Below are 144,179 nucleotides of genomic sequence, written 5' to 3' on the forward strand. Positions count from 1 at the left end.
AATGTCAAATGATTTTTCACCACACAACCGACATTTTGCTCGTCCCGGGCCTTTGTCTGTTTAATGTATCTTTCCATTTGTAGCCAAGCATCGTTAAAGCTACACTTTCCTGGCATTTTGAATTATCCCTCGCGCTTCTCTGAGTTACTGTTGCTATGGCCATCTAACTTTTCAGTTAGTATGAGAGCGTATGCCTGCTTTTTTTGGAACGTATTTCTTTTAAACGCATGTGAATTATTTAAAACTCAGCATAAATGAACAACATGAAGATATGATTATAACAACTTTCCATGACTTTTCCAAAACTTTGGGGATTTAATTTTTTTCAAGCACTTTTCCAGGCTTGGAAATAACCATTTTAAAATTCCATGACTTTTCCAGGTTTTCCATGACCGTACGAACCCTGTGTGATGCAAGGGGGGCACCAGCTAAAATCTTGCCTACGGCACCATATTGGTCAGGGCCGGCCCTGGTTTTCCCACAACAGTCCTCACCAATGTTCGATCCAAACTTACACCCTTGATTTGAACTTGGGTAAGCAGCCAGCAGGGGAAATGTAGGGGATGTGATTGTGGAACTTTTGTAATGTATTTATTAATTCCGTATTTAAAGTAGTGGTGGGCCGTTATTGGCGTTAACATGCTGTGTTAACGTGAGACTCTTATCACCTTTAATCTATTTTCAAAGTTGGGTTGGGAGCTGAGATTTATACTACGCAAGCTATGATGACTTTCACCTTGATATTTTAACGGGGATGTATACCTAGCCGAATTGCACTGTAGGGGGCGAGAACGAGTCTTCGAACCTGTGTGTATGCCTTGTGTATGAAATTACGTGACATGCTAACGTGGATGCAGCTATGAAGCCGCCGGGTTTGCTTCAGGGAAAAATAATTACCAAAATACCACCTAAACGCAAGCATCCCTTAGCTAATGTGGAAGATGCCGGGCCAAGTACTGATGTAGCGCAGGGGAAGAGTCGTCGTCAAACTTCTATGTTTGAGTGCAACCGAAACAAGCCCGTCAGGACAGCTCTATCAGCCAAGCTAACTAATCTAATAAACAGTTAATAAACACAAGTACATCTTATTGAACATAATTTATTTTCATCACAAATTATCATAGTAGAACAGCTTTCTCAAGCAGTTTGTGATGCATTTTGGAAACAGACGATGAGCCCCTGGTCTAATGCACCATCTGGCTTGAGAAACCCGTTCTCAAAGACTTACTTTTAGCCATTATTTGGGTAGCACATATATTCTGAATGCCCTCGGCGGAATTCAAATGAGCCATTTAAATCTAGATTAACGCCAAGATTACAGTGAGATTAATCTACATTAAAACATTTTATCTATGCCCACCACTAATTTAAATCAACCTATAACCTATAACGTGAATGCTGTCACTGATCTGACATTCACCTAGGTACGGTTGGAAGTTAGGAGATGGCTAAACACAGAACTGGTGGTGAAGTATGGGTTGACATGACTAGGGCTGTCCCCACTTAGTCGACTAGTCGATTTTCTGGTCGATATGGTCTTGGTCGACTAAGATTTTTTTAGTCGAGCTGCCATATGGCAGTGTGAGATCTGATTCCCGCTTATGTCATCATTGCTGAATTAAGGAAATGTTAAACAGAAATTGTAGATTATACTATTTAAGACAAATAAACCAATTCTAAAAATATATAATTTAAAAGAAAAGGTTTAACCGTTTTCCCTTTCGTTAATCTGCGCTTTGGTTTGGTTTGGTATTTTGCACACGGCACGAGCACAATTGGCTGCAGAGCTACAAACTCTGCCATAGCCTACTTTGTCGGTGTTATTAGTCAAAATGGCAAAGAAATCTGTGTTATGGCAGCATTTCATTAAGTACCATTACATTTACAAAGTACCGAGTGACTCGAAAAACGTTGAATGCAAACTCTGCCAACAACTGTTTATTTTTCATAGTTCGACGTCGAATATGATGTAGCCTACCACCTGAAAAGCGTAAGTTGGTCTAGCCCTACTTCGCTCATGCTAACGCGCTGGGTTGAAAAATGAATATGCCTAATTTAAGAATCACATCCAAATCGAATGACATTATCTTCTCCGGCCAAGACAACAAAATCTTTCCCTGTTGCAACGTTCCCCACTCAGCTTCTAGCTACGTAAGTTTGCATGCTGCAAGTTTTCAGGCAGTGATAAGTGCGCTCTGATGATTTGCATGTTAAACAAACAATATTTTTAATTTGTAGTACATTGTAAGAGGCACTAAATACCATCGGCATTCGGTTACAACAGGACTGGTGATACGAATCTTATTATTAGTAGGCTATTAGCGGCTGAATCTGCAATGTCCAGCAGCCATTGAGTCAGATCGCGAAAATGCTTGTAGTTTTTTTTTTTTTTAAGCGTTTCAAAGTTCGATTAGTCGGTTTTCTGACATTTTAGACGAGTCTTGGTTGACCAAAGAAAATCTTAGTCGGGGACAGCCCTATTCATGACAGCCTTAGAAGTGGGCTAAGTAAAGCATCTGTACAATTCTAAATAAAACTAAAGAGCATACAATTTCTAGGGAAATTGTGAGGGTGTGCTTGCGGCTGCCCCAGCTGCCCATAGTCTCAGGGGGCCTCATGTTGTACGCACAAAAAGCTTGCGTACGCTGGTTTTCACGCACACTTGGTGATGTATAAAGATTTACGTGACGTGAGAATGTGCGGGCCGTCACACAAACTTTTGAGCAGACGTGAGAATGTGCGGACCGTCTGCAAAGTCTTGTCTGGCTCTGTAACATGGCGAATTCTAACCGAAAAGTGCCGAGACTCACCAAATATTACAAAATCAACTAGTACGTTTATGACGTTGACTATTCAAAAAACATAAAAAATAAAAGTTTGATCATTAATGTGGATGATCACATCAAAATGCCAAAACACAAAACGGGAAATGCTATATAGCCTTCTGTTTATACCGCCACCACATAATAACTTCTGTTAAACTTGAGGCTGTCAAACAAACGACAAAATCACTCAGGAAATGCATGTCACGCTAACCCTATAGCTGCCATGCTGTTACGATGCGCCACCTTTCGTTTCTTCATTTAAAGTTTTATATCGGACCATTTCTTCTTAATTTCTGCCCTGGTCCGGTTCTCTAAACCCACAGCATTGATGGCCCTATAATAATAATGATACTTTTATTTGTAATGCACTTTACATTTAGCTAAATCTCAAAGTGCTGCAGGTTAAAAACAAGAAAGGGCGCAAATAGTGACAGTTTTCCACTCTGCCGACTTTCTTTTGTCACTAATACCTGATGACAGGCCGCCAAACAGGACACATTTTCTCGCCTCCACCTCTGTTGTCAGAACCTCGATCTCACAGTCACCGTATTTCTTCGAATAAACACTGCAGCGTTTAACATTCATTTTTGGTGCGGCGTTTCTCGAGGAAATATGGTAATTCAGACAACGAAATGACCTCAGGAGTGCATTTATAGGCCATCTGCATATTAATTTATGGGAGGAGGCATCTCCCATAAATTGCTTCTTCAACTCCTTAGCACCTGTTGCACCTGGTTATGAGGTTGTAGGCTATGGGATGTCCAATATTGCATTTGTCTAATTATGTGTAGGACCGTGTTTCTCAGGTGGTAGGACATATTGATTCATAAAAGCATCTAAATGTATCAACGTCAATATATTAATGTTTTCTGTTATTTTAAAGCAAGCTCAGAGGCGTACTAATGTAGAGTTACGGACACCGTGAGCTGAGCTCGCAATGTAGCCTACGTGACGCAGCTTTTTATGACACACTTCAAAGATGTAAAGATGGTACCATCTGGTAACCCTGTAAGACCCCATGGTTGTTAAATTACGGAGACCGTCTTGGATGTTTCCCAAGAACACATTGTTTCTAACGTGATCGAGGTGGACACCGTCGGGTCGGCACATCCACACAAAACCGTGTCGTATTTGGAGGTGTTGAATGCTGCCCATCCCACGGTTGGCCAGGAAGCTAGACACCGCTGCGTTGACTCGATGTCTTGCCCTGTCGATACCAGAAGCGCTGGCGCTTACCTCCAGACGCAGCGATCCAGGATATCAGAAAACACCAGCAGAGTGTTTGGGAACATCTCCATAATGGCCCCCAGGTCTCGGTTCATCCGCCTCGTCAGGTCTAGCCCGGTCACTTGGCTGAGGTCGTTTCTCCTGACGTGGAGCACCATTATGTCCGGGCTGGGAAGCATGCCACGCTTCTCACGGAGCTTAGGCACATGGTCTGCCCACCTCATGCCCCTCACCCCTACCCATTCAATATGGCACTCCAGTGCAAGGTCGGGGTACAGTCCGACCTCCTCCACCTGCCGCGCAAGCCAGTAGACCAACGAGCTGCCAACAATCCAGATGTGCGGACGACTTTGGTTTTCCATGGTGTGATATGATCCAACATCCAACATCTGCCTCTTATATAGCCTACTAGATGGCTTCCCGCTTCTTCTTTTTCAAACAATGCAAGGCTAACATCTGCCTGTTTAACTGCCGCCTGTGTCTGTGTTGTTTTTGTTCACAATATTCTCATTGGTTGGCCTTGAAGACAAATAGCTCTATATTATTTCCGAGACACTCGCGTCCTATTTTGTAATTTTACCGCCCTGATCGGCATCATTTGAGTAATGAGGACAAGCGCAGGCTTATTGATTTGTAGCGCCCCCCTAGTGTACAACTGACTACGCCACCCCTTAGACTAAAGTCTGTGCTAATGCCAGAGCAAGGGGAACTCTGAACTAATGATCTGTACAGACACAGGTTCTTAAAAAAGTATAAAAATACAATCTTTATTAACACAGTATATAGAGGTGTTGGTTTGGTCAACAGGTAAAATAAATAAAGCACGTCAATACAAGGGGGTAGGATCGCCGAGCCATAATGGCAGATGAGCCAGAAAAGCCAACAAACACCTATGGAAGGGTTATTGTCCCAATATCACACGTGACCACTGTCTATAGACACACTGCAACTCAACGTCACTCTGATAAACTTGATTTAAGGGCGTTAGAATTTACACTTCACAGCAACTTCAGGTCACACAGATAAACTTGATTTACTGTAGAATTCACACTTAATGTCTACTTTTTGAGTGCAAGAGGAAGGGAACTAGGAAAGTTGTCTTCCAAAAGGGGTCCTGTAGGCTACCCTGGCTACCCCACCATTGAGGTTGGCTACATGAGAAAGGGGGGGAGGGGGACAAGACAATGGAATAAAGAAAACCACTCCAGCCTGTGATGTACAATACATGCACTCTCACTTACAATAACACCTACGATCAACAGGCTGGAGTAAAAGAAAAAGAACAACACCACAATCACACAAGTACTGTTGATTGTTCTTCCACAGGTACAGTCCTGCACTTTTTGTGGTTCATGTTGTTTCAATTTGTAAACTTGTATAACTGCATTCTCTTATGGGTCTTCCCTTTTGGCACTTGTTTAGTTTTCCACAATGTATGCTTCATGTTTTGGCTGCTTGCAATGTTTGGGACTACCTCGCTGTTATGATCAGTGACCTATGCTATTTTGTAAAGCTCTCTCTTGGAAGTCACTTTGGATAAAAGCGTCTGCTAAATGCATAAATGTAAATGTAAAGTAGAGAATAGCAACCGACAACGCCGGCTGCAGTTGAAGTCTGCCGCTCACGTCAGTTTGCACGAAACGCTACATTTGTAGCGTTTGGCAGCCACAATACCCAGCGGGTGCTCGTACACGGACAGTCATGCAAACACTGGTACACCACGGTTCGGTCAGCGTCTGCTCCTCCACACACTATGGACATTAAGACAGCACCCAGATCATGGCTTCTTCACACCAGTGCCAGCAGCAGAGTGACACCATACCGGTGTAAAGACCTGGGTGTCTATTTATATATGCCTACCTCTACGGCAATTAAGTAACCCACTAGACGCCCCCTCCACCCCCAATTAGTGACGTCAATGGCACTGGAAAAGAGCGCACAGAGGAGAGAGAGAGTAAAGGAACCCAGTCCTAGCCTGGTGCACGGGCTACAGATTACTTAAAAAACGTAATTTTTCATCATGCAAGATCGAGGAGCCTAGTTGGAGAAGGATTTAGCAGTTTTATTATTACATTAGCCTATTTTATTAATAATTTTCAGAGTAACCTCAAACCTTTCTTTTGTTTCTTTGACCATACATTTTCGTTGAGGGCTTAGTGGTCTCGGTTTAACATCATTATTTATAACGACATCAAATATTGATAGCGAAGAAGCCTACCGGACATTGTTAGCTTGCAATGTACAAAGAATGTTCCTGCAACAAAGTTGTTACTTAGTAACAATTAGCCAGCTAGACCATATGCTAGACGCCCAGCAGAAGTTTGTAGCTAACAAAGAATGCTCGTGCAACAAAGTTGTTACGGTGCGTTCACACTGCAGTGGGGTGGGCAGAGCGGGGCGTCGGCTTCCAATTCATTTTCAATGTAACCAGGCGTTGACGCCCGCGTAGGGTATTGTGGGAAGGCGAGCGGGGCGTCGACGCTCGCGTAGGGTATTGTGGGAAGGCGAGCGGGGCGGCGAAAGTTGGATTTTTCTGAACTTGTCATGTAAATGACGAGTGTGAAAACGCCAGCGATGGCCAATCGGGTTGGTTTCTTGTTTCTTGTAACGTAGCAACTGTTGGTCATGGTAAACATTTCTAGGTTTGACAATTTCAAGATGGAAGAGCAACTCATCGTATGTGTGGTTTCATACCCAGTATTGTATGATACGTCTATCTTCGATTACAGAGACATAAACTAAAAAAATGATGCCTGGCGCAGGGTTGCTGAGGTTGTCGGCGTCCCTGGTGTGTTGTATTTTGTACTTTAATTCAGTTTCTTCACATTACGTAACTTTCTTCTGTGCTAGCTGCATAGTCTAGCCAGCTCACCCGGCACACGATTGACATTCAACGCTGAAATGCTGGCTGGCAGCCACTCGCTATCCATACAGTGAATGTGTAGTGGCAAGTCATAATCTAGCGATTGATTTGCAGAGATTTCGAGTAATATAATAAAAGGTTACACATGTCAACGTTTATGTCTGATGCATCTTTTTTTCCAGCCGGAACAATACCCGATCTATAGAGTGCGGGTGGCATTTCATCTTTCACTCGGCCTAAAAAAAGTGTGGAAAAAGATAACCTATTGTGTGCTGTAGATAAGATCATGTCAGATCTAGAATGCGTGTCGGATTTTTGCTTAATGTGTGTAAAAGTTGTGTTTCGTCTGCACAATTGCCATGACATTATACGAACTACAACAGTGATTTAAGAGAACTACAGCTCTGAATGAATTTGTCTGACACGCCCCCAAGCGTGGTGCACTGTGGGAAGGCCGGCGGTGAGCAATAACAGAAACAGCAGTGAGAATGCTGAAAACCTGAATGGGGATAGCTGAAAAAAAATAAGCTGAAAATTGTGAACATTTTTTGAAAGTTCTAAGCTGAAGCTTCAAAGCATCCGAAAGGTATTTTAAATAGGGGCTGGAGCTGGACAAAGGTATAAAACTACAGAAAAGAGAAGAAAAATGCAAAACAAAAAGTGAAAAAAATCAGAAAGAAGAGAAACAATGCATACAAATGTGAAAATGTAGCTAAATATTATTTGCTGGAGTTTTAAAAGGCCTGAAATGTATGTTAGAAAGGACCTGCAGCAAGATGAAGGCAGAAAAGTACAGAAAAGAGAAAAAAATTGCTAAAGTACTGGCAGTTGGAAGACACTGCTTTGAAAGGTATTTTTTGAAAGGACCTGGAGCAAGATGAAGGCAGAAAACAGAAGAAAAGAAGAGAAAAATGCAAAACAAAAAGGGAAAAATTTCAGAAAGATGAGCTGCAGGAAAATGTGAAAATTTAGCAGAAAACCAGTAGCTGAAGTCTGGGTTGAACGAATTTGAAGGTAAAAGGACAACACTGGAATGACTTGAACTTGCTGGAAAAACGTAGCAACCGCTGGTCATTGGCACCAGACTGGCAACATTTCTAACCTAGAATCTCAAGACGGAGGAGAAACTAATCATGCGTGCCTGCACACCCAGTCCTGTTCAGACACTTAATTTAAGATGACATCAAACTAATAATTCATAGTGCAGGGTTGCCGATGTTGTCGTTGTCCCTGGTGAGTTTTGTATACGTAAATAACAAGATCATGCTACATCTAACCAGCGGATCATTTTTTGCAAGTGTGTCAAAGTGGTATGTATTAACACCATAGGCTTGAATAATAACCGAAGGCGTGAAGCTAGAGAGGATGCAAAGGAAGATTTCCTGCATAAGCTAGATTTATGACTTCAAATTGAAAACGGAGAAGATATTTAGAGTAAAGACAAGTTACTTTACATATGTGTTCCATATCGTCAATTAAAAATAAAAGCTTTTCAGTTACGAAGCGTATGTTCGTAGGCTTAACACCAGCTGCAGCAAACACTTAACTACCCCAGCCCTGGTTTGGCTGTTCGTGACGGTCAGCTATGACAGTCGCACCTCGCTTTTGGCAGATTTCTCTAAAACTTGCTCAAATAAAAACGATCTAGCTAGATGATGTACACTTTAAGCTCAATGTACATACCTTGTTTGTCCAATTTGGTCGATTGTGGAAAAAAAGTCAAACCGTTTTTAGTTATGGAGAGAGCCATCGCGCTAGCTCAATTATGAGAAATGTAGCTAGAATCCACACCTCAAACAAGTTAACCTAGACTCAAAACTATACGTCCAATCCCAAAAAAAATTCCGAGACCCAAGACTCTCCCGAAACCAGACATGTCCTTTATATGTCTGTGCGGTCAGAAATACGACTCTACCGGCAGTTTAAAAACACGTCTACTTTCGAAATTCTCTGACGAATTTTACCCACCTTTCCATTGAAGTTAGTGAGAGAATTTGAAAGGCTGCTCTCGCTACAAGGCTCAAAGCTGAAAATCGGTAAATGTGAGCTCTTTAGTAGTTACATTGGCTGAAAGAGGACAAGTTTTCCTACATTTTAAGGTATAATTTGTTTCTGTAAGTTAAACTATATGAACGTCAAAGGAATTTGTTTGTCAATTTAGTTGAATATCAGAAAAAGAGCAGCTAGCAGAGTGTGCCACTCTGCTGGCTGCTCAATTATAAAAATCAAGAAGGAGCTACATTTTTCATATTTTTTTTTCGTATTTCAAACTGTCACGATTCAAAATTGGCTGAATATTTGAAAAAAGCTGAATCATTTGGGAATAGCTGAATGTCTTGTGAACATTTTAAAGTTTGAATGGTGTCTCTAGCTGAAAGTATGCTGAACTAGTTAAGTTTGAAAGAGGAGGAAGCTTTTTAATGATTTGAAAGGATTTACCATTACTTTTAATTTACCATTACTTTTAACTACTTCCTTATATCAGCTTATATTGTTTTTCATATCACAAAGTAAAATGAGTAAATAATTATCACCCTGGCCTATTTGCTTGTGGCGTTTCTGCAGCTCCCTTGCAGTAAAGCAGTTAGCCTAGCTATCTTCCAGAAGTTAACGAGCTGCTAAACTAGTGTTCTGCTAGAGGTAGTCACGCGATATTTCTTGACGTTAGTGACGTCAGTAGCGTTAGTGACTGTGGCTAGCAAGTTAGCCACCGTTAGCTTCACTTTTGCCACAAAAACTTAATTAAAACCTAAACCGTGCAACGGAACACACATCCCAATAGAACCAACGCAATCGCGACCAAAACGAACCTTTTGACATCGACGTTGTCTATGTAGTCCAAATTTTGACTGAGCCTTAGGGGCGCGAACATAAACAATAATAATAAATAATAAATATATATGTGAGATAACAATGGTTGTGCCCTAGCCGAAGGCAAAGCACAACCAATAAAAATATGGATACAAAAGATTCATCACACACTGCAGCTATGGTATAAAGCTGTATGTTTTTATTGACACAAATCAATCCTATTACTATTTTTTGTGTTTGTAATAAAAGAGAGGTGGGTGTCAATAAACTTTGCATTTGACAAATAGTAGTAATTTCACACAAAACAGAAACATCTCCTTAACAATGTGGACATGTTACCCTGACTGCATTAAATACATGCAGAGATTTCTTGAACTTACTTACTTTTTTCTCCCAAGATTATAAAGGTGGTAGTGTTTAATAGTCTCAGGTCTTATTATGTAGGGGAAACTCACTGATTGAGGAGGAACGGCAGGTTGATCTCTATCCTTTCTTCATTAACTTTCACATCAGCTTGGGCCTCTGCATAAGCCTCTTTTAGAAAGAGGGACATAGTGTTGTTAAACTCGCTTAACACAGACATAACCATATTCAGGACGTAATGGATACCACTGTTCAGATGCTCCATGTTTAGTGTAGATATCTTGTTCAAACCATTCTTGATAATGATGTGAAGTCGACGGTGGAGAATGTTGACATAGACCAAAACTGAATCCGGGTAGTCAGACTTAAGAGTGTCAACAAATTGTATGGCCTTTTCAATGATTTCCTTAATTGTTTCATCCATCGTCAGCAGGATCATATCAAGGCTTTCTAGACGGTTTACCATGTATCCAGTCTCGACATAAATAATCCTCAGGTTGGTCTTTATCACATCCAGGATTTCAACTCCAGTAATCAAATTGCCTGTTGGTGTTGATATTTTTATACTGCTCATCATTTCAATCAAAGCATTGATGTATACTCCCAGATTGACATCCATAATCAGGAACCCCTGATTGATTGTATCAGACAAACTGCTGATAAGATTGTTGCATGCCTCAGGCAGTGTGGTCATCTCCTCTGAGCCAGGCACCTTGAATTGGGTCTCTCTCAGGAATTTAACAGCAGCGTCCAAGATTACCTGTATGGTTTTCTGATACTGAACAACAACATCTTTATAGAACATAGATATCTGGCTCAGCTGAATCTTATCATCGTTTATTGCACTGTTGTAGGCTTCAGTGATTTGTACAATAGAGCTCTTCAGTCCTTCGATAGGTCCAGTGAGCTCATACTTCTCAGCAAAGCTTGCCAGGGTGGATGTGATGGCAGGAATGTTCTCTTTCAGCCCCTGGAGCATGTCATTTGGGGCCTTTGTGTTGTAGATAACCTGCAGGTTCATCCTATCAGCATCTTTAGCAAAGGATCTTATGATCAAGATGTCAACGTCATCCTCAGGGGCAGACTGTTGATTGGAAGAGAAAACAGTAAGAGCAGAGCAAAAACATTTCTGTGATAATGTACAACTGAAATGATACTCACAGCATAACGACTGTAGAGTCTTGAACTCAACTGAAATGGAGTCCTGCCCTGGAGCTGAATACCCAAGAACCCAGTGGATGGAGTAGAGACAGAAGCACTGATTCCATCTCTGCTTGCAGCATAGCGGAAGTTAACATCGGTAAAGGCAGGGCTGATAATGTCGACATTCAAGGAGTGGCGGGAAACACTGAAAGGTAAATGTCAGATCAATTGATAACATAGCAATATATTGTTAAGAAGAGTGTCATTTCAAATGTTGTGTTTTTGGTCAAATATTTTTCTTCATTTACCTTTCTTCATCTTGATGCTTTTTCCTAAAATGTGTAAATCACACAATATTATTGTCATATTATTGCACAAAATGCACACATTTTTACTATCATGATGGAAAAATATTGAATCATGTTTTAAATAGGTTTAAATAGCTTTACATACAGTACTGTGAAATGTTAATTGTACAAGAAGTGCTACCTCGTAGCCTGTGTAAGTATATGCTGAATGTCCATGGCCAGGTCACTATGTGTTAGTATAATCTTGCCAGTCAGGCTCAGGGGCTCGTTCTCAATATTAGCAGTTATGGAACCTTTTTAAGGAAAATATGTTATTAATTTGAAGACACTGAAAGAAAATATTTGCAAAGGATATCAGTTTTGTTAACATTGAACTCACCATCCATGTCATATTCCAGGAATACCATGGGAGAGGTAGCCGAGGACTTGAGGGTGGCTTTCAATACAGCGGCTTCATACTCAGCTTCTAATGCCAGATTTGTGGTATACACAGGTGTGGCAATCTTAGTAGTGTAAGTGATCTTTTGGTTTGTGTCTGTCAGTGCAACAGCAGTCTTCTCATACATAACAATGTCACCTAAGGAACTTGGCTGTCTTATGTCAATCTCATAATTGGCGGACAGCGAAGTTGGGGCAAGGTCAATGGTTGCCTGAGCTATGTGCTTTCCATTAGTGGTGAAGGTCAGCATGTTAGCCATATTGTTGCTAGTGAACTTCAGAATTGCATATACATGGCCTTGTGAAGCCTCCACAGCCAGGTTCTCATCTACATCAAAATCAATGATTGAGTTCTCTCCATTTTTAAATTTAGTATTTAGAATGACCTTGGTAGTGGAACGCAGACTATCAGCATTTGTGTAGATGTTAGCTTCATTGTCCAGAGCAGCCACAATTGGGTAGGTCTCTAGGATTGTGCCTTCCAGTTTTCCTTTTGTAGAAGTCTCTATGGAGATATAGTCTCCATGGGTTTCCTCCAGCTTCATACTATAGTCTGCGTCAACTATGCCAACTGCTTCAATTAGGGGAACATTGAAATCACCTTTGAGCTTCAGCGTGGATGCAGCATTTGCATTTTTCTTGAGGTCTGCATCAAACTGCTGGTTGGCCTCAAGGTTGAGGATGGGCAGGGTAATCTTAGCAACAGTAGACACAGAGACATCAGCCTCCATGTTGTCAGTGTTCAGGGTGATTGAGCTATCATGTGTTCCCTCAATGTTGGGGTTCTCTAGAGACAGAGCAGTGGCCAGTTTCAGCCCTCTCTTGGTGGTCAGGCTGGTGGTACCGTCAAGCTTTGCTTTCAGAGCATCAAACACAGAGGCAGATGTTGCACCCAGGCGGAAGACCAAGTCATCCTCAGCATAAAGTCCAGCATTGGCATTCAGATTAATTATAGAAGACTTGAATGACAACTCTGTGATCAAGTTACCCAAAGAAGGGATTCTGACTAGTCCCATGTGAACAAGGGGGGCAAACTGGCTCTTCTGGTACATCATCTTGGCATCCACACCAACAGTCTGTTCCCTAGTGTTCAAGATGTGTTTTATACCAGTGTCCTCATACAGGTTTAGGTTGCTTTTGGCTGGGAGCTTGAAGATAAATAGATCCATTTCAGGGATGCTGATGGGAATGGTCAAGAAATCAATATCAGACTCGCCATTCAAAGCAGCATAAATTCCAGCCTCCTTCTTGTTGTTATCAATGGTAAAATTGTAGTAGTATTTGTACTGATTGAAGCGGGCAAGAGCCATAGTATTGATCTGTTGAACATTGGGATTGATGGTGGCTGAATAATCATTCTGGAGATCAATCTTAGCATTCAGGGCCTCATTTAGACTGAGTTTGGTGTTTCCTTTATTCTGGAAGTAAAAGACAACCTCAATTGGACGTATCACAAGATTTAAAGAGTTAGAGAGGATTCCACTGAGTCCACCAACAAGCTCAGAGTCATGGGTTGCCTTCAGCTCAACCTTCAAATCTCCCATGTTAGCATGTCCAGATGCCACCACCACGCTGCTCTTGACAGCAGAGCCCTCTGTTTCAGAACGGACATCAAATTTGAAGTAACTGAGTGTGGCGCCATCAGCAGACAAAAATTGCCTGATTTTTCCAAACGAGGAGTCCGTGTCTCCAGAGAATTTCAGATTGATGGTTCTGGGATTAATGGTACATTGCAGGCTGCTCTTGTGTGAGCCCTCATGAGCGTTGAACTTGATAGAGCCCTCACTTTCAACATTCAGCTTAACTGTGGTTGATTCCTGGTTAGCAACAGCCTTTTGGGTCAGAGAAGCGTCACTGAAAAAGCTAATCATTGGTATGTTAAATTGGTGGTTATAGCTTGTTTCAAGAGAGGCAGACATTCCACTCTCAATGGCAAAAAAGGCCAGATTAACAAATTCAGCAGTGTAAGGAGCAGTGGTGGCCTTGACTTTAGTCCTAGCAGATGTCTGAGCTGACAGGCCATAAAGGTTTGCTGATGCGTGATGATCAAATGTAAGACCTGAGTGGGTTAACTTCAGAGTCTCAGCCACAATAATGCGGCTCATCTTGGGGATAGCAACACGAGCAGAGGAGTCAAATATAAAGTTGAGGACCTCAAATCTGGCAGATGTCCCCTGGGATTTCAGGGATGCAGTAAACTGAGGATTTATTGCTTGGTTTGTTGAATTCTCAAGTTGAGCGAAAGTCTCCAGGCTGTAGACAGGAGACCTGACATTGATAGCACCATACAGCTTGCCAAAGCATGGGACTGAGACCTCACTGCTTATGCGTGGCAGTTTTATCTTTGGAATCTGGAGAGTAGGAATCTCCAGCAACTTCTCTACAGGGACACGAGGCAGGGCTGGTAGAGATATTTTTGGAAGGGTGATGTCCGGGAGAGTCATGTCGGGCAGTGCAGGCAAGTAGTTCATTGTTAAGTCTCCAAAGAAAGCCTCCACGTTATTCAACTGGAACTCAAAGTTGATAATAATATTTAGGATCTTGATTAATCTCAGCTTAATATCATCAAATGTAACTGTGCAGGGTGGCACAGTGTGGAAGTCTAAGATGGTGAACTCAGGGATCTCCAGAGTTGTTGGAATTTCTATTGTTTGGAGCTTTTCAAGGCTAATCTTCATTGCGGGAACAACTAAGTTGGTGAGAGGAATGGTGAGTGCAGGAAAGTCAAGCTCACTTGTCTTCAGTGCATTGACAATGCCATCAATAATCTGCTTGATATCACTGATAATTGGTTGATCAACAGCCATGTTCTTAACAACGTTTGCGACGTTGGTGAATGTGTTAGAGATGATGATGTTGGTCTTGATGTAGAAACTGTTCACCAACTGCAGGTAGGAAATTAGCTCAGCTCTAATGTCCATTTCAGAGATTTTCTGCTTCACACTTTTAGACATAGCTTTCAGGTGATTAAGCATGGCATGGTCTACAAAGTCCTTTACTATTCTGGGGAAGTGTGCAACTTTAATTTCCCTTAATTGTTCATAGGAGGTAATTAGAGATGACACAACAAAGTTAACCAACTCCCTTGCAGCTTTGCATTTCTGTGGAATTTCAAGTGCCTTTATAAGCTTGTTTAAGTAGTTGGTGTAGCTACTGATCATCTGGTTAACATTATCCACACGATCATTGTAGTTGAATGACTTCATCGTCTGGACAACTGAATCAAGATAATCATTCAAATGGTCAATGACCTGCTTAATCCCGGTAGCTTTCAGATAGTTAATGGCCTCATCCAACAACTGCGTTACCTTTGCGGGGATATCAATGGATTTTACATTGTCAGCTATCACCTGAATTGTTTCATGAATTTTTAACTCCTTTCTGGTGTCCAAAATATTCTCTAGGATGACTTCAACCTTTTTGTCAACTTCCAATTTAACAATCAGCTGGCTCAACTTTCCATGGAAAGCAGTGATTTTGCCAATAATGTCAAAGTAATCTATTACTTTCTTCACAGACTCAACAATTTTGTTGACGGTCTCAGTGGGTATTTGAGTCATATATTCTTCAATGTGAGCTTCTAAGTTTATAGATAAAATGTAGCTTCTTACGTCTTCAACACATTTGGTTCCATCAAATCTCTGCACAAACTGCTTCAATGCACCCAGCGCCTGCTCAATGTCAGCCTTAATTTCAATGTTTTGGAAGTCAATGTTGTTGATGACTATTTCAATAGCATCAATTGCAGCAACAATCAATAAACTTATGTCCTCACTGATAGTGTTAAGCACTTTGTTGATTTTCTGGATGACATTATCAGACAGGGGGCCATTCACAATCATCAACTTTGTAATATCTATGACACCCTGAATGTGAGTGGCAAGGTCAGTGAGCAGATTGAAAGTAGCAACCCTAAGGCTTATCAGAAAGGCGTCCAGGTCTTCCATAGTAATAACATGCTCCCGGGTGAAGGCAATCAGATTCTGTTTGAACTGGACAGCCTCACCTTCCAGGTTTAGCTGGGAAATAAAGTCACTAACATGCTGGGGCAAAGCCTCAAGCTTAGCCTTGACATCCTCATTGTTGATGTAATTCTGCAGTGCCTCAGCCATACTCACAAAAGTAATCTTGATGCTTTCCAGGATTGCTACCAAATTTTCAATTGGTGGCAATTGAATCATATGATTATCTGTGTTCTTATCATACTTGAGAAAGCTAGAAATTGTGAAATGTTGATTTTCTCTGGAATCTGTGTTCAGAATGTCAGTGACGAGGGTACTGGACACTTCCAGTCCAAACCTTTCAGCATTATTGTACGCATTCACATCCTGGTTAAGGGCATGGTTATTCATTTTGGACTTCAATCTAAGTGTGGCCTTTTGTTCTTGTGGAGTCACAAGGGTGTCTACCTTGTTGTCAACTGTGGTCTCCAGAGATAACCCATTGTCAAGCAGCTGGTTGACTGAAGCTCTGCATTCCTGGGTGCTAGCAAAAGCCAGGGGCTGTGCTTTAATGAGGAATTTGCCATAGAGTTGAGTGCTCTGCTCGCCATACAGGGTTAGGTCACTATCGGCATTGAAGATGGCATCAAGATTGAAGTCAAAAGGAATGACACTGGCACGGATGGTGTGGTCGAAGCGGAGAGGCTGGGAGTTGAAGAGAGCATTATTGTGGATCCTGGCAGCAAGACCTACAATTTCAACCTCTGTGTTGTGGCTCAAATGGGTTCCAAGGAGTTTTCCAATGGTACTGCACTTAGCATTGGTAATCAGGTCAGCGTAGTTTATCTTATATGTGTGCTTGATCTCCTCCTCACCATATGCAGCCTTCAAGCTTCCAGTAAAGTCTAATTTGTAGAGCTCTGCCTTCAGCTGAGCCTCATTGAACAGGTTGGCATCCAGCACCTTCAAGTGGTTGTTAACATTTGCTGAGACAGTGTAGGGCTGCAGGTCAATGGCAATATTATGAGTGTATGACGTTCTCTCAGTGACGATGGCTTCAGCCTTTGAGGTGAAGGCCAATGTAGACAGAGTGAGGGTCAGAGCATTGGTGTTTTCAACCTTAACATCATTCAGTGCAGCCTTGGTGTCGATGGAAAGGGTTGCCTTGGAAGAATCAAGTCCAGCAGCAAAGGTGTTCTCAACAATCAGGGGACTCTGGAGGGTTGTAGTGCCACTTGTGGCCAAGCCATCCTTGTTCATAGTCAGAGTGGCCTTCTGTGTAGCTTCATGCTCAAACAGCTTTATATTAGCATCACTGTTCACAGCCAGACCATTGACATCTAGGGAGGCAGTAACTAAAGAATACACACGATTCTCAGTGTGGTCAGCATTGGTTTCCATCTTTAGAGTGACTGCTCCAGCACCAGCAGAGGCCTCAGCCTGGTTGTGGATCTTCGTGCTAAGAGTGAGTGCATTTGTGTCACATTTCAGGGACAGCTTGTTCTCCTTGAAAGAGAGCTTGGCAGCATGAGTGAGGATGTCTTCAAATGCATTGGTGTTAGACACAACAGCCAACTCACCATTGCTGAAGGATGCTGCAAGGGTGTTCTGGACAATAACAACAGTTGAATCGATCTTAAGCAAAGAATCAATCTTTGCCTCTGGCCTGAATGGGAAGATGGAGAAAGACTGGGTGGCGGTGGTACTGCCGTAGACAGGTCCTGCCTTGACTGTTCCCTCCACATTGCTCTCAGCAGTGATTTCTTCAATATTGAAGCCAACCAGTCCAGTGTGCTCCAGAACTACATTTAGACCCAGGGGACTTGTTGCTTCAATCTTGCTGCTGGATTTTACATTGATCTTGTCTGTCACTGTACCAACTTCTGTGATGCTGACACTGACCTCAATGAGCTTGTGGCTCACAGAGGTCTGCACATGGGCCTTGATGGAGTCATTAGGAGTGCTGGCGATCAGTCCAGAGCCTATAAATGAAATGTAAAGAAAAATATACATATATTCACTGAGTATTCTCTGATTTTAGAGAGTTAAAAAAATATGGAAATTGTACCTTCAATCTTGATGGAAAGGATGTCCACTGGGGAGTTGCCTGCTACTTTAATATTGGCTGAGTAGCTTGGGGTCTCAACAGCATCCCTGCCAGCAGAAGCGGAAGCCTCAAAATTGTGCAGATTGCTGTTTACCATGGTGAAAACCTCAGCTTTTCCAAATAGAGGCACAGATAAAGTGATTGACTCAGGAACAAAAAGTTCAGGGATGGGAATCTGCATGGAGTGAACCTCAAGGCCAAACTGGGGCAGAGATAGGCGTGGGGTGGTCAGGGCAGGTGGGAAGTTGAGCTCTTCAGTTGATTTTCCTCCAAGAGGCATGGGGAGCGTGAGAGTGAAGCGGTCATCATTGAAATGATAAGCAGCCTTAGCCTCACTGTAAAATTGAAATATATATATATACATATATATATATATATATATATATTAGATGTAATACATACATACTTGTTATACTCATATACATCACCTGTTAGAACAATTTTTGTGTCAGCCAATATAACTTACGCATTAAAAAATAGTTTCTCTGGCAGAGTAATCTCTGGCATCTCTGATACTCTCAGAGACTGAATGTAGGGAATATCAGCATCATATTTCTCCAAGTAGATGTTGGTTGCCTGGAATTATATTTCTTGTTAGGATTTTATCTAGAAATGATCTCAATAAAACAAGATGGTATTTGAAACTTAATCTTTACCTCCAAAGACTTGGTGAGGATGTGGCGGACCTTCATGTCAGTCTGGCCCACCTGAAGATCAAGGGCATCATTGACAATCTTCTTGATTTCCTCAACGCTAGGTAGGATATTCTGGATCTCAGAGTTCATGTCAGACTTGACTTCAGCCTCAATCTTACTGTTGTCTAGGAGGTGAGGAATATAATATATGAACTGAGATGTGCAGAGAATATATGGACTTGAAAACTAGTTATCCATAGAGATCTATTAAAGTGAAACAATTGAATGCCATTGTACCATATTTAAGGGAGATCTTCTGCACTGAGGTTGTCTCAGGGAGCTTGATGTCACACTCAAGCTCCAGTTCTATTTCTTCATCACGCTTCAGATGGGTTGTGACTGTGGCATCAGCCTTCAGAGATGGGACAAGCAGCTGGACCTGCAGCATAGCCTCCGTCAAGGCCTCAATTCTGAGAGAAAACAATTAATGAGCTTGTAGGGGTGCAACGATACACTCGGCTCACGATACAATACGTATCACGATACTGGGTGTACGATACAATACGTATCACAATATTTTTATCAACATTTTAAATAAAACTGGAATTCAATGAACAGATTTATTTCCAAAACATCAAACATTTTCAACAATTTTCTTTGTTGTTCATACAATTTAGTTAACTCAGTTCAAGCGATTTCTGTGAATGCAATGATTGCACGCATGACGCAGGTGCAGAGTAGGTGGCGTGCTGGTAGCTCAACCAATAGGATCAAATGTACGTCGTATTGTAAAAATATTGCCATAACTCAACGATACATATTGTTACATTTTTGTATTGCGATATATTGTTCCACGATATATTGTTACACCCCTTGTGTTTTTTTTTTGGTGATGATAAATCACAGGTTGATTCACAGAATTGAACACGTGGTACTGCAATGTCATCTTACTTGGCACGGCTAACCAGAGACAACTGAGGGATGTTCTTATTGATGAGATCAATGGAGATGGAGTGTGTTCCTTTGCCCTTTGTGTTTTCATCGACAATACCCAGTCTTAGTCCAACCTCTACGTCATAGTTAGGGATCTGGATGTCAGTGGTGATGACATGTTTCCTCCTGTTGTACTTCATAGTTGCTGTGGCCTCAGTGGGCTCAGCACCTGTTTTCAGTCACCAAAAACAAATGTATATTATTGTTAATACTTTAGTCTACAATTTTGAAGCATGAGTTTTTAAGTTAAAGTATACCTTCTGCTTTCAGCACCATCTTTACAGTGTCAACCTTCTGGTTACCCTCTTCTCCTTCCATAAGCAATTCATAGGTTACGGTGGCAGAGTATTCAGACACATCACCTGTTGGGTGTAGCTCTACAGCGAGTCTTAAAATAATGAATTATTATAATCAGAAACTCACAACAAAACATCATATTTTATGTAAGTAAATACATGTCAAGGGTTTTTATTAGTGCTGTCAGTTTAACGCGTTATTAACGGCGTTAACGCAAACCCAAATTAACAGCGTCAATTTTTTTATCGCGCGATTAACGCACTTTTTGACCTAGCAAACTTTGTAGTTTTTTTCACATTCTGTTGCAACAACCACTGACGTTAGAAAAACTACAATACCACACCGGATCTAGCTAGACCGGAAACAAAACAACAGGCACGCCACACCCACTTGTTTGGGCTTGCGAGCCGGCTAAATAGTCGTAGCAGAGCCCGTTTACGGATATTAGACATTCTCTGGTAGTAGGCTAACGTTATGTTTTGAGTTGATTGCCAGTGCCAGACGCCGAAATGGATGCCAATAAGATTCTGAATGGAAAGTTTACTTTTAAAAGGTTGCCAAATGGTTCCATTGACAAGACCAAAGTGATCAGTGTGTTCTGTCGTTGTGAACTGAGCCGGAGGGAATGAGCTATCATCGCAGCACGTCGTGGAGTCGAAAATATAATTTTGATGGCACACAGCCAAGCACACAGCTGATGCGAATTCTCCCCCTGCTCGTCAAAGCCAGGCGATTGCAATGTTGTTTTCAATAAAAAAAAAAAAACAGTTGCACGAAGCAATCCGAACCACTTTTCCATGTCGATAAGAGCATTACAATTTGAAAAAAGAATGGATGAAAAAGAAATCAAGGGACATTTAAAATAGATACAAATGTGCGATTAATTGAGATTAATCGCGAGTTAACTATGACATTAATGCGATTAATCGCGATTAAATATTTTAATTGTTTGACAGCTCTAGTTTTTATATCACTTACTTGCTGTAACCGGTGAGGGGGAAGTAGGGGGCAGTGTCATGGGAGCTAGCATCAGTGTACTGCAGGACAGTGCAGTACTTCATTCCAGTAAAGGCAGAGGTGCATTTAAAAACATCAACATTATCCTCTGTGATAGGGGGGATATTTTTGATGTCGGCAGAGGTCACAGCTACCAAGGAGTTACTGTAAGTGGAGTAGAAAAATGTTGAGTTTGTGCTGTCATTGGTTTGTTATGATTATCACCATTTTGACATTTTTTTGTTTGACACTAACGTGATGCTGATAAGCTTGGCAGGGCTCTGGAGAGCAGGGATGGTCAGTTTGACTTCACTCTTAGAAACAGCAATCTTAGCTCTGAGTCCACTCTCATGGTACAGGTTGGTGTGCATCTCGAGGCCAGACAGGACATACTCAGGGATTTGAGAGCCAACCTTGGTCACAAACTCAACTCCAGCAGAGGGCATGAAGGAAAACTCGGCCTGAGGGAACAAAGCATGTACAATGACACAAACAACTTGCCAATAGTTTCATAAATGTTTCTCAAAGGATGTTGTCAATGCATACAAACTTACCATGTTAGCAGCACTTAGTGCAATACCTCCCTTGATACCAGGGGTGAAGGTACCAGAAAGGGCTATTTTCAGAGGTACACCAATTGCAGTTGGCAAAAAGAATTCATTGTCCATGAAGATGTAATGGGCAAAGACCTCATTGTCCTCATTGGTTATCAGTCCCTTGATCAGCTATGAGCAGATTGGATTTAAAACAGATTTTATTCTAGTAGAATTAATCTTTAGTATTAATGAAAAAAGAAATGTTCGTATAAATACATCAGTGGGGAATATCTTCATCATGTTGTCAATCATCATAGCTGCAGAGTAGGCCATTTCTTCCATGTCTTTGGTCTTGAAGTACCCCAGCTCATTTCCCATCAGTCTCAGGTAAACCATAGCCTCAGGAGATTCCTGAGCCTTCAGATCCCTCACCAGTTTGTTGAGGTTGCGACTGATTTCCCTGATTAGGTTCTGAGAGGCCTGAAAGAAAAGATGTTGTAGAAAAGGCTATAATCTGGTTTATGTAAATGACAATTAGGTCAGTTGACAGTTAATAACAGAATTGCTTTATAAATATGATACCTGTCTCTTCTTTCTATCAGCCGTCAGAGTTGGCAACATATTCTTTAGAACTTTACTGATCTCATAGGGCATCTTGTCAGAAACAAAGTAAATAGTCTTCAGAGTTGTGTCAGGGAAAAAACCATTCTCGCCGAAGAGGGTCTCGAGAGTTGGCTCCAGTCCTTTGCCTTCAACCCCAACCTTTTCAAAAGTTATTATTAAAGTAATGCAAAACCCAATGAACCAGAAGTCCCAGATTTAGCAAATTACATAAATTGTTATACAATATCATACCTCCATCATGTCAATGTCATAGCCAAAGGCTTTCAGTGTCATTTCAAGCATAAGTTCCCTTGGGAAGTAGCTGGTGCCATCAAATATCATGTTGCTTTCTACAGATCCAATCCTGTAGTTGCGGGAGAACCGGGTAGAGTCCATGATCGTTCCAACCTCATTGCCTTGAAGAGCATCAAGGATCTTCTGTCTTAACCTGGAGAAAACAGAATTGAGCGGTCAAAATGATGGAGGAAGAGAACAGTAGTTGAGAACTTTACTGTAGTTTAATTGAAAGATTACATACCCCTGGGTCTCAGGCTCAGTGGAGGCCAAGATGTTGGTCAGATGGGAGATGACAAAGCTTTTAGCCTGCTGGTTCTCCTCAATAGGCAAGGCAGTGGCCAATTGAGTCAGTTCACTTGGCTGAGGATCTTTCATCAACACCAGATAGGCAGCAACACGTTTCTGCAGAGGGCTAGCACTGTCCAAAAGGACCTGCATGAGTATTTCTCTACCCTGTGACAAGAAAGACAACTTAGTTTTAGTAGGTAAGCAAGTCATATTAATTCCTCATTGTGGTACTGGATTTTGTTTCTACTAAAGAATGGTTCCTAGTTTGGCTTGCCTCCTCAGGAACAGGTGTCTGTCTGTAGGCCTGGATGGCTGCTTGCTGGACTTCCAGGGTGGCAGTGGGCTGGTTCATGCACTGGATCACAGCGGTCTTCAGGGCAGGACTGGCAGCTCCCATGGCAGCGGCCATGTTACCAATAACCTGGAAACAGAAGCATATTTGATTTTTACCTTGTGTCAGGAGGAATAAAAACATAATGTATTTTGTTTTATGAACTTCTCACCCTAAGGGTCATGAAAATATGTTCCTGGTCACCAGAGCAGTCCCCGATCTGGGCAGCCATAAACTCAGCAACATCATGGATCTCAGGGGTCAACTTTCCTTCAGTCTTGTAGAACCTTGTATGGATAATAGAGAAAATATATTACATTTTACAATTTTATCATTCTACTATGGGTCACAAGCTAAGTAAGCATTCTCTCACCTCTTGACAGCATTGCTCAGTGCATACATGATGGGCTTGCTCTGCTTGTACTGAGCCATAGCCAGCATGTCATTGACCAGAAGGGCAGAGGGGTTAGGCAACAGGCCAATGGTGAACACAGCAGCATCAACCTCAATAGCTGAGGTGTCAAAGGTCCTGAGGATTTGCATGAGGGCACTGCTACATTCTGGTGTGCCGCACTGGGCTAGAACCTGGTATGTCAGGGGACCGGAAATTTCAAAGGCCTCTGGAACAGCAGGGCTCAGGGTCTCTTGCTTCATTCCACGGACCATGCTCACAAGCTTCTGGAAGAGGTGGGCTCTATTCTCTCTGTTGTTGGACTGAGACAAAGTGGCCAGTTCTCTCAGGACGGCCAGTGCTGCATCCTTGTTCTGAGCAACGCTCTTATCTCCATCAGCCTCCATGGCCAGACCCTTGACATTAGCCTCATCTGTAGATCGAGAAAGATTGGACTGATAACTTGCCACAGTTTTAAAAGTACATTTGCCTATTTTAAATGGCAGTCAATCAGTTCCCAAATAAGAAGACTAAGAAGACTCATACTGTTGTCGAAGACTCTCTCATTGTAGGCTGAAACCTCCAGCAGGGTCAAAGACTGCTTTCCAACGTTGGTAACTCCGTATTGTCCCCTATGGGAATATATAAGATAGTAAAGAGTGCTGGATATCACTTATTTTCATGCATATCATGGAACATGGGATTTGATGAAGCTCACTTGTGAGAAAAAGGCACCAAGATGTGATTTTCAGTGCAGGCACCAGAGGTCATATGCCTGTTCTCATTATCAAACTTGTAGTTGCAGGTCTGAGAGCTCCTGATCAGCTGGGCAAGAGGGTAGTGCTGTAGGAGAAAATGTGTTTTTGTTGTGAATTATTTTGAAGGGGTGTAATTGAATTTCACAGTGGTGACAAAAGCCAAAGTCTCACCATGCCAGAGATGAGGGCCAGGGGGCTGGTGTGGTCCCTTTGGGGGATGAAGTTGTCACATCTTGACAGGTCCCTAGTGAGGGTAATGTCAGTGGCTATGTCCTCCCTTGCATTGACAGAGTAGATGGTTTTGCACATGCCGTGGACGGTGGGCTGAAGGATGATCATAAAAGCAGGTCAGAAGGTCAGTTTTCAATAATGTATGTATAGTTAAGTAATTGTGAATCATGTTTTATAAAAACATTCACATACCAGTCTCTTGTTCTTGTCTTCCTCCAGCAGGGGCACAGCAAGGGCAGAGACAATACCCCTTTTAATATTCAGGATGGTCATGGGCTCATCCTCCTCAGGGTACAGTTTCACATCATACACTCCCTCAACTACAACCTTCAGAGGATATCTGAAGTAAACAGGAGACATTCAGAACATTACTAATAGAATAGGACGGGATTGGGTTTGAGCATAAATGACATAAACATTGTACATACGTTTCCATAGCAGCTACAAAGGCATCAGAACCAGCTGCAGGTCCGAACACAGGGTTGCCCTCTGCATCCGTATCAACCACCTCACTTAGGCTACAGCCTGTTGTGCGAAGGATGTAACTGCAGCTCTGAGGAACTTCAATCTCAACCTTTAAAGGAGAGGTATATATTTTAGCCTGTTCAATGCTATGTCAGTACAAACATTATGTTAGATGAATAGTATATCAAATAATTACCTTGCAAGATACTTTAGGTCCATTTCTAAGCTGAGTAGCACCAGTAATGGCATTCAGGGACTCAGCTTCATACTGGTATTCATACTTGTGCAGTGTCTTGTACCTTTTTGCCACTAAGGGAAATGATCAACAATAACTGTATTTAGCTTTGAAAATAATTCACCTAACATTGGAATGTACTGGAATACTTTTATTCTGTTTACATTAGATGTGTCCACCTACATTGTATATATGTTAGTTTTTTAAGTGAAAGTTGCAATACATTGTATTGTAAAGCTAAATAGAATGTTTTTTACAACTTACACAAGCATGCTGGTTGACCTTCAGGGCTGTCTAGGGCATCTGCAATAAAGAAGGCGAGCACAATCAAAGACCATTGTGATGTGTGAAAAATTTACTACACCACACAAACTGATGATTGTAATTGAAAGTTAAAATGTAAAATCCCTCAATAAACCCAAATCAGAAGATATGTGCTGTGTGTGGTACTTACAAGCTAAAGCAAGACAGCTAAAAAGAACCAAGCAGAGCTTGGTATCCCCCATCATATGTTCTTTGAATCTCTATTTTTTGGGGTTGAGTACTGATGAGTACAAGACTGATTTGTCAGCCCTTGGTTTGGGATTTTATACCCCATAGGGCCTATTGGTAGGGAAGGAGGGAGTCACAGACTGCAGCACAGTTACAGATCCAAAGTCCATACCTCCCGCCCATGTTGAGGGACAAAGGCAAAGAGTTTTTAAAGGCCACAGATGAACCAAGTTGCCAGAATTGCAGAACCAGATAGCTTTATGCAGTTTGGGATCATTTATATGTGTCTGTCACATCACATAAAGCTTGAACAGAGACAACATACAAAATGAAATGAAACTGGAATTGTCTAAAAGTTTCAAATTCTAGACACTCCATAAATACACTCCTTAAAGACCTGCCAATAATATTAAATTTGAAGGTCTAGATCATATGTAGCAGACACAATGACAGTCTAAATTAATAATTATACTTTGGGTCTATTTTATCGACACCTGTATTCATCCCTCATTCTTTGTACTTAAAGACTTGATATAAGCCCCTGCAAATAATAGATTTGAACATTCAAATGCAGCAATATATATTTTTTTAATCTTTAATCAAAGACTGGCTAACAATTCCTTCTGCATGTAATTTTTTGTGATATCAAGGGAATCAGCTAGTGATTTGTTGATGTGCTTCATTAAGCAGCAACTAAAGTTTTCTTCAGTATCAGTACACTAAAATACAGAGAAGATATATAATTTGCCATTTCCATAACTGGAATTAGGTCAGATGTTGAACCCTGGACCCATGATTCAACAGCAATACTGCTCATATTGGCGGGCATAGAGCTCAAAAAACATGTTCACCTTTTTTGTCTCTCCAATAGAGAATAAAACTTGTATCAATTCTATAAGGTCCCTTTGGAAAATATTTGCCTACCGTTGTTTATAGGAATGGAAGAGAGACCTGAATTTCAGATGTATACCACAGTGAAAAATCTATTTTGTACTTATATACAATACATGACATCAATTTTTAAGGTGATTGTGTGTGGAGCCTTTGGATACTGCAAGTCAACCTCCCAAATTCAAATTGGTGTTGTGTTGTTCCTGTCCAAGGTACAGGGAAGGTTGATGCATGATCTCAGTGTAAGGTCATTGTCCTCTGTGTAACAAAGGGATGTAAGCAACATAATCATTGATGAGAATTTAAAATGGGAAGATAAAGTTCTTAACTTTCTGAGTTAAAAGTGCTCAGACACAGACACACACAAACAAACATCCCATAGCCATGAAACTTCTATTCGTATTTGACACCATTGCAACATTTCCCCAGTCTGCCAACCTTAAGACAGATAACAATGTCGTAGGCCTATGGGACATTCACATGGCATGCCCGTATCCCTTAATTTTTGTGTCCATCCCTGAACACTAAGCAACAAAGTATACAATTACATAGAGGCATTGATTACTGCATATAAAGATAATTTTTAAAATAATATATCGTCACTGACACATCTTTGCTCCAAATAGTACTGTCAACTACAACAGTTAGAAACGATTTCAGCCGTTATTTTATATGATGAGGATGGTGTGTGTTTGGAGGGGGGCAGGTGATGGCATGCGGTGGGGTTACCAGGATTCGAACCCAGGCCTACTTGGAGCACACATCTACAATCATTTTGGATACACCTGGACCATCCAACATGGATTGAGGCGGAACCCTAAATGCCCTAGCAATGCCCCTGCTATTTCTCAACATGTACTGGCAAGAGAGAACATTGGCCAAAGTACTCTATTCTGTGGGTGAGATGTTAAAGGCACAATGCCTAGAACATTCTTCAGGTAGGCAATCACACAGGAAAAACCTGGTAAAACTGCAGAGTAACCCCTAAGGTTATGCAATTTGCTAGGTGGGCAACTGCACAATCAATATGTGTTAATAGTTACAGGGAATGGTCAAGAGGAATGCTTGTAAAGCAAGCAAATCTACTCCAAAACTCCATACTGAGAGGCAATCAACCAGCTGCCTTCTACCTTGACTGCTATGGCCATTTAAAAGACATGCTACAGTTGATACAGACTGACATCCTGTCTTCTCCCCCAAAAGAAACAAACAGCTGATGTTTTTAGCCTTTCCAATTACACAGAGTAAAATAAAAAAAGTTATCAGCTGTTATAAAGACTTTGTTAACTAAGTAATGTTCTGATTAAGGGTTCTATTTAGCTTCATATTTTTCTATATCGGAAAGTATGCATCATAATTCTCATTTGATAGAGGCTCAATCTAAATAGTCCTATTGAGGTGAAGAACTAACACTACACACATTTCTATGCAATGTTCTGTAATTTATTGATTATGGACTTTTTTTATGTGTCTACAATAACAGACTAAATTTAATTTAAACTGGAACGGGTGTGCAGGGAGGACCCAGGTGCAAGGAGACTGACAATGCAGGATTGTCAAATAAAAGGGCTTTTAATGAGGAACGTAGACACAGCCGGGATAGACATCAGGAAACACACTACATGAAACCAACAACCGACCAAGACTGAACAAATGACAGGGACGTAATACACTAAACCAAACAAGACACAGGTGAAAGAAACAACACAAGGGCTGCAACTAACGATTATTTTAGTATTCGATTAATCTGTCGATTCTTTTTTCGATTAATCGATGAATCGGATAAAAAACAAAAAAGCATTCATTTCCAACCCTTTATTCAAAAATTGAACTGACAGTGCAAATTCACAGTGCAAAACATCTTCAAAATGTGCACAAACAGGCACACAATTTTGAAAAAGTTATTAATATTAGTGTGGATTTAATGCTATTTTCAGAGATGAGCAATTTATTTAGGTTTTGTTTAAAACATTTTTGAAAATGGAATGGTTGTGGAAGTAGGCCAGACTTTATTAGAATAATCTAGTGTATATGTACAATTTTTTGACACAATTTTGAAAAACGTTAAGATTTGCGAGGACTAAGATATTTTCAAAGACTAGTGATTTTCAATCATTTTATTTGAAACTTGATTGGGTGTGCCTGCCTTCGGCAAGAGCACAACCTTTGTTCTCTCACATATATATTTATTATTATTATTATTGTTTATTTTCGCGCCCCTAAGGCTCAGTCAATATTTTGACTACATAGACAATGTCGATAAAAGGTTCGTCTTGGCCACGATTGCATTGGTTCTATTGGTATTCATGTTCCGTTGCACGGTTTAGGTTTAAATGAAGTTTTTGTGGCAAATTAAAGGTAACGGTGGCTAACTTGCTAGCCACAGTCACTGACGCTTCTGACGCCACAAAATATCGCGTGACTACCTCTAGCAGAACATTAGTTTAGAAGCTCGTTAACTTCTGGGAGATAACTAGGCTAACTGCTTTACTGCAAGGGAGCCGCAGAAACGCCACAAGCAAAGGGGCCAGGGTGATAACTATTTACTAATTTTACTTTGTGATGTGAAACACAATTGTGAAATTTAATGTACAATATTAGCTGACATTATTAAGGAAGTAGGCCCACATCTACTTTCGGAAACGGTAGTCTACTATTTCACTGAAGCATTAGCATCATGACATTAGCCTCTGTTGCTCGGGCAACACATACTACAACGGTCTATGAAATAAACATTCCTCACAAATAAATGTTTGTTTTTCGATTTATTTTGACATTACATAACAAGTAAACATGAAACACAATTGTGAAATGTGTACGCTGATATTAGATCTACTTTCGGTAGGGTGGACAGACCAAAAATTTCAGTTTTGCCTTCCACCGCTTACCGAACTAACACATGACGTTGCGGCAACGTTGCCAGTAAGTGCTCAGTTGGTAACCACGACGTTACCTTCTGGCAACGTTGTGGCACAGAAGCGACAGCGACTGTGAGCAAGTGTGTAGTCAACCTGTGGTGTCGTCCTCATGCACAGCTCAGTTTACTGTTCAAGAGCCCAATGGAAGTGTGATTGCCACTTCTGAAAATGATAATATTCAAGAACAATGCATCCTACAAAGGCAGATATCAGTGCAGGCATCAACTCATCAGGGTCGTATTGGCTATGTAAAGTCAAGGAACAAGCAGTGTACATGCGTGGCTCTGACATTTTTGGCATATCACAATGAGGTTGATGACCTGAGGAAGGCTGATCTTGAAACGGGCAACAGATTGTATGACAAAACTATAAATAGCTAAAGCGAGGAAAACAATATAAAAGCCAACACTTGACCATGGAGGAACTACCACACAGAATCAACACTGACCAACATGAGTACAATGTACTTAAATCTCCGGTGGAGATGGGACGTGTTAAACCAGGCCAGACATTGACAACCAGGCTTGGTTTCTTGATTTCTCCACAAGACTTCAGTGTCTCTCTGCAGGTGTTACACATGCCCTCCTTATCATATCACCATATTGCATTGCTGTGTTCAGAGACAAGTTTGGAAGATGTGGACTGTTTGATTCTCATTGTCGAAATGGTGATAGACTACCTGACAGAAATGGAAACACGGTTATGCTTACTTTCACATATTTGAATGAGCTGGTTGCAAGGATTCATACTTTGTATGAATTGCTACTGACAGATTGCAGAGGCCCTATTGATGGACTACAGTATGACTTCATGGAGAGCTGCAAACTTTCTAGGTTTCGCCGTGTGACACACGCATTTCAACCATTTCTCACGCTCTCACGCCACACCTTGTATATCTCACGCTGAAAAGGCCACGCCAAACAAGTAGCCAATCTAACGTTGTAAACAGTAACGGACGACGCGCAGGTTAACGGAGTGAAGCAACATTGACGCGCAAACAGCCGTGTAAACTCGCATTGTCTCTCCCCCCACTCCATGGCGAGAGTTACATTGAGGGGAGGGGGGAGTGAAGCTAGCGAAAGCTCGCCCCTCCACCAAATCTCACGCCAAGGTTTTGGAAAAAGTTGGCAGCCCTGCTTCATGCCAGTCGCATTTCAACATGCAAAACATCTTTCAACGTCCAAGACATCCGGTGGTTCGCCATACCTATCAGTGCAATCTGAAAAGCCACAAAGTGAAAAGCATGTGGAGAAGGTGACACAGACCAAATATGTAACAAATTGGATTCCCACCCAACAAACATTATTTGCAGTTATTAAATGCACCATCCACACAAGGCATGACAAAGGACAGCAGTGGTGTAGTCTACGTGATACGCAGGTATATGCCGTATACCCACTAGGAAAAGCCAAGGATTTCCGTATACCCACTTACAAAGGCGCGATGATACGTAACAACATAGTTTTGTGACAGAACGTTCTCGCCTTAATTCCCAAATTCTCCCCGTCTGTATTGTGAATCAGTGAAATTGAATATTTGGGGCTTTTGTTGCTGTGCCCTCGATCTGAAGTGACGTCACTTAAAGTTACTAGGCAAAGTTGTTTGGCTCTGGCTGCCTTAAAAAAAGACGTCGTTTGGCTGTCATTCTTTGTGCGGTCTTTCATTTTATCGAAAGCTAACTATAGAGACAATATAAAAATGGAAAACCAGGTTAAGAAACGTAAACGTAATTACCTCCACTAGACAATGTTTTACCAATTGGACAAATGGCTATGTTAGTTTTTTTTACATCAAGCTCCCCCCCCAAAATTTGTGAGAACTTCTGGCCAGCATTGTGGACTGAAAGTCAGGCTAGGGAGTTTAAAAACAGGCATTCTTAGAGTGGAGGGACCGAAAGTTAGGTAGATATCAGCACACACAGTTTGTATATGGAAACGTCATAGTGCTTAGTGTATGGGATGTCGCTCTGGGACAGGCGAGTATGAGGCTTGGAGGGGAAAATCACAGTATACTCACTACAAAAGACTAGACTACACCACTGAAGGACAGTAATGCATTTCCCAAGTTAAATATGGAACAGCAAAAAAGAGAAAAGAGAAGACAAAGAACCCAAATAATGTATGGTGTACACAACACCAGCAGATACACACTGCTAAAAGCGGGCTTGAAAAAACAGGAAAAAAGTACCACAATTAAGTGAATATTACTTAAAATAAGCAAAATGATGTGTTCTCACTACTAACGAGTGCATTTGCCTTGATACAATTAAAATATATAAGCTTTCTCTTCTCAATATGTTGGAACATTTTCCTTGGCTCGCCGGCGAGCCACAAATGCTGCGCTCCCCTCCCTCAGTGAAAACGCGCTCAATTGATTTTTTTTATTTTTTTTTTACTGCTACACATATGATACCTCGTTGGAAAGCTACGATTCTTGTGCTTCCATTGAAAAAAACCAACTCAAGCTCAACTCGCAACAGAAAGTAGCGTCAACGCTACTTGTGACCGGTGACCGTTCCTTCAACAATGCCAGAGAAAAAAGTTGTACTTACCTACGATTACTTAAGAATGTTCCAGGTATGCACACAACTCATCAAAACCTCATCTGCTTACATTCCCAAGGGTCCAAAGTATCAAACCATGTCGAGTAGTTGTCCAATGGCTGCTACACTCAGAGGTTTCGATCGACACCAAGTTTTGACCAATAGGAGCTTCCATGCCCCGATGACAGCCCTCTAAAGCCAATCAGGTCGGTGCGTCCCGCCCCCCCCCCCCCCCCCCGCCCCCTCTACACGATTTTTTCTAACTGGCTTTAACTGGCTCTGAAATGAGCTAGTTATCCTTGTAGCTTAGCGCTAGCTGTAAATGGCGATACCCCATATGCCAGGTTTTGTGGAGCCTTCAAAATAAAAGTCGATTGCGCAATATGTCAGTGTTCTTTGTGTGCCAATCCTGGGAATCAGATAAAGCACTCCAATGTGTTCATGCTTCAGTTTTTGTGTTTCAGTAATACTAATGAGGGATTTAGCTGTTATATATGATAGTTCTAAGTACCACCTTTCATTAGAGATAACAATTATACCTTTTTATCCTAAGAATTTGACCTTGTTGAGAAGGGTCATTCTGGAGTCTCCAAAAGGCCCTTTTAGAAAACGCCTGGATGTACTCTTATAAAAACATAGGCGGAAATAGAAACGTTCACTTTCCTTGTGTTCAAGCTTCTATTTATCAACACCAGTAGGACTGACAGGCGTCCTGACAACAAGGAACATAACTTCAGAGTGTCAGCTTTCAAAACAGTCCATTTACATGCATCTACTCCAAATGGTTCAAGAACAGCAGTCAATTTACTTTGGGTATGCTGTTTAGGCGTTTTTAGGCACATTTAACAGGTTTCAGAAGAGGTTAAATTAAGTAAATACTAGTGTCATAATCTTGTCACAAAGATACACACTAGGCATTATTTTCTTAATACAATACAATGTAAGTAGTTTTTTTCAATATGTAGTATAATCTGCTTAAAGTTTGCATCGGGCTAGTAATCAGGAGGTTGCTGGATCGATTCCCCGCCGTGCCTAATGACGCTGTGTCCTTGGGCAAGGCACTTCACCCTACTTGCCTCGGGGGGAATGTCCCTGTACTTAATGTAAGTCGCTCTGGATAAGAGCGTCTGCTAAATGACTAAATGTAAATCTCCTTCTTTACACAATTCTTGAAATAAGGCAAAATCCCTGAAATTTACATGTTATATTAATGCTTAAAAATCTGTAATCCTGACATAATAGAAAATGTGAAAGGCTTGCCTAAAAAATAAAGATACGAGTCAAATTTCTTATCACCTCTTTATTATTTGTTTAGGTGCACATCAGCAGAGCATAAGACCCAAGGCTGAAAATCTGAATGTGCAAAATTGTCACGGCCACAGCCGTGCCCCCCTGGTTTTTGGTTTTGCTTTGCCCTAGTGGTTCCCTGTCTCATTGTCTTCACCTGTGTCTCGTTGAGTTCTTGTTAGTTTCATTGTGTCCACCTGTGTCTTGTTTGTTTCTGTGTATTTAGGTTCCCGTTTTGTGTCCAGTCTTTGTCTTAGCATTACCCTTTGTCGCTGCGTGTTACCCTGTCTGTGGCCTAGTTTTTGAGTATTAAACCCTTTGTTTGACCATGCCTGCCGATTCCCCTGCATTTGGGACCAACCCCACCTCACAACCTGACAAAAATTAAACAATATCATTTGACAGAGAAACGTCACACATTTTGTGGGAGGTTGAAAAAACAACAGCTCATCCAAAACATTGTATTGGGGCCAGGGGCCCGTTCTCCGTACGTCGCTTATTACATCCGAGATCAAATGACACATTCAAGATGACATCATCTTGCTAATTATGATCTGGCTAATTCGGTTCTTCGAACACCAATGTTGTTTATAATTAGTATAGCTGGACTAAGTTATGCGTTGGTCTAAAAGGCGGTATGTATCGATAGTAGAAACATTGATCAGCAACGCTGCTATTGGTTGCTCACATAAGTCTATGGCTGCTCACCGTGGCCAAAATGAGCGCTCTGTTTTTTCCTCAAGAGCCAACAGCGTAACGGCTTGCTCGAAGGTTACTCAGAATTTGAAGATTTAATCAGAACACCAGGGAACACCTCAAAGTCTGCAAAATCCAAGAAAGGGGGCTGGCAAAAAGTAGCAGACCAAATTAAATGTAGAGTAGTGACCACACGTTTTATTGCTTATTACAGTAAGCTAGGCCTATGTTTTTTTTCTTTTCATACTTTCATATTTTCATTTATCATCTTTATTGTCATAGGATGTGGTTTCAACAAATGTATTATGTAAATGACACCCTCACAAAAAAACTATAGGCTATCCTCTCAAGCATAGGCTAGCACATCGCACTGTGCTTAAGGAGCCTATCTATCACACAATGAGCAATTAATTCGGTTTCATGTTTAATTCTGCTAATTATTCTTGCACATTCTGCAACAGGTCCCTGTAGTAAAAACGGACAAGACATATCTGTGACAGACTTCCTGTATCACCTCTGCTTGTAAAGCCTCAATCTAATTGTGTTAACATAAAATAAACCTGCTCCTGAACAGGTTTAAGCTTATGGACCTGTTGCTATGACAGCAACTCCAGGATGAGCTTCGAAGAACCGAACAATCCAAGATAATGACAAATCTTCAACAATCAAATCCAGCTAACTGAGTTAGCGACGTACGGAGAACGGGCCCCAGGCATCTACGTTATTACTAATGTTCTATCAAGCCTATAAAGCAATGAATGTCTTCCACTCAGTGCTGCTTTCATCGCTAACCCCTTCAAGTTCACTAAGGATTTGCTGGGGCAGAAGCGCAGTGGCAAACTGGCCTCCTCGCAGGAAGACATAGACCAACATCTGAAGCAAACGTACAGCGACCCCGCAAGAGAGCAGGAGTTGGGAGAGTGTAACAACCTCGTAGTGATGAAGAAAATTATGTCACCCTGCTGAAATGATGGAGATGGGTTACACTTATGGAACTATCTAATTGAAAAGTGAATGTCTCAGTTATTCCTTATATTATACTCTAAGTTTTATTATGGGAAATTTGATTCTAAGCTGTGACTGAGTAAAAACAATAGAAGTGTGAGACATTGGTTTTAGCAAAGGAGGACGGGGAAGTACCACTCAAAGGAATGCAGAGGCCTAGCCGTAAATTAGAACGCACATTTATGGCCGAGCTTCAGGAACTCTTGCAAACCAAGTCTGAAGCTGTCACCCAGGTCAGGCCTAGGTCTGTGTCTAGGGGTTTCCTATGTTTATAAAGCACGAGCATCCCATACCAACTAGAAGAAAGTCTAAGATGTGTGTGAATCCAACACAAGCCTGGACATGGTCAGATTTATGTAAGGACAGAGATGCCAACGTGACCCAGCTTCTGTAATCAGAAACCCTAGTATAGGGGCTAATTGGGTGACAAAGCATAGAAATGGTCATCAACAGAAAGGAACCAATAATGTGAGGATGCATAATGTATGTGTGACCAACTGTATTGTACCAATAGCAAAAAATGACACAAATAATAGGCAGAAAATACAGTATAAAAGGGACTGTCCGGAGAGAAACGGACAGTCTGCTCTTCGGAGCTCACTCACTTTTTTACCCTGTGTTGGAATAAACCTTTGCATCAGACTCTGAGTTCCAGTGCGTCTGTTTTGGACTTAGTTTATGTTTCATCTGTTGGGACTTAGTATAATTTGCACTTGTTGGGACTTAGCCTGATTTTTGACGGGTCAACACTTAGAATCATTTTCAACCTTTGGACTTTGTTTATTTTTGACTTGTACGGACTTAGGATTTTCTTCACTTCGAGACTCTGATTTATTTTCACTATACACGGGAACTTATAACATTATCCACGACAGTAGAACCCCCTGACCAGAGGTGCAGTTCGACATATCGGAGCTGCAATTAAAGGAAGTCAGGGAGGTTGTCCGCAAAGTAAGGGCAAGCTCTGCACCAGGACTGAGTGGCACTTCATACAAAGTGTATAAGAACTGTCCCAAACTCCTGCTGAGTCTGTGAAAAATCCTGCAAGTCTTCTGGAGAAGAGGGAGGATCCCTGAACAATGGAGAGTGGCTGAAGGGGTATGGATCCCGATGGAGGAAAACTCCACTCAGCTAAACCAGTTCCGCATCATCTCCCTGCTGTGTGTTGAGGCAAAGGATTTCTTCAGTGCTGTTTCCAAACGGCTGTGTACCTACCTGGCAAAGAACACCTACATCGATACATCTGTCCAGAAAGGCGGCATTCCAGGAATGTCAGGATGTCTGGAGCATACTGTTGTGGTGACACAGCTCATTCGGGAGGCCAGAGAGAACAAGGGCAACCTGTCTACTGTGTTGTGGCTTGACCTGGCAAATGCATTCGGTTCCATTCCACACAAGTTGGTTCAGCTCACTTGAGAAAACATCATGTACCCAGCAGGTGCAGAGACCTCATCTCTGATTATTACAGCAATTTCAGGATGAGGGTCTCTTCAGGAGCAATAACATCCAGTTGGCACAAGGTGGAGATCGGTATCATCACATCGGTGTACTATCTCTTGACATTGTTCTCTCTAGCCATGAAATGTGTCCAGAGTGCCCTGCATGAATTCCGGACAACGGCAACCACCCATCAGGGCATTCATGGATGACCTCACAGTTATGACAGAATCAGTCCCAGGCTGCCGGTGGATTCTGAAGGGACTTGAAAAGCTGGTGGAGTGGGCCCGGATGCTTTTCAAAACCCGCCAAATCAAGATCAATGGTCCTGAGGAAGGGGAAGGTAGAGGACAAGTTCCGTTTTAACATCTCAGGCACAGCCATTCCAACTATCACAGAGAAGCCAGTCAAGAGCTTGGGCAAGGTTTTTGACTGCTCTCTGAGAGACACAACATCTATCCAGTCGACCTGCACTGAGTTGGATGGCTGGCTGAAATCCGTGGACAAGTCAGGCCTACCTGGGAAGTTTAAAGCCTGGGTCTACCAACATGGTATTCTTCCCAGGATCCTGTGGCACCTCCTTGTCTATGTGGTCCCTATCTCAACAGTTGAGACCTTGGAGAGGAAGGTCAGCAAACACCTCCGGAGATGGATTGGATTACCAAGGAGCCTGAGCAGCATTGCACTCTAACAAACTGCGACTGCCTTTCAAATCCTTGGAGGAGGAATTCAAGGTAACTAGAGCCAGAGAAGTGGTTCAGTACAGGGACTAAAGTGATCAGAAGGTGGCTAAAGCAGGGATCCAAGTGAGGACTGGCAGGAAATGGAGGGCATAGGAAGCAGTTCAAGAGGCAGATGCAAGGTTACGTCACAGGAGCCTGGTGGGAGTGGTCACACGAGGTCGAGCAGGGCTAGGATCCTTTCCAACTCCCCAAATGAACACCAGGGGGAAGGAAGGGCGATGACTTGTTTAGGAGGAGGTGAGAGCAGCCGTAGAGGAGACGAAAACCTGCAAGGCTGTGGGAATGAAGCAACAAGGAGCTTGGAGAATGCGGTTGAAAGGAAAGTGACCTGGGCTGAGCTTTGGAATGCCGAGCCTCACCGCATCAAATTCCTCATCCAGGCAGTGCATGACGTGCTTCCAAGCCCGTCAAATCTGCACATTTGGGAACAGGTCTGGCAAAGCGTTAATCACGGCAACAGATTGTCGTCGTCATCTGCCGCTTATCCGGGGGTCGGGTCGTGGGGGCAGCGACCTAAGCAGGGAGGCCCAGACTTCCCTCTACCCGGCCACTTCCACCAGCTCTTCCTGGGGGACCCCGAGGCGTTTCCAAATCCACAAAACATGTGTAGACTGGTTGGGCGATCTCCCATGTACCCTCCAGGACTCTGCGGAGGGTATAGAGCTCGTCCACTGTTCCACGGCCAGGACGAAAACCACATTGCTCCTCCTGAATCCGAGGTTTGACAATCCGACGGAACAGATAGCTCTACTGTGATAAGAAAAAGTCTCATTATCTTTACTGCAATCGGTAAAAAAACACAAAAAACCTAATAATAACATGGGAGTCTGACATGGAATTCTGATAGCACCATTCACTGCAAAATAGATAAATTAACACAATTAAGCATAATGTCTAATGAGACAAAATGAGACAAAATACAAGTATTTCAAGTTCAAAGATGAATATGTCAAAATTGATGTCAAATCTTTCTCATGTATATTATTTTGCATAAACAATGACGCAAAATGCACGTACTATCAGAACTGGTCAGTGAGGTAGGCTACTTAATTGGGCACTGCAAAAGAGCTACAGTTCTTGTGCACACAGGAGAACTAACAGAACAACCAGCTCTCCATCGTAGCCAAAGCTCATCTGAGAGGTCACAACAGCTAGTCAGAGTCGTTAGATCAGAGAGGTATATTAACATCGCATCGTTTGAGTATCGTAAAAGTCGAGACTTCAGGACCCCGGGTTCTGGACTGGATGGAATGCGACAGATATGGCGAGAAGCTATGAAGAGTGTCTCTTTTTAGTAAATACCACTTCAAGAACCAAAATAATCAAAATAACAGACTACAGATAACTACAATAACACTTAACTGTGTCACTGACTTAACCTCTTTATCCAATTCTCTGTCTCTCTCCCTCCAACCCCTCCTACCTCCCCTCCCCTTGTAACTTTCCGCCGCAACCTCCGCTCCCTATCTCCCTCCCATTTCTCCTCTATTGTAACATCCTCCCTCCCTCCCATTGATGAGTTCTCGTCCCACCCCACTAACACTGCCACCGACTCCTTGTTAACCACTTTAACTGCATCACTTGACTCTCTCTGTCCCCTGTCAACCAGGCCTGCGCGATTTTCTCCCTCCTGCCCGTGGCTTACGGATGTTATTCGTGAAGAACGGTCCACCCTTCGGGCAGCTGAGAGGAAATGGCGCAAGTCCAAAGACGGTCTGGACCTTGATAAGTATAACTCCCTCTTTAAATTTTTCTCTTCTCACATTACTGGTGCTAAAACCCTCTACTTTATGAACAAAATTAACTCTGCTTCAAACCCCCACAAGCTTTTTTTTACCTTCTCCACCCTGACAGCACACAACTTCTCCTTCTTTGAGAAAAAAGTCGCCGACATTAGCAATCGCTAAAAAAGCAGGCAAAACCTGTGCTATCCTAAATAAATATCATTTAATCTGATTTAAATGTGCATTATCTGGCTTTTTCTCTCTTTCTTTCTCTATATCACCTTTGTTATCCCCATGTGACTATCTCTTTGTTGTATTTTTTCCTGCACAATCTCAATAAAAAAAAATAATAATAATTTAAAAAAACATTTAAAGCTCTTGCCCAAAACCACGAAAGACAGCCTTCATTGTTAATATGGCTTGATTTTAACCCAACTAACAAAGTGAGGTTTGTGTGGAAAAACTTCACTAGCCTGCACAGATCCATGACCTGTGCACCGTCAAACATATTTGGGACAAATTCTAATGCCATCTGCGAGCCAGGGGCCGGTTGCACAAAACACCTTAAGTTAAGATTTTCCTTAAAGTCAAAGTTAAGGTTTCCTTAAAATATAATCGGTTGCACAAAGCACCCTTAAGTCTTCTCCTTAAGGTTTTCTTAAATATTCCCTTTATTTAAGTATTTAAGGTTTTCTCCTTATTATGGTCGTATACTAAGATTCCCTTAAAGTTTGATAAAGCGTTACACGAAAGACCTTAGCAAACAAAATAAGGAAGAAAACTTAAGGTACCTCTGACTTTTTTTTACTGCAACATGGTTGACTTTATGGAGATAAATAAACCCATCCCACACCTCTGTTAGGCTACTGTGCTGCAGTCTAAACATGAAGGCTATTTATGCGTCGGCTACCACTGTAAATGAAGTAGCTAGCCTACACGCTGGTGCTGTTGATCTCATTTTGATCTACCTTAGAAGTAAGCTAGCTCTAACCTAAACGTTCTGCCTTGATTTATGCCTATGGATTTAGATATGTAGTTGTCTCAATCATTTTGTCTATATAGTCTGTCAATCCATTCATTATAGCTGTAGCTAGCAGCTTGTAATTTATGTTGACTAAGCAGTTAATTGCAAGGATATTTGGGTATTGAAGCTTGAGCTGACTGCCCCTCTAAATGACACATTTCTACTTTACCTAAAGAACCCGAAAATGGTTTGATTCACTTTCTTTGAATGAATTGTAACTAAGACTAGTTAACATATATATACAGGGCCCAGGTGATTTTGCTATGTTTCAGTGTTGCTGCCCAGACAAAGCAATACAGAGTTCAAAAGGTCTGTCTTATAGTGACTTCAATAAATCCCATTAATTGAGACACATTTGAAAAACACATTGCACTCAAATCAATTTTGTTTATGTATAGACATTGCCAGTCATTCTCTTTCTTCACCAGTTTGTCATCCGCCTACAAAATGTAAAGTAATTTACAGTTGCTGCTAAAAATGTTTGGTTTTCTTCCCCACGACATTCCTTCAACAACCCTTGGAAAACTCACTGAGGCCCCCTAGAGACAGCAGAGCCTCTGGTTTTAACATAAAGTAGAAGTAGCGTCTTCTGTAGCTAGACTAACCCCCCCAAGAAGGTGCTTGATTTGATTTGACTCTACCTACTTAAGATGAGATAGGATAAAAAGTTATTGTCCCCAAGGAATATTTGTCTTGGAATCCATGCTGCATTTTATCCCAGTAAAAACATGAACACCAATCAATACACAATACAAATACATCCAGCAGTTGCATATACAAAACTACACATATTAATAAATAAGACAAACAATTCACACAACATATAAAGTGCAAAGAAATGACAACAGTATATTACAGAACTATTACTGATCGTCTGGGTTCGTCAAATTACGTGATATGTAATGGTAACTTGATCATTTAAAAAGTTGAATACAACTTAAATTCAAGGGTAAGGAACAGTTGGGTTAATGACACAAATCCTCCAGAGTACTGGTTGAGTAACAGTTCTTTTACATTGACCAGCGTGTGCCATCAACTGTTGAATATGTGAAGCAATTTGTCTACTTTGCCTCATCAGGTCCCAAAGAAGATAACAGATTGTAAAAATATAGATTGAATTTTGTCAAACACATATACACACATATATTCAAAACGTATACAGCACATACACACAGATGACTAGTACCATGAGCATAAATTTAAATGTTCTGCCATTGTTCAGTTACACATAGTATCTGGACTTTGGTCAGACCATTTGTGTTGGATCTAACCTTTGCCCTTTATGAGATCACCTGTGCTCCAAGAGGTGACATACTGTACATGTGCACCTTCCTTGGGTGGATATGCTGATGATACCATGCATACATGAATCTAAGATACCTCAGGGCCTGACATGTTCTGACAGATAAGGATGTTCTAGTCATTCTTTTATCAGCAGGCTTGTAATTGTGGGACAGAGATAGTACATGACTGTAATTGTCACTGGAATAACGGCAGCAACCTAGAGTTGTGATCATGATATTCTCCAAATTATAATTCCTTTACAGAAGAAGTCCATTTTGCTAGAGGACTTTGGAGGCTATGGGTAGATTGGGTTTACTCACCCTAAACTATAATAAAGAGTGGCCCCTCTCACACATAGTGAGTCAAAATAGGGGATGTTTATCCAACTAAAATCGTCTGTTGTTGTGCCCGTCCTACCCCCGGGTGGTTCCCTGGACTGCTCCGGCCTCCGGGCCACCCCCCGGACCTGCACCTGCCCTCTGCCCTGCCTCCGGGTCCACCCCCGGACCTTCCGCGACCCTCTGCCCTGCCTCCGGGTCCACCCCCGACCCTTCCCCGACCCTCTGCCCTGCCTCCGGGCCGCCCCAGACCCTTCCCCGACCCTCTGCCCTGCCTCTGGGTCGTACCCCGGACCTGCTCCGACCCCCTGCCCTGCCTTGTGGGACGTCGGGTGACGTCCCTTAAGAGGGGGGTACTGTCAAGGCCACAGCCGTGCCCCCCTGTTGTTTTTGGTTTTGCCCTGCTAAAGTGTTTCCCTGTCATTGTCTTCACCTGTGTCTCGGTTCTCATTAGCGTCATTGTCTTCACCTGTGTGTCGTTTGGTTCAGTATTTAGGTTCCTGTTTTGTGTCCAGTCTTAATCTTGTCCTTACTACCCATGTCTGTGTGAGTACCCTATCTGTTTCCCATTTCTGAGATTAAACCTTTGTTTTCAAAATGCCTCGCAACTCCCTTGCATTTGGGTCCTACCCCACCACTCGCCCTGACAAAAGCACTGAGCAAATGTAATGAGTCACCCATATACTCAAATATCTAATACATGGCAACAAGTCCTACAATGCAATTACTTAGAGTTGATAATAATTGATTATTACTGAAACACACACAACATGTACAACTTGCTATGTTGATAATGGATTTCCAAATTCCAAGATCATATTGACAGGTTTGGTCATGTTGGGGAGAGATCAGCAAAGTTTTGTATCCGGCCACAATGAAAATGTGTCTGCCCAAAATCAATAGTTTCAACCTTTGGCATCAAATGGAACTGTTTGCATTTGACGAATAAAGGTAAACATACCAAAAATCTCAGACTGAACATTGTGGGTTTGCATAGCTGGAGTCCAAGTGAGGTGGAACCCCAAACTGGTCCTTGAAGTGTGGCACAACATGTAATGAATTAGAACCGAGTTCAAGGTGAATTTCAAACTAAACACACACTACTCAGTTGCGTGCACTGACCTGATCATTCTTTTCAGACAAATAGCAAGGTATACTACATGCTAAAAATCAACTTCTTGAAAAAGACTAACAACACAGACAACAAACATACCCATTTATGGTCCCTACTTTCATAAAATCAAACCAAATAAACTATCTACAATATGCTGAGGTGGACGGAATATGAAAGTCATTATTTTCTCTTTTGTGTAAATAAGAAACAACTATTTTTCCACCAAAACAGGTCCCCAGATTTAATTGACTCCACTTGAGAACATATTTGTACTTTTAAACTATCCTACACTATCTTTCACTTTGGCACTTATTTTGGTTGTTCACAATGTGTGCTTCATGTTTTGGACACCTGCAATGTTTTTGGGGCTATCTTGTTGTTATTATCAGTGACCTATGCACTTTGTAAAGATCTCTCTTGGAAGTCGCTTTGGATAAAAGCGTCTGCTAAATGAATCAAATCAAATCGAATGTATTTGTATGCCCTTTTTACACGCAAGCATGTCACAGAGGGCTTCACATGCGCCCAAAGAACTGCCCCTCAACCAACCTAAACCTTCAAGGAAGACAAGGAAAAACTCCCAGAAAAACTCCCAACGGGAGAAAAAATTGAAGAAACCTTGGGAGGAGCAATTCAGAGAGGGATCCCCTCCTCCAGAGACGGTTGGTAGGAGAGAGGAGCAGAGCACAAGCTAAACATAGTCATACAGTGTCAATGGGTTTTGAAACACCAAAATCCATTGTTCAGCTTTATAGACGTTGGATGGGACCGGGAAACTCGCTGTTGGCCGTCATGGAGACTGGATTCCGAGTGACGACCTGGTCCAGCGTTGGCAGACCGACGACCAAGCAGGTCCTGACAGCTCAAACCCCCCACACCACAGGGAATGTGTGGGGGGGGGGACAGAGAGAGGAGAGCAGGGATTAGAGAATGCCAGGAGCAGCTAACAGTTACAGTCATAATAGAATGAGATACCCACCGGTCAAGTGTGGACTAGTGCAGCAATTTAACAGAGCTAAAAGGGTATTTGATGCAGCCCCACACACCAAGACAGCGACAGCCCCCCTCGGTTGGAACATGAAATCTGTTCCAGGGGAAAGAACTCTAAAATAGGTGCTATTTTTAAATGAATAAGTGTTGCAAAGTTGCAAGGTTGTTAAGTTGGGGCTGTTAAGTTGCAATACTTACAACTCATGTATCAGCATGTCTTCATGGCACTTGCTCAGTATGAGTTGAAGGACATGCTACAGTCCATCCAAAATGTGTTTTGGGAATCAAAACGTGTCCCCATATCAGTGAAGTCTACACGATTTGCCAACGTATTTATGTCTGAGCTGGTATTGTCTTCACAGCTGCTATGATTGCACTTAGCTAGAAACTACATTGAATGTGCATGTGAGCTAACAAGGACAGAGGTTAACCACTTAAATAAAGGATTTCAACAAATTAAATCCTACTTTTATGTTTTATTGTAATATACCTGTCTAATGGTCCATGCAAAGTCTACTGACAAAGAGAGCCATGACAGGTCACAAGAAGTATTGGTTCTGGATGTTTCTGTTATGCTGCTCTTTTTGATTGTCTGATTGATTGTTTTTGTTATGGAGACAGAGGAATCCAACTCCAGTAACCCTGCACACAGAACAACTCAAAAACCACAAGTGTGTAAAAGATTACAGGATTTTCCCCTGTGTGTACATATTCAAAAGTTGTATTGACAGAAGCGTGCAATGCAGTCTTGTTAGCTTAAACATATATGTATTATAACATTTGTATTCTTATTGTATACTTGTATTGTATAATTGTCTCCAGCCTATGGTTTTTCCCTCTCTGTATCACCAACTGTCTCTGGACACACTGTATTGCTACTCCCAAGGTTTATTCCAATTTTCTCTGTAAGTTAGTAGTGTGGAGTTTTTCCTTGTCTTCCTTGAGGGTTTAGGTGGAATATAGGTGCTGATTTGTGGGCATCTGTGAAGCCCTCTGTGGCATTGCTTGTATAGGGTTATACAAATAAAATTGACTTTTGATTATGATTTCATGAATATTTACTTTTGTAGTGAGGACTTAGGTTTCAATGGGTTATGATGACAAACAATCAGCATGCAACAAGTAATATGACTTGGACCTTGTCTTTCCCTAATGCACATGTTTGACAACAGTTTTTTTACTCAAGCCGATGGAAAGTAAGTTGAGTAGTAAGGCTTTCAGTGACCTCTAGTGGAACACACAAATAATGTAGTTTTTAATCTATGTGCTGTGTTATTCACAGCATTTCAGCAGATCAAAGACCCATGAATGGATCAGCTGTTTATTGGTTGAGTGTCTATGAGGCAAAAACTAAAATCTCTGATGGTCCTTGAAGTCACACATTCAATCAATTAATCTTTTTTTTTTTATATTACGCATTTCATACCAGATGGCAACACAATCTGCTTCACAGATGGGAAGAAGGGGGAGGGGAGATACAAACAGTCATGTTTGACACAAATCTTCCAGAAGGAAGAAAAAAAACAGTTTACCCATTTGGGCCAATATAGGAGAACTGTAAAAATGATTCCCTGACCTCGCTGAAGTGAGACGATTGAGCACTCTCCTGGAGAATATGAAGTTAATTTGAAGTGCCAACATATTACAAAGCACACCCATACATATACACCAATACATATAAAGGTTTGACAGTAACATTAAATCAATATGACATCTGTGGGCATTGCAAGACTGTAATAAACACAACCAATCATTAAGCCGGGCTCAGACTAATGATTGGGATGGGCTACCTGTCTGTCTGTCTGTCTGTCTGTCTGTCTGTCTGTCTGTCTGTCTGTCTGTCTGTCTGTCTGTCTGTCTGTCTGTCTGTCTGTCTGTCTGTCTGTCTGTCTGTCTGTCTACCTGTGCGCATTCTGCCCAATCACTCAATGCGTGTTACTGTAGTTTTCAATCAGGCTCAGCAGAGGTATTGTAAACAACTGAGCAAGAGGCACAAAAATGCCGGAGACACAGCAAGCAACAAATCCAGTTCCTGAATTCTCATTTTAAAGATGAAAGAGAAATCAGACATTAGTTGAAAAGGCTACCACCAAAAATAAACATGAAATATAGCTGCAAGCAGCGATGCGGGTTCCTCTGCAAAATGGCAAAATATTATAAACATGTACACTGTAGAAGATCAAGACTTGGACAACAAGGAAGCAATTAGCAACTACTTAATGTTTGGCGAACAACAATAGGCTGAACGGGGATTTGGACTCATGAGCATAAGGTTACAAGTCAGTGTCTCTAACCTCTCTACTACACACCAACCGCTAAGATTTTATGATTAGTAAGGGCTCATTATTAACTTTCCATGGAATATTGAAACTCTTCTTGAGTTGATCTCTTTCCAGACTCTCAGTTAATGCACAAATAACAATAGTCATATGGACAACTGAGCTAGGGCAAAGCTCATATTTAACTCCTTGCAAAATAGCCTGTGACAGAACAGTAGCCGACTCTCGTGTCACATTAAACTACACAACATGCACAATTAGGGTGACCAACAAGATTATATTAACTGACCAACAATAACATTACAAACATCTAACTGAACAAACACAACAACTGAAATCCCTGGCACGGCTTTTGTAAACAAACCATTTTCCACCAATCTTTGCGTTTTTTTGACATGTCGCACTGCATGCTGGGTACCCAAGGGTGCTGACGCTGATTATCTAGCTGTGCTCCGACTGTGTGATATTATTAGTTTATGGTCAGCTTTGGGACAAAGGTTAAGAAACGGTGGACATTTCAAGGTGAAATTGCATGAAATTGCGCATGGTATTTCAGAAGGATGTCTTCCTGTTTAACTAAACAAGTAATCAAAATTATTTCAGGCCAAAGACTGTGCCTAGATTCGAACCTGTGACTTTGCAGGACAACGTTTCAACCCATTGAGCTACCCGCAAGGCTGAGAAATTCTGGTCAGTTTTTGTCAAAAAAAAAAGCTGTATCCCCTGTAGCATGGCTTGTTCGATTCGGCCAAAGTTTAAACAGATGTAATTCAATGATATTTTGACATATCAAAGTTAATATACGCATGGTACTTCAGAACGATGTCATCCCGTTTAACTAAACATATATTCAAATTTAAGACAGACTCAGTGTGGTTGGATTCGAAACTACGACCTTATACTTTGCAGGTCACTGTTGCAGCTCATTGAGCTATTCTCAGTGTTGACTATTGGCATGTTCAGTTACTGTGCAAAAAAGTAAGCTGTTTCTCCTGTGGTAACGTTGTTAGATTCAGCCAAAGTGGAAACAGGTCTAATTCAATCATATTAACATACCAAGATGAAATTGTTTATGGTACTTCAGAGAGATGTCATCTTGAACCCTATTAGGTTTGAAAAACCATCAGTCAAAACTATATTTGATTTATTGACACAAGGAAATTGAGGCAATGTGTACATTTACATAAATACACCTCTTTCAGCCATTTTGTATTTGATTCAATTGCCAATTGAGCCATTCCCAGGCATGGAATACACAAAGTTCAGTAACTGGATAAGAGAAAAAGCTGTTTCTCCAATGGCGAGCATTGTCAGATTTGGTCCAAGTTCAAACAGCTGTAATTCAGTCATATTTTGACATATCAAGGTGAAATTGTTTATGGTACTTCAGGGGCATGTCACCTTAAAGCCTATTAGGTTTGAAAACCCATCTTTCAAAATGACATTTGATTTAGTGACACAAGCATATTGAGGCAATGTACACATTTACATAAATACACCCCTTTCAACACCCCATTTACATAAATACACCCCTTTCCCCTTTTTTTGCCAATTTGTACTTGATTCAATTGCCTTAAGTAAAATTTCTAAATACGTCAATGATAAATATATATATACCAAATTTCAAGTCAATTAGACCTTTGGTTCAAGAGAAAAGGAATTTTAAAGGTTTTCCCAAAGTATCACTGTACAGGAAAATACATCAGGCGGATCTTATGGGTCCCTGAGGATTTTTCGCCATGAGAAATAAGGCATGCACACCAAGTTTCAGAAGAATTTGAGCAATGGGTAGGAAATGCTATCACTTAGAAAATCAGACTTTTGGGCGTTTCCTGTGGCGCCCCCTAGGGTCTGATGTGGCCCATAGTTGGCGTGGGGGTACCCACTCAGATGTAGTATCACTGTGCCAAATTCGAAAATTAGTTACCGATACCATGTTGAGTTATTGTGGTGCAAGGAGAAGAATAATAATAATAATAAATATAGCTGCAAGCAGCGATGCGTGTTCCTCCGCAAAATGGCAAAATATTATAAACATGTACACTGTAGAAGATCGAGACTTGGACAACAATAGAGCAAAACTACTTCATGTTTGGCCAACAACAATAGGCTAAACGGGGATTAGAACTCATGAGCATAAGGTCACAAGTCAGTCTCTCTATCCTCTCTGCTATACACCAACTGCTGAAATGTTACAAACAGAGAGGGCAGAGTATTAGCCTTTTATAGGATATTGAAAGTCTTCTTGAGTTGATCTCTTTCCAGAATCTCAGGCGATGTACAATTAACAGTAGTCTATGGTCGGCTGGGCTGGGCAGAGCTCATGTTCAGCTGCTTGCGAGAATAAGTTGTGAGAGTACAGCAGCCGACTCTCTGGTCCGATTTAAATACACAACATGCACAATCAGGGTGACCAACAAGATTATATTAACTAACAAACAATAACATTACAAACATCTAAATGAACGAACACAACAACCAAAATCCCTCGCAAGGCTGTTGTAACCGAACTATTTTCCAACCTTGCAACATTGCAACTTAACAACCTGTGACTTTGCAGGACAACGTTTCAACCCATTGAGCTACCCGCAAGGCTGAGAAATTCTGGTCAGTTTTTGTCAAAAAAAAAAGCTGTATCCCCTGTAGCATGGCTTGTTCGATTCGGCCAAAGTTTAAACAGATGTAATTCAATGATCTTTTGACATATCAAGGTGAAATTGCGCATGGTACTTCAGAACGATGTCTTCCTGTTTAACTAAACAGATATTCAAATTTAAGACGGGCTAAATGACTGTGGCTGGATTCCATCCTACGACCTTATACTTTGCAGGTCGCCGTCCCAGCCCAGTGAGCTAAACTCAGTGTCGAATGTTTTTACGTTCAGTTAGTGTATAAAAAAAGTATGCTGTTTCTCCTGTGGTATGCAATAGTTGAACCAGCTCTAATTCAATCATATTTTGACATACCTAGGTGAAATTGTGTACGGTACGTCAGAGTGATGTCACCTTAAAGCCTATTAGGTTTAAAAAAATCATTCAAAAATGACATTTGATTTAGTGACACAAACATATTGAGTAAATGTGTACATTTACATAAATACACCCCTTTCAGCCATTTTGTACTTGATTCAATTGCCTTAAGTAAAATTTTTAAACACGTCAATGATACATATATGTACCAAATTTCAAGTCAATTAGACCTTTGGTTCAAGAGAAGAGGAATTTTGAAAGTTTTCCAAAATTATCACTGTACAGGAAAATCCATCATGGCGGACCTTATGGGTCTTTGAGGCTTTTTTGTTCCCCATGAAAAATTAGGCATGCATACCAAGTTTCAGAAGAATTAAAGCAATGGGGTGGAAATGCAATCACTTTGAAAATCGGACTTTTGGGCGTGGCCTGTGGCGCCCCCTATGGTCCGATGTGGCCCATATTTGGCGTGGGGGTACCCACTTGGATGTAGTATCAATGTGCCAAATTAGGAAATTTATGACAAGGGACTTTTTGAGATATTGGGGCGCAAGGAGAAGAAAAATAATAATAAATATAGCTGCAAGCAGCGATGCAGGTTCCTCCGCAAAATATTAAAAACATGTACACTGTAGAAGATCGAGAGTTGGACAACAAGAGAGCAAAACTACTACATGTTTGGCCAACAACAGGCTGAATGGGGATTTGAACTCATGAGCATAAGGTTACAAGTCAGTCTCTCTATCCTCTCTGCTACACACCAACTGTTGAGATCATATGAATAGAAAGGGCAGAGTATTAGCTTTGGTCAGCTTTGGGACAAAGGTTAAGAAACGGTTGACATTTCAAGGTGAAATTGCATGAAATTGTGCATGGTATTTCAGAATGATGCTATTCTCAGTGTTGAATATTTTCATGTTCAGTTACTGTATAAAAAGTAAGCTGTTTCTCCTGTGGTAAACGTTGTTAGATTCAGCCAACGTTGAAACCGCTCTAATTCAATCATATTTTGACATACCAAGGTGAAATTGTTTGTGGTACTTCAGAATGATGTCATCCTATTGAACTGAACAGATAATCAAAATGATGACAGGTCAAAAGATTATGGCTGTATTCCAACCTACGACCTTATACTTTACAAGTCACCATCCCAGCCCATTGAGCTATTCTCAGTGTTGAATATTTTCATGTTCAGTTACTGTATAAAGAAGTAAGCAGTTTCTCCTGTGGTAAGCGTTGTTAGATTCAGCCAAAGTTGAAACTGCTTGTACGTTTCCTATAAAAATGGGACAACGGGATGACTGGGTTGCTGCTGTAAAGAATAACTTACCTATAGTTCTTTTAAAAGGTTGTTTGGAGTGCCATAACTTGTCATGGAAGGGAATTTCAAATCATGCCTAGCATCAGTGGGGATGTGTCTTGGCTTAGGTTACTGAAATGAATTTGTGCAACAGACAAGGGATCCACCTGAACAATCAATTTACTTTATAAGAGATAACCATTAGCGTTATCTCTACCATGCGTAGACTACAAGTAGCTAGGTACTGTGGTGAACCTGACTTGTTTTGCAGTGGTCTACACAGTCTCGCTTAACAGATGATTGGAGTGTTGTGATGGGCTCAAATAAACACACATTGCTATGTTTTACAACCAGAGGATTTATCGGAAGACAAGAAACCGTTTTGTCAGAATAAAAAATAAAAAACTATGCCTCTGACTGGTTTTGAACCTACAACCCTTTGTGTACCAGCACAACATCTCAGCCAATTGAACCATTCCCAGGCATGGAATCCACAAAGTTCAATAACTGGATAATCCAAAAAGATGTTTGTCCAATGGCGAGCATTATCAGATTTGGTCCAAGTTCAAACACCTGTAATTCAGTCATATTTTGACATATCAAGGTAAAAGATTGCATGGTACTTCAGAGGCATGTCACCTTAAAGCCTAATAGGTTTGAACCATCCTTCAGAAATACATTTGATTTAGTGACACAAACATATTGAGGCAATGAGGACATATACATAAATACACCCATTTCAGCCATTTTGTACTTGATTCAATTACCTTAAGTAACATTTCTCAATGCTTCAATGATACATAGCTGTACCAAATTTCAAGTCAATTAGACCTTTGGTTCAAGAGAAGAGGAATTTTGAAGGTTTTCCTAAATTATAACTGTACAGGAAAATCCATCATGGCGGACCATATGGGTCTTTGAGGCTTTTTTGTTCCCCATGAAAAATCAGGCATGCATACCAAGTTTCAGAAGAATTAAAGCAATGGGGTGGTAATGCAATCACATTGAAAATCGGACTTTTGGGCGTGGCCTGTGGCGCCCCCTATGGTCCGATGTGGCCCATATTTGGTGTGGGGGTACCCACTTGGATGTAGTATCAATGTGCCAAATTAGGAAATTTATGACAAGGGACTTGAGATATTGGGGCGCAAGGAGAAGAAAAATAATAATAAATATAGCTGCAAGCAGCAATCAAAGGGGCCAAGCATCATTCGATATGGAAATTCAGTAGCTAAAAAGCAACATTTTCATAAACAACATTCATGTCATTTTGAAAAAGAATGCGCTGGCTACATGTATTAGCGTTATATCTACAAAGCACAATAAATCAGCTTCTTCTTGACTATAAATCCCCTGACAATGAAACGTTATCGTTACCACTATGATTATACTGCTAGACAGCTGCTGTAGCATACCTGGCTTCGCTAAACAGATAATCCAGTGTCACGACATGCTTGACGACTGTGGCTGGACTCGATCTTAGAACCTTGCATTCCAAAGCAGCACGTCTTATCCCAGTGAGCTACTTTCGCTGCTGGAAAATGCTGTGTTCGGTTACTGTATAAAAGAAAGGAAGCCGTTTCTCTCGTGGCAAGCTTTGTCAGATTTGACCCAAGTATAAACAGCTGTAATTCAGTCATATTTTGACATATCAAGGTTATTGTGGTAAGAAGATGATTAGATTGCATGCTCGTGACGACATTTCCAAAGTTTCGACTCCATACGGTAAACCGTCGTAGAGTCAAGGCCTCACGTCCACTTTGTCAAAATCGTTTGTGCGTTATTCGTGAACGGTTTGACTCATCGTTAACATTTTGATAACTTTTTGTCGGCATGGTCTGAAGATGATCTGTTTCAATTTCCATGAAAATCGGAGCAACGGCCTAGGACGAGTTTGAAAAAGTAGCAATTTCTTAAAATACAAATGACGTAAAAACCATCATGACGACAATGACGTCACAGGGTTCAATCGAATTGTCTGCATCCAAGGAATCCAATGATACCTCAATTAAGAAAAACGGTCTCACAGTTCAAAAGTTGTGGGCGTAAACGCACCTCCAACTTTGACGCCTTGGTGGCGCTATAGAGCTTCAGGGATCAACATGAAACTTGGTGACGGTAATCAGGAGACCGTTCCAAATCAGTGTGCCAAATTTCAAAACTTCGCACCAATCGGTTCTATGGGCTGCCATAGACTCCTAGTCCAAAGTATAATAATAATAATAATCACAAAAATAATAGGTGCCACAGCAGCTTCGCTGCTGCTTGGTCCCTAGTAAAAATCACAAAAAACAATAGGTGCCACAGCAGCTTCGCTGCTGCTTGGCCCCTAAATATAGCTGCAAGCAGCAATCAAAGGGGCCAAGCATCATTCGATATGGAAATTCAGTAGCTAAAAAGCAACATTTTCATAAAAAACATTCATGTCATTTTGAGAAAGAATGCGCTGGCTACATGTAGCAGCGTTATATCTACAAAGCACAATAAATCCGCTTCTTCTTGACTATAAATCCCCTGACAATGAAACGTTATCGTTACCATTATGATTATACTGCTAGACAGCTAGTGTGGCATACCTGGCTTCGCTAAACAGATAATCCAGTGTCACTACATGCTTGACGACGGTGGCTGGATTCAATCCTACGACCTTGCATTCCAAAGCAGCACGTCTTATCCCAGTGAGCTATTCTCGTTGCTGGAAAATGCTGTGTTCGGTTACTTTATAAAAAAAAGGAAGCCGTTTCTCCCGTGGCAAGCGTTGTCAGATTTGACCCAAGTATAAACAGCTGTAATTCAGTCATATTTTGATATATCAAGGTTATTGTGGTAAGAAGATGATTAGATTGCATGCTCGTGATGACATTTCCAAAGTTTCGACTCCATACGGTAAACCGTCGCAGAGTCAAAGCCTCACGTCCGCTTTGGCGTCCTCTTTGTCAAAATCGTTTGTGCGTTATTCGTGAACGGTATGACTCATCGATAACATTTTGATAACCTTTTGTCGGCATGGTCTGAAGATGATCTGTTGAAATTTTCATGAAAATTGGAGCAACGGCCTAGGACGAGTTCGAAAAAGTATCAATTTCTTAAAATACAAATGACGTAAAAACCATCATGACGACAATATCGTCACAGGGTTCAATCGAATCGTCTGCATCCAAGGAATCCAATGATACCTCAATTAAGAAAAACGGTCTCACAGTTCAAAAGTTGTGGGCGTAAACGCACCTCCAACTTTGACGCCTTGGTGGCGCTATAGAGCTTCAGGGATCAACATGAAACTTGGTGACGGTAATCAGGAGACCGTTCCAAATCAGTGTGCCAAATTTCAAAACTTCGCACCAATCGGTTCTATGGGCTGCCATAGACTCCTAGTCCAAAGTATAATAATAATAATAACCACAAAAATAATAGGTGCCACAGCAGCTTCGCTGCTGCTTGGTCCCTAGTAAAAATCACAAAAAACAATAGGTGCCACAGCAGCTTCGCTGCTGCTTGGCCCCTAAATATAGCTGCAAGCAGCAATCAAAGGGGCCAAGCATCATTCGATATGGAAATTCAGTAGCTAAAAAGCAACATTTTCATAAAAAACATTCATGTCATTTTGAGAAAGAATGCACTGGCTACATGTAGCAGCGTTATATCTACAAAGCACAATAAATCCGCTTCTTCTTGACTATAAATCCCCTGACAATGAAACGGTATCGTTACCATTATGATTATACTGCTAGACAGCTAGTGTGGCATACCTGGCTTTGCTAAACAGATAGTCCAGTGTCACTACATGCTTGACGACGGTGGCTGGATTCAATCCTACGACCTTGCATTCCAAAGCAGCACGTCTTATCCCAGTGAGCTATTCTCGTTGCTGGAAAATGCTGTGTTCGGTTACTTTATAAAAAAAAGGAAGCCGTTTCTCCCGTGGCAAGCGTTGTCAGATTTGACCCAAGTATAAACAGTTGTAATTCAGTCATATTTTGATATATCAAGGTTATTGTGGTAAGAAGATGATTAGATTGCATGCTCGTGACGACATTTCCAAAGTTTCAACTCCATACGGTAAACCGTCGCAGAGTCAAGGCCTCACGTCCGCTTTGGCGTCCTCTTTGTCAAAATCGTTTGTGCGTTATTCGTGAACGGTTTGACTCATCGATAACATTTTGATAACTTTTTGTCGGCATGGTCTGAAAATGATCTGTTGCAATTTTCATGAAAATCGGAGCAACAGCCTAGGACGAGTTTGAAAAAGTAGCAATTTCTTAAAATACAAATGACATAAAAACCATCATGACGACAATGACGTCACAGGGTTCAATCGAATCGTCTGCATCCAAGGAATCCAATGATACCTCAATTAAGAAAAACGGTCTCACAGTTCAAAAGTTGTGGGCGTAAACGCACCTCCAACTTTGACGCCTTGGTGGCGCTATAGAGCTTCAGGGATCAACATGAAACTTGGTGACGATAATCAAGAGACCGTTCCAAATCAGTGTGCCAAATTTCACACCAATCGGTTCTATGGGCTGCCGTAGACTCCTAGTCCTAAGTATAATAATAATAATAATCACAAAAACATTAGGTGCCACAGCAGCTTCGCTGCTGCTTGGCCCCTAAATATAGCTGCAAGCAGCGATGCAGGTTCCTCCGCAAAATATTAAAAACATGTACACTGTAGAAGATCGAGAGTTGGACAACAAGAGAGCAAAACTACTTCATGTTTGGCCAACAACAGGCTGAATGGGGATTTGAACTCATGAGCATAAGGTTACAAGTCAGTCTCTCTATCCTCTCTGCTACACACCAACTGTTGAGATCGTATGAATAGAAAGGGCAGAGTATTAGCTTTGGTCAGCTATGGGACAAAGGTTAAGAAACGGTTGACATTTCAAGGTGAAATTGCATGAAATTGTGCATGGTATTTCAGAATGATGTCATCCTATTGAACTAAACAGATAATAAAAATTATGACAGGCCAAAATATAATGGCTGGAGTCCAACATACTACTTTATTCTTTACAGGTCACCATCCCAGCCTATTGAGCTATTCTCAGTGTTGAATAGTGTCATGTTCAGTAACTGTATCAAACAGTAAGCTGTTTCTCCTGTGGTAAACGTTGTTAGATTCAGCCAAAGTTGAAACTGCTTGTACATTTCCTATGAAAATGGGACAACAGGATGACTGGGTTGCTGCTGTAAAGAATAACTTACTTATAGTTTTTTTAAAAGGTTGTTTGGAGTGCCATAATTTGTCATGGAAGGGAATTTCAAACCATGCCTAGCATCAGTGGGGATGTGTCCTGGCTTAGGTTACTGAAATGAATTTGTGCAACAGACAAGGAATCCACCTGAACAATCAATTTACTTCATTAGAAATAACCATTAGCGTTATCTCTATCATGCGTAGACTACAAGTAGCTAGCTACTGTGGTGAACCTGACTTGTTTTGCAGTGGTTTACACAGTCTCGCTAAACAGATGATTGGAGTGTTGTGATGGGCTCAAATAAACACGCATTGCTATGTTTTACAACCAGAGGATTTATCTGAAGACTGAAACCGTTTTATCAGAATAAAAAATTAAAAACCATGGAATACACAAAGTTCAATAAAGATAATCAAAAAAGCTGTTTCTCCAATGGCGAGCATTGTCAGATTTGGTCCAATTTCAAACAGCTGTAATTCAGTCATATTATGACATATCAAGGTGAAACTTTGCATGGTACTTCAAAGGCATATCACCTTAAAGCCTATTAGGTTTGAACAATTCTTCAAAAATACATTTGATTTAGTGACACAAACATATTGAGGCAATGTGGACATATACATAAATACACCCATTTCAGCCATTTTGTACTTGATTCAATTACCTTAAGTAACATTTTTAAACACGTCAATGATACATATATGTACCAAATATCAAGTCAATTAGACCTTTGGTTCAAGAGAAGAGGAATTTGGAATGTTTTCCCAAATTATCACTGTACAGGAAAATCCATCATGGCGGACCTTATGGGTCCTCGAAGCTTTTTTGTTACTCATGAAAAATGAGGCATGCACACCAAGTTTCAGAAGAATTGGAGCAATAAGGTGGAAATGCCATCACTTTGAAAATCGGACTTTTGGGCGTGGCCTGTGGCGCCCCCTATGGTCTTATGTGGCCCATATTTGGTGTGGGCGTACCCACTTGGATGTAGTATTAATGTGCCAAATTAGAAAATTTATGACAAGGGACTTTTTGAGATATTGGGGCGCAAAGAGAAGAAAAATAATAATAATAATAAGAATACCAACAATAACAATAGGTTTCCTCCTACCGGAGGAACCTAATAATAATAAATATAGCTGCAAGCAGCGATGCAGGTTCCTCCGCAAAATATTATAAACATGTACACTGTAGAAGATCGAGAGTTGGACAACAAGAGAGCAAAACTACTTCATGTTTGGCCAACAACAATAGGCTGAATGGGGATTTGAACTCATGAGCATAAGGTTACAAGTCAGTCTCTATCCTCTCTGCTACACACCAACTGTTGAGATTGTATGAATAGAAAGGGCAGAGTATTAGCTTTGCTCAGCTTTGCGACAAAGGTTATGAATTTCAAGGTGAAATTGCATGAATTTGTGCAGGGTATTTCAGAATGATGTCATCCTGTTTAACTAAACAGATAATAAAAATTATGACAGGCCAAAATATAATGGCTGGAGTCCAACATAATACTTTATACTTTACAGGTCACCATCCCAGCCCATTGAGCTCTTATCAGTGTTGAGTAGTGTCATGTTCAGTAACCGTTTTAAAATGTAAGCTGTTTCTCCTGTGGTAAGCGTTGTTAGATTCAGCCAACGTTGAAACTGCTCTAATTCAATCAAATGTTGACATACTAAGGTGAAATTGTGTGTGGTACTTCAGAATGATGTCATCCCATTGAACTAAACAGATAATCAAAATTATGAAAGGCCATAAGATAATGGCTGGATTCCAACCTACGACCTTATACTTTACAGGTCACCATCCAAGCCCATTGAGCTATTCTCAGTGTTGAATATTGTCATGTTCAGTTACTGTATGAAAAAGTAAGCTGTTTCTCCTGTGGTAAGCGTTGTTAGATTCAGCCAAAGTTTCTGGTATAAGAATACCAACAATAACAATAGGTTCCCTGCCTCTAGAGGAACCCTAATAATAATAATAATGATAATAATAATAAAACTAACGAAATCAATAGGTTTCCTCCTGATGGAGGAACCCTAAATATAGCTGCAAACCAGCGATACAGGTTCCTCCGCAAAATATTATAAAATATAATATATGTATTCTAGAAGATCGAAAGTTGGACAATGAGATCTTCATGTTTGGCCAACAACAACAGGCTAGATGTGGATTTGAACTTATGAGCATAGGTTAGATTTTATGAAAAGAAAGGGCAGAGTAATAGCTTTGGACAGCTTTGGGACAAAGGTTAAGAAACTGTTGACATTTCAAGGTAAAATTGCATGAAATTGCGCATAGTACTTCAGCATGATGTAATCTTGAAGGTTTGAAAAACCATCAGTCCAAATTATATTTTTTTATTGACACAAGAGGTAATGTGGACATTAACATAAATACACCCCTTTCAGCTATTCTGTATTGCATTTCTTATTCCATGCTGTTTCCCTTTCTCCCAGCGTAGGTCACACCGAGGCAGAAATGCTGCGGCAGCCGCATGAGGTTTGGAAGTAGCCAAAAAACATGCCTCCTACCTTTTAACTGCAACAGTTTTTTGAAACTTTACCTAAAAAACTCAGATATTGAAAATCTTCTTGAATTGATCTCTTTCCAGAATCTCAGTCAATCCACAATTAAGAGTATTCATGTGGGCAACTGGGCTAGGGCAGAGCTCATGTTCAACTGCTTGCAAGAATAGCGAGTCAACTGTCTGGTCCGATTAAACTACACAACATGCAAAATCAGGATGACCAACAAGATTATATTAACTACCAAACAATAACATTACAAATATCTAACTGAACGAAAACAAAAACTGAAATCCCTCGCACGGCTGTTGTAACCAGGGACGGACTGGGAGTAAAAATAGACCCTGGACTTTGATCCAGACTGGCCCACCAGAACCGGTCCCGTATACACCACCACAGAGAGCGCCCTGCTAATGCATGCACATTCTGTGCCTGATGTGATGCTAGTAGGGACTTCCACGCTTAATGCGAGCGCGCGAAGCGTGCAAGAGATTTCTTTTGCTTGATTTGAGGGAAAATTATTTTTTGGAGCTTTAAGTAAAACAAATGAACACAATTTTTTCAATTGATAAAACATTGTCTAGTGAAGGTAATTATGTTTATGTTTCTTAGCCTGGTTTTCCATCTTTATATTGTCACTACTAGCTAACTTTCGATCTGTCAGTGTCACTGTTGTGTATAAGAAGCACTAAGGGCTGCATAGATGTTCATTTGGAATAGACCAACCGTGAAAAGGGGGGCCGGCCAACCGTGTTGCTGGCCAACCGTGTTGCTCATTCTTCTGCAGACATTTTTATTTAAAAAGGCCCACGAAGTCCAGACACTGGTGGCGGTGGTGGCAGCCGACGACCAATGAGTTGAAGACAGACAGGAACCGGGAGGCGACGGGGAGGTGGAGGGTTGCGCACTTGATAGCCTGGAGAAACTACACAGGGAGAGAATCTTATTTAAAGGCACGATCATGTGATTCTTTGACAGCGTTAATTGATAGACAAGAGCGATGATCGAACCGAACCATCTGACAGCCCAACATAGGAAAGAGGAAAAGAAGAGCGTTCGTGTGGGGAATTAGTAGTGAAACATTGTCGAAAATGCACGAATGCGGGGAGCAGTCTTGCCTGACTAAACTTGCGATTGCTTCATTTCAATCAGGAGAGACCAAATATGAGTAGAGTGATGTTTATTACGGAATGGTAATTGAGCTACAATGTTTGGAGTTTAGACCCCGTGGGGGATCATAGATTAGAGGGCGCCTGCGCGACATCCGAGAAGAATCCCCAAAAGAGAAGAGGGTAAGAAGCAGAGGTGTCAAGTAACGAAGTACAAATACTTTGTTACTGTACTTAAGTAGAATTTTTAGGCATCTTTACTTTACTCAAGTATTTATTTTTCTGGCAACTTTTTACTTTTACTCGTTACATTTTGACACAAGTATCTGTACTTTCTACTCCTTACATTTTTAAAACAGGCGCGTTACTATTGGTTCCGGTTTTATTTCAAAAGTTTCAAATGTGTGCCATCCAATACAGATTAGTGGCGCCTTCCAGATATACTGATTTCGAGCGTAATTGGATGAAGCATAACACTCATTGGTTAGGCTATACATCTTCTTTGCATATGATGCAAAACAAGAGGCGAACTACAATAATAAGCGCGGCCAAGGTCAGTGTCAGAAAGATATTCGGTTGGCAACTCTGGCAAGATGGCTGAAGGCTCTGAAGACACAGGAGAACATTAAAACCTTCAAGATCCCTGGCCCTACCTTGAAGAAGTGTTTGAATTCGTGGGGAGCAAAATGATTCCTGGAGCAGCGATGCAAACCCAAGAATCATGTACTTGTGGCGTTCAAGAACGCTCCGTCTAAATTTAAAAAAACATATAAGGGTAAGCTCTGTATTATTATTTGTATTATTATTATTATTATTATAATGGTCGATTTACAATGCTTGCTACTACTTTGCTAGCATAGGAACATGCCAACATGCCTTGGTTTGCTTGCTAGCAGTTGCCCACTGAAGGATCCTAAGTTACAAATTAACTTAGTTAGCTCTCTGTGATGTTTGAAAAATAAACTGTAGGCTAATTCACTACCACGATCTAAAATGTACTACACTGTAGTAAGCTAATATTAGGCTATTTAATATTCTGTTTATGTATCAGTGTTTCCCATAGGAAATGTGTTAGTAAAGGGTTGTCATTGTCCTGGGAGGTAACTGACAAATGTATCTCGCTAAAATAATCCTCTAATAATCCGCAAATCCTCTCAGACGTATTTTTCAGTTACAATAATGGGGTTTTTATATTGTACAGTCAGTGTCAATTTCTCAGTAGATTTCAAAAAATATAAGCAAAAAACCTTTAAGTACAAATACGATGATCGAGTTTGGTCCGCCGTTTTTTTATCTTTATTTTTGAATTTCGCGCCTGTGCTGTCATACTTGTATGAAAGCCAATTTGATTGGCTGAAGCATGCTTTGCCTCTCGAAAAGTAGATTTTTTTTTAACTTAAAGCCTAAATCTAATGTGAATGTTTTTAAAGACAATTTAGTTCATGTGGGTTGTTAGTTAAGGGGGCCAGCCGAACTATATAGCATAGGTGGAAATAGAGCCAGATATACAAAACTGTATAGTGGCTTGATAAAGTGTCTTCTAAATGATCTAATGATTATCTATGCCTATTTTCACAGAGAATACACCCAATCATCTGGGGAGATATAAGAACCTTACTTTAAACACCCTGAAAAGAAAGCCAGTAGCACCAGATGAAGGCCACCCAAACAAGCTAAGTTATGGGAGACCAGAAGAGTGTCTCAGGCCAGTGTTGATAAAGAAGTCCTTAATTTTATCATACAAGGCCTGCACCCACCTAATGTAGTTGAGCAACAGGGTTTCATAGATCTTGTACATCATCTCCAGCCCAATATTAATGTGATGTCACGCAACACTGTTGTAAACAAAGTTGAAAAAGTTTCCCTGGAAATGAAAAACCATCTGAAAACTGCTCTAGGTGAACTTGAGTTCATTGCCACTATAACTGACTGCTGGACAGCGTACATACGTGGATTCATAGGTGTCACAGCACATTGGATAGACTATGAAGAGATGTTGCGCTGCCCTAGCCTGCCAACCGCTTAAAGGGTCACATTCTTTTTCTGTCCTTGCCAGTGCTCTGAATGATATCCACACTGAGTTTAACATCCGTGAAAAGATTACCCGCACCACAACTGATAATGGCTCGAATTTCTTAATAGCTTTTATAGTGTATGGTCAGACTGAGAAATAACAACAATCCAGCACCTACAGCAGAGAGTGGTGAAGTAGATGATGATAGTGATGAGAATGATAAGACCAGGACAGCACTGAGAGCGTGGAGTTTGTTGAAGCTGGAGCCATATTGGATGAAGACGACTGCCTGGAATATCAGCTTCCAAAACACCATCGTTGCGCCTGCCACCCTCTCAACTCGGTGTCAACAGTTGATGTTGAGGAGGCAAATATCACCACAGTCTACAAGCGGGTCTTGCGCTCAACGTTTTCAAAGTGCTGGAGTCTTTGGAACAAAAGTGCAAGATCCACCACAGCAGCTGAGACCATTGAAGAGAATTGCAAACTCCAGCTCTTGAGGCCAAATGCAACCAGGTGGAACTCACTCTTCTTAGCAGTGGAAAGGATTGTGAGAATTTCAAGGTAACAAGGAGAATGGGCCATTACAGCTGTTTGCAGTGCACTAAAGATACCCATGTACCAAGCCATAAAACACTATATATACACAGTATATTTATTAACCCTCTGCACAGATGATTAGCATTTTAGAATTGGTTTGTTATTGAATTGAATGTGTTCCATGAAATAAATATGAAATTGTGTTTTTTTATTTGTTTTAACAGGTTAACGCCTGTCGAGCTTGCATTTCTGGCTGAATATGCAAAAACGATGAGAACAGTTGCAAAGGCCCTTGATGTTCTTCAGGGGGAGACAAATGTGCAAATGGACTGTTTAGTGCAGCGGGACTGATCTTTAGACCAAAAAGGGCACGCATTGGTTCTAAGAACTTTGAAAATCAGCTTCTTTTGAGGCTAAACAGAGGGTTCTGGTTATTCCATTGGACTCTTTCTGTCCTACTAACACACGAAATGCGGACGTGCACACTTTTTTACACAAGGACCGAAATGCTCCTGTGACACCAGTGGTGTTGGTAGTGTAGTAGTTTATGTCCAGTTTTACTGCCCAGTTTTTGAAGGGAATTATGGACATGCATATCTCTCTCTCCTACACTCTCTCTCACACACACACACACACACACACACACACTCTTTTACTCACACAGACCGATATGCACTTCGCAGTCTATTTATCTCCTCCACACACACTGACAAGCACACTCCTTCCACAGACACTCAAGTTCTTAACATTCTGTTGCTGCTGAAATAATGTCCTGGTAGTTTTGCAGGTCAGAGTATGTCTTGAACTCCAGTTTGGAGTCCTATTTAAATTCCAATAAAGTTTGAGAAAAAAATGCTCTTCGAGTTTGTGGTCTTTGACACCATTATTATATTTTGTATGACATTTGTTTTACCATGTCTTGGGCTCCATGTAGCACTAATCAGCTTTCAATTAAGCGTCTATTTCTTACAGTCGTGTCAACTATGAGGTCCAACTAATTTTTACTTCTCACCACTGGTAAGTAAAAACCGTAAACATACTCACCAACGGTTGAGACAAGACAGTTAACACGAGACACGACACACCACCAACCACCAGTTCTTTGCAAATACTCAGAGAGCAATCAAGGCCGAAGGGATCTTTGGGCCTTGATGATGGCAGCAGCATCCGGACGGACGTAGGAAGAATACGCAGAGGAAGACCAACGCCCCAGCTGTTGCAAAGTCGCCGTGGACAACCCTTGTACAGCAGCGGACGTGGCAGCAACTATCCTGAACGAATGGCCTGAATACCGACCAGGGGAAAGGTTGCACTTGGACACTACCTGCGCTAAATGAAGACTGAACTACGATTGAGACATGGGTTTGTTGGCAGGGGTAATTCTGAGGGGAGAGCGGATCCGAGGAAGCCCTCATCTTGACATACCTAAGCATGAAAGAGAAAGGACCCCCCCGTGCGAGCAATGACTACGGAGCTAAAGCTGAAAAGCACTTTAAAGCAATAAAAAAAACGTCTCAAACGGGTTCTGATGGCTAAACATCTTCACAAAACACCTTTTCCGCGTAGTAACACCCACATAAACAGGTTATAGCAGTGAAAACATCAAGAAAACCCTTCAGTCAGAAGTTACAGGCCAAACATTGTAAATGCATGGAAAACGCTATTCAGGAGCTGAAAAACACTTTAAAGCAATAAAAAAACCAAAGTCTCAAAAACGGGATCTGATGGCTAAATATCTTCACAAAACACCTTTCCCATGTAGTAACACCCACATAAACACGTTAGAGCAGTGAAAATGTTGCGCCTAGCAGCACGCTCAAGCACCAGATCCTCCCAGGTCACAGACAATACCCAGAAACAGAGCATGTTTATACAAGTTTATTTTTACAAAAGGCAGGACTGTGGCACAGAAGAGTTGTATTTGGGACCCCACTAGGTGCTGGACATAGACCCCCCTTACTGGCCAGCTATGCTTTGACCAGCGAGCCCCCCCACAGAACAATATCACCCCACAGCAAGGTACTTAAGGACCCACAACAAAGCCACAGCAGAGCACAGCAAAGTCACCACAAAATCACAGAAAAGTCACTACCAAGAGGGGAGTAGTCTTGGGCTGGGCAATAGCCGACCATGGCGGGCCCTGCTCCCACGCCTAACAGTCCCTTGTGCTCTCCAACAGCCTGCAGTACTGACAATTATAAATTGGTACTGGTCAGTCGGTCCCCCACCGACCAGTATTAAAAACAATGAAACAGGCAGTTTATGCAGCAGCCTTGCGCTGGATACCGTCGGTGAAGCGTGCTGTCACTGTCCAGTACGGCCGACACACGCTTTCGCCCGCTCCAGCGCTGACCCTGATCTGCGCACCGCTGTCCGTTGCAAAAGCCTCCGTAATGGCGCTGGGGACGCACTGCTCCGCCCACCTTGAGGACTCCCCCAAGCTGCAGAGAACGGAAGTGCAGGACAGACCGCTTAGGCAACCTCACACCCTTCAACAGACCGAGCTAGTGGGACAGAAGCACAGTGAGGTGGAGTAATGAACTTCCCTTCGCAAGGCGAACATAGAGCAGATTGACCGTAAGCCTCGACACCAGACCAGGCACCGCGTCCGGAGCCTCTCCAGGGTCCCTTCTCAATCCGTTGTCGCCAGAGCTGTCAAATTGCTAGCGCTCCCATCCGTCGTGTCAATCTCCCCCCCACGTTCATCCACTGTCCGCTCTTATACAGGGAACGGACCTATCCCCACACACTACACCACTCCCTTCCCATCAAGCTAATTGCCCGGTAATTGGCAATTAGCCAATTGCCCGGTAATTGGCAATTAGCTTTGCAGCAGCCTCTGTAGGCCATAGCAACGCCCCCAATACAGACACATTCAACACAAGTCCAGCATATAATACACATGGCATTTACACTAAAACCTTACAGTACACTTGACAAAAACATCAAGAAACCCCTTAAGCCAGAAGTTACATGCCAAACATTGTAAATGCATGTAAAACGCTATTCAGGAGCTGAAAAGCACTTTAAAGGAGACAAGTCATGAAAACTTCATTTTATGAGGTTATTTAACATTAATATGAGTTCCCCTAGCCTGCCTTTGGTCCCCCAATGGCTAGAATTTTCGATAAGTGTAAACCAAGCCCTGCGTGTTCTTCTACGCCTTTGACAAAATGAAGGCTCAAACGCTCTGTTTGAAAATCTCCTCCAAGTGACGTAGATACGAGAAAGGTTACCTCCCCTCTCTCTGCTTTGCCCGCTCAGATCATCTGGCCCGCCCATGAGAAACTGAGCTGCCACCGTGCAAGGGCGAGTGTGATATCGGTTTTTCCTGGAGAGACATCATGGCGAGCAAACAAACGAAGCATAACAGTTGCTCATTGCTTGGATGTGCAAATCAAAACAAAAGTATTTTTTTAGTTCCTTCATCCAAGCTTCTGCACAACCAGTATCTTAATTAGATTTTCGCTGGAATTGCGCCGACACAACTTCACAAAGTTTTGTATGTCTGCGCCAAACATTTCAGCCTCTACTGTTTCCTCAACTTGAGCCAATACAAAACTGGCCTTGCTGAAAAAAAAATCTGGATCATTACTAACTCTCCTTGGTCAAGCTACAAACCTTGGACAAGTAAGCTAACTAACGCTATATCATTTTGTTGCTTTACTGTATATGGTTACTTAGCTTGCTACCCTTAGAATGCGTCTGTAACATTAGCTTTGCAGATAACAGCTGAGTTACTGTTACTTATGTAAAGATATATGGCATCAAGTAGGCTATGTGTGTGAATACAAACGTTTAAACGCCAGTGTTGTGCACTTCTTTGTTATTTGGATAACCGTTCTGCTGTTATGGCGCGCGATATCCGCCTTTCTCTTCTTTGAAATGACTATGAGTGTGCACCTCTGCAAACCAGGGTGATCAGATGAGAATGAATCAATTTGAGGCATCTTACAGCAACGGGGGCCACGAGCCATTGCGATACATCAGTTGTAAACATTAGCGCATCATGCCGCCCCTCTCCTCCTCATTAGCATTTAAAGCTACAGACACCAAAACAGCGCGTTCTGAGGAAAGCTCATTGTGGGACTACTCGTAGTGGCTATAATTCTGCACTATGGCTGAATTTCGGGAAAGAGGCTTCAGATACAGTATTAGGGGACCACTAAGGCCTATATAAAAGCATCCAAAAACAGCATTACATGTCTCCTTTAAAGCAATAAAAAAAAACTGAGTCTCAAAAACAGGATCTGATGGCTAAATATCTTCACAAAACACCTTTTCCATGTAGTAACACCCATATAAACACGTTGGAGCAGTGAAAAAATCAAGAAAACCCTTTAGTCAGAAGTTACAGGCCAAACATTGTAAATGCATGGAAAACGCTATTCAGGAGCTGAAAAGCACTTTAAAGCAATAAAAAAACCAAAGTCTCAAAAACAGGACCTGATGGCTAAACATCTTCACAAAACACCTTTTCCATGTAGTAACACCCACATAAACACGTTAGAGCAGTGAAAACATCCAGAAAACCCTTCCGTCAGAAGTTACATGCCAAACATTGTAAATGCATGGAAAACGCTGTTTGGGAGCTGAAAAGGCCTATAAAGCAATAAAAAACCCAAAGTCTCAAAAACAGGATCTGATGGCTAAACATCTTCACAAAACACCTTTTCCATGTAGTATTACCCACATAAACACGTTAGAGCAGTGAAAACATCAAGAAAACCCTTCAGTCAGAAGTTACTTGCCAAACATTGTAAATGCAAACAGGATCTGATGGCTAAACATCTTCAAAAAACACCTTTTCCGTGTAGTAACACCCACATAAACACGTTAGAGCAGTGAAAACATCAAGAAAACCCTTCAGTCAGAAGTTACATGCCAAACATTGTAAATGCATGGAAAACGCTGTTTGGGAGCTGAAAAGGCCTATAAAGCAATAAAAAAACAACGTCTCAAAAACAGGATCTGATGGCTAAACATCTTCACACAACACCTTTTCCATGTAGTAACACCCACAAAAACACGTGAGAGCAGTGAAAACATCAAGAAAACCCTTAAGCCAGAAGTTACAGGCCAAACATTGTAAATGCATGGAAAACGCTATTCAGGAGCTGAAAAGCACTTTAAAGCCATAAAAAAAAGTCTCAAAAACAGGACCTGATGGCTAAACATCTTCACAAAACAACTTTTCCATGTAGTAACACCCACATACACACGTTAGAGCAGTGAAAACATCAAGAAAACCCTTCAGTCAGAAGTTACATGCCAAACATTGTAAATGCATGGAAAACGCTATTCAGGAGCTGAAAAGCACTTTAAAGCCATAAAAAAAAGTCTCAAAAACAGGACCTGATGGCTAAACATCTTCACAAAACAACTTTTCCATGTAGTAACACCCACATACACACGTTAGAGCAGTGAAAACATCAAGAAAACCCTTCAGTCAGAAGTTACATGCCAAACATTGTAAATGCATGGAAAACGCTGTTCAGGAGCTGAATAGCACTTTAAAGCAATAAAAAAACAAAGTCTCAAAAACAGGACCTGATGGCTAAACATCTTCACAAAACACCTTTTCCATGTAGTAACACCCACATAAACACGTTAGAGCAGTGAAAACATCAAGAAAACCCTTCAGTCAGAAGTTACATTCCAAACATTGTAAATGCTTGGAAAACGCTATTCGGGAGCTGAAAAGCACTTTCAAGCAATAAAAAAAACAAAGTCTCAAAAACAGGACCTGATGGCTAAACATCTTCACAAAACACATTTTCCATGTAGTAACACCCACATAAACACGTTAGAGCAGTGAAAACATCAAGAAAACCCTTCAGTCAGAAGTTACATGCCAAACATTGTAAATGCATGGAAAACGCTGTTTGGGAGCTGAAAAGGCCTATAAAGCAATAAAAAAACGTCTCAAAAACAGGATCTGATGGCTAAACATCTTCACAAAACACATTTTCCATGTAGTAACATCCACATAAACACGTTAGAGCAGTGAAAACATAAAGAAAACCCTTCAGTCAGAAGTTACTTGCCAAACATTGTACATGCATGGAAAACGCTATTCAGGAGCTGAAAAGCACTTTAACCTGAACATACCATGATGTAAGAACAAATAAACTTAATTTGATAGAAACAAGCAACGTTTACTGAAATCCAGGGCTACTGGTTGGTAGATGAAGTGCTATCTCAGGTTCAGCCGCAGTAGCGTACAACCACACGCCACCTTGTTCAGGCTGTACTGTACTGAGACTGACTGTGCTGCTCCCAGTCTACCCTAGTTGTATGTGTTCCAGGGCATCTGTGTTTTATAATGGTGGGTCTAAACAACAACATGGACAATCTCCATGACAGGGTGGACTAGTATGGATACACTGCATGTTAGTAATATCAGGAGATACCTGTCTGAGCACTCCATCCAGCTGCTTGTCCAAGCACTTGTCCTCTCCAAGTTGGACTACTGCAACTCGCTGCTCGCCGGTCTCCCATCATGCGCAGCCCGCCCTCTTCAGAGGATTCAGAACGCAGCGGCCCGCCTGGTCTACAATCTACCCAGACGCTCCCACGTTACCCCGCTCCTCATCTCCCTCCACTGGCTACCCATAACGGCCCGAAACAGATTCAAGACCCTGGTACTGACCTTCCGAGCAGTGAACGGGACTGCGCCCGACTACATCAAGTCTCTCCTGCAGCCTTACACCCCCACCCGCCACCTACGGTCTTCTTCAGACAACCGCCTGGTGGTCCCACCTCTCAAGACCGCCCGGTCCCAGCACAAGCTCTTCTCCTGCCTGGCACCCCAGTGGTAGAATCAACTCCCCACCTCCATCAGAGACACGGACTGTCTCTCCACCTTCAAGAGAAGGCTCAAGACGCACTTGTTCCGGGAGTACAACGGTACTTAGGAATGGTTTGCTGAACCCAACGCTAGTTTCCTCAAGGATCACAATGACTCCTGCTTAGACTGTTGCTCTTGTTGGGAGTGGTAGCTGATTTAAACTGTTGTATTCTATTTTAGTTACTCCTATTTTTATTGCTGTCCTACAGGTACACCTGCACTTAGAGATTAATGTTGTGTAATTTTAACTTGTTTAACTACATGCTCTTATGGTTTCTTCCCTTTAGCACTATTTTTTGGTTGTTCACAATATGTACTTCTTGTTTTTGACTACCCGCAATGCTGTGGGGCTATCTTGTTGTTATTATCAGTGACCTATGCACTTTGTAAAGCTCTCTCTTGGAAGTCGCTTTGGATAAAAGCGTCTGCTAAATGAATACATGTAAACGTAAATGTAATATTAACCCACACCAGAGTTGCTTTGATCTACAAGGCCCACTATGTTGTCATAAGCATAACCATAGAAATCGGAATGGACTGGAATTCTGACACAAGACACATTTACTTAGTTGCTAATCAGTCAGATGCGTTTGAACACTTGATGAACATGTTTTTGGAGATGGTGAATTGATCAGGACTTGAAAATGATTCTCAGCAAGATGCTACCCAAGTTTGGGTGCAACCGTATACATCCTTTATTGTGGAGTGCCGGAGTGGCCTTAACAGCAGTTGGAGCTGTTTATATCTATCAGTGGTACTGCAGACCCACACCTGAGGAAGGTATGAAGATAACTGTGTTAAACATTTGTTTTTTTCAAGTAAACTAGTGATATACAGCTCCCATAACTTGGGAAACATTTAATCTATAACCCTAAAAAGTCCACAAAGGGAAAGTATTAATTTTCTTGAAGGTATAGGTTATTAAACAACACATTTCTGTGTCAATTTACACTTAAAGGGTTCATGTGACTTGTTTCAAAGATGTGTATATAGTCTCAATTAAAACTACAATTTAAGTATGACTTTGAGCCGCACTGTATATTGATTTACTTCATTACTAACAACGTGTTTGTTCTCTAATCCTCCTCAAGATGATCTTCGCATTACTTCTGATAGCAGCTGAAACACCTCAAGTAAAGTTACATTTTTGCTTTCACACAAATCCCTACTCTGAAAAAGAAATGTAGAAACTTGAATGGCATTCAATGTGTTAGGTCATAATCTTCCATGTTCTATGTGTGCTGGCAGGCTATTAACGAGGAGAATGGCAAGCTCATGCTTTTTATGTACAGCCCACTGTACTGTGGCCCTGTCACCATTTACAGGGTGAGAATCCAGTCCCTTCATCAAATCATCTGATAACAGATGAAGATTTTTCTCTGAAGGCTTGACTTGAACAGAATCTGTGTTTTCTGTGTTATAGGGGGTCAGTGAGACAAGCGGACAGCTGCTTCCTTGGAGATACAGTCCTTTATACTGTGGACCAGTGGTTCTGTTTTCTGTAAGCAACACTATTTATATGTTTCAGTTCAATTAACACATTTATAGAAATCACTGATTGAACTCGCAGCATTTGGCCTTTTCTGAATGAAATGTTGTATCCATTTCCTTTTTGTTTACTGTTATAGGGGGTCAGTGAGACAAGCGGACAGCTGCTTCCATGGAGATACAGTCCTTTATACTGTGGTCCAGTGGGTCTGTTCTCCGTAAGCAACTCTGCATGTTTCAATACAATTAACACATTTACAGAAACAAAGGATTGCACTTTTAACTCTCAGCACGTGGGTTTTCTGAATGATGTATCCATTTCCTCCCAATCCCGGATGTTGTTGTGTGTCCAGGAAGCCAGTGAGGATGAGCAGCAGCTGTTGCCATGGAGCCCCCTGTACTGTGGGCCTGTGGTCCTGTTCCAGGTCACTATTATCTTCTCTATATCTCAATACAACCACTCAAAAGCTGTCTGATAGAAAATAAAGTACAGAAAGTAGATTTTGAGAGTACACTCATTTGATCAGAGCCTTTTCAGCTAAATCATGTCTGATACTGATTGTAAAAGAGTGACTTGTTAACTTGAGTGATCGATGTCTGCAGAACCTCCCAGAGTCTGGTCCACTGGTGCTGGGAGACGACTGTAACCAGTTTACGTTTCAGTTCTCTTTCAGGACCCACTTTGAGGTCAGTGTGAATGGGATCTCACCACTATGGCTACTATAACTACTGTATGATAAGGATGAATATTGTCAACAGTTTATTAAGGAGAGGTTAATAGAATCATTGAAGAACATCACTATAGTAAATGCATGCAGATATGTGCCCTGACTCAGCATGTGTTTGGACTGTGTAGCAATTCTTGGTGAAGACTCATCATATATGGACGACCCGAGGCCCGACCACTCAACTGTGGTGGAGTGATCTGGTTGAGAGGACCAGAGTGGATCACCAGGTAATGTGTTTGCTTGTTATTAACATTATACTCTGTCATAGCAACCCATTGAACATTTCTTTTCAAGAAAGTTGTCAGGAAGGACTAACTTAATGTTCAACCTTTTCATTGGTGAAGGGTGCTCCAGTTTACAAAACTGTCACCAAGTACATCACAGGAGTTAAGGTAAGTTATTCCTTCATTTATTATATTTCTTTATGTATGAATACTATAAATACATGTTATTGTATATTTATGATAAGATAATCATTATTAAAGTGTTATTTTCTTCTTGACTGTAGCTGGTGGGAGCTGCTGTAGAGAAATACATGTCTACCAGCAGCAAGCAGAACACCCACTTCACCCAGTTTGATGGCTTTCTGGTGAGTTGCTGTTAAACTTTAACAATACTTTCTGTTAGGTCCCTGAGCAAGTGTGTTTAAATGAGTGTTCTTGTATTCAAAACAGGAGCGGAGAGTGACATGGGAACATTCAGGGGTTTATGTGGATCCCTGGGGCCAAGTGTTTCCTACCAGCCGGACCAACACTCAGAGCTTCTACTCCCATCTTCCCGGACACACCCACGGCCCTGGAAACAGCCACGACTCCCAGAACGCCTCTGGAACAGGCTATGCCAGTGGCTCTGGACAAAGACACAACCATGCCCACGGCCACCAGTACCCCCAGGGAGCCAGCTGTGGCCCCAGGAACACCTCCAGACCAGGCCATGCCCCTGGCCCCAGACATCACCACAGCCACAGTCATGCTGGGCAGGCAAGCAGCCACAACCACGGCCCTCCTTCTCCCCCAGAGCATCCCTTCCAGCCCCAGGTACAAACACCTTCTTCCCTGTCTGATTTTAGAATCCTAAGTCCTTTATCTTTATAAATGGTTGAGAGGATTAGACCTCCAGGGAGTTTGAAGGTGAACAAAACTCATTTTGTTCACTATTGTGCATCAGGAGCCTGAGGAGGAGGTTCAAAGGGAGGAGTCGCGTTATGAAGAAGCAGAGGGAGAGGACTCATGGGAGGAGTCTTGGGAGGCTCCGCCACCTGGGAACAGGAATGCTTCCCGCCTCATGTTAGTCCAAATATACTCACACTTTATTACACAGCATGTTCATAATAGCTTCAAGCCATTTTGAAAGCATAACATGAACTGAGATGTTTGTTGTGGTGTTAACAGGATGCATCTTCAGGAGAAACAGGTCCAGGACTTGACCAGAAAAATGGTGGCCCTTCGTGTGGCCTTTCATGTGAGTTTATCAATATACTGTCTATAAGACTGCAGGAACATGTCAATATCCAGAAATCTAGATTTTCAACTTGAGAGGACCTTGTGTTACAGTCACTGCTCACCCAGGACACCACAAAAAACTTCCTGCTAGTTGCCGGAAGGATGATTCTTTCAGGGCTGGTCCAGCTTAACCAGGCGGTAAGGACCAGGCATCTTAGAACAACCGAGACTTTGATGGTTCATTGATGAACATGATGATTATATTGTTCTCTCCAATGTAGGATGTTAGTTCCATCTGCACATCATTCAACCGCCTGGTGAGCTACATTGAAGATCCAGCCCACAGGGCTGGGATAGAGAGGGAGCTGGTCTCTGTTAATGTAAGTAATGATAAAAAGGATTAAAAATTGTACATTTTATATATGGATTTATTATGTTTAAGTAAATGTAAACATTCAGCTCATACATTGTTGTTGGACATTGCTTTAAGCAACCCATGTCAGCTTTGCCTGTGTCTGGTTCCTGTAGATCCATCACACCAACTTCCTGGATATTGTGTATGATTTCATCATCCTGGGAGTGATGAAAAACAATGCTGCCTTGCCTCCACAAAACGTAAGTGGTACTGAGGAGAAAAGCACTGAAGACTTTAGACTTTTAAGATGTTGAAGAATACACTGTAACTTTGCAATTGGCAATCTACTGATCCCAAGAAGCAGGAACAGGGATTCCAGGGATTCCTTGGTGCTGGAGCCAATCCTAACTCCTCCAACTGGATGGCAGCCATGTGCCAAAATGTTCCAGGAAGTCCTTCAGGTACACAAATGTATTTCCTATTTCACGGTCAAGCTGGTTTTGCTTACTTTTATGTTCTGGATCTATGTGTGTAGTAACATCTCATTGTGTCTCACTAATCTCAGGTCCAGCTAATGAAGTTGCTAGACAGCATCTTAGATCTGGACGAGTCCACCTTCAGCCAAGCTGACGTCCTATCAGCTGTGCTCTTCAGCCGGCTGGAGGGAATCATCCAGGAGCTGCTGGGAGATCTGGATGGCTGCTGACTTTCACAACCAGACCTCCCCACTTGACATTTCTATTCACATCTAGAAGTCTGCTTCATTTAATAAAGTGGAGACCCACGTAAATCTTTTGGCAAATTTTGTGAATTGATTAGCATGAAGAATATGCTATGTAACATGGAGGAAGACTTTTAGAGATTGAAGTCATCAAATCAAGTCGGTATAGTCCTTTTTACAAGTGTTGTCGCAGAGGGATTCACATATACCCACATATCAGCACCTATAAACAACCTAAACCCTCAAGGGAGAGAAGGGAAACCTTGGGGGGGAGCAATTCAGTGAGGGATCCCCTCCTCCAGAGACAATCAAGTTCTGTTTTAATGTCAGACGATTTACGGTGTTTGTGAACCGTTCAACTTTCACTGTCAAAGCAGTTTCACACAGAGAGTACCACTATTTTGGTTAGACTTGTCCATCTCCTTCTCCGTCCGTCCTTCCATCTAACTGGGCCGGACAGACTATCTGGCAGACCCAGACAAATGTAACACTAGCTTGTTTGCCCGTCCGTCCGTCATCTACCGCTTGCCCGGGGGTCGAGTTGCGGGGGAAGCGACCTAAGCAGGGAGGCCCAGGCTTCCTTCTCTCTGGCCACTTCCACCAGCTCTTCCTGGGGGACCCCGAGGCGTTCCCATGCCAGCCGAGAGACATAGTCCCTCCAGCGTGTCCTGGGTCTTCCCCGGGGCCACTTCCCAGTGGGACGTGCCCAGAACACTTCACCAGGGAGGCGTCCAGGAGGCATCCTTATCAGATGCCCGAGCCACCTCAGCTGGCTCCTCTCGACGCGGAGGAATAGGGGCTCTACTCTGAGCCCCTCCCGGATAACCGAGCTTCTCACCCTATCTCTAAGGGAGAGCCCGGACACCCCGCGGAGAAAGCCCATTTCGGCCGCTTGTATTCGCAATCTTGTTCTTTCGGTCCCTACCCATAGTTCGTGACCATAGGTGAGGGTAGGAACGTAGATCGACTGGTAAATAGAGAGCTTCGCCTTTCGACTCAGCTCCTTCTTCACCACGACGGACCGATGCAGAGACCGCATCTCTGCGGACGCCGCACCGATCCGCCTGTCGATCTCGGGCTCCATTCTTCCCTCACTCGTGAACAAGACCCCGAGATACTTGAACTCCTCCGCTTGGGACAAGATCTCCTCCCCGACCCGGAGATGGCACTCCACCCTTTTCCGGTCGATAACCATGGCCTCAGATTTGGAGGTGCTGATTCGCATCCCAGCCGCTTCACATTCGGTTGCGACCGCTCCAGTGAGAGCTGAAGGTCGCGGCCCGATGAAACCAACAGGACCACATCATCTGCAAAAAGCAGCGACCCAATCCTGAGGTCACCAAACCGGACCCCCTCAACGCCCTGGCTGCGCCTAGAAATTCTGTCCATATAAGTAATGAACAGAATCGGTGACAAAGGGCAGCCCTGGCGGAGTCCAACCCCCACCGGGAACTCTGGCACCGGTCGTACAGGGACCGGACAGCCCCGATCAGGGAATCCAGTACCCCGTATTCTCGGAGCACCCCCCACACCCGAGGGACACGGTCGAACGCCTTTTCCAAATCCACAAAACATGTGTAGACTGGTTGGGCGAACTCCCATGTACCCTCCAGGACTCCGTGGAGCTTTTCAACAACCTCGGCGACCTCAGCCCCAGAGATAGAAGGATCCCCCCCGATGTCCTCAGACTCTGCCTCCACGTCGGAAAGCGTGTTGGTGGAATTAAGGAGGTCTTCGAAGTATTCCTTCCACTGATCCAGGACGTCCCCCGTCGAGGCCAGCAGCGCACCATCCCCACCGTATACAGTGTTGACAGAGCACTGCTTCCCCCTCCTGAGTCGCCGGATGGTGGGCCAGAACCTTTTTGAAGCCGTTCGGAAGTCATTCTCCATGGCCTCGCCAAACTCCTCCCATGCCCGGGTTTTTGCCTCCGTGACCGCCAAAGCCGCGTTCCGCTTGGCCTGCCGGTACACATCAGCTGCCTCTGGAGTCCTACCAGCCAATAAAGTCCGATAGGCCTCCTTCTTCAGCTTGACGGCATCCCTCACCTCCGGAGTCCACCACCGGGTTCGAGGGTTACCGCCGCGACATGCACCGACCGCCTTGCGGCCGCAGCTCCGGTCAGCCGCTTCAACAAAGGAGGCCCGGAACATGGCCCATTCGGACTCAATGTCCCCGGCACCCCCCGAGACATAATCGAAGCTCTCCCGGAGGTGGGAGTTGAAGCTCCTCCAGACAGGGGGTTCTGCCAGCCGTTCCCAGTAGACCCTCACATTACGTTTGGGCCTGCCAGGTCTGACCGGCGTCCTCCCCCACCATCGAAGCCAACTCACCACCAGGTGGTAATCAGTTGACAGCTCCACCCCTCTCCTCACCCGAGTGTCCAAGACATGCGGCCCCAAGTCCGACGACACGACTACAAAGTCGATCATCGAACTGAGACCTCGGGTGTCCTGGTGCCAGGTGCACATATGGACACCCTTATGCTTGAACATGGTGTTCGTTATGGACAAGCCGTGTCTAGCACAGAAGTCCAACAACAAAACACCGCTCGGGTTCAGATCGGGGGGGCCGTTCCTCCCAATCACACCCCTCCAGGTCTCACTGTCATTGGCCACATGAGCATTGAAGTCCCCCAGGAGGACGAGGGAATCCCCGGGAGGAGCGCTTTCCAGCACCCCCCCCAGAGACTCCAGAAAGGGTGGGTACTCTGAGCTGCCGTTTGGTGCGTAAGCACAAACAACAGTGAGGACCCGTCCCCCCACCCGAAGGCGGAGGGAGGCTACCCTTTCCTCCACCGGGGTGAACCCCAATGTACAGGCGCCGAACCGAGGGGAAACAAGTATTCCCACCTCAGCTCGACGCCTCTCACCAAGGGCAACTCCAGTAGTAGAGTAGAAGAGAGTCCAGCCCCTCTCAAGGAGGCTGGTTCCGGAGCCTAGGCTGTGCGTCGAGGCGAGGCCGACTATATCTAGCCGGAATCTCTCTACCTCGCGCACCAGCTCAGGCTCCTTGCCCGCCAGCGAGGTGACGTTCCACGTCCCTAAAGCTAGCTTCTGCAGCCGAGGATCGGACCGCCAAGGCCCCCGCCTTCGGCCGCCGCCCGACTCACACTGCACCCGACCCCCATGACCCCTCCTGCGGATGGTGAGCCCACTGGAGGAGGGTCCCACGTTGTCTCTTCGGGCTGTGCCCGACCGGGCCCCGTGGGAAAAGGCCCGGCCACCAGGCGCTCGCCATCGAGCCCCACCTCCGGGCCTGGCTCCAGGGGGGGGCCCCGGTGACCCGCTTCCGGGCAGGGGCAACTGAGAACCATTGTCATTTTGTTCATGGTAGGTTTCTGAGCCACGCTTTGTCTGGTCCTTCGCCTGGAACCCGTTTGCCTTGGGTGACCCTACCAGGGGCATAAAGCCCCCAACAACATAGCTTCCGGGATCACTAGGACACGCAAACCCCTCCACCACGGTAAGGTGGTGACTCAGGGAGGGGGCTACACTAGCTTGTTTGCATCATAGAAAACTATTTGTCATACAATTGTCATTGTAACATAACAATAATGTAATTTCGTCTCTGCTCAGAACTCCACATTAGAAAACGATGACCAATTTGTCTGAGGCATATGTGTATATCCTTCCCCCGCCAGCGCTCCCTGCGTTTCTTCATCATGACCAGAAAGAGGCAGCGTTCGCCAGCCCGTAGCGGGCCTTGGTTGTACGCCTGCTTTGCCACTGCGTTTATCTTTTAGTTGCCTGCAGTATGTGGAGGTAATGCTACTGTGTATTCTGGTTGTAGCTCTGTTGAGTGTTTTTAGATTAACAGTGAAGTTCACATTGATCACAACCTAATGTTAGGTGTCAACGAGAAGTTTAAAATGTTGAGTTGTAAAAAGATCATCTAAAATGGTTGGGATAGGCCGACATATTTTTTTTAAGCCTGCGACCTGTGGTCTAGTTCGTACAGCACAATATTGTGTCCAAACACCAGCAATATGTCGCCTAGATATTAATATAATAGCGGTACAATATTTACAAGACCAAGTGTAATATAACTAAAGTTGAACTTAGCTCGATGATAACAAATTGCACAAACAACGCATCAATATTACATCAAAGTATAGTTTTGCACGTAGTAGGTCTCAGAATTATCAGTGGTGCGCAGTGGGTCTCCATAGCTACGCAGATGACGGGAAAGATTCCGGTGTCTGTCGGAGAGAAGATTTGAACTCTTCACAGTAGCTGGCAGGTGGGCAATGCAAATCTTGTGTAAAATGTTTCCCTAACAAACACCTCAACATATTGTCAATCAGTTGATGACACATGCGCAGCCGTACTTAACGCAGGGTACCAGAAAAGTGTTTCTGAGGCATGAAGGTAGTTTTTAGACAATTTCGTACATTTTTATAAAAGTTTAAATTGTATTCATCTTGAGGGTTAAGGGTCACTGTTAGACGTACGGCATATGAGTAACCGCAGACCTCACTGAACTACTGCTCCAAAGGTTTCTTGAATTTTTTCTTGGGAGTTTCTTCCTTGAGGGTTTAGATTGGTTTGATCAGAATCAGAATCAGAATGGGATTTATTTGCCATGAATGTTTGCACAGACAAGGAATTTGCTTTGGCAGAAAGGTGCATACATTAAACATATAGGAATCTTACATTTAAATATGTGGTCTAACTATACTAAGGGTACACAAACTAGCAATCCTAAGTGGAATTAGAATTAAAATAAAACATACAATAAGATAAAATACAAGTTGCTGTAATTTACAATATACAAATACAAAACATACAAACACAACAAAAAATGCATACATATAGGATACAATTTTGTAATGCAGTGCAAAATGCAATGTGTTTTAAGACATGAAGTCATTAGAGCCATTGAAGTCAGTATAAACCCTTGGCCTTGTTGAAGAGGCCAACAGCAGAAGGGAAGAAACTGTTTTTGTGGTGTGTGGTTTTGGTCCTGATGGATTGCAGCCTTCTGCCGGAGGGGAGTGACTGAAACAGCTAGTGTCCAGGGTGGGAGGAGTCGACCACAATCTTCCTCGCTCGCCTCAGGGTCCTCGAGGTGTTTAGGTCCTCGAGGGTTGGCAGATTGCAGCCAATCACCATCTCAGCAGTGCGGATGATACGCTGCAACCTGCTCTTGTCCTTGGCAGTGGCAACAGCGTACCATATGGTGATGGAGGAGGTGAGGATGGACTCAATGATGGCTGTGTAGAAGTGCCCCATCATTGTCTTTGGCAGGTTGAATCTATTCAGCTGCCGTAGGAAGTACATGCTCCGTTGTTCTTTCTTGGTGAGGGAGCTGATGTTCAGTTCCCACTTGAGGTCCTGGGAGAAGATAGTGCCCAAGAAGCGGAAGGACTCCACAATGTTGACTGGAGAGTCACACAGGTTGATGGGGGTGAGTGGGGCTGTATTCTTCCTGAAGTCCACAACCATCTCCACTGTCTTGAGAGCATTGAGCGCTAGATTGTTCTGGCTGCACCAGGTCACCAGGTTGTCCGCTTCCCACCTATAATCAGACTCGTCTCCACCAGAGATGAGCCAAATGAGGGTGGTGTCGTCCGCAAACTTCAGGAGTTTGACGGACGGATGACTGGAGGTGCAGCTGCTGGTGTACAGGGAGAAGAGCAGACGAGAAAGGACGCAGCCCTTAAGAAATCCGGTGCTGATGGACTGGGAGTCAGAGACTTGTGTTCCCAGCTATACAAGTACATTTGATTTCATATCCTTGGCATTGCTTGTAAAACCTAAAAAACGAAACCTAACCAGCAAACTCCAACCCAAGGCACAGGCCACATAGTCCTGGAATTAGAGAGTCCTGGACCCAGCTCATTTTGAATGGTTGAATAAATACTGTCTCTTAAATAGACACAAGTTCTACATATTTTGCATATTGTATGAACTGGCTCAAAGTTTCACAAGTAACCATACCTAGACAGGTAAAGCTGTTGGTAACCATAGACAGCAAATCAGGTATGATTTAAAAAGCAACTAGCAGTCAAAACATAACAATTGTTCTACTTGGTGCGGACACAATTGACAAACGGTGGAGGACAATTCTCAGTTTATATAGCCACATCACATTTAATCATCCCCATTCTTGATTTGGTTGCAGTTTTATAAGAGGCAAAATAATCACACGTCACATATTTTATAAGGTGTAGGAATGTAGAGCTTATCTGGCAGTGATTGTACCCTGGTACCCAGTATACCATGTTGAGGTATCTACCATAACTGTAAACCAAAAGGAAAGTATTGTGGTCTGTAGGCCACATTTAAAACGATATATGATCTAATAACATCCCATGATCCTAAGATTGCTAGTAAATATGCCATCCTTATCATCCAAGTTGTTTCAGGATTGAGTCTCCTGTGAGGTTTCATGTTCCTCCTGTAAGATGAATCATTCATTACTAAATTCATAGAAAGAGACGTTTCTCTGTAGTTAACCTGAACATACCATGATGTAAGTACAAATCAACTTAATTTGATAGAAACAAGCAATGTTTACTGAAATCCAGGGCTATTGGTTGGTAGATGAAGTGCTATCTCAGGTTCAGCCGCAGTAGCGTACAACCACACGCCACCTTGTTCAGGCTGTACTGTACTGAGACTGACTGTGCTGCTCCCAGTCTACCCTGGTTGTATGTGTTCCAGGCCATCTGTGTTTTATAATGGTGGGTCAAAACAACAACATGGACAATCTCCATGACAGGGTGGACTAGTATGGATAGACTGCATCTTAGTAATATTAACCCACACCAGAGTTGCTTTGATCTACTAGGCCCACTATGATGTCATAAGCATAACCATAGAAATCGGAATGGACTGGAATGGAATTCTGACACAGGACACATTTACTTAGTTGCTAATCAGTCAGATGCGTTTGAACACTTGATGAACATGTTTTTGGAGATGGTGAATTGATCAGGACTTGAAAATGATTCTCAGCAAGATGCTACCCAAGTTTGGGTGCAACCGTATACATCCTTTATTGTGGAGTGCCGGAGTGGCCTTAACAGCAGTTGGAGCTGTTTATATCTATCAGTGGTACTGCAGACCCACACCTGAGGAAGGTATGAAGTGTGTTAAACATTTGTTTTTTTCAAGTAAACTAGTGATATACAGCTCCCATAACTTGGGAAACATTTAATCTATAACCCTAAAAAGTCCACAAAGGGAAAGTATTAATTTTCTTGAAGGTATAGGTTATTAAACAACACATTTCTGTGTCAATTTACACTTAAAGGGTTCATGTGACTTGTTTCAAAGATGTGTATATAGTCTCAATTAAAACTACAATTTAAGTATGACTTTGAGCCGCACTGTATATTGATTTACTTCATTACTAACAACGTGTTTGTTCTCTAATCCTCCTCAAGATGATCTTCGCATTACTTCTGATAGCAGCTGAAACACCTCAAGTAAAGTTACATTTTTGCTTTCACACAAATCCCTACTCTGAAAAAGAAATGTAGAAACTTGAATGGCATTCAATGTGTTAGGTCATAATCTTCCATGTTCTATGTGTGCTGGCAGGCTATTAACGAGGAGAATGGCAAGCTCATGCTTTTTATGTACAGCCCACTGTACTGTGGCCCTGTCACCATTTACAGGGTGAGAATCCAGTCCCTTCATCAAATCATCTGATAACAGATGAAGATTTTTCTCTGAAGGCTTGACTTGAACAGAATCTGTGTTTTCTGTGTTATAGGGGGTCAGTGAGACAAGCGGACAGCTGCTTCCTTGGAGATACAGTCCTTTATACTGTGGACCAGTGGTTCTGTTTTCTGTAAGCAACACTATTTACATGTTTCAGTTCAATTAACACATTTATAGAAATCACTGATTGAACTCGCAGCATTTGGCCTTTTCTGAATGAAATGTTGTATCCATTTCCTTTTTGTTTACTGTTATAGGGGGTCAGTGAGACAAGCGGACAGCTGCTTCCATGGAGATACAGTCCTTTATACTGTGGTCCAGTGGGTCTGTTCTCCGTAAGCAACTCTGCATGTTTCAATACAATTAACACATTTACAGAAACAAAGGATTGCACTTTTAACTCTCAGCACGTGGGTTTTCTGAATGATGTATCCATTTCCTCCCAATCCCGGATGTTGTTGTGTGTCCAGGAAGCCAGTGAGGATGAGCAGCAGCTGTTGCCATGGAGCCCCCTGTACTGTGGGCCTGTGGTCCTGTTCCAGGTCACTATTATCTTCTCTATATCTCAATACAACCACTCAAAAGCTGTCTGATAGAAAAGAAAGTACAGAAAGTAGATTTTGAGAGTACACTCATTTGATCAGAGCCTTTTCAGCTAAATCATGTCTGATACTGATTGTAAAAGAGTGACTTGTTAACTTGAGTGATCGATGTCTGCAGAGCCTCCCAGAGTCTGGTCCACTGGTGCTGGGAGACGACTGTAACCAGTTTACGTTTCAGTTCTCTTTCAGGACCCACTTTGAGGTCAGTGTGAATGGGATCTCACCACTATGGCTACTATAACTACTGTATGATAAGGATGAATATTGTCAACAGTTTATTAAGGAGAGGTTAATAGAATCATTGAAGAACATCACTATAGTAAATGCATGCAGATATGTGCCCTGACTCAGCATGTGTTTGGACTGTGTAGCAATTCTTGGTGAAGACTCATCATATATGGACGACCCGAGGCCCGACCACTCAACTGTGGTGGAGTGATCTGGTTGAGAGGACCAGAGTGGATCACCAGGTAATGTGTTTGCTTGTTATTAACATTATACTCTGTCATAGCAACCCATTGAACATTTCTTTTCAAGAAAGTTGTCAGGAAGGACTAACTTAATGTTCAACCTTTTCATTGGTGAAGGGTGCTCCAGTTTACAAAACTGTCACCAAGTACATCACAGGAGTTAAGGTAAGTTATTCCTTCATTTATTATATTTCTTTATGTATGAATACTATAAATACATGTTATTGTATATTTATGATAAGATAATCATTATTAAAGTGTTATTTTCTTCTTGACTGTAGCTGGTGCGAGCTGCTGTAGAGAAATACATGTCTACCAGCAGCAAGCAGAACACCCACTTCACCCAGTTTGATGGCTTTCTGGTGAGTTGCTGTTAAACTTTAACAATACTTTCTGTTAGGTCCCTGAGCAAGTGTGTTTAAATGAGTGTTCTTGTATTCAAAACAGGAGCGGAGAGTGACATGGGAACATTCAGGGGTTTATGTGGATCCCTGGGGCCAAGTGTTTCCTACCAGCCGGACCAACACTCAGAGCTTCTACTCCCATCTTCCCGGACACACCCACGGCCCTGGAAACAGCCACGACTCCCAGAACGCCTCTGGAACAGGCTATGCCAGTGGCTCTGGACAAAGACACAACCATGCCCACGGCCACCAGTACCCCCAGGGAGCCAGCTGTGGCCCCAGGAACACCTCCAGACCAGGCCATGCCCCTGGCCCCAGACATCACCACAGCCACAGTCATGCTGGGCAGGCAAGCAGCCACAACCACGGCCCTCCTTCTCCCCCAGAGCATCCCTTCCAGCCCCAGGTACAAACACCTTCTTCCCTGTCTGATTTTAGAATCCTAAGTCCTTTATCTTTATAAATGGTTGAGAGGATTAGACCTCCAGGGAGTTTGAAGGTGAACAAAACTCATTTTGTTCACTATTGTGCATCAGGAGCCTGAGGAGGAGGTTCAAAGGGAGGAGTCGCGTTATGAAGAAGCAGAGGGAGAGGACTCATTGGAGGAGTCTTGGGAGGCTCCGCCACCTGGGAACAGGAATGCTTCCCGCCTCATGTTAGTCCAAATATACTCACACTTTATTACACAGCATGTTCATAATAGCTTCAAGCCATTTTGAAAGCATAACATGAACTGAGATGTTTGTTGTGGTGTTAACAGGATGCATCTTCAGGAGAAACAGGTCCAGGACTTGACCAGAAAAATGGTGGCCCTTCGTGTGGCCTTTCATGTGAGTTTATCAATATACTGTCTATAAGACTGCAGGAACATGTCAATATCCAGAAATCTAGATTTTCAACTTGAGAGGACCTTGTGTTACAGTCACTGCTCACCCAGGACACCACAAAAAACTTCCTGCTAGTTGCCGGAAGGATGATTCTTTCAGGGCTGGTCCAGCTTAACCAGGCGGTAAGGACCAGGCATCTTAGAACAACCGAGACTTTGATGGTTCATTGATGAACATGATGATTATATTGTTCTCTCCAATGTAGGATGTTAGTTCCATCTGCACATCATTCAACCGCCTGGTGAGCTACATTGAAGATCCAGCCCACAGGGCTGGGATAGAGAGGGAGCTGGTCTCTGTTAATGTAAGTAATGATAAAAAGGATTAAAAATTGTACATTTTATATATGGATTTATTATGTTTAAGTAAATGTAAACATTCAGCTCATACATTGTTGTTGGACATTGCTTTAAGCAACCCATGTCAGCTTTGCCTGTGTCTGGTTCCTGTAGATCCATCACACCAACTTCCTGGATATTGTGTATGATTTCATCATCCTGGGAGTGATGAAAAACAATGCTGCCTTGCCTCCACAAAACGTAAGTGGTACTGAGGAGAAAAGCACTGAAGACTTTAGACTTTTAAGATGTTGAAGAATACACTGTAACTTTGCAATTGGCAATCTACTGATCCCAAGAAGCAGGAACAGGGATTCCTTGATCACCTTTTCCAGGTGCTGGAGCCAATCCTAACTCCTCCAACTGGATGGCAGCCATGTGCCAAAATGTTCCAGGAAGTCCTTCAGGTACACAAATGTATTTCCTATTTCACGGTCAAGCTGGTTTTGCTTACTTTTATGTTCTGGATCTATGTGTGTAGTAACATCTCATTGTGTCTCACTAATCTCAGGTCCAGCTAATGAAGTTGCTAGACAGCATCTTAGATCTGGACGAGTCCACCTTCAGCCAAGCTGACGTCCTATCAGCTGTGCTCTTCAGCCGGCTGGAGGGAATCATCCAGGAGCTGCTGGGAGATCTGGATGGCTGCTGACTTTCACAACCAGACCTCCCCACTTGACATTTCTATTGACACCTAAAATACTTTTTCATTTAATAAACTGCATACCCACATCCATGTTTTACCCACTTTGTGAAACCCATTAGCATGTGGGATTATGCTATGTAACATGTGAGAGGAAGTATAGTGACTTTAGATTGGGCAATATTTATAATACATCAGGACATATGACACAAGAATTGAGAATTTCTCAATCTTTTAAGCAAAGATTTAGAAGTTGCAATTCATGCATTTGTAACATCACGATTAGACTATTGCACTCTCTTTATTGTGGTCTTCCTCATTCTATACTATCTCGATTACAAGTTGTTCAAAATAGATCTGCAAGACTTTTGACTGGGTCTAGAAAGAGGGATCATATATCTCCTGTTTTGGCATCCCGTCACTGGCTTCCCATTAAGTTTAGAGTTGATTTTAAGATCCTTATGTTTGTTTATAAGGCGTTGTCTGGCTGTGCACCCACGTATATTTGTGATCTCATTGTGCCATACTGTCCTGCTAGGGCACTCAGATTTTCAAAACACTTGCTTTAAATGTGTCACGATGTCGCTACAAATTAAAGGGTGATCGGGCTTTTTCTGTGGCGGGGCCAAACCTTTGGAATGCTCTCCCTTATCATGTTTGTTCTGCTCCTTCATTGGATATTTTTAAATCTAATCTAAAAACACATTTTATTCTTTAGCTTTTGTAAACTTTTAATTGTTGTTCTGCTATGCACTATGTACAGCACTTTGGATCAATTTGTGTTGTGTTAAATGTGCTTTATAAATAAAGGTTGATTGAATCAGGGATCGAACCGCCAACCTTGCAATTAACAGACAACCCTCTCTACCCCCTAAACCACATTTGCCCTATTGTGTTTGTGTGTCCAGAGCACAATTACTCAACAACCCGTGGGGCAGAGGCTGGTGAGGCACACCTGACCCCAATCACCCGTGATCAGCCCTCCTGTAAAGGAGCTGGCCAGGGTTCCACCAAGTGAGGCTGGTAAGAGGAAAAACACCCCCACATTGACTTTTGTTTTTGTTCCACAGACCCTGCCGACGAGAGACCCACCTGCCCAGGCACCAAGGACTGGTTGCCCCTTGTCTCCCGGCAGAGCAACGCCTAACCCCTCAGAGTTCTCTAATAGATCGGCCTCTCGTTGGCCTTTTGTGTTAAACCACAGCCTTGTTTCCCTCCTTTCCCACCACACTATAATGACAAACAACTATTGGCTGTATGTTATCTTTGTTTTTCTCTATTTATTTAAACATTGTCCTCTGACCTTCATACCTCACCATAGTACCGCTGGTTATAAACTGGTTGTTTTATGTTGAGGTGTTTGTTAAACTCTCCCTTCAATGTGCAGATTGCTAATACTCAACTGGACTAGACTGGAGTGTTAATGGCTCACTCTTAGCAGAAGGGGATGTTCTCATTGATCTGATGGAAAAAACATGTTTGAGGAGTGTGTGCGAGGGCTATCCTCATCAAATATCTCTTATTTTTCATTTCTTTAATCTGTCTCTTCATATCGGTCCTGTTTCTCTCTCTCGGTATCTCTCTCCCTCTCTTTCGCTGTGTGACCCTAACTCCACAGATACAGAGAAAACTGTTGCTCTGAGGGGACACCGACTGGAAGCAGAGGGGAGAGAAGGAGGAGAAAAAGAGAGGAAGGAGAGGATCTAGGAGGAGGAAGGGGGAATTGCTCTTTAGTACCTGTCAGACAGATTCTCAGTAACATCGTGAGTGTTCCCCCAATGGAACATTGAATATTCATAAGAGCATGCAGTTAAACAAGTTACAATTAAACAACATGAAACTCAAAAAGTGCAAGAGTGTACATGTAGAAGAACAATGAACTGCAAAATATTTCACAGCGAGTACAAGAGTTTAAATGAGTTATAGCAAACCAACAAGAGCAACAAGTCTCTCAATAAGAGTCATTGTGATCCTGGAGGAAACTAACATCAGGTCCAGCCAAGCATTCCTAAGTGCCGTTGTACTCCCGGAACAAGTGCGTTTTGAGCCTTTTCTTGAAGGTGGGGAGACAGTCAGTGTCCCTGATGGAGGTGGGGAGCTGATTCCGCCAATGTGGGGCCAGACAGGAGAAGAGCTTGTGTTGGGACCGGGCACTCTTGAGCGGTGGGACCACTGGACGGTTGTCAGAAGAAGACCGTATTGGTGGCGGGTGGGGGTGTAAGGCTGGAGGAGAGACTTGATGTAGTCGGGTGCAGTCCCGTTCACCGCTCGGAAGGTCAGTACCAGGGTCTTGAATCTGATACGGGCCGTGATGGGAAGCCAGTGGAGGGAGATGAGGAGCGGGGTAACATGGGAGCGTCTGGGTAGATTGAAGTCCAGGCGGGCTGCCGCATTCTGAATCCTCTGGAGAGGGCGGGTTGCGCATGCTGGGAGACCGGCGAGCAGCAAGTTGCAGTAGTCCAACTTTGAGAGGACAAGTGCTTGGACTAGTAGCTGGGTGGAATGCTCAGACAGGTATCTCCTGATCTTCCGGATGTTGTAGAGGGTGAATCTACGCGACCGGGAGACCGCAGCAATGTGGGTTGTGAGGGAGAGCTCATCATCCATGGTCACCCCGAGGTTCCTGGCAGAGGATGAAGGGGTCACCGTCGCAGATCCCAGGGTGATTGAGAGATCGTGAAAAATGGAGGGTTTGGCCGGGATGATGAGGAGTTCTGTTTTGGCGAGGTTCAGCTGGAGGTGGTGCTTGGTCATCCAGGCGGAGATGTCTGTGAGGCAGGCCTCAATCCTAGCTGAGATCCCCGGATCAGTCGGGTGGAACGACAGGTACAGCTGCATGTCATCAGCGTGGCAGTGGTAGGAGAAGCCATGGGAAGTAATGATTGGTCCAAGTGAGGTGGTGTACAAGGAGAAGAGGCTGGCTCCAGCCCCCCCAAAATAGGGCTAGATACGCCCATGGGCTTCAATTTTTTTGGGCAGTAATTAAGGTACAGCTTCAGTAACAAAAAAGATTCAATATGCAATGCATAATCGATTTTCCTAGACAGGAATAATTAGAATATACAAGATGGATCAAAAAATAACTTGTTTTGTACTTTAAAAGTATGTTGACTGTTTTTGCTGTATAATAAAAGAAAACGTAGTCTACATCCTACTCCAGAAGAAATGTATACCATTTTTTGTTTCTAAGCATTCTTAAAAGTATCTCAAAAGTGAACTATTTTCAAAGCATACTGAAAAGTATATCAAAAGTGAACTATTTTCTAAGCACACTTCTTAAAAGTATTTCAAAACTGACAATTTTCTAAGCATACTTCTTAAAAGTATATCAAAAGTGAACTAAAAGTGTACTATCCATATTTTAGTATACTTATAGTATACTGTAATATACTTCTTTTTCGTAAGAGTTGCGGCTGTTTCATTTACTGAAATTATTATGAAATATTATGTTCGACTAGCCATTTGCCTACTTTAGCAAGTCACTGTATTTCCAAGCCCTGATAGTGTAACTGAGACGACACAGTAAATAATTCCTCTATAGAGTAATAAGCCAATGTTCAAGTGTTGAGCATTAAATTAGCTGCACGGTCTGTAGAGGTATTGGGACGAAGCCACTTTTTTGTTCTAAAACCTGGCTATAAGCCGCTTCAAAATATAAGCCATACAACCACAAGATAAAATCAGGATACAGGCCGCGGCTTTATTTCTGAAAAATACGGTCGACAGTAAAGCTGTCCCACTTTGACAGTATTGGTCCCACTTTATCAATATCACATGAAAAAATGTGGGGTTTGGTCAGAAGAGTTTCAAAGAAGGGTCACGCTTCCTGTGTTTGGTGTTGCATGTTTTTTCCTTATGAAGAGTTTAAGGGAGACTTAAAGCTTTTCATAAATGTATCATGTTTGATTATGTGGCGATGCATTCATGGAAGAAAGTTACATACAAAGCAATTTTTCTAAAAGTGTCCCACTTTACCTGTATTCACCCATATCATTTAAGTAATTATCAAGGTAAGGAGAGATTCACTTGCCATATTTTATTTGATTTCCAGTAAAATACAACAGCAGATAGGTGTGTGTGTTGTCTGCATTTAGCAGTCAGGTCACTGCAATCATATGTAAATGAAACCACCATTTCAGTAACATGAAATTAAAGTTATGAAACCTTATTTTCAGAAACCCAAAAATGGATATCAAAATCAGTCATTAGACCTCCCTTAACCTCCTATTCAAAATGGCCCCATAGCAACACTTTCCTACAGTGTCAGACTTCTGAACCATCAATCGCTGGATAAGATGTAGTTAGGTCTTCAACAGGGATTCCAGGGCTTCAGTGACAGACATGGAAACGTTTGAAACAGCGTGCTGCTCGGTGACACCAAGCACAGTTCCTGACATCTCATGAGTATCTCTGTCAAATAGGAGACAGTAGAGAAGAAGAAAGTCAATCTAATCCTCTTCACTTTTCTGTCACTTATAAATATCTCTGTTCCCTCCCTTTCCTTTTCTCTCCCCTCTCCCTCTTTTTCTCTCTGTGTCTCTCTCTCAATTTCTCCCCCTCTTCCTCTCCAAGCCCTTAGTTATAGTAGCCTTCTAGGCACAACAGTTGTAGTTCCGCTGTCGTGCTGAAAAGAAACTGTGTTTCCCAGACTGCCGCAGTGCAAAGGTGGCAACAAACGTCAGAGGTCATGAGAAGGGCACCTCCCATCTCTGGGTGTAGGCAGTGAGTTCACAGGGGCTGATGACCAGCATACGGCTGCTGTCCAGGCCGTCCAGAGCCATCTCACTGTCCAGACAGAAGTGGGAGGCCAGGTGTTCCAGATGGGTCCCAGACTTCTGCCAGCGCTAGATTAGCAAACAACGACAACAATAAAGAATATCAGTACCAACAACAAAATGAAATGAACTGTATGGAGAAAACGTAATCAATGGTCAAGGCACGGTGACAAATCTCTGGTCAAAAACTGAGTTTGAATGTCTTTATGGTACGCAAAGCCTGGATTCCTTTGAAAATCCTTCAATGTTGCTTTTCACCACAGGATGGCACTCTAGTCTCAATCTCTGGCCGGGGTTGGCGAAAAGTTTCACAATCTTATCAGTCCTCCTGTAGCCTGGCTGCCAGCCCAACTTCTCCCCGCCCACAAAAAAATTTGATCGGGAAGTTGGGTCTGGAGGGTCTCGTATTGGGGACAACTACAGAAAACCAGAATCGGGACGGACCAATGAAATTGCCAGGGCGGGCTTTATACGATGATGGACAGATGATCAACAGTAACGTAATCAACAACGTCACGAGAGAGCGCTTGGGTTGAATTTGTTTTCAACAAATAACATATTACGTTGCTCAGGGGTGCGTTTCCCGAAAGCATCGTAAGCCTAAGTTGATCGTAGAGTCCATCGTACGATGGATCTTAGTTGTACGGGCCGTTTCCCGAAACCATCGTAGCTAAAGAGGCACTTGAAAATCGTCGTAGATCAACGAGAGCTCCAGAACAGTCGTAGATCGCTAAGTGCATCGTAGCACAGAGACTCAGTGGAGACACGCGTAGGCCGACCATGAAAACTACATTAAACTCATGCTGAAAGTTAATTCGGATGGAAAATAAGATTTTTTTGGTCCTCTTTTTACACCAGTTACGCTGGAACTGGGATATTTCTTAGTGAACCATACAAGTTTAACTGCCGAAAAAATATCAGAATCCGGTTTATCCTCAAGTAAATTTAGGTTACACAAAATAATTTGATTTAGTGGGTTTGGCGCATGCAATGAAGGTATTTAAAAAAAAAAATGTCAGTCTTATTCAAAATACTATAACATTGAAATATGGCTGTTGTAATGTGCAATAGAAACTAGAAATGCATTAACGTAACGCTTTTACGAGTACAATAACACAACAACAATTGAACATTGAAGATGTTTATTAGAATTATAGGGCTGGTAGCACGCCAAGCCCGGTGGATGAAGAGGCTGGTGGCAGAGCCGAGCCTGATGTTAGGAGATGGTGGCGCCCAGGAAATGGAAAGACTCCACAGGGTTGACTAGGAAGTCACACAGGGTGAAGGGGCTGGGAGGGAGTGAAAACTCGTACGAAAATCATAAAAGCCATTGAAGATAGCCTAAGTCCTGCACTGCAGACTTGTCCCCTCTGATATGGGGAATTGGATGTGGTCTGGGATGTGGCAAAGTAATGCAGTTGTGACAGCCTGCACAGATCTTGACACTGAGGCCTTGGCGAGCCCATGTCCATCTCCAATAACCTCCAGAAAACTGCCAATGGCATAGAACCTTAACACTGCCAGTAGTTGGGTTACAGGGGTCAGTGCAAAGGACCTCCTTGTTAGCCTCTGCAGGTCTGCTTCTATGTGGTTCAGGAGCATCATGATATCATGATGTCATCTGACATATCTTACACTCATAATGAGTATAATTGATCAACCATCAATTAAAGTAGAGTTGATTATTCATGTCAGAAACAATGATTCCATGTTGAAGACATGGGGTATTCATTACTTATGTGTTTGTCATTTGTCACAATGTCATTTGTGGCCAATATGTGATAATTATGAGATTGCAAACATGGTCTTGGGGAGCTGTTGGCCTATGCAAGATTGTAGATATAGTCAGCACTAGAAAATAAGACAGTAAATATGTTGGATTGAGATGCTTGTATTTGTACATTGAATTGTTTAGGATGCTAGCTGGGACATGCCATGTGTGATACAATTTATATGCATGGTTTTTAACCTTGTAGTTCAATCAAGTAGTAAATATAGGACTCATATATATATGCCTATGGAAAGTGCAGTACCAAGAAGAGTTAAAAACCAAGGCACAAGTAATTTGAGAAATAGTTGTTTTATGGGAGTTTGTTCTCCCTGCTCCTGCTCCTCACATGGATCTATAAGGTAAACAAACATGTAAGGATTGGACAGGCAACACTGAATATATGATACAATACACAATTCAGCCTTTACTTAATTTAAATAAACATGGTATGCTTTAGGATATAAGGTAACCTGAATGTGACACTACCTTGTTGATTGGGCTGAAGAATAGGCACAGAAATGGAGGGCCTTGTGAACTTCATCTCTTCAAACAAAAGCTTCCTCACCTCAATTTGGAGACGAGCCCACTTAATTTCCAAGACCTCCTATTGATATTTAGCATCCTGTGTCGCTGATTGCAAGGTCCTAACACCGGTGTAAAACTCAGATGCAGCATAGTTTGCACGTTCACCTTATTGTCTTTACCTTCATGTAGCATCACATTGAAAAGTACTCAAATAAGTAGCCTATAATAAATGTAAAGTTTTCTGTAGCTACAGAAAATATTTTTTTGTGTACCGTAATTCGTCAAATATTTTGGTTAACGTTTTAATTTTAAAGTCTTCAAGTTGCGTCAGAAGAATCACATTTCAGTACAATGGACAGCGTCTTGTTAAGTGCAACTTAAGAGATACGTACGATGGTTCTCCTTACGAGCATGTTCGGGAAACGCACGTAAGAAATAACGATGGATCGTTATTTTCATCGTAGAGAACCCTCGTAACAGCTACGATCCATCGTTATCGGGAAACGCACCCCAGATTGGTTGTAGGTCTATCCAATTGAGTGAAGAGGCATTTGTTTTACGAGTTCGGTTGAAACACGCCCCGTAGTCACAGCCCAATGGAGAGTTTTCAGACTCATATTCTGACTAGAATTATGATTATGACAACGTCAGACTAGTCCTCCAGTACTCTTCCTGTGAAATTAATTAGCATTTTAACACAACAACCGGATATTAACAAGACAACCAGGACAACACTTTCCCATTCTCTACAACACCAGTCAGTTGTTAGAGATTGTGCCTGTGTGTGTTTGTGTGTGTGTGTCGAGAAGGGCCACACTGCTGAGGCGTATCACGCCTGTATCTGTCAGGGCGGATATGAGACCTGCAGACAGAGAGACAGCCTTTGTCTGCAGGTCTTTAGAGGCGGAGAGAAGAAACAAGCCTTCAAGATCAAAGGACTGCAACACTCCAGTTGGCTCAATGACACGCTTCCTCTTTTGTGCCGCGGCGATGGGGGTGTGCACTTATTAATTGAAAAGAGGGAGAAAAAATAATTAAACGCTAAACCAATTAATATTCAGACCCCACGGAGCTCCAAAAGTCGTTAATGCCCACCCCCCCATCTCTCTTTCTCTGCCTCTCTCCTCTCCCACTCATGCTCTCTTTAATCGCTCCTCTCTGTCTCACCCACACTCTTGTCCTTCCCTTTTCAATGTATTGTACATATGTATATGTACAGTCTATAATGTTAAATATATATGTCTGTTTGTGTATGTAGGCAGCCTAAAGGTCTCCCGAGGGGAGCTCTAATTAGCTATCAATGCTCTTTTCCCCCTCTACCAGACATGTAGCCCTGGGAGCTTTATAAGACAGGCTGTGTGTATTTGTGTATGACTGTGTGTGTGTTACCTGTATTAGTCTAGCGCTATAACCACTTGCGGGAACTCTTGTTATTATCCAACAACAGTTGTTTTGGAGGTAAGCTTAGCTGTTGTGCCGTCTGTCAGTCACACGCTGGATGGTTTGATAGATCAAAGACGTAGTCGCTTCTACTCTCCCCTCCTCTCTCTTCCTATCCCCCTGTTCACTTCTCTTTCATCCCCTGACTTCTCTTTTCTTCCCGTCTCTCTTCTCCTCTCCTCCCATGTTTTACAGAGCACATCGTTATCACCAGAAATGATTCATCCACTCCTCAGCCTCTTAACAAAACAATGTAAACAACAAAACAACACATAATCTTGCTGCTCAAAACAACCACCCACACACGGGCGCACACACACACACACGCATGCACACACACACACACACACACACAGCAGGGGGGAGACGGTCTGACCACAATCAGGTTCATCAGTTCCACTTAGCATTGTAGTGCTCCCCAACAGAGATACAGAGATGTACACACACTACCTGAACGTTAAGAACAGAACATATTCAGCCAGACACTTTTCCTGCTGAACATTGGCCCCGTTTAACTCCTTGAGGTATCATGTGAAATCCTGGAAACAGCGTCAGTAACATGCAGGTCCAGTAACAACTCTCCTAGGGTTCTCCTTAAACTAGTTCCTGTCCTGTCACCAGGAAGTGGACGTATGGAGGAGCAGGGTGATATATGGTTCACTAAATTGCCAGAGGTGCTTGTTTGTTGCAGGGGGTTGCTGGATAAGTCTGGAGGTAAGCGATTGTGTGTGCGGAGGGTAGATGCTTGTTTGTGTGTGTGTGTGAGTGGTTATGAGTGTATGCATGTGTGCACAATTTTGGGCTGCCCCTGTGTGTGAGAATGCATTGTTGTGTTTTGTTTTGTGCGTTTGTTTGTGTGCTACCTCATGGTTTGTGTGTGTGTGTCTGTGTGTGTGTGGGTGGGTGTTCAGGGTGTGGAGAGTGATACCTGTTTCCCGTCGCCCATGTTGCAGGGCATGAGCTGCACCTGGGAGGCGGGGAAGGTGGTGGAGAGAGACAGGCAGTGTTGCTGCTGCCGGATCTGCTGTCCGTGTGTGTAGATCCACTCCTGGCACACATTAATCACACATGAATCACACATGAATCACACACGAATCACACACAAATCACACATGAATCACACATGAATCACATATGAAACTAACATGAATCACACATGAATGACACATGAATCACACATGAATGACACATGAATCACACAGGAATCACACATGAATCACACAGGAATCATACATGAAACACACACAAGTTACATATGGCGTACTCGTCAACAACACAGGAATACTAATACACATGACACGTTCATAATATCTTAACATGAACACATTCCCAATTGCACATAATAGCGTATTCCTAAATGGCTCAGACCTAGCACATTAAATATAACACATTCCTAATGGCACAGACCTAGCACATTAAATATAACATACTCCTAGTGGGACAGACCTAACACATTCAAAATAACACATTCGCAAAGACACATCCATAATGAAACATTCATAAAAACGTATTCCACAGAACACATTCATTGCACATGAACAATACTGAAATAACATCCCTAAACCATTAGCAAACCGGAGTAGCACAGGATGAATGAATGAATGAATGAAGGAGTGAGTGTGTGTTGGGAGTGTAACTGTAACCCCCTCCCCCATACAAGTGCAACCTCCATGTGACAGACAGGCAGACCACTATACCGGACCAGATGGTCACAGTTCCTTTACCAAAAATTCTTCGACACAGGCAGAAAAAATGTCTCGGGAGCATGGCACGCAGACTCATGCACACACACACACACACACACACACACACACACACACACACACACACACACACATACATCCTACACACACACACATACATCACACACACACACACACATACATCACACGCACAGAGCCCTGCACACACCAATGCCCACGCCTTCGGTGCATCTGTCTGAGGGAGTGGACGCATTCTGGAGGAACATTCTATACATCATGAAATAATAAGAGTGTGTCTCCAGAGGAACTTGGCTGGGGAATATTACTGAGCTGGCAAACTTTAGACTGACACACACACACACACACACACACACACACACACACACACACACACACAGACACAGATGCCCCACACAGGACACAGTCAACTCACACCCCATCCAATATCCTCCAATTTTGAAAGATGACCAAACCAGAGGCTAAAAATGTAACATAATGCCTATAACCAGACCCAGAACAACGAGATACAATTAAATAATTCACTTATGGGCCCGGTGCTTTCTACAGTGGAGTGGCAGACACACATGCATTCATGGCTATTTATGAAACCGGTCCAAATAGAGCCTGGGGCCTGCTTTCACATGCCCTTCTTGCTGTGAGTGTGTGTGTGTGTGTGTGTGTGTCGCTCTGCACTCTCACTTTACAGTTATTGGTTCTTCCTTCCCTCAAGGACGAACTATAAAGCATCTGTGTCTTCACCACACACACACCAAAGGAATCTGTGTGTGTGTCCATGTTACACTGGTAGTTGCGCTTACCAATACCTACAGCCTGCAACCTTGGAAACTGTCCAAGGTTGTAGTGGCATATGAGTACATATGCCACTTTATGGCAGTGTGGAGTATCAAATGTATGTATTCAAATACATTTGTTATGTGTCTGAATGTCTTTCAAATCCCATCAAGGGATGCTTTACTACAGTATAATCCTGCACCAGTTATGAGGGCAGCATAGGGAAGCCACAAGCCTAGCAGCGAGGTTTACAAAAAAGAGACTAGCAGCCTAGCGGGCCACTGTATAGTGCAGGAGAGACTAGCAGTCTAGCAGGCCACTGTATAGTGCAGGGGTAAACTATCAGCCTATGCCACTGTATAGAACAGGAGAGACTATCAGCCTATGCCACTGTATAGAACAGGAGAGACTATCAGCCTATGCCACTGTATAGGACAGGAGAGACTATCAGCCTATGCCACTGTATAGAACAGGAGAGACTATCAGCCTATGCCACCGTGAGACCCGCAGCCTAGCAGGCCACTGTACAAAGCAGGAGAGACATGTCCAGTAATGAGCATTCCTAAAGAGAGATATACGTGAAGGAAGAGGACCTCAGATGTCAGATAACTGAAGGTGGGCCATGTTGAGTCAGTCAGACACACACACACACACCTGGCTGAGTGTTGACCGCCCCAGGAGACTAAGAGATAAGGGTAGGAAAGGTCAAACACAGCCCTAGTCTCAGCCACACATCACTAGGCAGATAGACAAGACACTACTTAGAGATATGTACAGCTCAGTGGATAGAGCACTTGACTGCAAATCAAAAGGTTACAAGTTCAATTCCTCTTCTGGGTGCAATTTTGGATAAAAGCTTGTGCTATGGGAATTCATTGTGTTGGTCTAGACACCTGAGATGCAGTGCTGTGGGCTTGTTTTTCAGGCAGGTGTTGCACCAGTAGGAAGCAAGGGAAGAGTGTTGAGACACAGCCCAACCCTGACTGTCTCCTCTGCTGGTACAGGGAAGGAGGATCGAAAAGGGCAGCTTCACAACCCAGTCCGATTAAACTGGATGGCTATAACTCTAATTAGACAGCAGTCGTGGTGCCTTTCCTTGTGGGTGTCTCTGTTCATTATAATCTATCACATACCTGTGCTCCACAGAGCATGGTGACGGAACATTCCATAATCCAGAATACTGAAGTGGGTCTTAAGAGTCAGTCCTGCACCTTTCACTCATGTTTTAATGGAATATAATCATACATTATAAATACCTGCCAGAGCTTTGAAGACTTCCGTTCATGCTGCGAGCCGAGGCCCCGCTGGCTTTAGTAGCCAACTTTCAGATAGCTACCTTGACAAGAGTTTGTGTTTTTTTCCTCGTCAGAATAATTTAAGAGTTTGCTCATCGACTCCTGGCCTTTGTCTACCAATCTGGAGTTCTTCCAGGCTAAGGTATAATCAGCATACTAGACGGAATAATGAGCTTTGTAGGGACAATAATGCACACCCTGCACATCATATTATGTGCCACGCACACACACAAAAAATATATTTTTTGGACACCACAAGCTTTCTGCTGCTAGTGAAAAACTGTTGCAATAAGTGAGTGAATGCAGTTCATTTTCCTCACAAAAGTCAACTAACTAAGGAACCTTGCACTGTAATGTTGACACAAACCCTGACACAAACCCTGTAGAACAGAAACCACTGCAAAATACAACAAATACAACAATCATGAGTTGACAATCAAGTGTTGGACGCAAGTCTTTAGGCTGAGAGTCCGAGCCAAGCGACAAATCAGAGGGAGGCATGACAGAATCTAATGTCCCTGAGAAGACCCTCTCCCCACCCTCTCCCGCCCCATTCCCTGATTAATCTTGCACTGACCCAGTAAAGAGAAAGATAGGAAAATGGCAGCCCTTTGGACAAATGACCTCTCTAAGCACTTCTCTTGGGGATGATTGGTCTTGATGAGCCCTTAGCCGGCTGGCTGAGTATCCCCTCTCGGCTAACGAGAGCTTCGGCCTAAGGTCTGCAACTCGTCTTCAGGCGACTCCTGTTCCGCCAGAAGGACGAGGAACAGGAAGTGAGGTACATGTGAACCATAGAAAGACTGCGAACCCAATAACCCTTACTCGGACGCTTCAACACTGACGGGCGTCCTTACAAGGAGCCGACCATCTTGGTTTGCTCTATTCTAAGGTGTCAAAACGAGGGCGCTACTTTCAGAATTAACATTTGTTTTCACTGTAGAACACCATGTTAAGCTGAATGGACACGCACTACCTAGAGACAGCGTGTGTGGCAGCTGAGCTAGGAGTATCAGAGGCGTATCAGGCTGGCTGGATATTCCCCGGAGCGTGGTGATGCTTGTCAGATGGCTTACAGAGAGAAGCACAGACAGCAGACAGGAGCAGGAGGACACGGGCAGGGAAGGAGGGATGGGAGAGGAGAGGTGGAGAGGAGAACGAGAGGGGATTCATGGATGTTTTGTTCTGACAGACTCTGCTAGAGTGACTAACCAGGACATTTCTAGAGTGACAGCCCTCCAGACAGATAGATAGGCAGACAGACAGACAGGCAAACCTGAATGCATGGACTGAAGACAGACAAGCAGATAGACTGGCAGACAGACAGACACAGACAGCAAACCTGGATGCATAGACTGAAAACAGACAGACCAGCTCACACAGACAGAGGTCTAACCAACAGCCAAGCAGGCAAATCAAACAGACAGGCATAACAGACGGCTGGCTAACCAACCCGACAGACAGACGCAGGCAAGCAGGCCAGACATCCTCCCCCGCCCCCCTCCCCTCCGGTGTGTGTGTACTGCAGATGGGGATGGGGGCAGGGGTCCTATACCTGGTTGATGGCGGGTACAGCCTTGGTGCCTATGCACGGTACCAGGGTCAGAACGGGCAGCTCCTGCCCCTCATCGCTCCTGGACTCCAGGCAGTTCTGCCTCTGGCGGACCACGCCCGACTTGGAGTCTGAATCGTCTGGCACCCTGGACCAAACACAGGACAGGCGTGTTGAGACGGACAGTAGACACCCCATTGCCATGGACAACACAGAGAAAGCTACACGTCCATGTTCAGTATTCATAAAGACAACAAAACACCGTGGGACACAACAAAGACTGGAAGCCCGCTCCCAATAGCTTCACCCACTATTATCATTCCCCACACAGGACAATTTTTCTCCACAGATTGATCAAATTCTCTTTAGATTTAAGTTTAGGACTGGACCCCGAGGTCCCATTCGACCCAGGCAATCAGTGGCTGAAGTGGGACTTGAATCAATAAGACTGCAGATCCACATCACGGCATGGAGGGTCCGAACGTAAAGGTCCCACTGAGGACTACAACTCAGTACAGCCCCCTGGGGCTAAGAGACCTGTATCAGATGAGGATTTCTGGATCATGAGGTCCACTTATCTGAGTCTACACTTGCTTCTCTCTGCTCCTAATCTCTCTTTCTTGGTTTCTCTGACTGTCTCTCTCGATCTGTCTCTCTCTGTCTGTCTGTCTCTCTCTGCAAACTCCTTTTCTTACTTGATTTTCTTTTCTTGATTTTCTAGTGAGCTCTCCTCGCTAATTTCCCTGCTCGCTCTGTTTTCTCCCAGCAATGTTTCCTCTCATCTGGGTGCGGAGGAGAGGTTATCTTCAGACCAGGCTGAGGTGAGGTGAGGTCAACCCCCCCAACTCCCCCCACCCCCGCCCCCGCCCCCCCCCCCGCCCCCCGGGACCGTCCTGTTCATCTCTTGTTCAGTGGGATTAACGCTCCACTTCCTGTCTGTTTCCATCAGGCAGATTGAGCTGAAAATCTCAGTTCTGATGGTAAAGCCTCGGGGATTCCAGGCAATCAGGGGAGAAAAACACAGAATGTGAATACAAAAGAGAGTGATTTAACGTATTGAGAAAAGAATAATGGCATGTGTGTGTGGTAGTGCGCACATGTGTTCGCACGCGTGTGTGGTAGTATGTGTGTGTGTGTGTGTAGATATCTGTGAGTGTATGCGTGTTTGGATGTTTGTATTTTCTGTGCGCGTGGGTGCATGTGCACTAACTTGAGCTCGGGATAGACGTTGTCCAGATACCACTTGAAGGTTTTGCACTTGAGCCTCTTGCGCAGCTCCTCCCTGCCTCGGATACTAATGACACAGGAGGGGAGGATCAACAGGAGGATTTGACGCTATGCTGCCATGCACTGGGCGCAGACCAGAGACAGCTTCATACACACACACACACACACACACCCACACAAAATCTCTTTTGTTCTTTGCGTGTGCATGTTTGAGCCTGTGTGAGGGCCTGAGCATGTGTCGTAACCTTTGTGTGTTTGCGCGTGTGTCTAAACGTGTGAGAGTGCATGTTCACAATGTGTGCTTCTTGTTTTGGCTTCCCGCAATGTTTTGGGGCTATCTTGTTGTTACGATCAGTGACCTATGCCCTTTGTCAAGCTCTCTATAGGAAGTCGCTTTGGATAAAAGCGTCTGCTAAATGAATACATGTAAATGTAATGTCATATGGGGGCATGTACGTGCGTTGGAGCACGTGGACGTGAGCGCGCGTGCGGACGCGAGCGTTTGAAGACGTGAGCGTGCTCTGCACGTTAGAGCATGTGCGCTGTGCGCGTGAGCGCGCGGGCGGGACTCACTCTCCGTAGGATTTGCCGCGAGCCGCTGGGCGAGCTGAGTAGTAGAACAGCCTGAACTCATCCATCCACACCTCGGCCGTGCGTCGCGTGTTCCTGCAACATGCAAGCACACCGCATTGCATCACGCACACGCTACACACACACACAAGTTACCCACGCACAACACACACACACCACCACACATCTTGTTGTGTGTACTTCATATGAGGTAAGACCTTTGCTTTTTGTTTTTATGCTGTTTCTTTGTCTAGTGCAAGAAGTGGTGTAGCACTCCTTATTTCGTTGTATACGAAGCTGTACGGTGACGTTCAAGTCTTTCAATTCAATGCAACTCCCTTAACAACACAGAACCTTTCCAAAGGTAGGTGTGTAAGTGTGCATGTGAGCCTTAAAGTGTATGATAGCAAATATTAGTCTAGATTGCTCAAGCACATTTTCCATTTTCCATTTTCCGCCAGCTATAACTCACTTTCAAAGCAGTCTCGCTCAGCCCCAAACTGGTGAACAAACTCGCAATAAAAACTGCATGACATGAAATGAATTATCTAAATTGAAACATTCATTTTGACATCTAATGTCCAGGTTTTTCAAGACATTTTTGAAATGTATTGTATTTCAAAATGAGAAAAAGAGAAATGTACTTGCAAGTGTGTGAAAGCAACATGAAAATGTGTTAGAAAAGTTAAAGATTTAACTGTTATCCTGTAATAAGAATTATTCTGTGTTCAGCATTCCTTGTCAGTAGAGAGCCCTCCCCCAACATGAACTCTGGGTAACACTAGGCTTACGTAAACAAACTGACCTAGGCTGACCATTATCTTGCTAGAGGTGCAATAAATGTGTTAACCTTATCTGTGCTGAGTGAATCATATGGTCAAGCCTAGGGTCAGAGAACTCAGTAAGTTTCCACGCACACATGCGCGCCAGGTCTATGCAAGGAGCCAATGAAGAAGAGCCATGGGACATTTGCATGCCTTTGTCTTAAATAGCTAGGTAGCACAACATGCTAAGAGACAAACTTTGTAGCACAATGGTGTATGATGTTTTTGTCCCCTTGTGGGCCGGCCGCAAGCAATAAAGCTTTTCTCAAACTTGTTCACCGACAGACTATGCAATGCTTAATAGATTAATATTTCTGACAAAAAGACGGTTCTACAAAAAAAAGAACTGCTGTGCTTGTTAGGTTGGATGGAGATCAAGTGGATCCAAGTTTAATTACTAAAACGACCTTAGCAAATGAGAAAAGTTGTACGATAGCCTGCGAAACCAGGTGTCTTTGTGGTTTGGGTGAGAGTGTGTGTTTGTATTTTGACAGAGACTGTGTATGTGGGTGAAAGCATCGGTGAGAGTGTGTGTCGGGTGTAAAATTGACTCATTTATGCATCTAAAATACTTTGATATGGGTGAGTCAGGTTTATCAACAGTCTCAGATGAGATTCACAACTACGCTGATTGGAACCAACAAGAACACTAACAGCACATGCTACCGAAGGGAAAACATCAAAGCACAGGTTCAAGTATTAGCTGGCATTGTTGTTGTAAGGTCACAATGAGCAACCTGCCTCTAATACACACACACACAAACAACACAAACAAAACACATTAACATGTGCTGCTGTTACACACACAAAAACGTGCCCACACAATACCTGTCATAAACATACACCTGCTCGGACGTCCTAACGCACCATACACACCTCAGAGTAATTATTTATTAGCTGCGCTGAACTCTGCTGCACAAACACATTCTGGTGACAGGAATCATTAATTATGCATTGAAGGTTAATGTGGTTTTGTGTAGTAAGTTATACAAAAACTAACAGGCAGTTAGACAGACAGACAGGCCTATAGACTGACAGACAGACCAGTATACAGACAGACAGACCAGTAGACAGACAGACAGACAGGCTTTAGACAGACATACAGGCCTGTAGACTGACAGACAGACAGACAGAAAGACCAGTAGACAGAGAGACAGACAGACAGACTAGTAGACAGACAGGCCTGTCGACATACAGACAAGCCTGTAGACTGACAGACAGACAGACAGACAGACAGACAGACAGAAAGACCAGTAGACAGAGAGACAGACAGACAGACAGACAGACAGACAGACAGACTAGTAGACAGACAGGCCTGTTGACATACAGACAGGCCTGTCGATATACAGACAGGCCTGTAGACTGACAGACAGACAGACCAGTAGACAGACAGGCCTGTATACAGGCCTGTAGACTGACAGACAGACAGACAGACAGACAGACAGACAGACAGACAGACAGACAGACAGACAGACAGACAGACAGACAGACAGACAGACAGACCACTAGATAGACAGGCCTGAGACTGACAGACAGAAAGACAGAGAGACAAAGAAGGGAGGGGGTTGAATCCCTGGTTGAACCTGGAGCATAGGGAGAGGGTGCTTCGCAACAACAACAACAACAACAACAATAATAACCATCTTGATAATTAAATTATAATAGCGTAACTCGTTTTGCATATTTAAATCAGAACTGTGACTTTTAATTAAACATAAACAGATGCTGTTGATAAGAGGACTTCTAAGAAAGAGGGGGCAGTATGTTTTAATTACAGCAATTATTTACATAATATTACAAGTGGGGGACACACATACAAGTACCCACACACGCACAAACGCCCAAACTTGGTAATGACAACAATGGTGTTTTTGTTTAAGAGTTTATAGTTGAGTTTTCCATATGAGTTTATTGGTGCTTATTAGTTTAGTCTTACTTGATGTATGTGTTGGCATTGCCCTCTGGGAAGATATATGGGTGTTTCTTCCTGAAGACGTGGCCCACTCTGCTACAGGGGACGATCTCTAGACTCCCCCCACACATCCACACCCGGAACGAAATCTCTGCAGAAACAAACACAAATTCCACAAATAAAGAACTATTCAGTAAACCGTCCAAGTGTTTGTGTACAGTATGAGTGAAACCACTTACCATCATAATCCCCCACAATTTCTGTGTAACATCAGGCTGACATCCCAAATGTCTAGCTACAGCTCTGTAAACACCGCAAGCTGTGCCTGTAGATGTCTTTTGTGTTTGTCCGAGTTGTCGTTTGTTTGTGAACCTCTACATACAGTATAATGGATATACTTTACATAGATCTCTATATATCAATATTTTATACGAAACAGCCAACCTAGTGTGTGATTTCCTGGAGTCAGCAGAGAATGCTGTCTGCGTCTTCGAAACAAACCGCCCTGGTCAGCACTCACCGAAGTTTTCCCCCCCCCAGATATCCATGGCTGTGTCGTACTTCCCCAGGTGATTGAACCATGACCTGTCAATCACAAACAGGCCGCCAGCAATGATGGGAGTTCTGGGAAGGAGGTAAGAAAGGATGGGTGGGAGGAAGTAAGGAAAAATGTAAGGTTTAGGATTGTGTGTGCATTCAGAATGATCTCATGGTTATCAACCTTTTTACACATGGTTTGCAACTATTGACCACTGGTAAATATTACATTACTAACCTCCATTTAGGTATGAATGGTAAACAAGTTTATCTATAAAGTATGAATATTTAGTTATCAAACCACTAATATGATACTATTAACCAAGAATACATCATTAAATTCCAATCAATGCATAATAAACTGCGGGAAGAGAAGGAGAGAACAAAAACATGTCCTCTGAGGTCTATGGTTGTGTAAACGGAGATGAGAATGCGTCTGCTTGCAGCGTGCTAGAAGACTGTCTTTGCAGTGCCAGTATAATATCCTTCCTAAACACAAAAGACAGTTGCTGTTTGCTCTAGAGAACCAGAATCCAGACAATACCTAACAAGTTATATACATAGATTTCATTGTATCATAGTGCTTTTAATGCATGTCATAGGCAACAGCTAAGAGGTTGACTGAGGAATGTCTGCACTCTGGACTGTAATACATGAATGATAACCCTATCTGTTATCCTACAAACCAGTAAATTCCATCAATGACCATTTGTTTGTCTTTAAATATCCATGACGATGGGAGGTGGTGGTGTTATTGGGGCGGGGCCGCAATATTCATTTGACAGAACGTCTGTTCCATTAAATCACAGCCAGGAGTGTGGGCTGCAAACTCTGACATCCACAGAACATTCCATCCGCACTCCCTGTCTGTCCACAGGTTCTCGTTCCTCTCGTCATCCAGCTGGCCAATGAGCACCGTAGCACGCTACCACGCTTGAAATCCCATATCTCTGCTCTCCTGTCTTCCCGTTCCCACAATCCAGCTCCTCCTCTATCCCTCTGCTCTGCTTTCTTTTCCCTCCTTTTTCTTCACACTTTCCCCCTTTTTTTCCCCCTTCTTTCCTCAATTCCCTTCCTCTTTAAGCAACCACCCCCATCCCCACTTCGCCTTCTCTGTCTGTACAGAATCCTATCCTTTTTCCCCACAACAACACCAGAACTCCTGGGCAGAACGGTAGAACAAACATTAGTTAACACCCTGTTCAGCTAGCAACAGACTCGTGGGTAAGCCAAGTCAACAGGATGGTGACCCACTTGTGACTCACGGACTCCCACTGGTTGTGAGGCGGGTGTGAGATGATCGTGACATGGGGGGCTGACAGAGCGTAGTGACTGATGTCTGCCAGGATTGTGAACGCATACACACACAGGAACGGAGGCACACGCACACCTAAACAGAAAATATGCTCCCCCCCAGAGACGTACACAGGTATGGGCTATTGTTGTCCGGGCAACAGCCCTTTTTGCACTGATTGGCTGATATGCCCCTCTGGAGAAAGTTTTTTTTTTTTTTTGGGTGGATGCATCAATACGATAAGCCCATCATTAGTAAAGTTACATGAAATGAAATTGCGATATCATCCAGTTCTGTGTTGATTAATTTTGCCACCATAACGTCAGTATTGCCCTTTGCCCCCAGTCACATGACGTTGTTTGTATTCTCATGCCGGTGCACTACGAGTGAAGGAGAGAGAAGACCCTTCCACTTTCACATGACTTTGTGAAGTCATGGAGATAATGACAAATGCCCTGTGAATAGTAAAAAAAAACTAAAAAAAGAATCCACTTGTGCACAATAATGTGCAGCATCAGCTTGTAATGTTTGCGTCACGCTACCTTGCCTTACATTGTCATATAATCATGCTACGTTACATGAACCAAACCTAAGCAATAGCCTATGTAGCAGCAGCAGGCTAACGAAGGTACGTCATGTCCAGTCTGTTACATTATTGTGCGTCTGTAGAGAAGAGAGAGGCTCAGGGATGGGATGGAATAAGGGGTGGGCTATTACTCATGTTAGAGAAATAGCCCCTCCAAATGTCTGTGCACTTCCCTGATCCCACCATCTGTACACCTCTACCACCAGACTCTTCCATATCCCTGGTGCTGTCTCGTTTCCATTACTCCTAATGATGATTTGTATGTGTGTGTCTATGTGTGTGTGATGTGCAACTTCACTTAGCTCAACACGACTCTTTCTATGTAGCGTGCGTCCTACTGAATTTCTTCCTCCTCTTCCCTCCCTCCATTCTCTTCTGCTCTTCTCCTGCCACCCATCTCTCTTCTCCTCCTCTACTCTGCTCTCTACTCTGCCCTATCACTCCTCTCCTCCTCTCTCCTCTGCTCTTTTCCCCGTTTCTCCTTTCCTCTCCTCCCCTCTCTTTATGCTTGCCTTCTCTTACTTAATAAGTTCGGTGGGGTCAGCTCTCTGGGTGCGCTGCTCTGCAGACAACTGCTCCCACTTGAAATGGAGACTCCAGTCAAACCCTGGGGATGAAACAGACACACACACACAGGTAATTAATATGAATGCTTGTAAGGACGAAGAAAAGGACAAAATTAAAGAAGGAAATTGAGATTGAGAGAGCGAGACAGAGAAAATACCCCAACAACGAAAGATTGAATGTGAGATCAGTACGGGGCCAAAGAGACGTATAACTAACAACTAACGACAAAGGGATTATGGGTGTGAGAGAAAAGGAGAGGGACGGTGGCAGGAGCGGGGTGGGGGTGGAGGGTGGTGGGGGGGGAGGGGGGTAAGGCAGAGAGAAGGGGCCGAAAGGACTGAAGAGGGAGCAGATAGGTCGATGAACGTTCCACAGCCCTTCGGAGCTTTCATCAAATGCTTTATTACTCAGAGAGTAATGAAGCCGGCATTCCTATGCCTCTTATTTAATCACACTCATTATTCACCCGAAGAGCCAGCCTATTGGCCGAAGGTGTGCCTAGACGGGACCTTGAGATAACCTCTGGCAGGCTATTAGCCTCTCCCCCTGGCCTGTGTCCTTCAAGGCCTCACATATGCATGAGAGGGATATTTGCACAGATAATACAGTGTGTGTGTGTGCAGAGAGAAAAAGAGAGGAGCTGATTTGGCAGGCCCACCCAGGACTGCTAACACAGCAGTCTTCAGCCCAGTCCTCTTTTCCCCTCTTTCTCTCTCCTGCTATCATTCTCCCTCACTTTTTTATCTATCTTTCTCTATCCCCTCTCGATCACACTTTCCACTATCTATCACACTATCCCCTCTCTGTCACCCTATCCCCGCTCTATCACAACATTACCTCTCTATCACACATTCTCGCTCTCTTTCTCTCTTTTTCTCTCTCACTGTCCCCTTTCTATTGTACATTCTCTCTCTCTTTCTCTCTCTTTCTCTCAGTCCCTCTCTCTTTGTCTATCTATCTATCTATCACACTATCTCCTCTCTATTGCATCCCTTCTCTCTCACACTTTTCTCTCTCTATCACACTTTCTATCCCTCTATCCATCTGTCAAACGTTAATACGAATGAAGCTATTCCTAAAGCCCAACTTTTTTTCTTTGATGAACTATGGCCACACCTGTCCAATCATAGCCACGCGATTGTGTGGCCTCAAGTGGAAAAACGCAGTGAAGCGATCATGTTTTAGCTATATATTGTTTAACTGCATGTGATGTTCTGCATTTGGTGGGTATTCAAGTATTTTGTTTGTCAGCAACTCATTCACTATCCAGGGATCAATGTCCAGGGTTAGGAAAACATTTTGTGAATGGTTCACCAGTTGCAACTAAAGTTATTGCCTTGATTAGCTAGTTCCATAGTCAAACTCTTTCTACACCCACCCATCCTCCATCCATCTTCTTGTTTCCCAGCTCCATATATACTGTACGTGATGGTTGATATAGAAAACAACTGGGTTTTGCTAAATCAAGATCAATACAAAAGCAGTAGCTAGATAAGGTGAGTCCGCTACTGCAGTGAGGGTACTAGCGTAGGAAACGGTTGCATTCATGGAGGGATCTAGAGCTGAGAGGTAGAGTTGCATACAAAGAATGGGGAGACAGATAGAGGAGGAAGATGGATAGAGCAGTGATTTTCCACCACTGTACCGCTGCACACTAGTGTGCCATGAGAGATCGCCTGGTGTGCTGTGAGAAATGATCCAATGTCACTTAATGAGTCTTAAAATTCATTTTTATTAACATTTATTAATTATTATCTGCAAATTATATCCCATTGTCGAGTGTCTGTGCTGTAATATAGTGACTGGCAGAGTAATGTAATATTCGTCCAGGTGGCAGCAGGTTGCCTCGTTCCTTCTTAGAGACAAGAATTCGACAGGTCGTGGTGACAGTGATGGAGAAGTTTTTAGAAAGGCAAAATGTAAACTCCGAACTGGGCCCTGGACAAAATTCTGACCCAGCTGAGTGGTGGTAAAAAGTAAGCAAAGATGGTGAGCTTGATGCAATACAGCGAGAGCTGTCTTTCATTTGGATTTACTTTCACCGGGGATGAGACGACACCGACTCCATTATGTTTCGTGTGTGGCGAGAAGCTGTCCAACAGCGCCATGGTGCCAAGCAAGCTTAAACTTAATTTGAGAAACAAAATTGTAATTATATATACTGTATTAGGCTACAGAGTGTCATTTTGTACAATTGTTGGTTGGTGGTGTGCTGCAAGATTTTTCCAATGTAAAAAATGTGCCGGTTTACAGTAAAGAAAGTTGGAAAAACACTGGGATAGAAGATGGCAAAGGAAAAATGAATCGAGGAAGAGAAAACGATAGAGCGATCGATCGGAATGCAGGGAGGGACAGACAAAAGGATGGAGGGGAGCAGAGACGTACCTCCGCGGAGGTCTGAGGATGCTGCTACGTAGGCAAAGGTGTCCATGTTGATGATGTCGATGACTGGACTGACCACGCAGCTAGGGTCCTGGAGAAAGAGAAGGAAGAGAGAGAGTTAAGTCAAAACTGAACATTGTTCTTGCTCAAACCTGTTCATAACACTGAATCACCAGGACCAGACTGAGTCACTGGCCATCATGGATGTTACATTTCCGTGGATTCTTCTCTAGATTGATGGTATACCATGGGTATACCAGGGAATCACTACCATCCATCTAGAACAAACGTACTGTTTCTATTCTCACATTGGGCACAATACTGACAACTGTATTTGTATGTATTTGTCAATACATACAATTCCTTACATTTTCTTGATACTTTTTAATACCTTTGCACTTGTAAAAGGTTGTTGACAAAATTATCTTTTGTTGCTATATATATATATATAAATAAAACATTTCAAACATTCATTTCTAACAATGATAATAATGTTCATTTTAAACTACTTTGTGAAAACATACAGCTGCACTCCCTTGCAGCTGTACTCTGATGCACTGATGCTAATATAACACGTATATCAGCATCCGAACAGTATGCCTTTGTCGGGTTGGCTGCAACGCCAGCCCCTTTACAGCCTCTGGACTTCACTTAATGGACTGTATATGATTTATATTGAATTGCAGCTGTATGTGATTTATATTGAACCGCATTGAGTAAAGCTCTGATGGGTTTTGACCTCATGCCACACTATTAGATTATTGGCATTTACAGGCAGGTGAGGTAGTTTGAGTGGAATACCAGTGCTGCTCTGTAAAACCTGTATACTACCACAACAGTTTACTACGCTAAATATCAAAAAGCTGTGTTTATGTTACAGTTTAAAGCCAGACCTTTTGAATCTGTGAGAGTTGGACATTGATGGTTATTGATTTGAATGTTACTTTAAGCGGGTTGTCACAATTACAAGGTCAAGCATTCTCTGTCTAACGAGACAACTAGGGGCTGTGTAGGTACAGGTCAGACACTGCTAACAGGAGGGGTTTGATCGTAAGAGCACACACATACTCCGAATCATTTGATACTTTCTTTGCCTGTTTCCGCCTCTGTTCAAAAAAATCATTTTCGGTAGATGACACAATCGAGCAAACACACACGCATATCAATCTTTAAAGCCATTTGCTTCCCCTGTTCTGCCATGCTGTTTGGTCAGGGAGCTTGTGTGTGACCAGCCCCCAGGCTTCACAGACTTCACAGTGTCCGTGTGAAGTTTTCAAACGTCAAGAATCCCCATAACTCTCACTCACGGCCTCCATTCGGGATGGAGACCCAGGGTATAGAACCATGTATGGAACCCCCCCCCATTGACTCAACCTGGCAGGGACATTATAGAAGGAAGGCTTCTCCTGCAGCAGCATGCTTTATTAATATGCGTTATACCTCAGCCCAGATCAATACGTCCTGCATTTAGAGAGAGACGTGGGTCCATGGAGGCAGTGATGGATGAGTCCCCCAGTTTAAAATCAATCCTGATTCTGTTTGGGGTATCGACCTCGTGCAGACAAGGCCTGCCTCTGTGTACCTGGGCCAGTCCGAGGGCGCCTTGTTCAGGAACAGGAGGGACCTGAATCTGACCTTCATGATCACTGTGACAACCCCCTTTGTGATCATGCATTCTGATGTGACTTGGTTAACGCAGCTATCCAAGTATTTGAGTATGTAGCACAGCTGTCAAAGTATTTAAGTATGTAACACAGCAATCCAGATATCTATTTGCGTATGGAACACTGATATCCAGCTCCCTGTTGGAGAGTGTCTGAGCAGCATGTAACACCGCCACTCTTGAGCACACACACACAGACAGGTGCCCTGTGCCTCAGCCAGGGGGAAATGAAGAAAGAGAGTAAACAGGAGGAGGAAAGGGGAGAAGCGTGGCACTCGTGCAGATGAGGTGAGAGACCCGAGAGAGAAAGAGACAGAGTGAGACAGAGAGAGACAGACAGACAGACAGACAGACAGACAGACAGACAGACAGACAGACAGACAGACAGACAGACAGAGAGAGAGAGAGAGAGAGAGAGAGAGAGAGAGAGAGAGAGAGAGAGGAGGGGGAAGACAGAGGGAAAGAGAGCGAGTCACTGTAGCTCAAATTCCTTATTGAGAGATCTGAGCTTCAGAAGGTAGGCTGCCTCAACCTCACAGAAGTACACAAGCAACTCCCCCCCCCACACACACTTGCTAGCACACACACACACACACGTGCGGGAGTACCTCTTTGATCCTGTTCAGCAGGGGGGGAAGCCAGTCTTTGTTGACTTCACAGTGGCTGTCCAGGAAAGTGAGAACCCCTGCGGAGGCATGGTCTGCCCCCCGCACCCGCGAGCGAATCAGACCTGCAAGACACACAGGGGGTCAGGGGTCACACTCGTCACGTCTTCCTCTCAGTATTAGTAACCATCTCGTGACATCGGAGCCTACTTCTAGTTCGGCGACCTAATTTTTCTCTTGTTAGTATGTCTTTTATCCTTTTCCTCTGTGTTCTATAGTTAGGGTGTGTGTATGAGTGTGTGTGTGTCTGTGTAATGGGGGGACATGCTGTCCGGGCTAAACAGGCAGATAGATCAATAGCGCCTGACACAGGACACGGCGTCTTTGTGCCCCGCGCTGCTCTCACACACACTCTGCAGCCAATTAAAAATCCCATTTCATCCTCAATAACGCTTTATTTTCTGGATGGGTGGCTTCACACCCTCACGCACGCACGCACGCCCACACGCGCACACACGTCAAACAGTTGCTTGTTGCAGACTGACTTTGAAAAGAACAGAATGCCAAAGGACGTATCTGCCTTTACTGCTGCGACCCTACTGAGACCGTAGCGACAGTGTGTGTTTGTGTGTGCGAAGGGCAGTACTGATTACCTTCCCTTCCACAGTTGATGGAGTAGACATGGCCTAACAGCTTCTGCTGTTTGTAGCATTAAAAAGACAATCAGGTCTAAACACCCTAAACCATTTACAATTTACCGTCTCAACCCAACCTCAGGGGGCTGTTAACTACACTGTCGAGCGCACACACACACACACACCCTCAGACTGTGTGTGCTTGCGATAGTGTGTGCACTTGAGGGATAGTGTGTGTGTGTTTTTTAATGAAACCTCCTAGCTGTAATGCACCAGGGGATCTCAGCAGACTAACGATGCTGTTTGTTATTGAGGAAAGCCAGGATCAGCTCACAGATACTATCTAATTGGACTTGTAATGATTTTCACAGCTGATTAGGTATTGTCACAGTATAATATCTGATTGCTGTGTGCGCACGTGTGAGGGAGAGTGTGTGTTTGCAGAATGTTTTTGTGGATTACATAGGGTGTTTCTAGTTGAGAGATTAAAAAGGTCTGAGATTTTTCATCGGCCTGTCAGGCGTCTCATTACTTGGTCAGCCCTCTGTGTCTTTTCCCATACAGACACTACAGGAGTGACCAGACGCAGCTCATACACACACACGCACCTCAAATATACACACAAAGGTATACATACACACCTCAAACACATCTCAAACACACACACACACACACATTTCAAGATGACATATTCACACGTAAAAAAAGGCATACACACAGTAACATCTCAAACACACACAACTTATTTCAGGTACAACATAGGTAAATCCAACACACACACACTGACAATGTAAACACATATCACACACACACACCTCAAACACAGACACAACCGACATTAAACCCACACAAACAGCCATATCAAACACCTTTTAAAATAGCTATACTTTTTAACATACACTGTGCCCTGCTGTCAAACTCAGGCAGTCTTCAACTTTCAAACATGGAATGGAGCATCTGCTTTCTGTAATTCTGTCAACATCATTTTCTGTTTAACTCGGAGCTGTTGAGCATCTTTACACCCTCTCTCCCTTCACCCCTTTCTCCGTTAGAGACCAGATGAATACCCTCTTTAGATGAGCTGGCTTCACACCCCCCACACACATACTGTGTGTGTGGTTGTGTGAGAGGGCATGTTTGACACACTAATGGATTTCTACTCAAACCCAAACCTAGTCACTAATAGATGCTGACACTGCAGATGGGTGCTCCCTCCTTCCCACCCACCCAACCACCCACCCACCCAAACAAAAACAAACACACATCCCCACCTATATTCGTTCCTACTGCAAGTACAGCTTTAGTTTAGTAGGATAAGTGGGGTTTTTTCTCTGAAATCTGACCCAGATTTGAACCCCTGGGGTCATACACCAGCCAGCTACTGCTGGAGGTGATCAAGTCTTGGGCATGGGCCCAGTCTCCAGCTGGTATCTCCTCCACACAGTGTTACCTCCTCAGGCTGGGATGGAGTGAGCTAGGACAAACATACAAGCTGAAGATTACCTTCTCTTTTGTCATTGCGAAGACACTTGACTTTTGGCAGCTTGGTGAGTAGAAGGCAGTCGTTTGCTGAAAAAGAGTTTGATACTTAATGTCATACTCTGCACCGTTTCTCAATCATTACTGTATGTGGCATTGGAAATTCATTAATGTCACTCCTTGCTGCTTAGTCTCTGAATCCTCCCTTCCTCTGCTGATCGTCCACAGTGTTCTCACCAGGTCCCTGTCTGATTCAACAGGTCCCACTTGGCTATCCCTCCATTAAAATTCTCTCCTACCATCGTCTACTACTGACTCATCTGCTACCCTTATTCACTTCTGACTCATCTCCTACCATCATCCACTATTGACTCATTTCCTGCCCATATCCACTGCTGACTCATCGCATACCCTCATCAACTGCTGACTCATCTCCTGCCCTCATCCACTACAGTCTTATCTCTCTGCCATATTGTGTAAAAAACGCCTAACAAGACATCCATCATACAGGAAACAAAGGTGAACATTTCTGGAGGAATGGGATGTGACCCCTCTCTCCTCCTTTCATGCACTCTCTCCATCCTGGCTGGCAGTGGACTGCATTTCCCACAAGGCACAGCTGCTACTCACCATCGTCACTGAAGTCATCCACCAAGATTATCTCATGGATGAGGTGAACAGGGGTCCGGTTCAGCACACTAGAGGGGGAGGGTTAGTGTTGGAAAGTGTTAGAAGGCAACTGTCGCTCTGAAAAGCATGCACACACATTACACATGAATCATCCATATACACACACTAACGCCATCGTCACAGGGCTCAGTGCATTCATCCTTACTATTAGCTTCCTCCCTCTTGGCCTCTCGGGTGACCTTGGGTCATCAGACTCACGCCTACAATTAACCACCTCTCGAGTGGCACCTTAGCTAGAGTTGTTGGGCAGTTTTTATATTCAGAGTTTAACTACATTACATCCTCAACATCCGTAATGCTAATGTATGTTATGTCTTCAATAAAAAGTGACCAAAGGACCCTGAATTCTGTTTTAGTGAACTGTAACTCTTTGGAAATTCCCTAACCACACAAGGTAATACTTAATCCTAACCAATCGAACTACAATTTTGTGACAATTATTTGAAAGTAACAATTACAATGTATTTTGACTGGATTATATTTATTCACTGAGGCGTTGAACAAAATACAAGGCTTCAGAATAATACGTTTAGAAATGTTTTCCAGGTCAGAACACTAACTATTCAAAACCATCCCATCTTCAGAAAATGTGTTGAACTGTTTTCCAATTACAGGAGTATAGAGATAAAAAGAGAGTAGTCTTTATTTCTTTTTGCTTGATTTCTTTTCCCTCCCAACTCTGTTCCCATCTCTCTGGATAAAAACTCCATCTCCCTCTCTCTTGGGGCAGTGCACTGATGAGAGGGTGATGGAGCAGAAAGCGTGAGAGAGAGAGAAGGGGAGAAAGAGAGAGAAATGAAGAGAGGGATGGGGGGAGAGGGGAGAGAAGGATGAAGGGTTGGAAAAGACTAGGAGATGGAGGAGACGAAGCAGAAAGAAAAGGAGAAAAAGAGAAAAGAAAGAGGGACCAAGGAGAAAGGAAGAGAGATCAAAAGGAGAGGGGATGAGATGGGATGGGAGGTGATGAAGCAGAAAGAGGAGTGCACCTCCTTCAAATAAATTCACCTTTAATCCCACGCCAAATCAACACTCACTTTCCTCCCTCTCCTTCCTTACACCCCTCTCGTGCTCCTCCTCCTCAGTCTCCTTTCCTCTCCTCCCACTCAGTCTTGCATCTATTCCTACACCTCACCCTATCGTCCCCCCTTCTCTCCTCTCCCTCTACTCCTCTTTTCCAACATCCCTTGCTCTCCTCTCTCCTCACCCATTTCAAACCTTTGAGACCCTCGACCAGCTCCTGGTCAGGATGGCCCTGGGTCCCTCTCCTGGAATACTGCTCCTGTGTCCCTTTAAGAGATCCCTTAAGAGTCTCTACTGGTGTATGGTAGGAATTCAGTTATCTGAATGATGGAAATGTTGACGGTATGAAACTGTGATTGACAGAAATACATTTTCCAGTCCTTTTAAGTTCTGCGGCACAATTTCCTCCCTCTGTCCCACTTCATCTCACTTCTTTAACCCGTCCCCCTCCCGCCTCCGCCTCTCTTGCTCTCTCTTTCTCCCTTTACTCCCTCTAATTCACCTTCAAATTAGTTCCTTTTTTTACCCCTGTGCCCCTAACCTAACTCAAACCCTTGACTTGACCGTACTTCTGACCCCAGTTTTAACCCTCACTCCTGAAATTACAGTTACTAAGACCATCAAACAAGCGGCTTGATTTTCTCATATTGCCTCATTTTTAAGTTCTCACCAGTGGTGCCTGTGGAAACGCAAAGACACGCACACACTTTCTCTCTCTATGTACATTTTCATCTGTCTGTCGGTCTGTCTGTCTGTCGGCCTTCTGTCTGTTTGTCTCTTACATGAGGGTTTACAGGATTCTATCCATCCATCCCACTCTCTCTCCCTCCTTCTTTGTTTCTTTCTGCCCCTCTCTCCCTCCGCTCTGTGCTGTCTGGGTGAGTAATTGGAGGGCTGTCAGCCTCATGGGTCTGGTTGTCCCCTGCCTACATGTTGGTTCCATTCATCACTCTGGATTCCCTCCCCCTCTCCCCCTCTCCCTCCCTTCCCGCCCTCCTGTGCTCCATCCCTCCTACAGCTCCCCTGGATCCTCATGCCTTTATTACAACCTGTGACAAGAATCTGCTCTCCTGTATGTGTGTACAGTATGTATGTGTGTGTGTTAACTGTGTGTGTGGGTGGGGGGGGGGAGGTGGTGCCTGTGTGTGTATGAGGTTTTGTGCGTAGAGACTTTGTGTGTGTGTGCCTGTGTGTTTGCGTGCGTGCACATGTTTGGTTTATGTGTGTGGTTTTCCCAGACCTAGATAAGCCTGATTCAGCCCCTAAATACAACCTAATCAGCGAGACTGGAGCATGCGATCCGGGAAGCTCTCCATCTCGCTACGTCTGTCTCCGGCTCTCTCTTTCTCGCTTTCTCTCTCTTCATCTCTCCCTCCAACTCTAGCCACCTCTCTCACCCAATCTCTTTCCATCTCTCTCCATCCCTCCGCTTCTTTCTCTATCTCTAACTAATCTTTCTCCATCTACAATATCCCATTATCACTGAATCTCTTTCTACTTTCTCTTATTTTCTGTCATTTTCCATCAGCATGTATCTGACTCTTTTTTGCCTCATGTAATATTTTTTGGTATTTTTTATACGTTTCATACTGTTTCTCTTTTTTCCTCATCTCAGTCTCTTTCTTTCTCTATTCTCCTCTCTATCGCTCTTTCTCACTCTCTCATCTTTGCTCTTCAATTTTGTCTACCTTTTTTTTCTCCCTCCTTGATAACCAAGCTAGTATGGGGGAGGTGGTAGTGGGGGGGGGAAGGGGGGCATGCAAGATTGTTAACTCCCCATGGGTGTTACGACACTGGAGAGTGTAGAAAAAGGAAGCAATCAACTTCTTCGCAACCCACATGTTGATATGGTGAACCGCATAACATTTACATTATATTTTATATAAGACTGCTATCTCAACTGGAGTATTCTAGGCTCAGAACAACAACAACAACATCATTTATCAGTAGATCACGGTATAATTCAATATCGACAAGCTTGTTTTGACGCAGAGTATTTTATTTTACACTTCTTCTAATACTGTTGGAGAAAGCCCGACAAAAAAACCCTATGATGAACATTGTTTCTAAATGTGTATTCTCCTGTACCTTACAGTATATCCTTATTACATTATTACACTGTGAATTCTGCTACATTATTACAAGTGTATCCTCGCTACATTATTATATAGTGCATCGTCACAGCATTATTGCACTGTATATCCCAGCTATATTATTACATTGTGTATCCTTGCTACATAATTATAGGTTTTGGTGTCAAGTGGCATCACACTGCTCAGTTTCTATACTCTCCAAGAAGCTTGTTAATGGTTGGAAGGGGTTGTTATGTATCCCACTGCTCATTTAACATATCTTCCCTTACTCTTTTTTCCACCTCTGTTCTTCTCCACACACACATGCATGCACACACACACACCCACACACACACACGCACACACACAAACACACACACACACAAACACAGTGTGACACCCTGATTAATGTAGAGAAAGCTCAGGAGATTAGCTAAGTTGTTGTAGTTGTTTTTTTCCTATTAGCTCCAAGCCCAGAGGCAACTGCATGGCCAGGTGGAGGCTGGGGCTACAGGACTGGAGCTGAGTTTAATTATAGTCAGAAACTGCCGGGGCAGCTATGACACACACTGACACACACACACACACACACACTCTCTCTTTCTCTCTCTCACACACACACACACGAACAAACACACTCTCTGTCATACACACACAATCTCTCTCTCTCTCTCTCTCTCTCTCTCTCTCTCTCTGTTTCTCTCACACACACACACACATACAATCACGTACACATAAACACTCTCTTTCTGACACACACACATTCAAACACACATGGCTGATGGACGCCATCTCTACCTCGGGATGTGTTTACCCAGAATGCATCAAGATTCTGACAAGGCAATGTGTCACAGTGCATTGTGGGTAGGTACAGTAAATCCATCCTTGGGGAGCAGCATAGACTGAACATGTACAGTCAGAGTATCCTCTCAGCAAAGATGCAGGAAGACGAAAAGAGAACAAGAGAGAAATATATATATATCTTACTCTCTCTCTCTCTACATATATATATATAGTATGAGAGAGATAGAGAGAGGAATAGAGAGAGAGAGAGAGAGAGAGAGCGAGAGAGAGAGATAGAGAGAGAGAGAGAGAAAGAGGGATAGTGTTCTGCAAATTGATTCATTTAGAAGATAAGGCCTTCAAGTGCCATGCAGTAGCAGCTTGGGGGAGGAGACATGCAAGTCTAGAGCTGAAAACACTTCCTCTGCCTGGAGTACGGCCCGAGGCACATCGCTAACCTTCCTCTGACACACACACAAACACACACAAACACACACACATGGGACAGTAATAGTGATGCAGTTGGGTCCGCTGGGAGGGATTGGTTCTAATTGGCTGAGAGAGCAGAGCTTACTGCAGGGTGGAGGTCAGTCAAAGAGCTGGCCCTCGGGTGGTGTGTGTGTGTGACTGTAAAGAGACAGGGCAGATCTCTGCTGATTACAGTAACTTTGCTGTAATGATCTGAAGCCAAGCCAGAACCCTGAATCGGAACTGGACTGGAGCTGAGCCAGACTGCTGAGACTGGGACAGGGGGAGGAGGAGGACAGGACGAGAAGAGGACAGGAGAGAAGAAGGAGGTGGAGGAAGAGGAGGAAGAGTAGTGTGTGAGAGAGGTGGCCGGGTGATTGTGGGAGTTCAGCAGAGGCTCCGAATCAGCTTTACTGGTAAAACATTCATGTGGGGGAGGTATCAGGGCAGGGGGGGAAAGGGACAAAGGGTTGACATGGAAAAAGGTATGGTCATTTTGTTTGATGTGACTGTACCTCCTGATAGTGCGTAGCAGGGTGGAGCGAGCCTCGTTGTGAAAGGTGATGATGATGGAGGTGGAAGGCAGGTCAGGGTTATAGTGAAGCGTAGTACACCTGAAAGAGAGGCAAGAGAGGGGGGAGAGAGGGAGGAGAAAGGGAATAATAAATCAAAAATCACTAAACCAAACATAAGACTCAGATGGTTAGTCCTGGTTTCAGGTTAGTTTATTGTGGAATTCAAAAACTAAAACAATCTCTAAATATAGCTGCAAGCAGCAATGGGATGGCCAAGCAGGTCAGATGACCCAGAAGAAACTTTCGACATCCTCAGAGGAGGGTTCCGAGTACACGCAGCAAGTTTGTCGTGAATCCATCAAAGATTTGCTGAGATACGACACATCTTTCTGATTGGTGGCTTTGCTGCCGATTTCGATTGGCTTTACTGGACAAACGGTTTCAAAAATCTAAAATCAATTTGATAGTTTGTGTGAGGATTGCATTGACTATACACAGCTTGACTACAGGTAGCTAGCGACTGCGGTGTACCTGGCTTCCTTTGCAGTGGTTTACAGACTCGCTAAACGGAGAATCAGAGACATGACAAGCTTGTCGGCTTTGGCTGGATTCGAACCTCTGACATTGCTATTGCAAGGACACCAATTTATCCTAGTGAGCGATTCTCAGTGCTGGAAATCAGACAGTTCAGTTACTTATAATATAAGCAGTTTTTCTTGTGGCAAGCAGTTGTCAGATTTGGCCCAAGTTTAACAGCTGTAATTCAGTCCTATTTTGACATGTCAAGGTGATTGTGGTCTGAAGACAATCTGTGCCACATTTGGTGAATATTTGATATCCACCAAAAGAAATGTATTCATTAATTCAAAATGGCGGAAGAATCAATTCAGCTGGTATCGTAATTTAAAATGTGTCAGACACGGGATCGCCCCTTAGCGGTTAGATGACACAACCTTTTGTGGTCCTCTTTGGAACAGGGTCCCGAGCACCTGTACCACATTTGATGTCAATTCAGCAAATATTTCCTGAGTTATGATCACACTTCCTGTTTTGGCGGCTCCATCGCCGACTTTGATCAGCTTTACCAGAAAAACTGTTTAGAAAATCAAAAACCATGTGAAAACGTTTGTGAGTCTTCATCTGAAGATAATTTATGACAGAGTTTTGCTTATTGCAGAGCCACCTAGAGGTGAAATGGCATGACCTATTTTGGACCTCTTTAGAACAGGGTCCCTAGATCCTATACCAATTTTGGTGTCAATGCAGTAAAGGTGGTGAGATATGACCTCACTTCTTTTATGGTGGCTTGGTTGACGACTTTGATTGGCTGTTCCAGTCAAAGGGTTTAGAAAACATGTGATGTCTTTTGCAAGGCTTGGTCTGAAGATGATCTGTGCCAAATTTGGTGAAGATTGGACATTTTATACGAGAGGTAGCAAAAAAACGTTGTATTCATTCAAAATGGCGGCCACATCAATTCGGCTGGTAGTTAAGTTAACATGTGTCAGACACGGGATCGCCCCCCTAGAGGTTAGAGGACACATATTTACAAAGCACGATAAATCTGACTCTTTGTCAGAAATATTAATCTAACAAGCATTGCACAGCCAGTCGGTGAACAAGTTTAAGAATGTTTTATTACTTGCGGCCGGCCCACAAGGAGACAAAACATCACGCCATTGTGCTTACAAGTTTGTCTGCTAGCATGTTGTGCTAGCTAGCTATTTAACAAGCCCCACTCTTTACAGTCATTGGTTAAGACAAAGGCATGCAAATGTTCCATGGCTCTTCTTCATTGGCTCCTTGCGTAGACCTGGTGCGCGTGTGTGCGTGCGTGTTTGAGTGTGTGCGTGTGCCTTTTGACCCCTGTAAGCTTTACCACATGATTCACCCAACACAGATAAGGCCAGACATTTTTTATGGCCTCTCCCTACACACAAGGAATGCTGAACACAGAATCATTGTTATACAAGATAAATGTGTTACATTTTCAATTTTTACAACACTCTTCTCGAGTATAGATCCCCTGAGAATGAAACATTATCATTACCATTATGATTATACTGTTAGACAGCTAACTGTGGCATACCTGGCTTCACTAAACAGATAAACCAGTATCATGACATGCTTGATGATTGTGGCTGGATTCAAACCTACGACCTTGCACTTCCAAGGAGCCCATCTTATCTCAGTGAGCCATTCTCAGTGCTGGATATTGCTGTGTACAGTTACTGTATACAAAAAGTAAGCCGTTTCTCCTGTGGCACGCGTGGTCAGATTTGGCCCAAGTTTAAACAGTTGTAATTCAGTCCTATTTACACATGTCAAGGTGATTGTGATCTGAAGATAATCCGTGCCAAATCTGGTGAATATTGGATACATTGTGTAGGAGTAGGGAAAAAAGGTTTTATTCAGTCATTCAAAATGGCGGCTTCATCAATTCGTCTGGTAGCACAAGTTAACATATGTCAGACACGGGATCTCCTAAGATATCACGAGACAAGAATCACATAAATAAGACAAACAAATCAACAGTTATTGGTCAAAACACAATTTTGCCTATTGTAGCGCCCCCTAGAGCTCAAATGACACTAACTTTTTCGGACCTCTTACGTAATAACAGGGTCATTAATCCACACACCAAGTTTGGAGCCAATGTATTAAAGATTCGCTAAAATATGACCTCACTTCCCTTTTTCTGGATCGTTTGCCGAATTTGATTGTCTGTAACTAACAAACGGTTGAAAAAATCAAAGCTCAAGGGGATTCATTTTGTGAGGCTTGGTCTGAAGATCATCTGTGGCAATTTTGAAGAAGATTCAACAAGAATTGTAGGAGGAGTAGCGAAAAAATGCTTTTCATTAACATTCCAAATGGCGGAGAATCTATATGACTGGGCATGACGTCATAGAGTGCGTTGAACTTGTCTTGATCCAGGGAAGCAAATTATACCTAATTTTGGAAAATGTGGCAAATGGTTCAAAGGTAACGTGTTTAAACACGCCTTCAACTTTGACCCATTGGTGGCGCTAGAGGGTTGGAACGGGAGACATGGAAATTGGTGAAAGTGATGAGGGGACAGGTCCCAAAGAGTGTGCCAAATTTCACAACTTCTGACCATGTGGTTCTAGGGGCTGCGATAGACTCCCATGGCAGATGTGTAATAATAAGAAAAGGTAGAAACACTTGAGGTGGCTTCGGCACTTTGCGGCTTGGCCACCAATGATGTGTTCTTTTGTGTAGAACCTTTTGTTCTGGACCGTAGGTTCCATAACCTGTGTTTTTAGGTCAGAAATAACCATTGGAGGTTCCAACAACCCTGTGAGGAGCTGACTGTGTTATCTTCACCCTTTGTCTAGAAAGTTCTTCTGGGTTCTTCTATGAGTGTTGTTAGTGAACGAAGGGCAGGTTGTGTGTTCTTATGATCAGAATGATAATGCTGACAAACTGGAACAGTGGGAGTGCTGAGGTGCAGAAACATGAATAAAAGATGAGACCACAGGAACTCATTAAAACACTCCTGACCAGACGAGGAAGGAGAGTTACAATGGGTTTAGCGTGTGCACACATGCACGCACATACACACAGATAGAGAGAGAGACAGAGAGAGAGAGAGAGAGAGAGAGAGAGAGAGAGAGAGAGAGAGAGAGAGAGAGAGAGAGAGAAAAGAGAGAAAAAAGGAGAAAAGAGAGAAAAGAGAGGAAGGGAAAGGCTGCAAATGAAATTCAGGGAGTATGAGTATTTTCCTCTCATAATGATATATGACTGACATTTGATAACTGAATTAACCTTTTTCTCAGAGTATCCTTGACATTTTCCTTCATTCATCAAAAAGTGAAGGTTCAAAAGAGCACTGTGGGGTTGAGACGGCCATTTATAGTCAGGAGGGGTGGCTGGGGTAAGCTGTGACCTGATTAAGGTCGTTAAGAAGGTCCTGGAAGGGTTTTACATGGCAAAACCCTGCAACAGCGCAAGACTGCGGTAGTTTAATTTGGATGAGAGCTGTTACAACTGTTATTCATTGCTGTTACGACCCTCTCTTTGGTTGTCTCTGTCTAGGGAGAGAAAAAGGTCACAGTAATACATCTACATGTACCAGAGAAGGTGAGAATAAACTTTTTAATGATTTGTTGAAATGTAAATTGCAGTTTCGATTGGTCCGTAAAGGGCATTTGTATTTTTCCACACTTTTATCCACACAATCCCCATTTAGCCGAGTGTGTGTGTGTCTGAATGTGTTTACTCTGTAACAGAAGTAGCTAACCCACCTATAACCCAGCTGAAAATCGTGATCCCACACTCCAAACATCACAGTCTCTCCTCTCTATCACCTCCCTCTGCAAGTGGATCTTCAACTTCCTGATGGAGAGGCCACAGGTGGTGAGAATCGGTGACCGCACCTCATGCACACTGATCACCAACACAGGCACCCCCCAGGGCAGTGTGCTCAGCCCTCTCCTGTTCTCCATGTTCACGCACGACTGTGCGGCAATGCACAGCTCCAACCTCCTTGTTAACATTGCTGACAACACAACCATCGTGGGCCTTATCTCTGACAGTGACCAGTCAGCTTACAGAGGAGGTTGACACCCTGACATCATGGTGTCAGGACAATAACCATTCTGTCAACGTCGGCAAGACCAAGGAGATGATTGTGGACTATAGGAGACGGCAGGAGGAGGAGCATGCACCCCTACACATCAACGGATCCGAAGTGGAAAAGGTCAGCTGCTTCAGGTTCGTCGGGGTCAACATCAGCAATGATCTCACCTAGTCTGCTCACACGGACAAGGTGGTCAAAGTGGCCTGGAAACGCCTCTTCTTCTTGAGGAGAAGTTTGGCATGGACTCAGTCGTCCCAACTAACTTCTACAGATTCACTATAGAGAGCATACTGACTGGTTGCATCACAGTGTGGTATGGGAGCTGCACAGACAGGGACCGCAAGTGTGATGGGTCTGTAAGAGCCATAGCCACGCTTCATCTGACAAGGTAGTTCGCCACTCACGGGATACGAATGCTCGGCCTCCGATTTGCCAAACACGACCACTACCAACTACGCCAAAGAAAAGCTAGCTCTTCTTTGACGCGGGTGGCCTCTTACATACCTGAGGAGCGAGTTTTACGGTTCTCACTCCGTTACACAAGGCCCATCTAGTGTGGTCCAGTCTGCTGAGTTCATCATTGGCAGGAAGCTCCCTGCCCTACAGGACACCTACAACACGATGCCTCAGGAAAGCTGGCAGGATTCTAAAAGACTGTTACCACCTATCCTTCAGTCTTTTTACCCCGTTGCCTTCTGGCAGGTGATACCGAAGCATTCGGTCTCGCACACGCACACTGGACTACAGTTTCTTTCCAAGGGCTTCTGAATGAACATTGATATTGACATTGATACACTGTCGACACTCACACTACCGTATTTTTCGGAAAATAAGCAGCATTTTCTATAAACCGCACCAGAATGGGAGCTCTGTGTTTGTAAATCTGAGTATAAACCGCACTGGAATATATGCCGCACTTGATACGGGAACAATGATACGTAGCAATGTACGAGTATAGGCGATCTTACAGCGTGCAGTTGTGTAACACACTTTGAAAACAAAAGTACCTAAGTGCGTAATGTATGTTTTCTATAGCCCGGGAATTAACTAATGTTTACCTTTAGATGCGTGAGTTCTAAATATTTCCGACGGTTCCCAAAGCGTACGTTATTTTTCCGAAACGGGAACTAGCTAGCTTTAGTTAGCTTCCGGGATAAGTTAGCTAGCATAATACTTGTAGCAATGCTACTACCATGCAAGTGTTACTTGTTAGCCTTCTCATTAGTACATTTTGAAGACATACTAAAGCGTTTGCCACGTAGTTTTTGTCCATCGGAAAATATTCAGTTGGAATGTTCGAAATCGCATATATGTGACGTTATGCTGTGAGACCCGCATTCGAATGATGCAACGCTCCTCCTTCACGGGTTAAATAGCATTCACGAAAAAAAATTGTTTCTACTGTTGTTTTGTCATAAAAACGTGCTATAAGCCGCTTTGAAATATAAACCGCACCACCACAAGAACAATTTTAAATCGGGGTTTAAACTGAGGCTTTATTTACGAAAAATACGGTAGTCACTTTACACGCTGTCACTTCAGCTACTGGTTGCACGTTCAGCTACTGGTTGCTACTGAGTACTTATATGTCATGTTATGCCAGGTGGCTTTGCATTGTCTTGTCCAAAGAATTTCAGTACCCAGACTGACCCTGTGTTGTTCTGTGCATCTGACAATAAAAGACTTGAACATTGAAAACATCTCTCTCCTATCTCTTTATCTCTTTCTCTCTCGACTACCCCTTTGTCTCCTCTACTGTTTCCCTCTTTCTCCGCCTCTCCACCCCCCTCTCCTGACGGTGTGCACCAATGAGATTAGAAATAGCAGCAAAGTGCTGACAGACAGGCGTTGAAGACCCCACTGATAACGACATCCTTCTTGTCCTCAACAATGTGTGAGAGCATATGTGAATGTGTGTGCATGAGTGTGAGTGTGTAATAATGTGTACATGTGAGCGCGTGTGCATGTGCTCTGCGTGTCTTTTCCCCCCTCATCTGTCTTGTTCTCTCTGTACTGTCAAACATCAAGGGATCAATGTAACAGGCGTATAAGAGGCATGTAAGATAAACTCAGAAGGGCTAGCAGACAATCTCACACACACACACCCAGCTTTTCTGTTGATGCGTGAAAAAGTCACATGGCAAGTGACAAAAACGAAACATTTCTGTTACCTCCACAGACGTGGAGCACTGTGTCGGATCTGTGTGTTTTGTAGGATGTTTATGAGAGTCAGGCAAGAGGCAGAGAGGAAAATATGAGGAGATATGGAGTGAGGGAGGGAGAATTCTACAGAGACACGGTGTAGATTAACATGCAGATGGTGCTGGAGTCATTAATATTTGATCACTGCTGTTTGGGGGCTGCTCGCCTGTGTCTGTTTATGTGTATGTGTGTCTGCGTCCATGGGGTGCTAGCTTGCATGCATCCAGGCTGTTTTCTTGAAGCTTTATGAAAGTTCACATTGAGGTGAAAGAAACCGGGGTGAGAGGTGGTGCGAAAGAAGATCATACACACACACCCACTCACCCTTCGACAAACACACCCTTTATCCAGATAAACACACACAAAGACACACTCACCCTCCGGTACACATGCACACACACACTGACCCTCAGGTACAAACAGACCCTCAGGTACATACACACACACAAACACACACACACCCTCAGATACACACAGACACACACAAACACACACAGAAACACAAAACAGACACACACACACACCCTCAAATACACAGAATTCAGGGAATGAGGCTGACTGGAACACCTGTCACACTGTTGTTGGACCAAGAGAACACTGAACACTTCTGATATAGGAAATAGGAAATAGGACACACACACACCCCACACACACACACAGAAACTGATGTTCTGTGGCACATGGTTTACAGGCAGGGAGATGCTTCTTTTCCAGTTACCGTTGTATTAACCTCTCCTGCTCTCTGTCTCTCTGTTTTTGTTTGTATCTGTCTCTCCTTCTCTCTCCCTTTGTGTCTCTCTCGGTCCCTTTCAGAAGAATGCCATTCAAGTTCAGGTTACAAGATCAGCCCTGATATTCACACAATTCAAGCTCAAAGTAACAGTACAGCAACTGGCACAAAAACATGTCCGCGCTTTTAACTGAACCCCCAAGACCTTAGCTAAACAAATCAAGAGCAACAATATTACCCAGATTCATTGTTGACTAAATAAAATCAGATTGGAATGCTACAATATTTTACATTAAAATCCAAATTGGCCTGTCATAGTTTGAAGAAATAAATAAGACAAGTAATAATCTACGTATGCAAGAAGTCATAACAATCATGTAATTTCACGAGTGGACTAGCTTTGTGGCTAACTCCAACGGTAAAAAACTCTCTATTACTTTTTCAATGTCCATTTTGGCATTTGTTTCTCCCCATCTAGCAAACACTGGTCTGATGTTTTTTGGTGAATAACAACTGTACAATATGCTCCTTTTGCTTGTGCCTCAGCACATTTTGAGCTGAACAAGAACATTTGTGGTGGTCAGCAGTACGATGGCCCTCCTCATGCTGTTGATTACTTTTCTCTATGGGGACTATCACTGCAACAGTAGCGCATGGACTTTGGCAAACACGTTTTTCAGTTGCGTAAGGAAACAGAGATTACTCAGAGCTAGCTAGCTAGTTGTGGTCGATTGCAGTTCCACCCAATCCCAGATCAAGGCTTAATTTATATATACAGCTGCATGTCATTGCATGTTTTCAATAATGTAATGTAAATCATTTATGATTAAACTTTAACTAAATGTTATAAATAGTGTAATTCCTAATGTATTTTGTGCCTATTACCTTATATTTAATCAGTTTATCATTTTTCTAGAGTACATTTTTCTCTTACTTTCCCACTAATTAATTTGGCAAAAACAAATTCTGTCATGCCAATAAACCCATTTCAATTGGAAGGAGATAGAGACAGGGAGACAGGGAGACAGGGAGGGAGGGAGACAGGGTCCTAGATTTGGACGGGGAGGGTGAAATGGGAGTGGTTTGACAACACCCCTCTCTTCTGACATGTGTGCCCACAAACATACACACACACACACACACACACACACACACACACAGACAAACACACACACAAACACACAGCTGGCACACAGAGTGGGAGTTAACCCAAGTGGAAAGGCACAAGAGCAGCTGTTCATTTCCAACCTCTTATGTGTCTGTGGGTATATTGTAGACTGGTCAGACAGGCTGGCTGGCTGGCAGGCAGTGAGGCTGGCTGGCAGGCAGACAGGAAGCCATATTTCCTTGCTTTCCACAGCTGCATATTATTACAAACATCCCACAATCCCCTGGTCATCCCAACTGATCCTCCACAAGCCCTGAAAGCAAAACAGTATGCTTTCTTCCTCACATCCAATGACACCTCCCAACACTAATGTAGACTTCCTAGTCTGTGCTGCAGTCTCCAGAGTACAGGACAGTGCAGTATGGTGATGAGAGGTGGAGAGTGTAGGACTAAGAGAACAGATGTCGTTCGGGAGGAGGACAAGATACCCGCCGAATATTGGGAGGACTTTGGGACATTGAGGGACGGCGTCATTCTGCTACAAGCGCTCACAGCTGCTCCGAGGGGGGTGGGGGGGGGGGGGTGGGGGGGAGGGGGCTTGGGGTCGGGGGTCCGGAGAGAGATGAGCCAATGGAGCACAGTGCTGTTTGTCATTAGTCTGGAGCAGGTGCCAAACAGGTGCCTGGTTCAGCACCCTGGACAGCGCTGGCTTGGCCCCACTCATGGGATATGTGCTACCTGGGAAGGGTAAGCCTTGCAGCGTCGACTGGAGAGGAAAGGGGTTGGTGTGGCTCGTCAAACGGTCTGACTGAGGTCTTGTCTTGGACAATGTAAAAGAAAACTGAGAAGCGTTCTCCAAACTTCTAGAGGACAGTTTGACACCAAATGAATCTCTGGCAATTCTCAGTTCTCATTGAAATTACTTTGTATTTTCAAAGTACCTGTACAGGTTAAGAACATATCCAGTCAGCCAAATCAATTATGATGTAGGAAAAGAGAGTGGTGTGCATTGTTATGCCAGTGGAGCAGTTCACAGTGCAGTAGCCTGCTTGTCTGCATGCAGCTTTTAATGCAAATAAAGATGATAGTGCGGTAAAGTTGGACCGCATGAGACCCGACCCAAATGAAACAATTGAAGGGAATCACCACTCTCGTCAGACTCCAAGTTATTAGGCGGACTGGTGCGCCAGTGAGAATCGAATCAACTGCCTGAAAATGTCTCCTCGTCAGCTTCATCTACGAGCCGAATCAATCCTCACGTCAAATTACTAGAAACAATCGAACAGCACTTGCATCTGACCGAGCAAAAGGAATCCGCACCATTTCAGAGCCAGCAAACGTAAACAGGAAGAGCAGGTTGGTATGCCATGACGGAAAGGGGATGGGAGGATGGCGGGCCGACTCAAGGTGATAATGCACAAAAAAGCAATAACAAAAGTCACCAAAGAAATATGAGGAGAAACAGTTTTCCTTAAGTGCGCAGCTCTACTCTAGCGTTACGATTTCAGCTCTGTGGCAGATTGGAGCCTTCATAAAAGCAAAGGTCCCACATGGGACGAAGACCTTAAACATTAAGAGATGGCTGCCGTACAACTGGGCCCCAGGGGCCCGGTTTCCTCACCCGTTCAAGGAAAAGGCACGGCAAGCTCACACATTTCCCCGGTGGCAGACTTATCAAACGAGGACCTTCCAAGGAAGTTCAAAGTGTTGAAGGCTTTGGCGAGGTCAACAGAGGTCATGGACACACATCTTGCTACATTACATGAACGTTTAGTCATTTAGCAGACGCTCTAATCCAGAGCGACTTACAGTAAGTACAGGGACATCCCCCCCCGAGGCAAGCAGGGTGAAGTGCCTTGCCCAAGGACACATCATCATTTTGTACAGCCGGGAATCGAACCAACAACCTTCTGATTGAGAGTCCGACTCCCTAACCGCTCAGCCATCTTGCTCATGTGTACTGCACTTTTTCTGCCATTGCATTCAGTGCATCATTCATGCTGAAGCCACACCAGAGCTCTGGTAGCAAGTCTTGATGGTGAAGACAAGTGTGCAGGGACAGTATTTGCATCCCTTCACCGATGAGGGATTCTGATTCCATATCTGACCTGTGCAGTGGGGTTTGCGTCATTTCTCTTCGATACAGAAACAAATCCCAATTTGTTATATAAATGCTTTTGTATAATATGTTCTTGCATGTGAAATTGTTTTTTCTTTATTTTAACTGAAATAAAATAGACCCTACCACACACACACGCACACACATATGCTACACTGTGTCCCAGATAAGATGAGAAGATAGAATCTTCCATATTCTCTCTCGGATTCACAGGGAATTGCAAATGCATTGAAACAGGATCTTCATCAAATGTCTCTGCCTTCAGGCACAATCATGTATCCCCCCTCACACACACAAACATGCACACACAGAGACACTCACAAACATACGCACTTACAAACTCACACACACACACACACACACACACACACAACAACAACACACAAACGCATGCAAATGCTAACGCTACACACATGCACAACATCACCTCGTTCTTCAGAGAGAGAGACCAAAATAGTTCTAATCATCTATCTGCAACTTTAATGGTATTTTAAACATTCATGAAAATTCACACAGTCCCTCTGAAGACAATTATAAACAGTGAGATGTTGTGAGAAAATTCTGTCTGCCTTTTTACAGAGGGCTGATATATCAGGACTGTTGCCATCATGCACAACCTTTCAACAACAATATAGATGTAGACAAAAAGGTTTGGAAACAATTATGCACCCACAACTTGGGTATCAAACCAGCCTGCCAGTTATGTGCTATAGTAAGATGCAAGAAAATGGTGTAAACCATCCAACCAACATGGTAAAATAAGATGCTGTTCTTTTCTCTGAGTGACTGAGCTCAGAGACCCTGAATCACATTTAAACAGAATGAGATTAATACATAGCTATTCCATTTCACCATGAGCGGATGTATTTATTTTCCCCTCTGTGAGTCTCTTTATCTCATTTTCTGTCTGTCTCTCCTTCACCTGCTTTTCTGAGGATTTCCATCTGACTAATCAAATGAGGAGCAAAGACTGCTCTGTGTGGTGACAGGAGAGGAGAGGACAGGAGGAGAGGACAGGAGGAGAGGACAGGAGGAGAGGACAGGAGGAGAGCAGGAGAGGACTGGAGAAGAGGAGGGGACAGGGGGATAGGAGGGCACAGGAGGAGAGTAGGCGAGGGGAGGAGGGGAGGAAAGGACTGGTCGAAGGGAGGGGACAGGAGAGGAGGGGAGGAGAGGAGGGGAGGAGAGGAAGAGAGGACTGGAAGAGAGGACTGGAGGAGGGGACAGAAGGAGAGGACTGGAGGAGGGGAGGGGATGAGGGGAGGAGATGACTTGAGGAGAGGACAGGAGGAAAGGACTGGAGGAGAGGAGGGGAGGACTGTAGGAGAGGAGGGGAGGACTGGAGGAGAGGAGGGGAGGACTGGAGGAGAGGAAGGGACAGGAGGAGAGGAAGGGACAGGAGGAGAGGACTGGAGGAGAGGAGGGGAGGACAGGATGAGAGAACAGGAGAGGACTGGAGAGGAGTGAAGGAAAGGAGAAGACAAAGGAAGAGAGGTAACATCCATTTTAGTGTGGCAACAGAGTGTGAATTATCTGATAAGGTTCTAGTGTGAAATACTTTGAGAGGAGAGGAGCGGAATGAATAATCCTCAGCAAAAGTGTGCGTGTGTGTGAGTGTGAGTACCCCAGGGACTGTTGGTGGGTGGTAAGAGGGGTGTTTGAGTGTGTTTAAGAGGCAGGAAATAATCTTTTACTCTTGGACAGCCCCAGGTCTGCATTATGTACAGGCTTCTCATAATCATATACAGTGGGCATGCTGTTTATGCTTTCTGTCTCTCTCCCACAAACACATGCACCACACATATACTCACACACACACACACACACATACACACACAAACAACTGCTACCTGGGTAGAGCGGAAGGGCTGCAACACTGTGGAAATTCACCAGATAAGATAAATGTGGCCTCGCCGCGCAGGGAGAGAGTTTTTCCGCTCCGAGGCTCCGACACAATGAATCTGTGGCCACCACGCCGCGCTCCCTTTAAAGCAGTTTCTGCACGGTGATGAATTAAGCAATCTGTGGGCGTGAGGGGGGTTGGAGAGGGTGGACCTGGAGAACAGACAGAGCCATATGTTATCCTGGAGAGAGCAGCCAGGGTGTTTCTAACACACCCTGATGGTCTATCAGTACCGAGAGTGGAGGCAGGGGGCCGATAGCAGCGGACGTCCGGGGGACTGGCTGAGGACTGCTTTAGGAGAAGGGATGTCTTTGAAGCGAAATCATGTGCAAGTCTGGAAGCTTCCCCATTGAGGCAAAGCCTGGGAGCGAAGGGGTGAGGGAGAGCTGCCATGTGTTCTTCTGGGATCTGTGTGTGATAGTCCCTGTTTGCTGTCGCTATGTCATCCATGTTTACCCTCCACCGTCTTCATTACCCTTCCTCTCTCACCCTGGCCTCTCTCCCCTACTTCATCCCTTCCTCGCTTACTCTGCCCACCCCCTACACTCCCCCTATATGTCATAAACATATGATGAATGCATCCCTGATTCTAAATATATGTCTTGATGAAAAATTACTGAGAAACGACCTTCTGTGAAAAGGAAAAACATACTTTTTCAAAACAAATCGATAGGTCAGCTAAGAGGCCGACAACGAAGGCCCCATCATGGAAATGGGTCATGACTCCCACTCAGTAGGAGAAAGTGGATAACTGTACCTACGTTCCTATGATTTTTACTACTCATCCCTGAATTCAGAGAAACAGAGATTTGGCTGCCCACGATAGTATCATGGAGGTCAGCATGTTCATGATCATTATTTTCATTAATGCAGAAATTGCACACACACACACAGACGCACACACAAATTCATACACCTGCACACACACCATACAACGACTCCATCAGAGTGGGATAGAGTCTGAAGCCCAGAACAATCACCTGGTCACACTCTCACTCATCCCCCCCCACCCCTCTCCCTCAGCACACACACTCACACAAACACACAGACAGTCCTTTCACACACCCATCTGAGCATGCTGTGAGGTTTAATTGTGTTACAGCCCCCAAGGCCCTCCCCTAACCCCCAACCCACACACACACTCCCCCTCTCTCATCGCACAGTCCCTGGCCTCTCGTCTCCCTTTAATCATAGGTTGCATCACACACCATCCAATAGCCCTGTAGAGTCCCAGCCTCCTCTCACGTGTGTGTGTATTTGCGTGTGTGTGCACATACCGTGTGCCCATGCACAAGTGCGTGTGTATACGTGCGTGTGCATGAGTAACCATGTTGGCCCCTAGGGGATCTCCAGGCCGGGGCCCCACAGGTACCGAGCAACACTGTCCTAGTTACTATATCCAGAGCTGGGCTATGTGCTCCAGCAGACAGCAGTCTCCACACACGCACGGGGGGGTGGGGGGGGGATCATACACAGTCAGAGGCTGGTGGAGCGTGGAGCTTGAAAATAGCAAGGTCGTGGGTTCAATTCCCTCCTCCGACTCCCTACTGACAACATATGGATGTTAGCAACATAGCACGACGTGAGCAGTTATCGAAAAGATCGTCATTGATCGTCATTTCACCCGACAGACGGACAGATGATGCATGTCAGGTGGCAGGAAGTGTTAGTGCTAGCGACTTCCTGCTTGAAGTGTGATATGATCTAAGATGCGGTTTGGGAATGCGTCTCTCGTCTAGTCATGTCTGAGAGGGTGATATTTCAGAGGTGGAGTGATCAGTTGTGTAGTTTGCTCCGGGGTACTATCCCTCTCTCATCTGTCTTCAACAACACGTGGCCGTCCACAATGGCCCAAAGGCTGACACTGATGCATTCTGGGAAACGGCACCTGCACTGACATGAAGGAAGGAAGGCCAGGTGTTCAAGTAAGAGTAATACACTCAAACGGATACACACACGCACACTTTAAATGAAGCACAGAGTGCGTCGCTCAAACTTTGAGGCACCCCACTATGACATTACAGAATGATAAAAAGCTTTGGCATATCTGTAGAACTTTTCCATGCAGACGTGTCAGTATTCCTGGAAAGATTATAAAATGTCTCACAGTTGTTTTTCCATCCTTGGTTTTGTCTGTGTCTGTGTTGTATTTGTGTGTGAGAGTGTATTTGTGTGTGTGTGTATGTGTCTATTTGTGTGTGTTATGTCTGTGTGTATTTCTGTGTGTGCATGTTATGTGTTATGTGTGAGTGTGTGCACAGTGTTTCTGAGGTCTCAGGGTCGGGTCCTTGGTTTGGGTGTCCGTCTCTTTGCCTGAGTTGATTTAGTGGGCAGTCAGTCGGAGAGGTCTCTGCCTGTTTCTTAATTGGGTGCTGTCACCATTTTAAAGTCCCGCTCACAGACACACACACACACACAAATACACACTCTATCTTCTCTAACCAGATCTGATGCTGAGAGGGGAGTGACTGGCAGTGACTGCTGATGACGGCGGCCAGGGATTGGCCGAGCGTCAAGCAGAGATTAAATATAGAAATACAAATATTTGCCAAAATGGGAGCAATACTAAACTAGTAAACTTAAAAGATATACAAATAAGACATCTGGTTGGCATCTGTTTGTGTGTGTGTGCGTGTGTGTTTGTGTGTCAGGCATAACGAAGAGCCTAGCCCCAGGACTTTCGGCCTCTCAGAGGACCCATTAGACCCATTCTGACATCCATCCCTGTTCCGCTCTCCTCTTCCTGTCACACGGTCTCCCAGGGCCAATAGGAACATTTAAAGCAGCAGTTAGGGAAGCCACACAGACAATTAAAAGTCAATCTGGCCTCGCCTGTCTCAATGTAGGGAAGGTGTGAGTGAGAGACACTTGAGGGAAAACGCCAGGCCATGTGTCTGGATTAACATGGATGCTAGCTGGGATGTGGGTGTGTGTGGTGGGGGCAGCCTGTGTGTGTGAGCGGAGGGGGGGATGCTGTGTGTCTGTGTTGGGGGCGGGGCATGCTGGGTGAGTGCGGGTGTGTTCTTTAGCTGATACCGACAGGTAGGTTTAGCCAGACTGCTCGAGGTAATGGTGCTCTGAACCAACTGACTATTCACCAGTCTGCAACACATATACAGGAAACATGGATACAACAAACATGCCGAGTCATCTTCCTCTAACATGACAAGGTAACAACCTGTACACTCCTGAAGCTATAGAATACGTTTGAACACTTACACACAGTTGAACATAGTTCAATACAACCAATTCTTATAAAAAGGTTGTCGTTTTGCAAACCGAGCGTTTTACATGACCGCAACCTCACACAGCAGTAATGAGATGAAATGAACCAGGAAGGTGTGGATGACGGGGGTAAAAGAGTGTGCACATCAGTATGTAGGCAACATCAGCCTCACAACATTAAAAGCCTATTGAAGAACTGAAGGGTGCTGAAGTATGTTGGGTAATGGCATTAGCAACACCACTAACGCCACCGGTTCAATGGTGTTGTGGTTGGGGCTCATTGCAGTTTTAAATGCTGTCTGCAATGGTTGTGTTGTTGTTGTTCCATGGGTAGTACAAAGTGCTTGCCTTTGTTCACCTGTGTTTCTGTGGTTGGTGTTACAAGGGGGATGTACAGTACAGTATGGCTAGTCTTGTGTATTTAATGTGTCTAAATATCTAATATACTGTCTAGTACCTAAGTTAGTATCCAACCTTCTCTGATACATGGACAAACTGAAATTTTCTACCAACTTGATACATCCTCTAACCCTAAGCTAACCCCCCCCCCCCCCCCCCCCCCGCAATTTGATACCGCCCTGCCCCCCATTTTTGTCGTCAGTGCTCTTAGTGTCGTAATCGACCTCTTCGTACTCGACACGGCCAAATTAACCTAATTAGCAAATAGCATCAAGAGGAACGGAAGCACTCGGCAAGCTCTGCTGCCATGACAACGTGTGTTTGGACGTATACAAGCACAAAGGGTCCACCCTGGTGATGGTAGCTAGGGCTGCAGAGATGGTCACCCAGTGGATGACATCCATTGCTAATTCTAAACTAATAGGTTGGAGGGATGAGGGGCCACGGTCTGGTAGACTCATCTCCTCTTTTGTCCTCCCTGCCTCCTCTCCTTCACACTGTCGTCTCCTCCTCTTCTGTCTCCTTCTCTCTTCCTCACTGTCCTTTTCTCCTCTCCTCCTCTCCTCTACTCCTTTGCTCTCCTCTCCTCCTCTTCTGTCTTCTTCTCCTGGCCTCCTCACTGTCCAATTCTCCTCTCCTACTTTTCTCTCCTCGCCAGTCCTCCTCTTTAGTCCTCCTCTTCTTCCCTCCTACTCTTTTTTTGTTACCCCTCTATCAGTTCCCCTCCTCTGTGATGTCATGTCCTGTTCTCCCTTCCCCTCTCCTTTCTTCTCCTTCTCCCCTCCTCTACTGGTACTGTAATTTCCTCCCCAGAGGGCCTAACAAGCAACAGAGGAGGAAGCACTGCGATGTTTGGTTGAGACGGTCAGCGTTTCTTTATAATTGGCTGTAAGACTAAATTGCCTGATTTCTAACATGTAGGACATGAAAGCAAAAGCGTCTCCAACCGATGAAGCTCGACCCGTGGCAGTTGGATTCATTAAGGGAAGACAGATAATGTCCAAAACAGTTCAGCATCATATCATGGGTGTCTACGATTCTATTTTAAATATATATGGTTCATTTCACAAACTGTAAATCAATAAATAGGACCTTTTATACTCCTATAGTTCCTGATCCACCTTTCCAGTCTTACCCCCCCCTATTTTGACGATCTGAAACGCAAGTATCAAAACACAAAGCGCCTGGCGCAAATCTAAAAAGGGTTGGTCTGAAGTAGCTACATTGTTAATGGGTGTGGTTTGGGCGTAACATGCAATAAACCAATCGGAGCATCATCTCAAATTCCCTTTAAGAGCAGCGCTTGTTCCATGGCGAATTCCTATTATAACGGCGGATTTGCCAGGCGGATTTGCCAGGCGCACGCCAGCGGTTCACAGCCGAGTAGACCGACATTCTCATCAGGGCCGTAACAGATAGAGAAGTGACATTGTATGGGAAAGGCAGAGCAGTTTTCTCATTGCACTAAGTTGCCCACTCATGCTGCTCATTCAAATTCTTATTCTTATTTTTACATATATTAAATTGTTTTAATTGTTATATTTTAAAATTGTTTAGTTCTTAGAATTAGTTTAACTAATGTACTTTTGTACTTAATTTATACCCGTATATGTTTATTGTTTGCACCTTCCTGCCACAGTAAATTGCGTATTTTTGTAACATAGGCTACATGGCGAATAAACCAAATTCTGATTCTGATGGGCATGGGAGAAGAAACCTAACCAAATTAGCTTCAGTTAAACAGTCATGGGAGGAAATTGCCACAGTTTTTACAAATCAAGTTCACATACATAGTAATTTCTTATGAAAATCTTTTTATAATCATTGAAGAAATGTAACACGCCATAAATCAAAACAATGTAACTTTGCAGATAGAAGATCCTGGCCTCGCCATTAGTGGGCACGGACCAAGCTTGCGCCCTTAAAATAGCATCTCAATAATGCGCCATTGACTTTTGACCACGTTTTTCCTGGTCAGTAGCGGAATTGTTTTTTCGGAAACGGCAAGATAGCACAAGGGAACATTTGCGCCAGAACACGCCTCCTTTTTCGCTGATCCGCCCACGGGAGCGCAAAGTCATTTCGACGTGCGTCTGTGGAGGGAAAAGTCGGCTTTGCGTCGAGTGCACACTAGGAATGACACTTAAGTCGTTGATTAAGCCAATTGCGCTGGGTGCAAGATAGGGCCCTTAGTGTGGTTCACTATAGCCTCTTGTGTGTGAGATTTCATTGAGGTTTCTCGGTCACTAAACCCTTCATCTGCCTGCAAAAGTATCAATGAATGGCTAAATAGCTGATGCTTGTGCTTTATCTCCATGAACAGATTCAGGAAAGAGATAGAATAAACACCATCAAGTGCCATCCAGCTTTCTGGAATACTTTTTTTTTGTTTTTTGTCTTGTGTTGCAAGGCCCCATTACAAAAGATACCCTGGTCTTAGAAGATTCACAGCTAAACCAAAGGTGTAGAATACAAAAAGTAAAACATGTTTTAGAGAGGTGGTCTGAACTGATTTACAAGGCCTATCTACTTATCGCACATCTACAACAATGATAAAACCAAGGGAACACATCTTTGAGATTGTTTTTGCTCCAGTAAACCTCTAATGGCCCCTCTCTTAGAATACGTCCTACAAACAGCCTGCACTTAGACGACAGACTGTCGAAAGCCGCTCTCTGCAATTGATATGTACACTCGAATACATCCCATCGATCTCAGTGTTGTTCATTGCAGCGTCCTCGCAATGTTAAGAAATGGCCGCCGGGCTTTCGGCAGAATGCTTTCCCATCATTATGGAGATCTATCGATCCGTCGCCTGGCCCGGACGCAGGGTATTGATTTACAAATCTGGAGTTTCTCTGCGACCGTGTCGGCCATTTGGACGCCATTAGGAGTGGCGCTCGTAACTTACAAGCATAATTGGTTCACCGAGAAGAGCAGCCTGCTACGGATGGGAAGCGGGGGGAAAACGAGAGGGAAAAGGGTGGAAGGTGGAGGATAACAGGTAAGAAGAGAGGAGAGGGAAGGAAAGGAGAAAAGGATGGAAATGACAGGAGGAGCGGAGAGGGCAAAAAAACGTAATGAAGGGATTGGTGATGGGAGGCCAAGGAGGGGGAAGAGAGGAGATAAGAGAAAAACAGGGGAGGAGGGAGTTAAGGACAGAGGGGATGGGAGAAGCGGAAAGGATGAAAGGAGGGGAGAAAAGGAGAGGAGAAGGGATCTCGGGCATGTGGATGAGACCTCAGAAGATTTATGGCAAAGCTCTGGATTGAAATTACAGAACTGCAATTATGGGAGCAGCTAAAAGGCAGAATGATAGCTTGCTGTGAGGGGAGTATTGGAAACACGGCTGAGGACCAGATCAGGCCCTAATGCAGTAATTAATTCCCAGATGATTGGCTAACTGACATCCGTATACTGTTCATTTACTAAGAGCTTTTTAAAGGCGGCTTAGAATGTCAGCATTACAGAATGCAAGGATGGGAGCACGGTGGAAAGAGTCTCAGGACTTTAGTAGCCTGTCCTCTCGCTTGACATTCACTGGTAACAACCTGGGGCTGCCACCGGCCCTGCTAACTGTCAACACAAATGCTCTTTACAGAGGAGAGAGGGTGGAGGATGGAGGAGTGTGGCCGAGAGAGAGACAGACAAAGAGAGAAAGTGAGAAAGACAGACAGAGGCAGGAAGAATAACAGGAAAAGAACAAATGTTTGTGAAGGTGAATTTATGCATGTGATTTAGACGACTGGTAGTCCATCTCAATGAACTACACGCACACACACACACACACACACACAATTAATGAGCCCCGTCACAACTTTCACACTGCTCAGAGACAATTGGAGAGGGATGGAGTGATGGAAGATTGGATAAATATTGAGGAACATTATGTACATGTAACCAATCTTATAAACATGCCTGGGCTTGCGTAAGATTTTGTTCCTTTGCCGGTTGGAATTGTGGGTCTATTACGTAAACTGTGATTTCCTGACTGTCATGGCAACACAGCTCATGAGCTCTGTCCCCTTACTGTACTTGAACCCAACTAACTAGTATAACTTCACGAGTGATAAAGTAAAGTATGACCTTGTTGTGAAAGAAACATGCCGGAAGTTTAGTGGCCTATGTCTATTCACAGTACAAATACCAAATGTGAAAAATATTAGGCAAATGCTGTACAGACGTCTAAATAGTGATAACATATTTTCCAAGCACAAAGTCACCTTGGCCTCCAATAAGTGTATACAGGATTTCTGTGGCTGAATCAGGAATCGTCTGTCACAGGCAGACATTTCTGGTGCAGCATTCCAGTATGTGCACTCATCTTATCGTCACAAAGAAGAAAGTTAAGATACATACAATAAATCCTGCAGCGCTGTGGTTATCAGGCGTGAGACTGATACGGGGGTGTCGTGGGGGTGGGAAATCTCTCCTCTCTGTGATCTATCTGTAGATCAGCTCATAGCCAAACTAATACCCTATGCTACTCAAATCACTGGAAGAGGTCAACTTTACCTAAGAGCATGAGTGAGTGAGTGAGTGAGTGAGTGAGTGAGTGAGTGAGTGAGTGAGTGAGTGGGTGAGTGAGTGTGTTTATGTGTGTGTTTTTTGTAAGTTTTTCTGTTCTCCATGAGTCTAGAACAAGGCTGGAAAACCCTAACCCAAAGAGTGTCTAAATCATGTGTTCCTAATCTGAGTTACAGTACAGTGTGCTCTTTCAACATTTGTATTTGTTAGTTGATTAGTTGGTCTGCAGAATATCTATCTGTTGTCGGGTTGTGCTGTCTGCAGGCATCCGTATATTATTGAACGTGTTGCAGAAAGTCAATTCAATAATCCTCAGGTTGGGCAATTCTTTGCCATATCTTGCTAGTCTCTCCTCTCTGTGTTATACTGGCCTTACTGTAAAAAGCTTCTCAGTAACCTTGCACAACCCACCCACCATGTCTAACACCTCTGTCTCCTCCTGCTTCTCTTTGCTATCTCTCCTGTCACTTTCTGTTCTCTTCCTCCCTTCTTACCGTCTCACCTTATTCCAAAACCTTATTAAGGCAAATGAAAGCCACATGCTCCCAGCTGTAAAGAAGTAGATGTGTGTGTGTGTGTGTGTGTGTGTGTGTGTGTTTGTGTGTGTGTGAGAGCGAGAGAGAGAGATAGTGTGTGTGTGTGTGTGTGCCGTTCAGTGTGTGCGTGCGTGCATCATCAGGTTCCCTTAATCCAGTTACAGACACGGGCGTGAAGGAAAGGTCCGTTTAACATGACACGGATGAGCAGACAGAAATGCGGCCTCCTTGTAGTTGAGAAGGGGACACACTTAATACCTCAACACCAAGAGCTAGTTATGTGGTTAGCCTACAGACTAGCTACCAGGTAAATACAGATTAACTACCATGTTTGTACTGGCTAAAACTTATAGGCCTACTAGCTTAGTACGGCTAGCTTACTACTTTGGGAAGCATAAAAACTGGCAACCAGATGCCTACAGGTTAACAGTTGAGCTTTCAGATACCCAGGTTAGCAGACAAGCTATCTGATACCTAGGGTAGCATTCAGTCTAGGTAACAGATACCTACGGTTTAGCAAACTGTCTAGCTACCAGATACCCACAGGTTACCATAAAGTCTGGCTACCAGATACCTATGGGTTAGCATAGAAACCAGCAACCAGATACCCATGGGATAGCATCCAGACCAGCAACCAGGAACCAACTGTAGCTGTTGGCACACAGACCAGCTACCAGCTACCTTCAGGCTAACAAACAGCATCAATACATAAGCATTGCATCCATAACTGGAGCATGACAACATTTACTGACTGGTTACTCTTTGTGTGTTCAGGGAGGGGTCTGGACCCTTGTGAGGTCAGAAATATCAAAGCAGAGACCCCTTCTCTCGCTAAGTGCCTGATGGTTTATTGCTGTGGTGAGTTCCTTGGGCTCTATATTCGGAAGATCACAGCATGCCTCACATGTAACTAGAGATATCTGCAGGCCGTTAAACAGTCTATTTTTTCAAGCAGGCTGGCAGGCAGACAGGCAGACATAATACAAATAGTACGACAGGACACCTACACACCATCACCCTGGCAAAACATGAACTAACCATCATGACTACACACTAACCCAAACTCCACTGTGACGTAAACAGAAACCAACTAACACCCTGTCAACACACTAACCAGCCGCAGTCCTCTAATGACAAATTTTTGCATTTCCATCTGACTATCTGATTTTGTAGCTCCAGGGCGATTTAAGGAGAAGCTCTTGAGGAGCTCCACTGTGAAAATATACTCGGTTCTGCCGTTAAAATTATCTTTTTCCCTGTGGGAGAAGACAACCAACAGGCTATTGAAGCTGTGCAAACTGTCTTGGTAGGTCGGTTGATTTCATCAGGTTTGTGTCATGTGGATCATATTTAGTCTAAAATCTTGACAGTGCACAAGAGCAAGAGAGAAAGAAAGACTGTGCAAAAGAGTGGGTGAATAGAGCGTGTGAGTGTGTGTGTGTGTGTGTCCAGGCCTCTTGTCTAATCTGTTCACTGCATTATTAGACGACACCGCCGGCATGAATGATTTCATTAGCCAGGAGGTTAAGACAGGAGCAGGAAAGAGTGAGCGGGAGGGAGAGAGAGAGAAACAGAGTACAGGTAGAAAACAGCTCCGAATGATAATACTGGAGCCATGGGCCCTCTCTCCCCTCTCCTTATGTCTCTCTCTGCCACACCCACTGTCATACAGTAATAAGAACTAGAGATCAATGTGTCATTTTTTTCTACATTTCTATTTCTCCCTGCACCTTTCCCTTTCTTTTTCTGTCATTATTTTCCCCCATCTCTCGCCACCAACTCACTTCAACAGATTGTAAGCACTTAAACAGTTGTTGCTAGCACTGTCAAAACAGCAGGTGGTCACTCTCTTTTTTTCTCTCTCTCTCTCTCTCTCTCTCTCTCTCTCTCTCTCTCTCTCTCTCTCTCTCTCTCTCTCTCTCTCTCTCTCTCTCTTTCTCTCTGTCTGTCTGTCTGTCTGTCTGTCTGTCTGTCTCTTTCCCTCTCTCTCACTTTTACTGTCTCTTTCCCTCTCTCTCACTTTTACTGTCTCTCCCTCTCACTCCCTCTCACTCACTCTGTCTCTCTACCTCTCTCTTCCTCGCTCCTTCTCTCCCTCTCTTTCAGTGCAATCTCTCTTCAGACTCACAGGGCAGACGTGTGGTAAATGGGGAGGGGTGACAATCTTAGGAGCATTCCATTACTCTACAATTTGACGCCAAGGGTACTGTCAGGGTGGGGGGTTAGGGTCAGAGAGCAGGGTCAGCCCTGGTACCAGTCACATGATGACATAGCCTAGAGATAAACTGGTGCAGGTGCAGAGTTTTTTTTTTTTTACGGCCACACAACCATAACTGTGTGCATTTGTTTGTTTCTATGGGTTGGAGCAAGACTGATCAAAGTAAAGTTAAATGAGGATGTCATTTAATAACATTACTGAATTAAAGGAAAATGTTACAAAAATGTATCTTACCTAGTCTACCATGATTATTGTAAATTAGAGAGAAAGGGAAAGCCAGGAGTTACGGCCGAGCCCAGAAGAAGAAGGCCAGAGGAAGAGGATCCAAGGAGAAGAAGACCTACACAACACTGGTCCATATTCCCTTTTATACCCAACCCTTGTCTGTGGGAAATGACCAGTCAGAACACATCTTGATCCTCATTAGTATATATGACTATCAATGCAACAGAAGGTCACACAATGAGGTGTGAGAAACATCAACCAAAGGCTCCATCCAGAAACTTGAGTCTTTAGCATGTAAGAGGTGGGGGCCAGCCAGCCTACACAGGTTAAGGAGACAAGACCACTTGTTTATGTTGGACGCTTTGGCATCAAGCACAGATGGTGTTATCTGGATTGAGCATATTGTGTACCCTATAGAACATACCCTGTGCCTACACTGCAACAGTCTTTTGACAAAGTCAAAAAAAGGTGAACAACAAATCTGAATCTGAATTTGGCTGGCTTATATGAACAAGCGGCTTTCTCAGTTAGGGAGTCTAGAGAGACAAAGACATTAAGACAAGTGTACATGTTTCTGCAGGGCAGTGACAACCTGCGGTTCATTCTGCTGGTGAAGGACCATTTATTTAGAAGGACAAGAGCCCAGGTGGTCCAGCAGCAAAGAGCAATTAACTTATTTTCACTGCGGTGTTTACTGTGTAATTACAAAGAGCTCAGTGGTGGAGGAGAGATCGATGGCCAAGCCCAAAGCCAAGGTGTGTGTGTGTGTTTGTGTGTGAATGTTTGGTTCTACCATGCAGAACAGCCCTACAAAATGCTCTCCGTAGCACAATACCAATCGCTTCAATATGTTGTCCCCACACAATAGAGATAAGATGGTACTATTTCTCCCTTATTTATCCTTTGTCTCTCTCCCTCTCTCTCCCTCTCTCACTCTCTTTCTGTCTCACTTGATGGCACAGATGGCCTAGTAGAGAGGATGGAGGGCAGAGTTGGGGACACCTGTCTGTCATTTCAGCGATGGTGCGATACGATGCTTGACAGACAGTTGGAGAGACAACCGATAAAGGGCGAGCAAGTGTCCTTGTCTCATTTAAACAATCAATGACACTGGCAGGGGGGCACAGGCACTTCATTGCTCTTCAAACACATCCTAAAACGAAGGGAAAACTCACAAAAGGGAGACATCAGTCTCTCAGTAGATATTTACGTTTCTGTGCAAATCTGTATAATTTACATGTATTCATTTAGCAGACGCTTTCAATAGTAATTTCAGAGTAAATACATACACTACTCTCAGATTCTGGTTACCTCCACATTTAGCTTGTTTGGGCAGTATATGTATTTTGAATATAGATAGGGTGTAAACAGGAAGTACTGTGACTCATGCATGTCTTTAAAATATATACATCTGAATGGATAGACAGGACCAACAATTCCAACCATTCAGACAATGGCTACAATGCCTAGATGGACTAACAAATGGACAGCCACAGACCATATTAGAGAAAAATCGGATCTCTAATCCATAACCTCATAGTACTGGAATACATTGCTCCATATTGTCGTCGCAATAGCCATTATGAATGAATGTCAGATTAGTCTGTGTGGGATGATTGGATTCTGTATGCTTCCTGCTGGTTCTTTACAGGGTTAGTTAGACATTTAGCCAGGCCAACACTTTGACTCAGACGAGTCACTCTGCTGCAGTAATAACTCCAGTTTTAACTGGGTGGGTGGGTTAATGAAAACAGCTGAATGGTGAACTGGGCCAGGGTCTGAGACCAAAGATTGTTTGAAACCGTTTACAGAAGGTGTTGGACAGAACCGATGTGGGCTGTATGCAAAATCTGATCCAGGGTTCCCGTTTTTGGATATCCTTGTTGAAATCCGTGCCTGCTGTAACTCTTGTGATCAGTAATGTTCTAAAATGTTGAGACAGCAGAGAACAGTCAACGTCACACCCAGTCTACACAATCAGATTACATCCATTCTCCAGTATTAGACCCAGTCTACAACATTAAGTTCAGTCTCCACCATCACATCCATACTCTAACATTAGATGTAGCCAACACCATCACATAACCTCGCTCTACCACAAGCAAGACGTTCCTGGTTTCGATTCCCGCTCGCATGGGGCACAGTTTGGTCACAGGTGGGCTATCGCACAGGCCTTTCTGAGTGGGGTTTGAATGTTGTCCGCGTGCTCACATGGGTTTCCTCTGCGAAGAACCCAGATATAAAAACAGGTAGAACACATCTCTCCCCTGCCTATGTCCCTGGTCAAGGCGTGGGGTGAACACTTGGACCGGTCCCCCAGGCGCAACTAATGTGGCTACCCAATGCTCCCTGGGAGAAGGGAACAGCAGGATGGGTAACAGGCACATTTCCTCGGTGGACTATCCGGCATGGGTGTATACGTGTTCCAGCGCTCCCTGAACGTCTGTGTGCGTGCCACAATGAGGATGGTTTCTTCTTCTTCTTCCATCCGGTCTACACAGCTTCAGTCAATCCAGTCAGAGTGCGGCATTGGTTTGTTGGTCTAATTGTCATCTAAGATTACACCGCTCAGAGTTAAATGGGGGAACCGG

General features: G+C 43.5%; 2 protein-coding genes and 1 pseudogene across 2 annotated transcripts in view; 1 reads left to right on the forward strand and 2 right to left on the reverse strand.

The window, feature by feature from the left end:
- Positions 1–9,903: 9,903 nt before the first annotated feature.
- On the reverse strand, positions 9,904–25,622 carry LOC124487315 (apolipoprotein B-100-like). Its single transcript, XM_047049545.1, has 29 exons — positions 25,537–25,622; positions 25,347–25,385; positions 25,044–25,156; positions 24,811–24,956; positions 24,575–24,722; positions 24,323–24,475; positions 24,112–24,236; positions 23,940–24,025; positions 23,376–23,826; positions 23,175–23,289; positions 22,946–23,092; positions 22,625–22,836; positions 22,339–22,534; positions 22,066–22,245; positions 21,760–21,963; positions 21,502–21,672; positions 21,203–21,408; positions 20,930–21,112; positions 19,912–20,042; positions 19,613–19,823; positions 18,959–19,131; positions 18,683–18,846; positions 18,493–18,602; positions 17,988–18,361; positions 11,920–17,901; positions 11,722–11,833; positions 11,541–11,564; positions 11,251–11,437; positions 9,904–11,173 (listed from the first exon to the last, which is right to left on the reverse strand). Exons 1-29 carry the CDS (start codon positions 25,589–25,591, stop codon positions 10,178–10,180), a joined length of 11,394 nt encoding a protein of 3,797 aa, XP_046905501.1. The 5' UTR covers positions 25,592–25,622; the 3' UTR covers positions 9,904–10,177.
- A 1,761-nt stretch (positions 25,623–27,383) lies between these two features.
- LOC124487590 lies at positions 27,384–73,079 on the forward strand (annotated as a pseudogene).
- Positions 73,080–87,825: 14,746 nt separating this feature from the next.
- The window catches only part of galnt14 (UDP-N-acetyl-alpha-D-galactosamine:polypeptide N-acetylgalactosaminyltransferase 14 (GalNAc-T14)), a 70,386-nt gene continuing 14,032 nt past the window's right edge, over positions 87,826–144,179 (reverse strand). The window contains exons 3-15 of the mRNA XM_047049541.1: positions 117,794–117,892; positions 112,876–112,943; positions 112,270–112,335; positions 110,135–110,256; positions 107,867–107,954; positions 105,437–105,521; positions 103,018–103,121; positions 102,522–102,648; positions 99,765–99,857; positions 99,175–99,258; positions 97,968–98,112; positions 93,551–93,670; positions 87,826–88,955 (exon numbers count right to left, since the gene is read on the reverse strand). Of these exons, the coding sequence (XP_046905497.1) occupies positions 88,797–88,955; positions 93,551–93,670; positions 97,968–98,112; positions 99,175–99,258; positions 99,765–99,857; positions 102,522–102,648; positions 103,018–103,121; positions 105,437–105,521; positions 107,867–107,954; positions 110,135–110,256; positions 112,270–112,335; positions 112,876–112,943; positions 117,794–117,892 (1,360 nt within the window). The 3' untranslated portion in view covers positions 87,826–88,796. The remainder of the gene's footprint in view (positions 88,956–93,550; positions 93,671–97,967; positions 98,113–99,174; positions 99,259–99,764; positions 99,858–102,521; positions 102,649–103,017; positions 103,122–105,436; positions 105,522–107,866; positions 107,955–110,134; positions 110,257–112,269; positions 112,336–112,875; positions 112,944–117,793; positions 117,893–144,179) is intronic.

Source organism: Hypomesus transpacificus, chromosome 26, assembly GCF_021917145.1.
Source record: "Hypomesus transpacificus isolate Combined female chromosome 26, fHypTra1, whole genome shotgun sequence".
Lineage (NCBI taxonomy): Eukaryota > Metazoa > Chordata > Actinopteri > Osmeriformes > Osmeridae > Hypomesus > Hypomesus transpacificus.

Bases quoted from the DNA above. Each gene is read 5' to 3' on its own strand.
- LOC124487315 (XM_047049545.1), bottom strand. From the start codon at position 25,591: ATGATGGGGGATACCAAGCTCTGCTTGGTTCTTTTTAGCTGTCTTGCT. The intron at 23,290-23,375 runs GTGAGAGAATGC...TATCCATACAAG, and splicing joins CTGAGCAATGCTGTCAAGAG to GTTCTACAAGACTGAAGGAA. The intron at 21,964-22,065 runs GTATCATATTTA...CTTTTCTTTCAG, and splicing joins CTGATAGAAAGAAGAGACAG to GCCTCTCAGAACCTAATCAG.